Genomic DNA, 141019 nt, shown 5'->3' on the forward strand with positions numbered 1-141019 from the left:
ACCACAAACTGCTTCTATCAAATTATAGATTCTGTGCCTTCTATCTGAATATAGGGCACATTTTCTGTAGGTGCCAAGAATGATTCATTTATTTTTAAGAGCATTGTACTGATCTGTCTGAGAATCTTAGAAACTAAGGGCTGTTAATTCAGTTAATAAGGTTGATGCAGTGTGTAGCCTCATTTTCATAGTTTTCTATGTGGAGTCATGTTTGACTTGATTCTGTTCTGTGCTAGAACTTAGCTGGGCTGGTTGGGAAGAGGTTAGGAAGAAGCAAATCTAGGCTTTACTGTTTTAACCAATGTGTCTTACTTCTTCCGTGTTGGCCATACCTGGGAAAGACACATGGATCATGTTATGAGACTGGGGAGCAGGAACTCCGTATCCCTTGTTCTTGGTATAGTGGCATACGGGTCCATCCTGATTCTCACTGGATCCCTGGTCTAGAGCAATGTTTGACACATAAGAGATAGCTCTGAAAATAGTCATTGGATGAGTACATGGTTTCAAGAATGAATAAATGAAATAGAGCAGGTTACATGGTGGTATTGTTGCATTTTTCACACATCAGAAGAACAGTGGTGCTTAAAGCTAACATTGTTTTCTAGTTAAGCATTTTCAGTTTGATTTCCAATATCAGAAGAAATGGATGAAACTGACATTGTTTTCTGTTTAAATATTGTTTTTCTATTTGGCTTAACAAACTTGTCTGTTATCTTTGGCTTAGTGATACTACCCAGCGTGTGTGATAATAGAGATTGGAAAAGGGCTATTTAAAAAAGTCCTTGGCAGACTTAGCTTATGGCAAAATTTACAACATTTAGCCTAATACAACACCCAATAAATACATCACTGTATTTCTACAATACTGATGTTTCACTGAAGGTCTTGGAAGTAGGTTCTGTGCTTTGTTACAGTCGGCGTCCTTGGAGCTGGGTTTTCTCTCTGGCTGCACCACATGGTTTGCAGGGTCTTAGTTCCTGACCAGGGATCAAACCCAGGCCCCAGCGGTGAGAGCACCTAGTTTTGACCACTGGACCCCCAGGGAATTCCCTTTGAGTTGGATTTTATGCCAATAGAAGGACTATATTCATATATTTTAAGGGAATAGAAGGTTGACCATGGAATCAAAGGAATGATTACAATATTTCCTTTATTCTAAAATGTTATATTTCCTTTTTCTGAGGCAGGGCTTATTTTCGTAGTATTGAATATAATTAGAATACCTCTTAAAGTTTTGTGTTATACATTTAGTGTAGTGGTGCTTTTTTCTGAAAAGCTGTCGTTAGATCATTGGTGTCTTCTAATTATCTTCACAATATCTTCATAGAATGGATAAGATACTACGTTTTCTTCATTGTTAGATTTGGACTATTCTCTTGTTTTCCTCCTCTCATTTTGATGTTGTTAGTGGTTATTGGAGGGTGCTGAATGCTAAGGAACTGGTGTACAGGGACCCTGCTTCTTGAGGTTAGTCTTCTCTGGGTACAGCTAACATACATTGAAAATTTGGATGGTTTTTCACCAAGAAGTAGCAACGCTATTATTTTTCAGGAAAGGCTGAGCTCTGCATGGTTAGGATATCTAATAATCTGTGAGGGGAGTGTCTTTGAATCGCATTCCTGATTGAGCTCTCAGTGTTTTCTGTAAGAGTTACCCAGTTTGCCCTAACGTCAGAGCGTGGTGATTAACTTACAAAGCTCAACAGAGGAGTGCACTGTAATATTTTCTTCTTTCCAGGGCTGTTACAATATTTTGTTTATATATTACTTTTATTTTTTTCTGAAGAGCCCCTCCTCCTTTAAAAAAAATTTTATTAACTATTCCTACAATAATGGTACATTACAAACCACTCTAACTCTCAGCTGGCTTTATCCAACAGCATTTATTTTTCTAGATTGTGGGTCAGTTGGATTTTGCCTCCAAGCTTCAGATTGGGCTCAGGTTGGCTTCATGTTTCTTGTTCTGGAGCCTTCCAGAGAGGACATTAGGTGGTGAGCCAGAGTGGGTGCAGGAGCAAGCACATTGAAAATCCCTCACGTTCCATTGTCCAGAGGGTTCCACATAGCCAAGCCCAAAAGCCTGCCACTCAGATGCTCATTTCCCTCAGATTTAGTAATTAAAAAGTACGGTTTTCTTTCTTTCCTTCTTAATAAGGCTCTTGAGGATATTAGCAGAGAATAAAACAGATGTGAGTTCCTGACTTCTGCTTGGAATTTTCTTTCCTTTACATAAAGTTTTGATACCTGCCTTTTTTTTGAATAACCATTTGAGAGAGTAAAACTTTTCTCTGCATGTGTATGCCCATGACATACATTCATTCGTCAGAGCTCTTGTTCTGTACTAGGCTCTGGAGCCATTGGAGAATGACAGCCCTAACTCCGTGTGCGGGCAGCTTCACTCTCCTGGCCCCTTTGTATATAAAATGAGTCTGTACTTAACTGTCATTGAGGTTTCAAGTGCAAGTCTACATAGGTGTGGGGTAGGACCTGGGAATCAATCTAGTTTTTAGATATTCCCAAGGAAAGTTATGACCAACCTAGATAGCATATTCAAAAGCAGAGACATTACTTTGCCAACAAAGGTCCATCTAGTCAAGGCTATGGTTTTTCCAACGGTCATGTATGGATGTGAGAGTTGGACTGTGAAGAAAGCTAAGTGCCGAAGAATTGATGCTTTTGAACTGTGGTGTTGGAGAAGACTCTTGAGAGTCCCTTGGACTGCAAGGAGATCCAACCAGTCCATTCTGAAGTAGTTCAGCCCTGGGATTTCTTTGGAAGGAATGATGCTAAAGCTGAAACTCCAGTCCTTTGGCCACCTCATGCAAAGAGTTGACTCATTGGAAAAGACCCTGATGCTGGGAGGGACTGGGGGCAGGAGGAGAAGGGGACAACAGAGGATGAGATGGCTGGATGGCATCACTAACTCAATGAATGTGAGTCTGCGTGAACTCTGGGAGATGGTGATGGACAGGGAGGCCTGGCGTGCTGCGATTCATGGGGTCACAAAGAGTCGGACATGACTGAGCGACTGAACTGAAGATAGACCTTGGATTCGTTATGTTTGGGGACCAGTGTGTGCCTCAGTGTTTCTTAACTCTGACTGTGTGAATGGCACCTTTGGAGCTTATTTAAAAGAAAATAATGCCTGCAGCAATTTTAGGCAATCCCTGGAAATAGGGTCTGGGTATCACAATTTTTTTTCAAGTTATTTTTTGTAGGAACATCATGGCTTTAAAGGTCATTTGCTATTTTAATATGCCCCAGGTTTCGGAACTGTGGCACTAGATTGTCTCTTTAAGGTTTCATTTATATCTGACCTGAGTTTTAGAGTAATTTTGGACTACAGTCTTTACAGCTTTTTTCTCCTTTGAGGAAGAGGCTCTCCATACTTGTGGTCCCAAGCTAGCATTCAGTTCTTCGTAAGCCTTAGTCTTACAAAGTGCGTAGTCGTGGTCTTACTGGTGGACTGACACTGAGATAGTTTAGGCCGTTGTCTCAGCGGTTAGGTTACTTAGGCAGCAGTTTGAGAAGGGGGCAGGTATTTGAGATGTAGAGTTCAGCTAAGGTTTTCTAAGTTAAAGCTAGAATGTAGAGGAAGGCTGTATTTCCCTGATAACTTCAAGACAAGTGTACTGTACAGATTTCATTGAAGATGGAGATCTTTTTCACTCTTCCAGGAATATTCTGATTCATCTGCAGAGAGTACACAGGTCCAGATTCAAAAATATAAGGTAGTGCTATGAGTATAAATTGAAGTTATTCCAACAGAGTACATTGGACTTGTAGGAGATAAAATCTCTTGTTAACTCATGGTCACTTGTTTCCTCTGCTGCAACTCCACCCCAACCCCACACCCACACCGATCCTGGTTATTTGTCAGACCTTTGGGCAGTGTCACTTGGCTTTTATTTCCTCTTTTGTCAGTGAGTATAGTTGCAAGTGGGTTGATTTTATTTTATTTATTTATTTTTTTGAGTGGTTAAATAGGTAATGGTTTCCTTCGTATTAGCCTTATTCTGATACATTAATATTTGGTTGTATGGGGTCTTAAGTTTCTTGGTTTGTGGTTTTGGTGTAAGTTGATGCAAAGCACATGTGACCAGTCCTCTCAGAGGCAGCAACTGGAGTGGAGTACCTGGGTGGGTTTACAGACGTTCATTGCTTTTGAGCCATTAAGTCTTGAACTGAAAATTCTTTCTTAACTACCTGGTAATGGGCCATTGGCTATTTGGGGTATAGCTTCATGTAAGTGGGAAAACTTGTGCCAGTATCCAGCTATCTCTTTCTTTTAAACAATTTGTTGAGCTATTTTTAACTCTGGACCCTCTCTTCTGTAGCCCATGGATTTCTTGGATTGTTGAGATTAACTCCGCCTCATGGTGAATTTAAGTTAAAACTGACAGTGACTCTAGGTGTCACTGTATGTGGGTGTATTTTTTTCCTCTGGCTCCTGGGCCTGTGGGATCTTCGTTTCCCAATGAGGGATCGTACCCATATCCCCTGCAGTGGAAGTGTGGGGCCCTCACCACTGGTTTTGATGTTGTTTAGTTGCTAAGTCATGTCCAATTCTTCGCGGCCCTGTGAACTGTAACCCTCCCAGGCTCCTCTGGACCGCCAGGGACCTCCAGTGTAGGGTCTTGATGGCAGAAGGTGGGGAGAAGGCGGTGAGGTAGAAAGGAATAGTGACTGAGCCAGTTCCCTGGTGGATGAGGGAAATTTCTGAATTATCTAGGAGAAGTTAGGAGTCAGAATTTGTACCAGTCAGAATGTAAAAATCTAAGGTGGTGTGTGCTGGTGGGAAATAATTGCCCCAAATTATAAGACTGCACTAGCTGTGTGATTTTGTCAGTGAATGTCTGTTGGCTCCATTTGCTTCATCTGTAAATAGGAATAATGATAAATTCTACATATCAGGTGGTGAGTGTGAGAATTAAATTATGTCATATATGTGACTGTGTTCTCTAAACACATAAGTGCAATGCAAATATTAACAGCTACCAGATTTGCTTTGCACTGGGGAGAATTTAGGTTTATGTGAGGGCGTACTTACTAACACCATTGTGACATTGCTCCTGGGTGTATATTGGAGAGTTTGTGTTTGAGTAATTATAGGAGTACAGATTCACTGTTTATATAGAGCTAAGGCGGTAGAGCTCCAGGTAGTTTAGAGCTTTCTTTAAGAAGAATCTAAGTGCTCGCTTCGGCAGCATATACACTAAAATTGGAACAATACAGAAAAGATTAGCATGGCCCCTGCGCAAGGATGACATGCAAATTCGTGACGCGTTCCATATTTTTTGATTTGGGAGAATGGCATTGAAACGTATAATATCATATATGAAACGAATCACCGAAAAAAAAAAGAATCTAAGATCCAAGCTTCTCAATTTCATAGAAATACTTCATGTTCATAGGGCGTGTATCCCAGGAGCTAGATATGCTTCGTCTCTGAAGTTGCTTTCCTTCTCAGACACTCAGGAGGCAAGAATACGTTAAAAACCCCCTCTGAAGATCAGGTCAGCTATGCAGCTTCCCTCCGTGCCCCAGAATTACCAGGACTCTTGTCCCAGGTTGGCCAGATCCCTGAAGCTAAGCGTGAAGATTTTGCTGGTCCAAGCCGTTTTGTGAATATCAAGGGATAAGAAAATGGCAACCCACTCCAGTGTTCTTGCCTCGAGAATCCCAGGGACGGGGGAGCCTGGTGGGCTGCCGTCTATGGGGTCGCACAGAGTCGGACACGACTGAAGCGACTTAGCAGCAGCAGCAAGAACTATTCAGGAACATAATTAAGAACTCAAATCTCCCCCATACTTTTGTGTGATGTCAGTTTTACATGTTCATTTAGTACTAAGAGGCCCTCTGTTAGTGGGATGGATGCGGATGGTTCTAATAAGAATGAAAGTCAGGGAGGGGAACTGAACACACCAAGAAGAAGAGAAATTACATTGAGCTGTGTGGGTGTGTTGGGGAGAGGAAGGGTAGGAGGTTAAATCAGGAAAGGCTTCTTGAAAAAGGTGAAAGATGGGTCTGATTTGGACATGCAGAGATACACAAGGCTGGAGGGGTCAGGTGGATGAGTGTGGATTTCTGAGAGGAAGGAAAGGAGACAAAGAAGAGAGGCACCTGGCATGTTGGAGTAGACAGGAGCCCAGGTTAGGGATGGGTGTAGTATGAAGAGAGGTAGCTCTTAGGGGCCCCCACAAACATCTGAGTGTTAGAGAGGGAGCACTAATCACTCCAGGAGGGCTCTAGTTATTGAGGTTCATAAAAGAAATGGAACATACTTTTTGGTAAAAGAATAGCGATGTTTACTGACTACAAGTAGCGATGTTTACTACTACTGTGTGCTTGCACTGTGTTGAACCCACAGTATTATCATATTTAATGCTCAGAACAGCCCTGTGAGATCTATGCTGCAAGTAACTGCTTTATGGGGCTTCCCAGGTGGCTCAGTAGTAAAGAATCTGCCTGCCAAGCAGGAGACACAGGGCAGATAGGTTCAATCCCTGGGTCAGGAAGAGCCCCTGGAGTAAGAAATGGCAACCCACTCTAGTGTTCTTGCCTGGAAGACTTAATGGACAGAAGAACCTGATGGACTACAGCCTGTGGCTGAGCACACATGCAACTTTGTTTTACAGATAAGGACTCTGAGACTTCAGTATTAACATCTCCAACCAGAATTAGAACTCAGGTCTATCTGATTCTGGAACCTGTGTGCTTAACCACACATACATTGTGAAAATAAAATGTATGTGACCAATTACAAAGCTGAAAAACTGTAGTTCAAGCATCGTGTAATGCGGAGGGCAAGCATGGCAGTACAAAAGGCTTTATCTGTAATGGCAGGTTATTGGGTAGGACCTTCTGGGGAAGGTGACTTTAGGAACAGTTCTGGCTTGACAGAATGATTCCCTTTTCCTTTGCATAGATTTAGAGGATCTTGAGGTGCCTTCGATTTTGTATAGTCTGCCTGTAGTCCCTGCTCAACTGTAGAGATGTGTTTTGTTTTGTTTTTTTTTTTCATCATAGCAGCCCTGTGGGTTGGCAGAGCAGGGTCTGTTGATGAGAAAGCTGGACTTTAGAGAGTAACCAAGGCCAGGGAGGTGATGGGGGTACCATGAGACCTGGTGCCGTGCTGTGCTAAGCCACTTCGGTCGTGTTTGACTTTGCAACCATATAGACTATAACCCACCAGGCTCCTCTGTCCATGGCATTCTCCAGGCAAGAATACTGGAGTGGGTTGCTGAGCCCTCCTTCAGGGGATCTTCCTGACCCAGGAATCAAACCCATATCTCTTACATCTCCTGCATTGACAGGCAGGTTGTTAACCATTAGTGCCACATGGGAAGCCCATGCTCTTTTTTTTTTTAAACTAACTCAGAGAATGACCTTTAGAATCACACCATTGTTTTCCATATATCTAGCATGGGCCTGATTAGGAGAAAGGAACTCTATTACTAGATTACAAAATTCTCATTAGCTTGACCCAAATAAAGGAAAAGCGATTGGAATTCTGGGGCTGCATCTCTCCAGAGTTCCTCACTCTGTCCTGAGTTTACGTAGTGAGCATAGACTTGGTCTGTGTTTGTATTAGTGCTTTTACTTGGTCTTTAATGGGACCCCCTAAGGGAGGGAAGATAGATGACATCACTTGCCAGATGGCAGGACTGAAGTACACAGCTTCGGCTCTGTCACTGACTTGACCTTCGGCCTTAGACAAGTACCATAAGCCTTCTGAGCTTTGCATGCTCCTCTGTGAAATAAAAGTATTCTGTTACCTGAAAGATGTGAGGGTTAAATAAAATGCTATATGTGAAGCACTTAGCATGGTCCTGGGCAAGTAGTAGATACTCAGGAGTAAATGGGATGAATTGAAGCTCTCATCACCATTGGCTCACTTTGAACCAGGGCCAGGGAACCCTCTTGGCTTCTGGGTCTTGGGCTGCTGTGAAAAAGGGGGCTTCAGCCCCACTGCCAGGAATAGGAAATCCTTGCAGGGAGCTCGGGCGTATTGTCCCCCCACCTCACACCTGACCTGCTCTGGGGCAGGGCTGGCTGGCTGTCCTCGGTGCCAGGCCCACAGTGGAGCCTTAGTGCAGCTTCCTGGACCTCCTTTGTAAAAGCTCTATAAGATCTGCACTGGTCTAATGGGGGAGGGATGTTTGGCTTGATTCTGAGTCTCTTACTCATTTAAGAACTGCCACTTCTTGTCTATTGCTTGAGTATTTCACAGCTGTTATTGGTGTCAGGGAGTTCGGTGGATCCCTTGGCAGCTTGTGAGGTGGGCAGGCACCTGCGAGCTCACTTGCCTCATGTGAGAATGACTTCACCCTGGGACGCCATTGATAGTTCTCTTGTCTGCTCCTGTAAAATTCCTCTGTCTTAAAGGCCAATTTCTTTTAAGATCAATCTTTCCTTAACCTGTAAGATTCTTGAACCCTGATAAATGTAATGTTTTGCTTCTAGCTTGCATTATGGTGTTTGATCTTACCTCTTCGTTTCTCCCATGGTAGGTGATATCTCTCCTGGGAAAAGCTCTGGATTGGGAGTTGGAAGTGCAGGTTCTAGCTGGGGCATCAGAATTTCCTTGGACAAGTTGCTGTACCTTTTTTGAGCCTCAGTTTCTCCATGTGTAGATAAAATGGTGTTCAACTCCTTTTTGGTTTGTATCTTTTTAGCAGTAGGCCTCTTTTATTCCAAGTAAAATCTTGCATAGAGCCGTGTTACAGAGACCGAAAATGTATCATGGGGAACAGAGCTGCTGTGACTTAAGCAAGTAATTTTAAAGAGAAACAGTATGGAATAAAAAGAAAAATACATATACTTTGGAGTAGAGGGAACCTGAGTTCGACTGTGTCAGTAACTAGCAGTGTTAGAGCAAACTAAGACTTCAGTTTTTCAATAATTACACATTTGTAAGTTGAGCCAATAATACCTGCTGAGTTTTTAGCAGAATTGTCATAAAGATCAAGAATAATGTATCTTCATCCCCCAGTGAATGTTCTGTCAGACAGAAGGACAAAGATTGGTCTGTTACCGAATTACTCTCATAGAAGAGCATCCAATTTTATATTATTCGTGGGTTCAAATGGTAAGTCACCCAGTGTGATTTATTCTTGAGCTTAGGCATTTGTTCACTTCAGGAAACACTTGTTTATATATTGTTCATTTTGCAGGAGGCCATTATAGAGACTCTAGAGCCAGCCTGCCTGGGTTTGAAGCTTGCCTCTACTGTTTACCTGCTGTGTAATCTTGGGCAAGTTATTTGATATTTTCTTGTGGGGATAATAATGCCTACCTCCTCAGGAGTTTTGTTTTTGTTTTTTAAACTATGGTGACAAATTCCTGTCCAGTCCTGTGGAAAGAGAAACGTTAGAGCACAGGTTGGAGGGAGAGTCTGGTGTGTAGCACCAGTGATAACAGCTCAAAATTTAGCAGGTGGCTCGTCTGTCCCCAGTAGCGTATTTCTGCATTCTGGTTGTAGAAATCTTTTCTGCCTCATTCAAACGTGCTGTGTGTTTGTTCAGTTGTTTTTTAAATGTTAGCAGGCACAGGTTTGGGCGAGGGTCTTGTATACCTAGAAGAAATAGGAAATTAGTCCCTCATTTTACATATGGAGCAGGGGAGGATATAAGCTTCACTAACAAGCCATAGCATATGTGGTGGCAGAACCAACTTGGATCCTATACATCATTCAGGACTTTGTCCCTGTTACACAACAAAGGACTCACTTTTTAGAAAGACCAGATAAACAGTTCTTATTAATGAAAAGTAACAAAACATAGTATTTAATAATTTACAGGGAAACAGGAAGTCTGAGGGTATGGGGTTTTCCCCCAGAGGTTGTGGGCCATTAGATTCTCTTACGTGCTTAAAAGACTGAAAGTGAGGTGGAACTGTCACACAGGACTCAAGTGGTCAGAGTTTTTGAGCCAGGGCTCACAAGGGAGGGGATTTCTGATGTGCAGTGTGCGTGGCTGATGGAATGGTATTCTCAAATGATACACATGCTACTACCTTACCAGAAGTGGGAACTTATTCATCTGACTGGAAATTTAGGCTCAGAGTAGCTAAGTCAGTTGCCCAAGATTCTGCAGCTTCAAAATAATGAAACCATGTTTCAGCTCCAGAGCTGTCTGATTCCAAAAGCCAATGTGTTTCCTACAAGACATGCTTGCCCACTTCAAGTGAGAATGAACATTCTCAGGAGGGTTGAGCTCCAGTTGGAGCCACACCTTTGGAGGACCTCTGTAAAAAGAGAAAGTTCCAGAGCCTGAGGCATGCTGCATTGCCCTGTTTTTCCCCCTAGAGTGAGTGGGTGTGTAGATGTCCACCGTGTGGGTTCCTCAAGGTAGGAAGAGAGTGCATCTACCATTCGGAGGCAGAGGCTGCTCCCGAGGGTGGAGCAGAGTTCTTCAGGTGGCTTTTGATGGGACTGGTCTTAATACCAGGTTGCATCTGTTCAGGTCAGGTGATCAGTGCTGGGCTGATAGTGATAGATGACCCTGTCCCCTAAATGACAACTGGAAGGGCCTTTAGAGATTATTTAGACCAACCCTCTCATTGTGTGTGTGCGTGTGTGTGTAAATGCGACAATTGAGAGATAATTCACATACTATACAGTTTAAGGTGTACAAATTCGGTGGTTTTTTTTTCCACCTTATTTTGAGATAGAATTAACATATGGCCCTGTATAAATTAGGTGTGCAGTGTATTGCCTTGACTTACATGCAACATGAAATGATCGCAGTAAGTTCAGTGAACATCACCTCATACAGATAGAAAACATTTTCTCCTTTGTGATGGGAACTCAGGATGTACTCTCCTAACTTTCATATATAACGTACGGTGGTGGTAGTTTTATTTGTCATGCTGTACATTACATCCCTAGTACTTATAACTGAAAATTTCAATGATTTTTATATATTTGTTCAGTTGTGCTACTGTGACCTTTTTATTTGGTTGTTCTACACGGCATGTGGGATCTTAGTTCCCTTATCAGGAATCAAACCCACATCCCCTTCAGTGGAAGAGTGGAGTCTTTGACTGGACTATCAGGGAGGTCCCGAGGACGTTTTCTTTGCCTCAGAAAGAAACCCTGAACTCTTGCTATCGCCGCCTGAGCCCTCCTCCTGCCCCCAGTGCCTCCATTTCTAAGCAACCACTGATACTACTTCTCTTCCTATAGATTTGCCTATTCTGGACATTTCATATAAATGGAATCGTACAGTTCTGTGTGCTCTTATTTGATTGGTTTCATCAGTTTAATGTAATGTTTCCAAGGTTCACCCGTATTTTAGCATATATCAGAAATTCATTCCCTTTTATGGCTAATATTCCGCTGTATGGACATTTTGTATAATTCATCCATCACTTGATGGACTCTTGTTTCCACCTTTTGGCTATTATATATAATGATTTTGTGTTTGTGTAGATGTTTTGTGTGGCTTCTCAATTTTCAGGCAGACAGATTGAGTAGGGTGATTTTCTCCATTCCCAGTGCTTTGCCCAATGTGTTCTGTGGCTGGAGGAGGCTGCTGTACCATCCACTTGACTAGGATGGTAATTAATTGTGAGGAAAAGGTCCGTCTAGTCAAGGCTATGGTTTTTCCAGTGGTCATGCATGGGTGTGAGAGTTGGACTGTGAGAGTTGGCTGAGTGCCGAAGAATCGATGCTTTTGAACTGTGGTGTTGGAGAAGACTCTTGAGAGTCCCTTGGACTGCAAGGAGATCCAAGCAGTCCATCCTAAAGGAAATCAGTCCTAAATATTCATTGGAATGACTGATGCTGAAGCTGAAACTCCAATACTTCGGCCACTTCATGCAAAGAGTTGACTCATTGGAAAAGACCCTGATGCTGGGAGAGATTGGGGGCAGGAGGAGAAGGGGACGACAGAGGATGAGATGGCTGGATGGCATCACTGACTCGATGGAGATGAGTTTGAGTGAACTCTGGGAGTTGGTGATGGACAGGGAGGCCTGGCGTGCTGCGATTCATGGGGTTGCAAAGAGTCGGACACGACTGAGCGACTGAACTGAACTGGAGCATATAGGGATTTATGGAAGAATTGAGATTATTTTTAGTTTTAGGGCCTTCTGTTCCTCCCTTCAGGTAGACTATAAAGTGGCATGATACTTTCCACTGACCCTTAGCGTAACTCTGGGCAAATGACTTGACTTCTGTAAGCCTGCGTTTTCCTGTTTGAAAAGTAGAATCAATTCCCACCTTGCCGTGTTAAGAACAGCAGTATAGATAAAGTATCAGCATAATTCCTGGGTGTCTTAAGTGGTACCATTATTTGGGAAGATACTGGAGGGGCTAAGGAAAATGGCCACAAGGGGGACCTGTAGTGCTCCAGAGCAGCCACTAGATGGCAGAGAAACAGCAAGAAAAGTTTGGTTGGTGACGCAGCTGAGACTTCGCAAGGTGTCTTGAGTGGAAAGAGTACAAAGTCTTGAGCTGCTGAAAACAGAGCCCACTGCCCACAGTGTCTTGCCACTCGTACCTGCAGTCAGTGCTTCAATTCTAAGACCCTGTACTGCCCTCCAGAGCCAGTGATCTTGCTTCTCATATCTCAAAATAACTGAGTATCTTTCAGTTAACCTTCACCCAAGCATCAGTCTTCTCCACCCACCCACTCCTTTTTTTTTCTTTCTTAAAATTGGATCATGAACCGAGCCTTTATGCAGGCTGGGTCTTTGGGGACCTTGCAGACGTGTGTAGATAGATATGTTCTGTGTAGACGTGCTCTGTCTGTACCTACAGCAGCATCGGATTTGGTCTGCCAGAGAGGAGTGAAACATCTGTGTGGGGCATGGGAGCTGGAGGGAACTGGTTTATTTCAGGCCTTTGGGGCTTGGCAGGAATATGTGTAAGCAGAGAACTCCTTAAGGCTGTGTACTGAGACTATTAGATGAGATGACCTCCACATCCTCTTTGGGTTCTGAGCCTAGATGGCCGGAATGGGTGGGTAATGGGAGTTTTCAACTTTTCCCTGGGGCATTCAGAAAGATTTCCTACTGCTTGTTTTCTCCTAGTGACATTTTCCTCCCAAGGAAGGAAGTTTATATCTAGCGGAGTTGAGGCTCTTCATTTTGGCAGCGCTCACGAGTAGAAGATGGAAAAATCAAGGAGTTAGTGGCAGGTTGGTGGGATCCTGGGGCTGGAAGTAGTCTTGAAAGGTTATATCCATAACCTTGCATACGGGCTTATGAATGTCTGAATTAGAAGGAAGCTGAACTAGTCCTGGGGCCCCTACAGCCAGAGTGAGAGGGTCTTGGGCAGGCCTGAGGCTTAACCAGATCCTGGCCGTTTCTCATCAGGCCTGGCCCTTCGGTTCACTGGAAGCCAGTTGGCTCTGTGTCCAATCTTATGTCTCTGTCACCTTTTCTTAACCTGCGTGTGAGCCTCTCCTTGTATCCAGCATGGTGTCAAGCACATAGTGAGTTCAGATATTTGAACAGAAGAAAGTCAGGAAGAGGAAGAGGGAGCCAGGAATGCAAAAGAAACCAACAGGGGAAGAAACATGTATGGGGTCATAATATCATCTGTTTGTAAAGCTGTTGATAAAACACTTTCACGTTCATCTTCAGAAAAGCCTGTGAGGCAAGTAGACCAGGTATTTATTTTACAAAAGGAGAAAACTGGCGTAGGGTTGGGCTTCTGTGAGATTGACAGACCGAGTCAGAGTCTTCTGGCTCTGAGTCCGGTGCGCCCTCTCCTCAAGGCCCCACGTCCGCATAGACGATACCCCCTTTCCACTCGGCGGCTCCTGCGGTCAGGAAAGCTAGGGCCGGCGTTCCACTGATGTACGCAGTGGGTGGGGCTCATCCTCAGCACTGCTCACGTCCCTTTTCCCTCGTGAAGCCACCTTCCCCTGGGATAGGTGGTGGTTGTCACTTGGTCAGACTGAGGTAGAAATGACTCAGGGGAAACCAGGCTGGCAACTGCTGTTTTGGCTTCCAGATTCAGCAGTCTGGGTTTTGCTTCCTTCATGAGTTTTTTCCCTTCAGATGTTAAAGGGTAAACAACCTTGTTTTGAGACTGGGAAACCGGACGATAGGAAAGAAGGAGCATTAAAAGGGTTGCAGGGTGGTTTTAAAATTAACATGGAGGCTGTAGGCGTTGGAGTAAAACACATCTAGGTTTCAAACCATCTGCTCTTGAATACCTGTGACTTTGGACAAGCCCATTAGGCCACTCTCAGCTTCCTCTCAGTTTCCTCTTAAAATTGACCAACGCCCTTGTTAGAGGGCTGGGGAGGATCGGAGATGGGGTATGGGGAACGGCCTGTGTGCTTCCCCAGGACAGATCCTGGGTTGTCTTCTGCTCTGGGAAGCTGGGAGCAGGAATCCCAGGCCTGGTTCTTGGGAAGCTCACCCCAGAGGTATAGAATCTGTTGCATTTGTCCTTTCCCAGGAGAAGGGGGAGGATGTCTTTAAACTTCTTGCTGGCTGCTGGGCCCTGGGACAAAGGGGAGACAAGCCCCAGGGCTGAGACAATCATGTCTTTATTATCTCAGATGTCTCAGGCCTGTCCCCCGCCTGGAGATATATGGCCAGGAAGGCTAGCTGCATGGCCTCGGCGCGATTCCAGGTTCTCGGAATGTCTGGCTGTTTTATAGCAAACAAGATCACGCACAACAGCCCAGCATCCAGGCATCTCCGCCCCAGCAAGTTCTTTCTCTCTGCCAGCTTGTAAAACAGTGGGACCTACAGCAGTGTGACACAGGCCCCATGCCTCTTGGGGTCCCAGCAGCCTGGTACAGGGCAGCAGTCCTGGGCAATGGTGAACCCATCTAAGACTCTGGGCACAGGGCCAGCAGTGCAGGCCTGGCCGTACCCAGGGACAGTCTTTCAGGCCAGGCCCTGCCTGGCTCAGTCCTCACTTGGAAGCTCTGGGCTGCCCTGATTCTAGCCCACTTCTCTCCCTTTTGACCCCTGGGGAGCAGCTGTAGGGAGCCACTGAGAAGGCTTGTTTACAGATGCATTTGGCACGGGCTGGGGAGACCAGCAGTGATGAGTCCTTGAGTTCCAGCTTCCAGCTGCTCCCAGGTGTTGGGGAGCCTTGCACTCTGGGCCCTGAAGAAAGAGTCCTCAGTGTTGTGTTTGGCTGAGGCTTCGGGAACTTGGAGATGAGGAGACCAGGAGACAGTGGGTCAGATGGCCGTCAGGGCATCATTTATAACAAAGCCACGTGGGCTGGCCCTTTGGGAGGCCTTGTGCAAGAACCAGGGCTTGGAGGGCCAGGCCGGGGCTTTTCTTGGGGGCCCTGAAAGGGGAATGGGCTCCTGCAGTCCTGGGTACTGGTGGATGGAGATGCTTTAATCTACTCTCTTAACTCCTTTGTGCTGGAGAAGGAACCGAGAGGAACAGCCATAAATCTGTAGCTTTTCAGAGCTTCCAAGGGTTCGAACCCCTGCTCTGCTGTCCTTTATCAGGCCAGCAGCCCACTGTGCGGCCGTCTAGGGCTTGGCAGATGTCTGTGTTGCATTTTCTTCTAGAATGCATGCCTCGGGTCACTTGACATTTATTCAGTGCTTTCTGAAACCCTCCTGCCCCATGCCACATAAAATAGAAGATCCAGATCTCTGCCTGAATCAGGAGCTCACAGTCTGAGGGGGAGAATGTGAGCATTAGAAGCAACAGCGTGTGTGACACAGTGGATCTGCACAAGGGGCACCCACCCGTTCTCTACTGCAGCGTGTCCCCTGCCAGCTGCAGTCTGGGGTGTGCACCCTGATGCACCCCGCCCAGCGAGTCTCCGCCTGGCGAGCATTCTCTGCCGTTAGCAGCAGTCGTGATGGCTCCTGGCTGAGCACCCGCTGTGTTGTGTGGCAGGCAACATACTAAGTGCCTACGTGCTTTACCTTCACAGCAGCTCAGTGGATCCCTGAGGAAGCAGGTGAAACGACTTACGCCAGGGACGCAGCTGGGACACGGTGGAGCTGGGATTTATTTGACTCCAGAGCTTTTGACCATTAGACTTCCCTGGAGAGGAAGTATTAGAATAGCCAGGGGACAAGTGGTGTATGTAATGTGAAGTGCTTATTTAAGTCACAAGATTTATTTTGAAATGTCAGATAGAACTAACAAAGCAAGGGTGTTTTGTTGCTCAAAGGCAGGGGGCATAGGTTAAAGGTTGGGAACCCCTTTCTTGCTAATGATCTGAGCCCTCTCCTGGGTGAACTGGACAGAGCTCTTACCCTTGAGGGCAAGTTGGAGGGGAGTCACCTGCCTTTCCCCTCGCCATGCTGGGCTCCTGCTATCAGGTGAAGCCTGTCAGGCTTGCAGACAGGTGCCTGAGCAGCCTGGAGCCCAGGAATCATGTTCTGTACTGAGCTTCCCCTGGTGCTGAGAGGAGAGGGCTGAGTGTGTGTGTGTGTGTGTATGGCGGGGGTAGGGGGTGGCTTTGGTACCTGGTCAGATGGGAAGGGGAGAACAAGCATCCCAGGTCACACTGAAGGGAGTGTGGCAGAGAGCTCACTCACTGGACCCCAACCTCCATCACGGTCCAGTTCAGTAGGCTCTGAGACGGCACCGATGGGGAAGCTGAGATTCTGGGGCTAGCGTCTCTGAGGCCGCCCAGCTAGCGAGAGGGCTTGAAGACGATCAGTCCCAGGCCCGTGCGGCTCCAGCTCAGGCCCTGTCCACCGCGCGGTACCTGTTCTCTCGAAGCATGATTCTGAAGTCACCCTTACTTAACCCCCTTCTGATTCGAATGAGTGCTCTGCCCCCCGCCTCCTGGACTGAAGCAGCCTCAGTTCATTGCAGCAGCCCTGCGTCCTCCTGGTCACTTCTCTGGACCCCGTCCAGTTTTGTGATGAATCAGAGGTACAGCAGCGCACCCTGTCCTGGCTGTTATAGCCATCAGCTATTCCTGAAACTTCCCAGGTGGCTCCAGCCGCAGTCCCAAGAAGGAAGAGGAGGAGGCCCGGGCTGCAGGAGGTGCTGAAAGGTGGGAGGAGGAGGGATGAGGAGACACCCAGGGGATTCTTGTGTCGTCCGAACCTGATGGCACCGGGAACCCACAGTGCCATCCCCTGCACCCCAGCAAACGCCCTTCCTCATTCTTGAAGAAACAGCCAGGGTGCTGGCCGAGGAAGACCCTCAGCATCCTTTGTTGCCCTTCCCAATCCACAAAGCGCTTCCCCACTCACTGCTTCCCGAGAGCCACGGTGGTGGGGGCACGGGGCGGGAGGCTGTACAGGAAAGAGGCTTTGGAGTTAGCCATGAGTCTTGCTCTCTGCTACAGGTGAGACGGAGAGGTGACTAACCTGCTTCAGATGCCACAGGCAGCCAGCCGTGGAGCTGGAATGAGAGCTCCATGTCCCGGGGTCTAGAAGGAGGCCTCACGAGACCAGAAGGGAGAAGCAGCATCCACAGGACTCTGGTTCAGTGCTGGTTAAAGTCCTGTCTAGGAATCTGCTTGTTTCTGTGTACTTGTAATCTGTTTATTTTCCTTCCGTTTCCTAGTAAAAGATCTTCCTGAAAAATACCTCCCTTTTTGGCTGAACTGAAGGGGAAAAGGACTCATCTATACCTTGGTCCAGGCTAGAAGCTCTAGAGCCAGGTGTTGGAGCAACCCATTGAGTTTAACGCTGTTTGTGGTGGGCAGGATGCTGACAGGCTCTCTGGCAGGCTTGGAGCCAGGCCTAAAGTCTTCAGCCATGCTAGCCAGGGCAGGGGGTAGTGGGCCAGGCTGCTGTTTCCAGCCGTGGCTTTGTCAGCCCTAGCAGAGTGACACCATTCTGTCCTCAGAGTGACACCTTCCTCATTCTCTGCCCCAGAGAAAGCTGTCTACAGAGCAAAGTGTAGCTTCCCGGCAGAGGGGCAGAGTTGAGCTGAGCCCAGCTAGAGACGGATAGTGCTGTTTTGTGGGGAGGGGTCGGCCCAAGACTGAGGCTCTTTGGCACAGGAAGCACCAAAGGTGGGTCTAGGCCAGCAATGGGGATGAGGAAAGATGAAGAGGCTTGCGGGTGGAACCGGAGGGGTGCCCGGTGACACAGTATATCCTGCCCGGGAGCCTGGAGGTCTGGTCTCTGGCTGTGGGCACGTCTTCCCTTCTGTGGGCCTCAGTGTCCTTGTTTGTAAAGTGGGGATAAATCCTGCACTTGCCTCCCAGCTGGTTTATCCGACAGGAGGTATTCTGTTGTGTTATTCGCTTGTGACTGTGACACACGGGAGCGCTGGTAGGCTGTATTAGTGGGGCCTGACTGCAGCCAGGCAGTGTTCAGTCAGTGGCGATCGTGTGGGGTATTGGTGATACGCAGAGCGTCCCAAGGGGCCTGGCCAGGCCATGTCACTCCCCAAGCTCCGAGGAGGCTGTGCTTTCCTGATGCTACAAAGTCCCTGGGTACCTGGGGGATGCAGAACCAAACTGAGGATAGAGGGGTTAGCTCAGAGAGGAGACGCTCCCAGGCTGCAGGCTGGTGAAGGTGGAGCTGGGCTGGAAAGAAGCGAGGCTGCAGGAGTAGGGCCTTGTCTCCGGGCTCACCCAGTGGTTGCTGGCTTGAACCAGGACCAGTCTGTGCCAAAGCTTGGTCTGGATCCCTCCTGCCTCTCTTGGCGCCATCTCCGCATCTATCAATCTCTGGGCCTCAGGTGGCTTCTTCTGGGTCCCCATTTGCCTTTTCAGTTGTGGGGTTTTGCCATGGCCTTGCCAGGCTGGGGGAGTGGCTGATGGGGCTGGAGGCTGGCCCTGCTCTAAGGTCACATGCAGTCGGTTCTCTCACTAGACCAGGAGTCCCCTGAGGGCAGGGTCCAGGTGTGAATTGTCTCTGGTCTCCCATGTCCATCGCGGAGCCTGTAATCCCTGCATCCCGACCAGAGGGCTCAGCCCCTGCTGGCCTCGGTTGTTGGGCTGGCAGAGTTGGCCCTCCTCCCTCACAGGTGGCATGGGTGGGAGTGGGGGTGGGCACCGAATCAGAGTATATGGCTCCTTGTGTCCAGCTTCCTCTTCCTGGCTGGCCCAAGGCTTGGGAACAGTGGCTGCCTTTCTGGGGCAGCTGGGGCACCTGGCCAGAGTATGCTCTGTCGGGCACTGTCAGCTCTTCAGCAAGCCCCGGTCCTCCTCTTAACCTAGAGAAGGCCCCGGGTTATTGGTGTTGTTCTTGGCGGACCACCGGGCCCCTCAGCAAACAGGGAGGCGAGTGTGCACCCGGCCTGGGCCTGTTTGTGTTGGCCTCGCCAGGCGGGGGATTAGCTCAGCTGGGCTGCTAATTGCCTCCGAAGTGCCGGCCGGGATGCTGACAAGGGCTGGGCCTCCAGGCCCCTCCTCCCCAGCAGGCACGATGCCAGGCCTGGGGGCCTGGCCCAGAAGGGCCCCCTTCTCTCCCCTGTCAGCGCCTGCTTGGCCTGGACCCTTGAGAGGCGGGCAGGGGGTCAGCAGGGCTGGCGGCTCAGGAAGGGATGGGGGGAGATGCCTATGAAGTCATCGCCTGGGCCAGGCCAGGCCACCCTGCCCCCCTCCCCCACATCCCATAGACCTTCTTGAGTCAGACGCCTTCTCCTGAAGCTCAGCATTTTCTCGTCTTACTAGGAAGCTGCTGGAGTCCTCTGCCGAGATGCCTTCTGGTCCCTCAGCACCTTCCTCTCTCCTGGTGTCTTCTGTTACTGTGTCTGCCCTCCTACCCTCTGCCTTTTCCTCACTCAGCCTTTCTCGGCTCCTCTCAGTTGCTCAGAACTGTATACTTCCTTCTCTTCATTTTCCTGTGTTCTATGGCTCTTAAACCCTGCCTCTGGTCTCCCCAAGACTTCCTTGGGCCACTGGCTGTCCAGAAAGAGCTGAGAAGGAAGTCTGCTTTAATCACAAGCTTTCCAGAACGCTTCAGGCCTGAGTCTGAGGACATCGTCAAGGATGGATCTGGACATGGCCTTTGTGAGCTGACCGGGCCTAGGAGTCCTGGAAACCTTCCATCCTCAGAGGCGGAGCTGCTGGGCCCCACTGCCTAAGCTTCCTGCAGCTCCGACATGCTCCCCTCCACTCCTGACTGCCCTCCTTCACCGTCCTCCCTGTTCTAGTCCCGCGTCTCACCCTTGTTGGGACCTCGATCTAGCCTCTTCTCCTGGGGCCCAGGGGCAGCTTTACCACTGCTTGACTGCTCCAGGCTGTCTCGATCCCACTTTCCTGCCTGGGAATCTCCAACCTGAGCCGGCCGCCGGCATCTGAGCTCTGAGGGGCGGGGCCGAAGCAGGACCAGGACCCTGGGACACCTGCCTTCAGTGCTTGGCCTGATCCACAGTCCGCGCTCCTCCTCGGCTCATCCTCTGTCTGACCCCGTCAGTCTCAGAGCTACCTTAACTGCCCATGGCATTCCTGAAAAGGGAGTAATATTTATAGTAGTCACTGCCATTTGTTGAACTTCACATGGTTTATTTGACATCCCCAAGAAATAGATTCTATCATTATTTCATCCTATATGATGAATGAAGCTGGGGCAGGGGGAACAGCCCCATATCACAAACGAAGGAAATGAGTTCCAGAGAGGGGCAGTGCGTTGCTCAAGGCTCCATGTAGTGAAAAAGTGGCAGTGCTGGGATTCCAACCCAGGTCACTTGGATGGCAAAGCCTGGGTCCTTTTCCCGCTTCTAGAGAGTGCTTGGGCAGGGACATCTCCACTGCTTTGCTCCACCATCTTGGACCCTCTATCACCAAGGACTTGACCCTGATGTGAGCATGTGTCCTGTTCTGGACCCAGTCCCTTCCCCCAGTCCTTCACCAGTTTGTGTGTAGCCCTGCTATCCTGAAAGCACTTTGCTTCGGCCCTCTTATACCCACTGAAGTTTTGGAAAGCCAAGCACATCGTGGCCTCACTGTTCTCCAGGCTGGTGTGGATTCGCTGCACAAATCCACACCAGGGTGGGGATGGGGGTGGAGGACCATGGCCCCCTTGGTAAGGATGAGGACTTCATCCACTGGACGTGGGTTCCTGAGAGGCCGCCTGGGGCCTCGCCCACAGCTGTGACAGAGTTCTGTGGGGTTTTCCGTCCAGACTCCTCATCCTGACTGGGCTCCAATCTTGGAATTTACTTTTAGCCACAGGCCTTGAATACTTGTGTCCTTAGGCGGGAGCTAACTTCTTTTCCATTTGTCCCCCACCTCCTCAATCCCCACCACTTCACCAAACCCTCCTCTGACCCTCGTATCTGTCCCTCCTTTTCACATCAGTGCCCAAGAAGGGTTCTGAGACCTTGGATCAGGCCAAGGTTTGAACAGTTGAGAGTGGCTCAGTGAAATGCAGATACAGCCTCTGGGTGTTAAAGGTGAATTCCAGATAGCAGGCAGGTAGGTCCTTAGAGCCATCCAACCACTTACCCAGGAGAGGGAGCAAAGAGGGTCCCCATATCTAGAATTGGCTACTGTGTATCCACTTTTCCCACGTCCTTCCCCAAGTCTCTCTGCTCCCTCTTCTACAAAAAAAAAGTCACTGCCACAATTGCAAGATAAAGAAATAATCATTTTATCGTGCACCAGACTATTTCATGAGGATGTCACAAAGGCAAGGAGCCTAGTATAAAAGTCGGGGCATGGGGTGGGGCAGCAGCGGGTAGCAGCATCCAGAGCTGGGACTAGTTCAGCCCGAGGCCTCAGAGGACACCTTGCCTTGTGATCAGACTAGTGGGGAGGGCTTCGGGCAGGGCTTGGGCCCTCTGGCCAGCTTCCAGAGTGGGTGACTGTGTCAGTCCTCTGCTGGTTCCTCTTTATTTGGACAATTTGGAGCTGGATGTGTCCAAGGAAGCTCCGTTTTCCTGCAGCCATGGAGCCCTTTGAGGTGCTGGTGGCAGCAGTGGTAGGGCTGGGCAGAAGTTGCTAGAATCTCGTCTGCTTCACTGAGGCGACACCCTTCCAGAGCCACAGGAGGATCAGCTTTGAGGAACCCCCCAGTAGGTGGAAAGGTGAAGCAGACCCTCTGACTTCTCCCCTGGGGCAGTGCCCATCATACCAGCATCCAGCCGGAATCGACTATTCCCCTGCCTCTGGGGACAGGACCTGGGGTGGGGGAGGGGTCTCCACCGCTTCCTTTGTGTGGGTCTGGCCCATGCCAGTGAGGGATAGTGTTTTTCCCTGGCGCTGAGCAGACAGCTGAACAGAGCCCGCCAGAGGAGCAGTGAGCCCAGCTGGGCAGCTAACCGTGGGGATACTCAAATCGGCTCAGCTTTCATCCACATCAGAGCCTGCCTGCCCCAAGATTATCTCTACGTTTGAATGTGAGTCTAGCATCTCACTTGGTTTTGGCCTTCTTCTCAGATGGACACTGAGCGGAGAGCTTGGCTAGGGGCCAAGGGTGTTGACCCTGTCTTCGTGAGGGAGCCAACACCAGGAGGCACAAACCTCAAGGCCCGGAGAAGCGAGTCTAACAGGCTAGAGCCTGTGTTGTGGGTCTGGGGCTTTGAATTCAGATACTGAACCTTGGAGCCAACAGCTGGGAGTCTGAGAACCTGCAACGGGGAATCCTGAACCTCAAGACCTCAAACCAGGAGCAGAAAGCCTCAATGTTGGAGCAGCTTGGAGAGCAGGCTGGGAGTGAGGTCCCCAGGGGCTCAGGAGCCCACCTGAGAAGCAGCTGGGTCAGGCCGAGGCTTGCTGTGTACAAGTCCTGCCCACAGAAGTCTAGGCTGGACTCCTGATGGTCTGACGGGTGCACAGGGCCAGGCCTAGGCCGTGGGGCTGGCTCTGGGGGTGCTGCTTAAGGCCCTGCGGTACCTGGGGGCAGGGGTGCCTCCGTGTTGAGACCTCGCTTTGTCGGCCTGGCTGCTGGCCCCCGCTTCCCTCTGAGCCGGCTCTGCCCTCCCTGGGGAACCACATGGGCTCCAGCTCGGCCTGTGGTCTGCGGCTCCCGCTGCTGGAGTCCCGTCCCTGAGGCTCTGACCCAAGGGGGCCCTACAGTCTCTGGGACTTTGGGAACAGGCTCCCAGGAGGAGGCTTGGCTGGAGGGCTCTTTTTGCTCTGTGTCAGCACCTACGGGTCCTAGACCCAGGAGCTTTGCCCTTTGTCCTGTGAAACGAGCACAAGTGTGCGTCCCTGTCTGGTTGGCCTCCCAGGACTGCCGCGGTCATCCAGTGAGACGGCCCAGGACAGGGCCTAGGACAGTGTTTGCTCAACAGATGTGGTTGAGAGAGTGAAATGGAAGTTGGGTGCGGGCTTTTGCACATTGCCCTTCCCGTGTATGACATTAATGTTCTCAGTTTCATGGAGGAGCAGCCCCGTGAAGAGTCACCGTGAAGGCCGAGCTGGGGTCTCTGATCCAGGCTGCAGCCGCATTCCTGCCTGGGAGGGACTGGGAACTGGGGGGAAGGGGGGCGTCGCCCTCTCTGAGGGTCGGGGTGCTGCAGCCTGCACTGGTCCTGGCCTTATCTGCTGCTCTTGCCTAGAGGGTCCTGCAGAGATTGAACCGCCGGCTGCCCATGGAGACCTGGTATGTCTACCCACTCCTTTTCCAGGGGGCTTGAAAGATGATGAGGCCGAAGCTGCCAGGGGCCACCGCGTAAGTATGGGGGTGCGGCTGCCATCAAGACGGCACTGTTCCCTTGCCACCCCTCTCCCTGGACTGCAGGGTCAGTTGGCACGGGTGGCTGGGACACTCTTTGTTACCCACCTGAAGTCCGCAAGTAGAAAAACGGGTACAGATAACAAGTGAGTGGTCAGCAGTGGCCACATGTGGACAGCCGGAGGCGCGAGCAAAGTCCCTTTGGTCAGTGGCAGCCACAAAGGCCCCAGCTTCAGGGTGGCCCCAGGGTTGGTGCCCTTGGGGCCGCCCGCCTTCGGGCAATAAATAACACAAGGGACCCAAAAACCAAACCAAAACAAAAAATAACAACCAGTATCTTTTGGGGCGGTGGTGGCTGGCGGCGGGGGGACTGTTTAAATTATCGGCCTTCCCCGGGGCCACGAGGCGGTCGCTGGGCGCTGGGCCGGGCGGCGGTCACCGGCACGTGTGCAGCTCCACCAGCCGCTGGCACTGCCGGCATTTGACAAAGCAGCACCAGTGGAACTTGCAGCTGCAGCGCTCGGCCAGCTCCACCTGCGCCGTGTGGAAGCCACGGCCGCAGCACAGCAGCTCGCAGCCGTCGATGGCCTTGGACGTCTTGTTGCACGTGCGGCCCCGCGTGCCCAACACGCCGCTGCGCACGTCCTGCTCGCAGAAGTCCGGGCTGGGTTCCAGGTACACCAGGTCCTCATCCGTGTGCGGCTTGAACTGCGCGTTGCGCGGCACCAGGGCCCTGGAGGAGCCCACGCGGCGGGGCTCCACCTCCGTGGCGCCGTCAAACTTCTCCTTCAGGGCGTGGCCCACCTGGCGGAAGGGCGGCACGGCTCGCCAGCACGTCTTTACCTCGCAGGAGCCCGACACCCCGTGGCACTTGCACTCCACCCGCATGTGTGTCAGGATAGCCTGCGGGGGAGCGGGAGGGGAGAGGGACTGTCAGGAGCTGTCGGGGGGTGGGCTGGGGGCGGAGCTGGGGAGGGGCCGCCGGGGTTGGGGGTGGACCGCGGAAGGGGGCAGGCGAGGTTGGGATGCCGCAGGATGGGAGAAAGGGTGGAGCTTCCTCGGTCTTAAGCCCTTTCTGTATGCCACAGGAGCTGCTCAGCTATGTGGGGAACAGTCCAAGATACTGTCCTTGGCGTCGGGGCCGCACGGGGTTGATGGAGGAGGGACCTTTCAAAGGGCAGTGTCATTGGAAACAGTGACAGCTGGTGTGGGGGGAAGGACAGGCTGCGTTGCACCTGCTACTCAAGGACCCTTGAGGAGTGGGTACTGAGACGGCAGACGGTGTCACAGTCAAGGCCACGGTCCTGGCAGGGACGCAGAGCAAGGGGTGGGTGGTGTGTGTGTGATGGAGGGATGGAGACACACCTGTGTGCACATACGCGTGTGGATGGCCATGCACAGCTCCGTGAGGCCCGCTCACCGGTCTGCCCTCTCGGCGCGCCCCCCGCCCCACAGGAAGGGCCTGGCAGGGAGTGTCTGGGGCCATTGCCGAGCCTGCCCTTTCCCGGCGGGGATGGGGGCCCACGCTACCTTCCTGCCAGCCTCGTTGTTGTGGAGGTTCATGAGGGCCCGGCTGGACGAGGCCCCCTTGCTCCTCTCGCGGACGTCCACGAATGACTGGGAGAAGGCCACCCCATAGGCGATGTTATCTGAGCATCCTGACCACTGGAAGCCTGGGTGGGTGGCGGGTGGGGGGTACCCGAGACCACGGGTGAGTGAGGGCCTGGCCCAGGCGCCCCACCCACGCACCCCTGGCCACCCACTCATGCCCTCCCCAGCGCCCCCACTCACCCTGCGGGCTGACCCCGTGCACGGTCCGGTCACAGCCGCACTTCTCCAGCTCCCCGCTGCTGCACGCCCGCGTCACTGCAAAGGCCACACCTGCCGAAGAGATGGCGTACACGAAGGCCGCCTCCCGAGTCCCTGTGGGAGGCAGAGGTGGGCAGGGCTGGGTCCCAGCGCTTCTCCCCCTCGGCACCCTCCTTTATGGGGGGGTAGATGGTACCTTCCTGGACGATGGCGGCCAGGGAGAGAGACAGTGAAGCAGCGACTCTGTGGAGCCATGAGTCATGCTGAGCTGACAGTCTCAGCACACCAACGACGGGACACAGTGACACCCGCCAGGCACTGCTCTGTGGTCTTCACACATGCCAGGCATTTGTCCGCCCCACACCCGTCAGGTAAGTACAACTGTCACCCCCATTTTCAGAGAGATGAGCCAACTCGTCCCAGGCCACGCGGCTCCTGGTTGAGTGGTGCCGGTCCAGCTTCAGTGCTCTGAGCTCCCCCCAGATCCTGCTCTCACGGCCTCTCCGGGAGATGATGATGCTAGCGTCCTTTTGTGAGCGACAAGGCAGGCAGGGAGAGGTGCATTAACGTACCGAGACTGCAGGAGTCCCAGGCAGGCCCTGTCCTCCTGGCTCTTCTTGCCTCTTCTAAAGTCTCCGAGGGGGTCCCCCGCCCTGTGAAGCTGCCCTAGCCCCTCCCGCTGAGGCTGGGCCCATTTCTGAGACCACCTTGGTTGCTTAGACCTTTCAGGGTAAATGGCAGTGGCGATGGCCCCACCGCTTACCGGGTAGGACCACTGCCGGCGAGGGGGCGCCCTCTACCTCCGGAGAGCTGACCATCTCACAGGCGGCCAGCGCGGGTTTGGGGAGGGGAAGTGGGTCCCAGTCGCCGGTCAGGAAGTGCCAGAACCAGGACCCAAGCCCCGGTCAGTACGCCTCTGCTCCCCATCTCTTCCCTTCCGCCCCCTGACTTCTTGGTGGTTCTATTTTGGTGTCTGCCTGGTCTCTCGCCTGAATGGGTGTTTTTATCCTCCTAGGAACTGTGCCTCAGGGGGTGTAGCTGCTGTGTAGGCTCTTTCTGGGGGTGTGGGTGGTGGGAGGGGGGTGTATTTGTGTGTGTGTGTGTGTGTCTGTGTGTGTGGTGCGTGTGTGCACGGCTGGCTGGGTGTGTGACTGGACAGGCCCTGCACCTCTCCTGGGCCCTGTGAGGGCCTCTGTGTGCCCGTGACTGTCCCTCTGTCTCTTGCTGGAGTGTCCGTGTCCGCAGGAGTGGAGGGGGCAGGCTTTGGCCTCGCGGTTGGCAATTACCTCTGCGACACCCAGGCCTGTGCTCCCGGCTGCCCCGGGAGCAGTCGCCGTGGTCAGGCGGAAACAATCACCTCCTGTGTGCCCGCGTCTGTGGGCAGGGGTGAGGGGCAGCCCTGGCCCCCGTGGCTCAAGACGCCCTGTTCTCAGTCCGGCCCTCGAGTGAGGGATCCTGCCCGCCGCCCACTCCCCATGGCCTGTCCTTTACCGTGGTCTGGCCACTCTGGGCCGGCATGAGGGGGCTTGGCCAGAGCCACGGGGGCCTTGACAGCCTGAGACGGAATCCTCTCCAAGTTAATCGAGGTTAATAGCAGGATCATGTTGGTTGGTTTTGTGCTGTGGCCGCCCAAAGAGAGACGACTTTAGTTTCTGGTATTTCTGGTATTTCCAGGCCTGAACCAGCACAAATCTTTGCCCCAAAGACCAAGGGGGAAGGGACGACAGGAGATAGGGTAGAAGGGACTGGCAGGGTGGCCCCAGCTCCTGGCCAGGCACGGTCCTGGCTCCTCCGCTTCTCTGGGCCCTCAGGCAGCCCCCAGCCCGCCCCAAGCTCTGGGCCTACCTCCTCCCCTGTGTGCTAGTCGCCTTGGGTGCAGGGCGCCCCGTGAGGTGCTCAGGGAGACCCCCGCCTCATCCCCAACCAACACCCGTCTGCCAGAACTTCAGGCCCCCTTGTTCTGGCCTCGGGAGCAAGGGCACTATGGTTCTCTCTGCCTGGGTGGAATGAAGAGGTTCTGGAATGAAGATAATAGCGTGAGCTGAAGCTTAGAGAGAGCTCAGTCTGTGCGTGCAGTGTCTGAACACAACATCCCTATGAAGTAGAGACTTTTACTCCCCATTTTACAGATGAGGTAACTGAGGCACCGAAGGGTGAAGCGACTGGCCCAAGGACACCCAGCCAGAAAGCAGGGGAGGCAGAATTCAGACTCGGTCAGCCTGGCTCCAGCATTTCAACCTTGACATGGTCCTGCCCCCTGGGGCCCTGAGTCCCCAGGAATAAGCAGCCCATCTCTTCTCACCTCCGTGTACGAAGCCCTGAGCTGTGGGACCTGTCCAGTTCCTTTTATGGGTTCTTTCTGGGGGGATGGTGAGCAGTGCTCAGCACAGGAGTACCCCACCCCGCCCCCGCCCCCAGGCCTGGAGAATGTGACCAAGCCCCTGTGTCCTGAGAGCTGATGGCAGCAGCGGCCGCCTTTTCTGAGCAGTCCTGAGTCCCCGTCCCTTGACTCCAGCGCTGTGGCTCCTCCCAACTTCTCCCCTGTGTCCTGGCTGGAGCCTTGCTCACCAGTGGGACACCGGGCAGAGACCGCTGAGACCCAGAAAAAGGACTGCGGTGCAGCGGTGAGGGCTGTGGAGGGGAGTTCCCCAGCAGCCTGGTAGATAACTGCTCCCTGGTCTGAGGGTTAGCGCGTGCCAGCTGCAGGGGAGGACAGTCCTGGCTTTGTCCTCCAGCGAGGGGAATGCAGAGCTCTCGAGAGCGCTAGCAGCTGCTCGCAGCTCCTGCCGTTTCCATAGCGCGGTTTGCTCCATTCCACATCCAGCCCCTTCCTGCTCTTTCCTGTACCTCCTTCCCTGGCTCCAAGGGTCTAAATCCTGAGCGTCCTCTGGGTCCCACCTCACTGCCCTCTTTTCCAAGGTGCGAAGGCTGCCTGCAGCTGGGAAGTTCAGAGTTGTCCTCGGGATCCAGGGATAACTACCCTTTCTGAGGGCCTCCCACATGCCAGGGCCTGTCCCTGTGCTCATGATGACCTGAGCCACCCAGCTCTCTCCAGCTCTGCCCCTGGAGGGAAAAGTGAGGCTGGGTGGCTGTCTGGGGTCCCTCAGCCAGTGGACAAGCAGGAACCGGGGCCTGTGCTGTCCCGAGCACATCACACGCACTGTTTCCCCAGATGTTGGAAGGAAGGGCGTTTGAGCAGGAGGGAGGGTTTGGAAGAGAGGCTGAGTTGGGCTGGAAAGGAGACCGCGGGCACGGGGATGCCCCGGGGCACCAGGCAGGTGTCCTGGTGGCACTGGCATTCCGAGCATAACTCACGTTTCCAAAGCGGGCCCAGCGGGAGTCCTGGGAGGAGGGGCAGGACAGCCTGGCCTCTGAGAGAGTCCTGACCTTGGTTTCTCCCCACCCCTGCCCCTCGCCTGCCTGTCCAATTTCCTTTGCTATCTTGTCGGCAAAAGCTGTTTGTTTGTTTGTTTTCCTTGAAACCTCCTCCAGGAAGCCTCTTTGGATTTACAACACAATGTGGGACAGGGAAGGAGTGAAGGCGCTGGAGCTGGACAAAGCCGTGTTGTGCCCTTTTCCAGTTCTAACGTGGGGAAGATAATGCTGCCCCAGGAGGCCAGGCCCTGACACTTCCTCCCACCCACCATCACGGATTCCCGGGACCCTGGGTGCCCTCGCTGGCTGGCTGTCCACTCTGTTTCATCTTCTAAGCGTCTTGTGTGGCTTGTCTGCAGCCAGACGGGAAGCTCCAGGGGCCATGCTGTCCCTCACCTCCTCCCAGGACAGAGCTGGCAGTGACAGGCCTTTCCCAGCTCCCTGGAAATGGAAAGGGGTTATCGGGAGGAGCGTGGATGCTCAGCCAGGCAGGCCTGAAGTCTCATCCCGGCTTGGTCACTTCCTAGATGTGAGATGTGAGATTTTGGTTTTCGTGTCCAAAGAACAGGGCTGACATCGTCCTGACCTCTTCAGGTGGGTCTGGAAATCTACTGACGTCAAACACAGGAAATGCTTAGTCACTGGCCGAGAGTAGGAGCTTGAGACAATAACTACCGTGAATGTTTCTGCTGGGTGAAAGCAATGCCATTTTATTCATTCCCTAACAAATATTGGGAGGGCAGTCACACCCTGAGGGCCGCTTGTCCGCATATTGGCCATTGGGCCAAAAGCTTCCTTAGGGTGGAGGCACCTCCTCCTTCACCAGACAGTTACCTGCTGTGAGCCAGGCCCTGTGCCAGCGCCAGGGAGGCGCAGAGGAACCTGTCCTCAAGGAATCCCGAATGTGGAATGTCTCCGGGGTGCCCCCTCCCTAGGCCTCCTGTGACTTATCTGATGGCACCAAATGCTGTCTCGAGAGGTCCCCTTCTCTGGTCCAACGTGATGTCAACACCGAGGAGAGGTGAGAGCACAGGTGTCAGTGAGTCGCAGCCCAGAGAAGCGTCTGCTCCCACCTCCAGCCTGATGCTGCCGCCAGGAAGCGGCACCGGGACTGCCCTGGTGGTCCCGTGGCTAAGACTCTGAGCTCCCCATGCAGGGAGCGTGGGTTTGACCCCTGGTCAGGGAACTAGATCCCACATGATGCAGCTAAGACCCAGCACAGCCAAATAAATATTTAAAAAAAAAAAAAAAAAAGAGGCCCTGATGTTTGAACTCGGGGACTAGAAAGAGAGCCTGGGCTGAATCTTCACTTGGCTGCGACTTATCACCTGTCCTGTCCAGGTAGCAGCCAGGGCCTGACAGGGCCTCAGAGCTCAGGGAGTCTGCTCTCTCGGGACCGGGGTGCGGTGGAGCTCACAGAGCAGGGTGTGAAGAGACAGGGGGGTCCCCGGCATCCTCCACAGAGGAAGGAGCCGGGAGCCAAGGAGTTGGCGTCTTCCCCACCTTTCCGCATCCTGCTCGGGCTAGCCCCGCTCGGAGACCCCCGCCCATCCTGTTCAGGGTAACCCTGAACTTTCACTGGACCGCACGGCCTTTCCTTCCCTGCTCAAGCCCTGGTCATTCGTCATTCCTTCCACAAATGTTTATCAGTTACATGCGCAGATGCTGCCCCAGGCGCAGGGATCCAGCAGTGACCAGACCGCACAGAGGCCATCCCACATCTGGCCCCGAATGCCTGCCCCGCCAAGAACCTCCGCCTGCCCCATTCCTGCTGCCCCCCACCGCCTGCCAACTTCACCAAACTTCTGGCATAGTCTCAGCCCAGAGCACATGGCTTGGCCCTGACTTACACACTGTCTTCATGGGTCACCATCTGTCTTGCCTCTGTAGGCCAGGAGCAGAGGGGGTCCACTGCCCAGGGGTGGAGGGGGTGCAGGATTAGAGCCACGCTGCCTCGGGCAGCGCTGGCGGTAAGAGAGCCTTCCCTGCCCCTGGGAGTCATTCAGGCATTTGGAGACATCATCTCTGAATCCTGACGGGGGGGCAAGGATTGCCCCCTAGCTGCCTTTCCAAGGGATATGCCGCTGAAGCTTGGACAGGGGATGGACTTTGCCCAGGGTCTCCTGCCTGCATCAGGTCTGGTTCTGGGTGGGTTACACCCTCTGCCTGCTGCACCACTTTTCTCAGCTATGACGTGGGAATAATACTACATGCTTGCAGTTGTCGTGAGGGTGGTTGGATGTAAGGCAGTGCCCTCCACAAATGGGGCTCTTTTCTCCTCCAAGAATGGCCTGGCTCTTGGAGGGATCTGTGACCTATTACCTTTCCAGGTCTGAGGTCATGACCCCAGCCAGGCAGCTCATGAATCTGGGAACCGGCCAAGCCCCCTGACCCCAAAGCCTGGGAGCTGCGAGAGAGGCCTGCCCAGGCCAGTTGCTGCCCCAAATCTCAGCATCTGATGACGACGGGTGGCTTTTCTGGGGCAGAGGTCCACCCTAGATGGTGACGCCCTACGAGTGAGCGCAGGGGAGGGGCCCACTGGCAGGTGAGGACGCCGAGGCTCAGAGGGCCGTCCCTCCCCAAGGCCACACTGCCCACGCTCTTTCCCCAGCGTCTCAGCCACCCTGGGAGGGACGAGTCCCTTCTCTTGTTCAGTGGGGATAGAGTAAGGCTTTCCCAGGGGGCATTTTACTAGGGAAGAAAACGGAAAATGCAACAGTGATGAGATGGACGGGTGGGAAGAGCTCAGACTCCTCCAAAACATGATGGCCCTGGCCTGGTGTGGCTGCCCGGTGTGATGCCCTGGTGTGGCTGCCCGGTGTGATGGCCTGGTGTGGCTGCCCGGTGTGATGGCCTGTGATGACCTGGTGTGGCTGCCCGGTGTGATGGCCTGGTGTGATGGCCTGGTGTGGCTGCCCTGGTGTGATGGCCTGGTGTGGCTGCCTGGTGTGATGGCCCGGTATGATGACCTGGTATGGCTGCCTGGTGTGATGCTCTGGTGTGGCTGCCTGGTGAGTGCCCGCCCTGACTCAGCCCCAAGGAGACTGGACGCTTGACCGAGTCACCTGGACTTTTAGTCCCGAGCAGGTTCCAGCCAAACCTGGTCGGAGTCTCGGCGTCTCCCTGAGCTTGCTTGGGAGGGCTGGGCCCCCTCCCTGGTTCCTGGCACAGACACAGGCGAGGAAAGCACTTCTCAGCAGGGTCCCTCACCGGCCTCAGGCTGCACCGATCCGCGCCTCCCCTCCTCTGCCCCTTGAGTCTGTGCCCTGACTTGCTCTCTGCCATTGGATGGCATCCATCGACTGTATCCTCCATGCCAGGCTCGGCCGTGTGCTGGGAAGCCGGTAAATGAGACATCTGTCTTGCCTTGAAAGAGTTCACGGTTTAGGGATGGGGGTGGGGGTGGGGTGGGGGAGAAGGCCAGCACAGGTCAGTGTGAAAGGTGTACTGAGAGCCATGTGGGCACACGAGGTTGAGACAAGAGTGTGTGTGTGTGTGCGTGCGTGTGTGTGTGCGTGCGTGTGTGTGTATTAAGGGAGTGAGAGAGTGAGAGAGAAATTGATGAGTCAAGTGGGTTAAAATGTAAATAGCTGGTGAATCTAGGTAAAGAGCCTATGGCAATTCTTCATAGGAAAAATAGAACTCATACATTCAGAGAACAAATTGGTGGTGCAGAGGCAGAAGCAGGGGTGGAGGTGGGCAAAACGGGTGAAGGGGGTCCAAAAGTACCAACTTCTAGTTATAACAATAAATGCATCGTGAGGACGTGATGTCCAGTGTGGTGACTATAGATAGTAATGCTGTACTTCACGTTTAAAAGTGGATAAGAAAGGAGATCTTAGAGGTTCTCACCACAAGAAGAAAATGTCTACATCTGTGTAGTGATGGATGTTAACTAGACTTTCTGTAGTGATCACTTTATAATATATACACGTTATTGAATCATTATATTATACCCTGAAACTAACATAATGCATGTCAATTATTCCTCAGTTTAAAAAAAATAGGAAGATGAAAGCTGACTGAATAAACCCATCACGTAGAAACCTTTTTATAAAGAGTACATGGTGGGGCTTCCCTGGTGGTCCAGTGATTAAGACTCAAGGGTCGTGGGTTCGATCCTTGATTGGAGAGCTAAGATCCCACATGCCTCAGGGCAGCCCAAGATCCAAAACAGAAGCAATATGGTAACAAATTCAATGAAGACTTAAAAAATGGCCCATGTCAGAAAAAAGTCGTTAAAAAAAAAGAAAAGTGTATGAGAATTCCTTGTACTATTGTTGCAAATTTTCTCTAAGTTCGAAATTATATAAAAAAACAATTACCAAAAAAGGGGGAAAAAAACCCCCAGCATGAACAAAGAGCTCTGGAGCCCTGAGGAACAAAGCAAGCCCCCTGCCTGCAGAAGCTGAGAAGACTGGAGGAGGGGGAAAGAGAAAGACTGGCGGAGAAGGAGGGCTGGGTGCCTGGGTGGAGGAAACAGCACGTGCAAAGGCACGGGGGTATGAGAGTGCCTGGCGTGTGAGACCCTGCCCATCTATTCACCAACCCACCTGAAACCCAGAACACCTGTTGTGTGCCAGGGGCCTCCCAGGCCCAGGGTCTGCTGCTGAGCCTAGGATCTGGGCCTCAGCAGACAGACAGACACCCTGGTCCCGGGAGGGCCTCGGCTCCCCAGCTGCACCCTGGGGCTCTGCTGCTTCCACGAAGCAGCAACTTTTAGCTGGGCCAAGCACGATCGTGCCTTCTTTGGCCATTGCCAGCTCTCGGGAGAAAGGCTTCCAAATTTCTATCGCAGTCGGTTTCCAACAACATCTAAATGGTTTGCCACAAGCCCGGCAGCCCCAGCCTTCCAGGATCACAGGTGCCAAGACAAAGGTTGGCCCAGGATCGCCCTCCTGCTGCCCGGGCACATCACAGGGCCCGTGGACAGTCGGTGGCCTGGAGTGTCAGTTTCACGCTCAGGAAGTAGTAGAAGAGGAAGCTGGTTCACAGCGCGCCCTGGAGGACAGCAGCTTGACCTGGTGCCCTCCTGGGGAGCCTTCCAGTTGCCTGGAGTGTCCTCTATGCCCTGGCCCACCTTCCTCTGGCTTGAAGGCCTTCTCATACTCCTGGTGTCAGCTGAGGGCCCACCTCCTCGGGGAAGCTTTCCCCCTGAGCACCTGCCCTGGCTGGGGCAAGGTCCACCCTGGGCTCCTGAGGCTCCCGTGTCCCCTCACCGTGGGTAAGACAGAATACTCCCTGGAGCTGGACCTTGTGGGCTCAAGGCCTGGCTCAGCCGCTTTTAGTTCTGTGACCGTAAGCAAGTGACTTAGTCTCTGGGTGCTGCAGTTTCTTCATTTGCAAGATGGAAGCCTATCTCAAGGGGCCAGATGAGTTTGTATCACTTAAAACACTTCAACAGTTTGGTCCCTTGCCGGTGCTATGGGTGTGACGGCCACTGCCCCAGCTGGACTGTCAGCATTGACCTTGACCTTGAGCCTGGGAGGACAGGATCCAGGTGGTGGTCTTCCCCGGGTCTCCGAGCCGGGCATGGTCAGGTTCCCAATAGGGTTTGTCAAAGGTACGGACAAAGGAGGAGGTCTTGCCTACCGCAGGCTGAGAGCTAAGGTAAGAACAGGGTGGGCTGGAGGGCTGGAGGCCCCGGATCTGATTTCTGATTCTGCTGTTCACCCTCTGAGGAGCTCCAGGCAGCTCCATTCTTTCCCCTGCCCGAGTCTTGGATTCTGAGTGAAACAGGATGATGACCCCAGGACTGAAGATGCTGCCGGGGATATTGCACTACAGTGTCAGTGAATGAAGGCCCTCCTGCCTCCAACCCCCGCCTCCGCTGCGTCCTGCTCACTCCCGGGCCTCCTGTGATGAGTGATGGACCAGTCAAGCCACTCCTAAGCACATGACTCCCCTTCCCGCCCCGCGAGGAGACGGCACCCCCACGCGCCCCGCCCTCACCTTGCGTCACCACCTTGCCGAAGACCGGCAGCGAGTCGAGCGTGGAGCAGTTCCAGCGCCGGTTCCGGAACTGGTACTGGCACTCCTCGATGGCGAGCTGGGCGCCGCGGCGCACCGAGTCCATCACCTCCAGGTTCCGCTTGCACATCTGTACCTGCCTCTGGATCAGGCCCTTGAGCTTCTCGCAGGTCTCCTCCTCGGAGATGCTTCCCACCGACGACAGCTTGGCCAGGTACCTGGGGAGAGCGGGGTTGGGTGGGGGTGGGACGCCAGGCAGAGCGCCTCCCCTCCTCCTTCCACGCCCAGGCGGAGGCCCCCCGCCATGTCCAGGGCTCTGGGAGCCAGGTGTCCCAGCGATGAGGCCCTGGCTTCTCTCTGGATCCAGGGACAGCCCTCCTGCCTGGGCGGTGGAGGGCAGAAGTGGGGAAGGGCTGTCTTGTACAAGGCCTCGATCTCAGCTGGAGTTAAAGGAAGCCCTAGGAGAGCCGCTGACAGAGCCTCCGTGGGATCCCTCCCCGCCTGGGGGGCCCCTGGGCCATGGGCATCTCAGCCCCGATGTTATGCCAGACCTTGTCCACTCCAAGCCCTGCATGTCGAGATGCCCTCTGTCTGGGAGCCTTGGAGCCGCCGTCTGGTCTGCTGTGTCTCTTTCCCTCATCCCCAGGCAGGGACCCCCGCGACCTAAGCCCACCTTCTGGCTAACAAAGGCCGCAATCCTCATTGCCAGCCATTTCCCAGGCCCCCAGGCAGAGACCAGAATCACAGCGGTGGCACTCAGGACAATGTGTGCAGTGAGGACTGGGGGCTGGGGACGGCAATGAGGGCATGTGAGCTTTGAAAACAAAGTGTGCCAGGCTCCCTGCTCAGCCTCTGGATTCTTCACCGCCCGGGGATGAGGCATCAGCACTTGCCCCACCTCACAGGGTTGGAAGGGGATCCCAGGCCAGATAACACAGCTTTCTGTCAAGGCACTCTGCGACCAGGTACATGTGAGAGGGGGCTTCATTGCACCCATTTCAGCGGAGGACAGAGCATGACTGTTTTGACTTTGTAATCTTTTGACCACACCACATGGGACGTAGGACCTTAGTTCCCCAACCAGGGATCAAACCCACTTCACCCCCAATCTATGAGTTGACAATTATTGTGCCCATTTCATGGACTCCAACATGAAGGCTAAGAGGGTGACACGCCCAAGGGGATCCAGGTAGCAAGTGACAGAGCCAAGCTTCAGACCCCTCCTACCCCATGGGCCTTTCCCCTGCCTGTCCTCCTCCGTAAGGGCTCCAGAGGGCTCTACCCTGTCTGATGACGATGATTTTGTGATCTGGGCCAGGATGCAAGGGGCCCTGGAGCAAGATACAAGGACGCTCACTGGGGTGGGAGCAGAGCTGGGGAAAGACCCTGTGAGGAAGAAAAGCGGTTTCCCTCGCAAGGGAAGAGTGAGCACCTACTAAGTGTCAGGTCATATTTCAAAGCAGGGAGGTGGCCATCAGAGTCACCCGACTTGTAAGGGAGAGCAGGCCTGCATTGCGTCTGGGTCTGGATGACCCCGAGGCTTGTGCTCCAAACTCGGCCCCTCAGCCTGTCCCCACCCACCCATCCGAGCATCCTTGGCCAAGGCCAGTGCACATAGTAGGCACACAAGTAGCAGTCTGATGGTGGAAGGAGAGCTGAGTGGGGACTCTGGAAGGCCTCCCTTTCTATCTCTTCACTGGGAGGTGCACCTGCCACCTCTTAGGGCAGGGCTGCCAGGTGCTGCCTCCCAGGTTCTTGGAGATACAGCAGAGTGCACAGAATCACAGCCTTCAGGAATGAGACAGATGGTCTGGTCCAGACTCCTTATGTTACTGGTAAGCTCAGAGAAGGAAAGGGACCGTCCCACCAACTTCCCACAGGAGACTCAGACCCCAGCTCTACCTACCCTCAGGCTCAGCCCCAACCTCACAGATCAGGGGCTCTGAATATAAAGAGAGGAGGTATCCTGCTGCACCACACTCCACAGTGAACCAACCCAGCAACCCAGGTCTCCTTGATGCGGGAGCAGTGGTTTTCCGGGGGTGGAGGTGAAGATGCTGGTGCGTCTCACAAGGGGAGCTGCACAGATTTCTATCAGAAAAAGGATAAAGGGGGAAGGTCACCGCTCTGGGACTCAGTTTTCCCACCTGTAATGTGAGGGGGTGACCACCAGTTGTGGCCAAGTCAAGGAACCGTTGTCAGGCCATTACAGAGATCCTGTATGTGAAAGATGGTCTGAGCCAGGGCCTCAGACGATGGGGTGTGAGTGTGACATCTGTTTGCCAAGTGAAGGAATGAATAAATGCACGGTACCCAGATAGAAAATCACACAGAAATCCTAGTAAGACAAGGGAGATTTTTATGACAATGGCAATAAGAATAACTAATTTGAAGGCTGAATGCCGAAGAATGGATGATTTTTGAATTGTGGTGCTGGAGAAGACTCTTGAGAGTCTCTTGGACTGCAAGAAGATCAAACCAGTCAATCCTAAAGAAAATCAACCCTGAATATTCATTGGAAGGACTGATGCTGAAGCTGAAGCTCCAATACTTTGGCCACCTGATATGAAGAGCCGACTCGTTGGAAAAGACCCTGATGCTGGGAAAGATTGAGGAAGGAGGAGAAGGGGACGACAGAGGATGAGATGGTTGGATGGCATCACTGACTCGATGGACTTGAGTTTGAGCAAGCTCTGGGAGATAGTGAAGGATAGGGAAGCCTAACATGCTGGGGTCGCAAAGAGACACGACTTAGCGACTAAACAACAACAGCAACGGCCCTTAATCAGTAAAGCCTAACACTTTACTTACGTGATTGCATTTAATCCTCAGCAAGCCAATGAACTCCCATTTTCCAGAGGTTAAAACTGAGGCACAGATACTTTGCCTTGTATGCCATGTCACACGTCAAGTAAGAGGCAGAGCCAGGACTTGACCCTGGTTTTGCCTGACTTAAAAGCCTTTGGTGGAGACAATATTCTTTTAAGTGGCTCAAGGACTTGAATGTCACCGGTGGGCAGAGGCTGCTGGGAGCTGGGTTCGTTGGACCTAAGGACACGGGCCAAGGTGTAGATAGACGGTGGGCTACCTGTGGGTTGCCGAGCTCTCCCCACTGGCAGCGTACCACCAGCAGCTGGATTCTTTTTGTCGGGCATGGGGGCTGGACTAGAGTGATGGTTCTCAAACCTAACTGTGCAGGAAAATATTTGCGGGGTTTGCCGAGAGCACGGGTGTCTGGGCCCCACTCCAGGCGGAGCTTGGTGGGTGTATGGGCTTTTCAACGCATTCCCCGCAGCAGCTGTGAAGCCAGGCTGGCACCCACCTGGAGGCGGCTTTAGGGGAAGCCCAGGGTGACCACAGGTGGTGTTCCCTCCCCAGTCCCCTGGGAAGCTGATTCTGGCGCGCTGTCTCCTCCTCACGGCTGCACCGGTGCCCTGCTTGCTGGGCCTCCCTGCATCTGGCTTTCCTGATCCGGGAAGTGGAGGTAGTGATTTTGACCCCCAGGCCGCTGGGAGAAGTTAACCTGCTGTGGCATGGTTGCTGCGTCTTGCTCTCAGCTGATTTTTGGGTGCGCCGTGATGCTGAGGCTCTCGCCCTTCCCTAGCTGCGTCTTGCTCTCAGCTGATTTTTGGGTGCGCCGTGATGCTGAGGCTCTCGCCCTTCCCTAGCTGCGTCTTGCTCTCAGCTGATTTTTGGGTGCGCTGTGATGCTGAGGCTCTCGCCCTTCCCTAGCAACTCGGGAGGTGGAGATGGGTGATCTTGGGGAGAGGCAGCACCCCCACTCACTCTCCCCCCATTGCCTGCCTCCCAGGAGGCTCCCAGTCTTTGCCCAGAGGAGGCACAGAGGCTTGGTAGCATCCCTGTGAGGCCTGGGCAAGGCCTCCTCAGAAGGGAGACGGGGGTGGAAAGATGGCTGAGGGTCCGCGGGAGGGTGCCTCTGCAAGGGGAGGGGGCCCTATCTGGGTCCACGGTACCCCCAGCCCAGCTGTGGGGCTGGCACCACTTGGCGCTCCTGGCCTGCAGGGGGCGCCAAGAGCCTGGCTACTGGCCATGGGCCAGGTCCACGTTGGGAGGCCGCAGGGTGATGGGGGACTAGGAGTTGGGCCTACAAGTTGGATCCTTTTCTGCTCAGATGCCAGGGCTGGCTTCTAGGAGAAGGTGGGGGGGCGGTGACATGGGGGCACAGAGCTGGCCGGCCCCCACCTCCGCTCTGCCCCCCTCTCGTGTCTTGCCGAGGGGCTGGGGGAAGGGGAGGGCAGGTGGTGCAGAAGCTTGGCCTCTGTTCCAAGGTGGGGGTTCTCCGGGCAGGGCGAGCAAGCTGGGGAGGCCTGGCGGAGATACCCGCCTACGGTGCGACCTTGGACCAGTCCCTGCCCTGTTGGAGCCTGTCTCTTCAGGGTACTACTGCAGACGAAAGGGTCAGAGCCCGCAGGATGGAGGGGTTTAAGCCGCAGAGGCCTCTGGCCCCATCCCACGCAGGCTGATAGAGGGAGCCCCTGCCGTTGAAGACGGGGGACACGGACCAGAGGAGACCTCTACCCTCCGCCCGCCCCCCGCCTACCCCTGCCGCCGCTCAGAACTCAACGAGGGACACAGGCTGAAATAACAGTAGAAGGGATTTAGGGGTGAGCTGTTGGCCTGCCACGGCCGTGAGTCACCGGGATGGCTTCCAGAAAGAAGCTGAGAAAGCTCTTCTGTTGAGGAGTGTCCCTGCCCCCCAAGGCTGGCACCAATGCCCACCACCCCCAGCCCCTGCTTTCGTCTGGCCCCTCAGCTGACCCCTTCCATGGTAAGAGCAGCACAACCCTAAACCCTCCAATTCTCTCTTGCCTGGAAAGGGCGGGACGTCAGAACTGAAATGGGACTGGGACTGGAGAAGGGGCGGGGGGCTTAGGACCCCAAGCCTCATGGGCCCTGGCCCGCACTGCTTCTTCAGTTAGGATGCCTGGCTTCGTTTTACAGATGAGCAAACTGGGGCCCAGAGAGGGGGCGTGACACCCCAGAGTCACACAGCTAGTGAGCAGCAACGCTGGAATGCAAACCCAGCTCACACTGGGCCCTTTTCTCCCCTGCACCCCGGCTGTGGATCTGCCTCGCTCGACAGCTGCAGGGCGTCACGCCCCGCTCGGTGTGTGTCCAGCCTGTGGCCTCCCCGACGTCCAGCACAGGCTGTGACCGTAGAAGGTGCTCAGTGAATGCTTGCAGCATAGATGGAGGGCCCTGTGCTCATGAGATCCCTTCAGCTCCCCTCCTGCAAAGTGCTCAGGAGAGGGGAGGGCGGGGGTGACCGAAGAACCTGGGGGCTCCTTGGCTGTTGGGCCTGCGGAGGACTTAGAGAGCCCAGGGGGCAAGGCCAAGCTGGCCCCAGGGGCCTCAGGAATGCCCTCCGCACACCCTCAGGTGGCTCAACCTTTCCCCCAGAAACACGCGTGCTGCTCTCTGACCTGGGGCTGGGCCTGGCTCAGATGTCAAGTGCACAGGCCATTCCTGGGGGAGACACGGAGCATGGGGCCACCCCTGCCTCTTCCCTCGTTGGGGTTGCATCGCCCCTGTTTAGGCTGCTTCCGGCCGCTGCTGAGCACAGTCTTAGCCATTTGCCACCTGCTGCCCAGGGCCACCCAGGACTCCAGCCACAGCCGTGCCATCGATCAGGTTACCCCCCCCACCCCCCCACCCCGGGCCGCCCCGCTGCCAGCCAGCGCGTGCCCGTCTCCTCTCGCAGGGGCTCGGGGTCGGCCAGGCTCCTCCCAGGAGGCCCTCCCTGCGGCCCGTGCCTGCTGCCTGCGAGGCCGGAGGGCCCTTGGCCCTGCCAGGGAGATCAGATCCTCTCAGCCACCTGCTGTTTTCATTAGAAACTAAAATTAGCTGGGCTTGTCCCAAGCTTTTCCAGGTTTGCTGGCTTTTTAAAAAAAAAAAAAAATATATATATATATATATATAAAAATTCCTAAAGGAAAATCTGCACCTCTCTGCCTCCTGCCCCGGCTCTGATCTGCGCAGTCATGAGGACCGGGGACGGGAAATTGCTGGAGCGTTTGGGAGGCCAGGCAGGTCAGTGCCCTGGGTCCCGGCCCCCGGGGGGGCAGGTGGGGGCTGGGAGGCCGGCCCAGGCCTCTCTCTACCCCCTCCTCCCTCGGGCCTCCCTGCTGCCCAGGCCGCATTTAGAGCCTCCCGAGGAGCGGTCGTGCCTGCCGGGCGACACCAGGAAGGAAGGAGGCCAAGAGACTGGGAGGAGGAGCCCGAGGGAACCGGGTGCCTGCTGATCGGAGAGCTGCCCGCCCGGGGAGACGCAGCCGGGTGAGGGACAGAGGGTCTGCGACCCGTCTGGGCACCCCCGGCACTCCTGGCAGGTGGGGAGTCCCTGGTTTCCCAGGAGCCGTCCACATCCCCAGCTGTTTTCAGGCCTTGGAGGGCTTCTGTACCCGCAGTCTCAGTCGCCGTAGTAGCCCTGTCCCGAGACTCTCATCCCTTCCCGTGGCAGGCAGCGCTAGGCACTGCCCAAGAGAGATGGACAGACTGGGTCAGCATCCTGTCTCCATGTTACTGGCTGCAAGAGAGGGGCTGTGAGCCTCCGTGTCTTCCCCTCTAGGGTGGGGAGAAGAAGCATTCAGATCTCCAGAGGCTGAGGTGGGTTAAACAGGCACACAGCAGGCACTCCTGTCCTGTTGGCAACACGATTATATATTATCTTTATTCCTTATCATTGGTATGCTCATCAGCAGCGTCAGCATCCGTGCCCTCCCAAAGCCTCTCCTTAGTCCCTTGAGCTGTGGACTCTTCCGGGGGACCCCAGGCTGGTTCAGCTCATTTGTCTTCTTTGGCTTGGCTCCGTCTGCTCCCTCCCACCTGGGTTCCCAGCCCTTCTTTCAACTGAGCCTCCCAGAGGGCAGGACACGTGCCCTTTGGGGACAGTGGATCACCTCAGCCTTGATCCCAACTGTGGATGGTTAACGGAGTCTCCCGATGGAGTCTTCAGTGGTTCTGGCCCGTCAGGTGGGTCCTTTAGGAACGGGCGGTCTGAGGACTCGGGGGATGGTGCTGTTAAGAGATTTGGAACTGGGGACCCAGGCATGAGGATGGCAGAGATAGTGGTGTGCCCAGGGCACCTGGGAACCATTCTTGGGACTAGATGACAGGAAGAGGGACCTTACACCCCTTGTCACTTTGCTCCTCAAACAACAGTCATGTGCTCCACTATATCCTTACATGGACACGTGTGTGCTAACTCACTTCGGTCATGTCCTACTCTTTGTGACTCCATGGACCATAGCCCACCAGGCTCCTCTGTCCATGGGATTCTCCAGGCAAGAACACTGCAGAGGGTTACCATGCCCTCCTCCAGGGGATCTTCCTGATGCAGGGATCAAGCCTGCGTCTCCTGTGGCTCCTGCGTTGCAGGTGGATTCTTTACCACTGAGCCACCGGGTAAATTCATGCAGGATTCTCCAGGTGGGTATCATCCCCTCCGTTTTACAGATGAGGAAACCAAGGTTCAGAGAGGTGCATGTTCAAGGCTGTGCAGCCATTCAGGGGTGGTCAAGACTTGAAAACAGGTCCTTCGGCTTCTAAACTTGGGCTGGCTCATCAGGCTCCAGCGACGGCCCAGGGCACAAAGGACTTGGTGGTTTGGCATCGGTGGGCCCCGGTCTGAGGAAGGCAGTCTTATTCTCCCATTGATGGGTCTTTCTAGAGACCCTGTGTCTTTCCTGCCTGACCGTGAAGGCGTCTTTCAGGGGCGAGGGGTGCTGGAGAGGACGATGCCTTGGAGGTTACGTGGCCGCCTGGACAGTGTCTGGGTCTGTGACCTCTGCAGCTTCTCAGGTGGCGGAAGGAGTTGCGGCCATTGGCCTGAAAGCCCTTCAGGGGTAGCCAGTGAGGAGGGGCTGGCCCTGGAGATGCCCGCAGGGGCCGTGGGGTGGTGGGCGCTACCTCCATGCCACTCTTCCCCCAGACGGAGTTTAGCTCCATAGAACTCTCAGTGCCCACGTCAAGCTCTCTTTGCCCCAAGCGCTTTCCCTCAGTTGCGAGCGGAATGACAGCCTCCCTGCAGCCCAAGTCCCTGCTCCTGTGCCTTAGGGTGCTGTGTGCACCCCCCCATCTCCTGGGATCCCTGGCTCCCTTTACTCCCCATCCTCAGAAGCTTCAGCACCCCGATCTTCTCTCTCTTTATTTTTTTAAATGTATTCAAGAAACATCTATTGAGCAAGGGGTCAGAGCAAGCACACAGAACAGGGTGGTCTAGCTGAACATGTGTGACGAATCAGCATTGAAGTATTTTGCATGTTTCTTCATCTCTACCTCAATGAAAAAAAGATGGGTTATCGTTGCAGTGTTACAGTCCCAGAATTGTCTGTCTCTTCCTCCGTTTCGACGTCTTACTCCCACTCCCATGTTTCCCCCACTTCCCTACCTGCCATTCCTGGCATCCCGCCCCCCTCCCCATTTCTTATTTCCCATCTCATAGGATTTGTTCCCGGGGGAGCTGGTGGCTGACTCAGGGCCAGCAAATAGCAGCTCAGACCTGAACCTGGCTGGTTCCCGAGCTGCGCCAGGCGGGGAGAAGTTTCCTTCTCTCTCTAGGGGAAGGTGTGGCTGTGGGCCCAGTGGGCGTTGAATTTAAGGCACTTCCTGACCGTGGCTCACCCCCGAATTTGCCAGCAGAGAGCGTCTCCCTTGCAAAGACCCATCCGAGCCTCCTCCCTGGAGTGCCTTGCCTGCCTTGGAGCCATCACACTGTTGAGTGGTTCTCCCCAGCTGGGCTGGGGGGTCCTGGGGGAGGGATGCCAGGAGGGATGGGGAAGCCGCTTGAGCTGTCCAGGGGACAGTGTGGGCTCCCTGGAGGGAGGCTCATGCCCTGTGTCTCTGGGTTTCTAGCGAATTCCTCGGCCTTGGTACACCCTTGCTCAAGGCCCAGGCCTGGGGGAGCCAGCGGCTAAGCCCACACTCGCACCCCAACAGGGCTGGCGGGAAAACCTGGGCTCCTCCCTTGTCGCCTGTCACCTCAGCAGGGATGCCGGGCAAGGGGGGTGGGCTGCAGGCCTGCTTTACCTGCCGCAGGGAAAGGTCTGGAAAGCAGTCAGAGACCTCGAGTGGGGTTCCAGCTGTACCACTGCTGTGCCCTGTGACCCCCAGGTGCCTAGCACGGCACCTGATGGAGAAGCTGTCTGGACGAGGAAGTGCTCGCTGTCATCACACAGGGCTCGCCAGGCACTCGCCCTCCTGCTTGGAGGCTCGGTGTCCCTGGAGGAGGCTGACTTGAGCACTTCCAAGAACCTCTGACTCTGATGGCTGAGATTCCATCCTCTCAGCCCTGGGGTGCCAGGACAGCTGGGCATCCCTGACTCAAGGAGAGTACCCTGCGGTCTCCAGTCCTTGGAGAGGAGTTCCTGAGATCCAGTTCTGCAGTGACTTGTGTGTGAACACAGTGAGAAACGGTCCCAGAGGACTGTTCGGAGTCACAGCGGCAAAGAGGCCCCTCTGGTCTCATCAGCGGTGTCATGATGCTTCTAAGGGGCCTCTCCAAGTTCTCTTGTGAGCCGAGAGCTGTCGGGGTGGTTCCTTCCCTCCTTATACTCCCCGCCACCCCCCGCCCTTCGCCTCTTTTCTCAGACCAGGTCCCCTCTGCTGCGGGGGTTCTGACTTGGCCAGGGAACTAACAGAGTTTGGTTTCGAGTTTGCCAGGAGACGGGGGAGGCAGAGAGGGGTTGGGAGGGGGAGAGGGGGAGCTGGGGGTCACGGCAGGGAGCGAGCCTTCTCCCGGCTTTGGCTGGATCACAGAAGATGCAGCTCAGGACTCAGAGATAAAACCTGGCAACTCCTGTGGAAATCTGGACAGCAACCATGGGGTCACAGCCCCGCCTCCCAGCTGAGTCCGCTGAGTGGTTCTTGCAGGCTTGTTTGTAGTGGGGGTGATGGGGTGGGCAACTGTCACCCTCCACACCCCTGTCATCGGTGGCTCCTGGCCAACTCCATGCCCTGTTGGCTCAGACCAAGCCCTTCTTCCCAGAGCGGGGGACGAGAGGATGAGGCTTGGTGCAAATGCTCAGCTCTCCCAAGGCACCCACAGGGCCCAAGCTGGGCGAGTTTCAACAGGTTTGGGGAGCACTGTCTTGTCAGATGCTGAGTTGCTCAATTGCTAATCCAGGGTTGAGGGAAGAAAGTCAAGCCACGGCAGACAGCTGGGCCATGATTGCTGCTTGAACAAACCCCTCAGGCAGGCCTGGTCCCGGGGCCTCAAGAGGAGGGTAAGGGGAGAAAGTGCTCTCAGCTTGGCTCTGAGTGGGTGCCCTGGCCCAGAGCTGCGGGCCAGAGCCGCGCATCTGCTGGGTGACAGCCACGCATCCTGACACCCACTTTGGCACATCTGAGCATCACCCGTGGCTCGGGGCAGTAGGGCAGAGCTTCCCTCCCACTCAAAGCGGGAGGGCCCACATCAGATGGGGCCTGATGTGACAGCAACTTACAAGCCTCAGGAGCGAACAGGCCTGTCCTTCCTTTGTTCGTGAAATGTTGACTGAGAAGCTACTACAGGCCCGGCATGTGCCAGGCACTGAGGCTGCTGGGAGGCGTTCATGCCACAGCCTTGGCCTCCGGAGGTTTCTCACCTTGCAGAGGAGCCACATTATTTGGAAATGGCAGCCCACTCCCGTATCCTTGCCTGGAGAATTCCGCAGACAGAGGAGCCTGGTGGGCTACATACAGTCCATGGGGGGTCGCAAAGAGTGGGACACGACTGGAAGGCTAAACAGCAACATGTGACGGGAAACAGTTCTCTAAGGAGAGGATGGAAACCCACGAGGTCTGGACATCTGAGAGCAGGTCAAATACTGCCTCTGCCATGCAGGATATCCCTTGGGGAAGTCACTGCACCTCTGGGCCTTTGAAGTGGGGTTGAATATGGACTCCCTCCTCTGAAGGGGAAGGGGCAGAGGTTATATGGTTCTTATAAGGAAATGGGTGTGAAAATGCTTCGTAAGCCATTGAGTCTCAACCAGGGGTGATTCTGCCCTCCAGGGACATTTGACAACGTCTGGGGACATTTCTGGTGGTTCCCTGGCTGGCGGGGGTTGGGGGGGGGCTTGGGCGGCAGGGCGCTACAGGTGTCTGATGGGTAGAGAGGCCAGGGATGCTGCTAAACATTCAACAACGCACAGCACAGGCCCCAAGTACCAACGGAGAGAAATCCCAGTGCAAACTGTAAAGAGCCATGGGCGTGCCAGCGATTGTAATTCAATGCCCAGGGCCGTAGGAGGGGACCCACGGGGGTGCGCTTTTGCTCATTAGAAGGGAGCGGGGGTTTCAGCCAGAGACTAGGGGGACACTTCCTGGGGCAGACAGACCATGCCTTTAGCTGCGGGGCCGGCACTGCATGTCTTGGCTGGCTCTGGCTGCACGGGCCCAGCGCGCCAGGCGTTACTCTGCTTGTGGGCTCTCTCTGTAGCCTCAGCACCCTCACGTGTCTCTCCCATTTTACAGATGAAGAACCCAAGGCTCAGAGAGGGTAAGTACCTTGTCCGAGGTCACCCCTCTGGTCAGGGGCAGACCTGGGATGGAACTGTATGCCATCTGCCCTTGCTACTCTGCTGGACGACCTGTGAATGTAGCACAGGCCCCCTGGCTGTGCCTACTGGGCCTCCAAGGGGGCCCCAGCTCAGCACATCATCGCCTTTCTTCAGGAAATCCACCATGATAAAATATTAGTTTATCTATTCTATCTTAGTTTATCTGTCTAACTTTTCCAGTACTTCTATCTGGGGTTCAGAACAATCTGCTGAGGATTGTGGGCCAGAGGGAGAAAGAGGCCATCCCAGGCCACCCAGCTCTGAGGACCAAGTCTCCGGACTTCCAGCATGGCCCCCGTGCCGGGGGAAACACGCAGAGACTTTTACAAGCCCAGGTCTGTGGAAGATCCAGGCTTTCCACTGATGGACCGTTTCATCCATCCCTCCCTCTCTCCCTCCCTCAGTGGTGGGAGCTGCCACAAGCTGTCAACTCACTCCTGGTGCCAGACACAAGTCTAATCAACAGCTTCTAGCTTCTCTGGGCTTGCCCAGGCCTCGGGCTACAGAGCCCTCCCAGCTCCAAGCTCCATCCTGCCCAACAGCTGCACGCAGCGGGACACCTGGCCTCTCCGCCAGGCCACCCGCCCTACGGAGACAACAGACAGCATCAGCTCTTGCAACCGGACAGCCAGCCGGCCCTGGCCGGAAGCCTGATTCCAGGTACTGGAAGGGGAGTGGACACCCCGGCCTTGCCCCTCTGAGAGTGCTGCCAGCCATCCTCTTGGGGCCAGACCTCCAGCATGGCTGGAAAAGACACAGTGCCAGCCATCATGCCTGGACGGACATCTGCCTGCCAGAAACTTTTCCTTCTACAGGCAGCTTTTGGGTTAGACGCCTCTGCCATTTACCAGCCAGGTGACTCGGGCCATCACCTCCGTGATCCTCAATTTTCTTATCTGTAAAATGGGATTCAGATTCAGAGGATCTATTCTAATGATTACTGTCAGGATTCTACAACCTTCAGGCCAAGTCCCCTCCGTGACCGCTCCAGCTCACACTCATCTCCTTCCTCCGACAGCTACCGCATGTTCACGGTCTCATGCATCCGTGGTCTGCTTTTACCTTGTCTTCCTCCAAGCTCCTTGGAGGCCCGGCTGTGACATCTATTTCCCCCAGAGCTGGCCCAGTCCCTCACCTGGGGATGGACCCAGTCTTGGAATATGCCCAGAGATCTCTTCTCCATCACAGCCTTTCTGGATTGGCGGGGGTCCTGGGAAGCCCCTTGTTTCTCCTGCCTTGGGCCGAACAGAAACCCTTGGCTTGAAGCCCGGGCTGGAGCAGGAGCGAGCTGGGTCATCTGGAGACCTGCTGCATGGCAACCTGAACCATCACGGCTGCAGAGAACAGGTTTGCCAACCTCTCTTCTCCTTCTAGGCCGCCCCTCTTCACCCCACCCCACTTGGAATTCCCCACGGTTTGCATGACCCAAAGCTGGAGCAGCCTCCCTGGTTGGGATTTGGGGCTTGGATGTGGCTGAAGGTGGGTAGTGACATTACCTGGGCCACTCTGGCTTAAGTTTGGGACGGCTTCAGGGAAGGAGGTATGTCACTGCCTGGAAGTCAGAGCATCTGGGATCAGTTCTCTGCTCTGAGATGAGCAAGTAGCTGCCCCTCCTGGGGCCTCGGTGTCCTCATCTGTAAAATGAGCCCAAACACTAGATGCTCTTGAAGAACTCCACTGTGGATGTCTCGCTCTTCCTGGAAGGCCTGGGTCAGACCCTTGAATTGTTGCTTCCTCCTCTGCCTTTTTGTAGCCCTCAGCCCTGGGCCAGTCATACCAGTTCTTGCTCCTGCTGGCTTTGGAGACCCTGGCTCTGAACCCATGCTTTCCAGGGACCATGAACTTCCCCAAGTCCCAATCAGCCCCTCTCCTTGGCTCTGTGACCCCCAGGCCCCACTCGGAGCGGGGAGGGGGGGTGGCCTGCCGAGGGGTAGCAGGAGGAGGTGGTGGTACCCTGGTCTCTGTACACTTTGCCACTGCCCCTGAAGTGTTAATCAAATTAAGTCTCCAAGAAAAACAAAAGCTCCACAGCCACTTTGGGCTGCCTTGGAGTCGCTCACTCTCGCTCTCAGAACAGCTGGGAGAATTCCACATCACCTCAGTCCCCCAAGCCCTGGGTGGCTTTGACCCCAGCAAACGCACTCCTTCCAGCCTGCAGGGCCCCAGCGGCCGCAATGACCTCATAGCAACAGCCATTGGACACTCGGGGCAATTTCATGGGAGATATTTGTTCTTTGGTCTTGATGCAGAGAGAATTTTTTCCTCTCCCGCTGTCTCCATGGAAACCCCAGCTACACTGTTGGCTATCCCCCTTCCCACCTCATGCTTTTCAGATCAATATTGGAGCTTGGCTCCCCACTGGCCACAGCGGCCGATGGGGGCAGAGTTCTGGGCAGAAGCAATGGGGACCAGGGTGAAGCCTGGGGCAGGGGTGAAAACCATCACTAAGGGGGATGAAGAACGGGTCCAGGGCCCTCTTGCTTCCTTGCTACCCACTCATGGAAGCTCATCCGTTTAGAATCCCCCACTGCCCCCAGCAAACCTTCAGCCCCAGCCCAATAAGGGAGAAACAGGTCACAAGCGGTCACTGCCCCCTCTTCTTAGGTGAGACTTAGGGAGCCGGGGGCTGCTGCCTCTTAAAGCTCTGGACGGAGTTTCTTCCTGCTCCAGGGAGAACCAAGGCCGGCCAGCGCCAGCTGCCGGAGGCCGGCCGGCCGGTCTCTTCCCTGCTTCTATCCCGGCTCCTGGGCCCCCAAGCAGGACAGGTCCCTGCACGCCTCCGGCCCAGCCGGCAGCGCCGCGCGGGCAGCTAGGCGCGGGGAGCTCACTCCTGGACTTCGGCGGGGATTAACCTGCTATTAGCAGCCAGGGTCCTCGCCCGTCATGCGCTTGCTCGGCGACCTGTCAGCCCAGCCCGGGCTGCGCCCAGCACCCGGCACCCCGCCCCTGCCGCCGTCCCGCGCTCGCGCCCCTTGCGCTCCCGGGCTCCCCACGCCGCCTCGGGGTGCGGGCGGTCGCCACCACCCCTGCCGCCCCTGAGCTGGGAGCCGGACGCGGGCAGAGGGGTGTTCAGAGGGAGGCCGGGGCAGTGGCGGCGGCGGCGGCGCACAGGGCGGTCGAGCCTCGCGTCCCGCGGCCAAGACACCTGCCGGGCGCCCCCGCGCCCGCTGCCCCCCGCGCCGCCTGGCACCGGCCGCGGCCCCCGGGGCCCGCCCCGCCCCGGCACCCACCCGGCCCCGCCGGGTCCAGACTTACAGCCAGTTGCTCGCGGCGGCCGAGAAGACGGCGAAGACCAGGAGGCGCAGTGAACGCAGGCACCAGCGGGGACTCATGGTGCCGCCGCGGGCGCCGGCCCCGGGCAGCGGCTGCGGCCGCGGGGGCGGGTGTGGGGGGACCTCCCGTCCGGGCGGCAGGTGGGCGCCCCGCAGGCGGGCTGGGGCGCGGCGCCGGGCGCGGGCCGGGGCGCGCGCGGCGAGGCTCTGCCTCCGTGCCTGCCGGCAGCCCTGCCCGCTGCTGCGCCCGCTGCCCGGCGCGGACCAGACTGTCAGCGCCGCCCCAGAGCCGGGATGCGGCGGCAGCGGCGGCGGCGACGGAGGCGGGCGGCCGGGGGGGGCGGGCCAGGGGCGGGCCGAGGATGGGGTTACCTGGGCGGGCCCAGCGGCCCGGGACACCCCCCCCACCCCAACCCCCGGGGGCGGGCCAGAGCGGCGGCGCCCGTGGACGCCCTGGCCCGCGGGACTGGCTTCTCCCGGGCCCTCCCCGGCCGGGTGCCCGGGAGTCCTTGGGGCCGGAGCCCGCTCTAGGCACGCCTGGCTGCGCGTCGCCTGGCTTGGCCGGGCGAGGGAGCGGCGTCCCGGCTGCCCGGTCCCCGACCAAGCCTGGGGGACAGACGGGCACAGCTCCCCCAGCCCGCCGCTGCGGGCACTGCAGCGCCGCCCCCCGCCGCACCCCTCTGCCGGAGCTTGGGAGCCCTACCCCGGCCCGAGCGCGGCTGTAGCTCGCGCGCACCTAAGCCGCTGGCGCTCCGGGCGCCCGGGCCGAGCACCCAGGCTGCGCACCCGGGAGGTGGGTGCCACCCGACTCCCCCTACTCCCGTCCCCCCACACCCGCCGCCAGGCCCCTCCCTGCCTCCCGGCCGGCGCGTCCTCTGGCCCGGCCCCTCCCTGCCCTCACCTCCCTCCAGCCTTCCGGGAGCTGGACGGGGCCTCCCCATGCTTCGGGCAGCTTGGGACAGTGGCCGGAGACTGCCGGAATCTGAAACCTCGCTTCTGGCTGGCCACAAGATCTGGGCACGCCCTAAGCGGCAGGGTGTTGACCTAGCCCCTTACCTCTCCGGTCCTCCGTTTTCTCATCTGAGAAATGGACAGGAGACTGGAGGGTTGCGAGGATGGAAGGAGATTAGAGGAGGTCTCTTTTGAGCACCCTCGCCAGTCTTTGCCTTGCCTTTCGGTTTTCTGCGTGCCTGTTTGATCCTCCCAGGTCCGGCAGATCAGCCCCTAGCTGGCACAGCGTGGGTGGCTGCAGTGTTTGTGGAATGAATGGACGAGATGACCTGCTAGTGCAAAGTGCTCAGTTCCACACCTTGGTAACCCGAGAGTTCGCGGCCCATCGCCGGGTTACGCCCTCCCCAGGTCCCGGACCTAATTGTGCCCTACCTCACCCTGCTTCAGCCTGGGTACCAGGGCCTCTTAGGGCGAATGGAATCTGTTGTCTAAACGGGGAGACTGAGACCCAGAGAGGGCAGGAAGCCGCCTGCCTCATTAGGGTTGGGGCAGAGCCATAGACCAGGTCCACGCCACCCCTACCCCCACCGGGCTCTTCACTGGTTTAGGAGCACCAGGTGTGCTCCCACATAGATGGTCACATTTGGGTGCCGGGAGGGCGCCCTTCACCCCGTGGCGTGCCCTGGGCTCAGCGCGGAGGAGGGGCTCAGTAAACATTTGGCGTTGAGAGTGGGCAGGAGGTGGCAGGGATTTGCGGGGCCCAGGGAGAGTGCAGATGGAGGCTCACATACCATATGTCTAAATATTTGCAAGTTATAAATCAAGCTAACAAAATGTGAACTAAAATATGTTCTATTCTCCTACCTTGACAAGCACACTTTCATAGCAACCTGGAAGGCCAGCTCTGAATGCAGACTCCTCGGACTCCTCAGAGCCCGCACTGGAGCTTGGTGGGGCAGGGGCCCCTGTGTACACGTGTGTGGACACCTCAGCCCGCACATGCCAGCTAGGCGCACACTGCCCTGCTCCCGAGAGAGCCGCCCCCGGCCACCCCTCCGCCGCCGAGCTGGGCATGTCAGTGGCGCCATCTGACCTCCAAGCTTGGATCTGCAGAAGAGACCCTCCCAGGTCCTCCTGGTATTGGGCTTGGGGCCACCTGGGCATCCAGAGTGATCTAGAGGGGGCACAGACTTCAGGTGGCACATCACCTTGGCCCCAGGGTCTCGTCTCCCTGTGGTGAGAGCTTAGCTGGAGGACTAGAGTTTGAGGTCCCCAGGGCAGGGCTCACGTTCACCCAAGGGAGGTACTGAATTACTAAACTGTTCTGAGTCAACGTATATGATTCTTACAGTCTCAGTGTGGTAGGGTGGAAAACAATAATAGTAATAATAATAATAATTTAAACAGCTACAGGCAATTATTTTAGAGTGTCCATATAATGTTTTTCCAAACCGAGACATTTTTGAGAGTGACCAGGGTCTCCAACTGGAAGATTTGCCAGGAGTCAGGCATAAAGCAGGACTCTGCCAGGCAAAGTAGCATCTCTCCTTTTGCTAAAGTATTGAGCCCGCACGTGCTAGGTGTTGTTCTCAGGATTGTCACGCATTCAGTCCTCACAAGAGACCTGCTGCTGCTGCTGCTAAGTCGCTTCAGTCGTGTCCGACTCTGTGCGACCCCATGGACTGCAGCCTTCCAGGCTCCTCCATCCATGGGATTTTCCAGGCAAGAGTACTGGAGTGGGGTGCCATTGCCTTCTCTGCACAAGAGACCTGGGAAGGTCTTTTCTCTCCTTTGACAGATGAGGCCATGAGGGTTAGAGGCGTGACTTGCCGAAGGAAGTGGTGGTCCTGGGACGGCAGAGCCATAGCCTTGGTGCCTGCTGCTGCTGCCCAGGGCCTGGGCTCTGGGGTTTGGGCTCCTGCCCTGAGGCACATGGCCCTGACATCTGGGGGGCCCCTGGACCGTCAAGTGGGACAGTGTTACCCGGCCCATCTTCTGGGGCTGTTGGAGACACACATGGAGCGGTGGTATGAGTCCTGTGAGCTGGGCAGGAGGACAGAGGGAGGGAGAGGCCCAGCCAGAAAGGCCCGCCCAGCCGCGATAAGGGCAGGGGAGGAGCCCTCCACTCTGGGTCAGTGGGAAGTCTTCATGCGAAAGTCTCTTTGAGAAAATGCTCTTCTATCTCTCAAGATTCAGTTGTGAAGATATAAATAGGAGTGAATCAACAGTTCAGTCTTCAATAGCTCTCTCATCTCTAATCACATACAGTGATGGCAACTGTGTCGCGACTGGCTTTCTATGTGCCAGCCACGGGTCCAGATGATTTACTTACGTGAACTTATTCCATCCTGGCCACGGCCCTGGGAAGTGTGTGTGTGTGTGTGTGTGTGTGTGTGTGTGTGTGTTAGCTGTTGAGTCGTATCTGACTCTTTGTGACCCCATGGATTGTAACCCGCCAAGCTCCTCTGTCCGTGAAATTCTCCAGGCAAAAATACTGGAGTGGGTGGCCATTCCCTTCTTCAGGGGAGTCTTCCTGACCCCAGGATCAAACCCAGGTCACCTGCATTGCAGGTGGATTCTTTACCGTCTGAACCACTAAGGCAGCCCAGGAAGTACATAGATGCTGTTGTTATTCCCATTTAGAGGTGGTGAAACCCAGGTGCTGCTCTAATGTGCTGTGAGATAGATCCATGAACCTCTGGCATTGGTACTGTTGTTACTCCATTTTACATACTGAGAAACTGAGGCACAGAGTGCTTGCTTAATCTCACGCTGCAGGTAAGTAGCACAGCCAAGGTTTGCACGCAGATGTTCTGGGTGCTGAGTCACCCACTACACTGTTTAGTAGACAAGAGTCCTCCACATGTAAGGATTAAATCCGGGCCCAGAAGAGGAAGGTTATGGGGTTTGTCTAGGCTCCTCCTGGCGGTTACTAGAAACCTCCCCGGACTGAGGTGGGGGTCTCCCCTCCGTCTCTCCTCTCTGTGCCTACTGTGTTGAGCGCCCCACACAGACGGAGTCTGAACAAGTATTAGTTGTTTCCTGATCCTTGGTGGAAGGAAACAATTCCTTAGCTCTTGGAGTGTCCTCTTTTCTTCTTTTGACTGAAGCACAGTTGATTTAAAATGTTGTGTGAGTTCCTGCAGCACGACAAAGGGACTCAGATGTGTGTAGTTGCGCGTGGTCTTCTTCCACGTTTTCTGACGATGGTTGTTGTAGCGTGTTGAGTGTAGTTGCCTGTGCTGTGCGTTAGGACCTTGTTGTCTCTGCTTTGCACACAGTAGTGTGTGTCTGCTAAACCCAAACTGCCGACTCATCCCGCCTCCACCCTCTTTCCCCTTTGGTGACTGAAGTTTGTTCTCTGAGTCCGGGAGTCTGTTTCTACTTTGTAAATGAGTTCGTTTGTGGCTTATTTTAGGTTCTGCACAGAGTCATCTCTTATGGTATTTGTCTTCCTCTCTCTGACTTCCTTCACTTGAGCATGATAATCTCTAGGTCCATCCACGTTGCAGCAAATGGCAGGAGCTCATTCTTTTTTATGGCTGAGTAGTATTCCACTGTATGTACGTACCATTCTTCATCCATTCATCTATTGATGGGCACTTAGGTTGCCCCCATGTCTTGGCTATTATACACAGTGTTGCTATGAACACTGGAGTATCTTTTCGAGTTATAGTTTTCTCCAGATACATGCCCAGGACTGGGATTGCCGGATCATATGGTAGCTCTAGTTTTAGTTTTTAAAGGAACCTCCATCCTGTCTTCCATAGTGGCTGGACCGATTTACAATCCCACCGAGAGTGTAGGAGGGTTCCCTTTTCTCCTGGAGCGGCCCCCCTTTCTATAGTGAGTTCTCCTTTACTGCTACAACAATGAAAATTCACCAAGGATGGGAAACATGGCCAGGTTTTTAATCAGAAAGAATCACAGGCTGTGTGTCTAAATTATCACCAACTCATGACAAACTCAAAGCAATGTGGTTGGCTGCGTCTCCAGCCCAGTCTTAGACACACCGAGTAACAGAGCATGTGCTCAGCTGGTGAGCGGGCTCTCCTGTCCAACTTCCCAGATTTTTGAGATGGAGAAACCGAGGGCTTAGGCTTGTGGTCTAGAACATTCTTAAGCCTATCCATACATTGTTGAAGGAGATAAAACGTGGAAGGTGCCTTTCGTCTGCCACCATCGCAGGCTTGGCTGGCTGGATCTCACAGTCACCTTCTCCAGGGCAGTGCACTCTGGGGTCTGTTCCAGAAGGCCACAGGAAACCTGCTGGGTCTCTGCCAGCCTAGTGTGTTTGGTGGCCACAGGCAGTGCCCTGCCTCTCTCTGGGTCTGCCATTTGTTCCCAAAAGACTCTTCTAGGAATCTGGAGAGGGGGATAGAGTAGAACTTTGAGTTCTCAAGAAGATCTATATTTGCTTCCAGCCCTGCCAGATCTCTTGGCCAATCCGAGCCTCAGTGTCCTCATCTGTGCAGTGGGGATCGTAAGGGAGACTGTGAGCAATCAGTGCTGTTCTCTGTGTAAAACCTTCTTCTACACACAGGGCTCAGCATCGATGCAGGTTAGCTCTTCACTTGTTCTATGGTTTAAATCAGCAGTCACACTCCAGTGGTCTGCAGGTGTGTTTTGCTTGGCCCGCCCAGTGTTTTTAAATATATGAATTTGTTGACAGCATTTCAAGATCGGGAGATTTCACATAAGAAGTGGGATCCCCAGCTTCTCTTGAAAAATGGGAAGATTTGGCAATAGGGCACCCACATTCTCTGGCAAAGAAAGTGACCTCTACACATCTTTAACGGCTCGCACGTGTCCCTGCAGCAGCCCCGCAGAGCCCTGGGGGAAGGGAGGAAGCCAGGATTTCCTGAGCATCCTACTGTGTGTCAGGAGCTGGGCCTATGAATTGCAATTTAATTCTCACCGTGGGCCATTCCTACCCTTGTTTTGCCAACGAGGAAACAGGAGCTCAGAGAGTTGGGATGAGTTGCCCACTGTCAGCAGATGGTACAGATTGGACTTCCAATCAGACCCCCTGTTGCTCCTCTCTTCTGGGGGCTCTCCTTCCACCCTCAGCCTGGCTGAGGGTCCATGGAGACATCTTGGTTATGACCTGTTGATGGATTGATAGATGGATTTAGGCATGTGATGTCAATGCCTGTGGTTCCCATTCTTTATCTTCAGACCCCTGGGGGCTGTGGAGTTAGGGTAGGAGTCTAGGAATCAGTGTGCATACCTACTAGCCTTGGAATAAAGCTCTCTCGCTTATACATATCAGATGATGCTTTCGTTTTACATGTTTTATTTTGATGATATTCAAATATACATGGTAGAAGAAAGTCGTAGTTTAATAAACTCCCATGTATCCATCACCCAGATGCAGTCATTGTTAACATTTTGTTCCATTTGCTTCATTTCCCCTCTTTTCTGTGTCTGTTTCTCTTTTTCTTTAGGGCATTGTTTGGACACACAGTCCAGATATCTCGTCGTGTAGGCTGCACATAACTTCAGTGTAGATCCCTAAAACCAGTGGAGCATCGGGGCCAGCTGGTCCTGGCTGCGGAGGGCTGGCTGATGGTGTGGCCTCTTCTGGGCTTGGCATTCCATGATGTCAAGCTGGTTGCTTGAAATCAGCTGGGCTGGGAGTCTTTACACCACGGAAATGGACAGACGCTACAAACCACAGCTCCCTTCACCCCACCCCTGGGAGTTGGTTGTTAAACATGTACCAGTACACCACCATGGAAAACATACAACGCAGATGTTTTCTTACACAATCACCATGCTATTATCTTCCCTAATGAAATTAACACTCACATCCTAACCACATGTCCTCAGTAGTTTCAAAAATGTCTTTTCACAGATGGTTCATCTGGTGAGGACTCAGTTCAGTTCAGTTCAGTCGCTCAGTCGTGTCCGACTCTTTGCGACCCCATGAATCGCAGCACGCCAGGCCTCCCTGTCCATCACCAACTCCCGGAGTTCACTCACACTGTCCATCGAGTCAGTGATGCCATCCAGCCATCTCATCCTCTGTCGTCCCCTTCTCCTCCTGCCCCCAATCCCTCCCAGCATCAGAGTCTTTTCCAATGAGTCAACTCTTTGCATGAGGTGGCCAAAGTACTGGAGTTTCAGCTTTAGCATCAGTCCTTCCAAAGAACACCCAGGGCTGACCTCCTTCAGAATGGACTGGTTGGATCTCCTTGCAGTCCAAGGGACTCTCAAGAGTCTTCTCCAACACCACAGTTGAAAAGCATCAATTCTTCGGCACTCAGCTTTCTTCACAGTCCGACTCTCACATCCATACATGACCACAGGAAAAACCATAGCCTTGACTAGACGGACCTTTGTTGGCAAAGTGATGTCTCTGCTTTTGAATATGCTATCTAGGTTGGTCATAACTTTCCTTCCAAGGAGTAAGCGTCTTTTAATTTCATGGCTGCAGTCACCATCTCAAGACAAGGTCAAATATCTACCTGTGATGTTTATTTTTTGTATTTTTATTTTTAGAAGTATTTATTTATTTGGCTGCACTGGGTCTTAGTTGCAACATGTGGGATCTAGTTTTTCTGACCAGAGATCAAATCCGGGCACCCTGTGTTGGTAGCATGGAGTACTTAGCCACTGTACTCCACCAGTGAAGTTCTACCTACGATATTTAGTTGCTACATTTCTTAATTTTCCTTAGTCCAGAGCCCACCACTTTGTTTCCCACCTGAGTTTCCTGGTTTTGTTTTATGGCCTTGATTGTTACAGACATCAGGCTGATTGACCTGTAGAGGGTCCCCATTCTGTGTTGGCTGTATATCCTGTCAGTTCATGTGCTAAGAGATTCAACTCAAGTTTTTGGTTGGTTCGTTTGTCTTTTTGGAGGGAAGGAAGCAGAAGACTTCATAGACGGTGCTGGGCTGTTTGATAAACTGTTCAATGCTTATAGATAAGTTTGTGATGAATGAAATGCAAAGTCACGGAAGAGCATTAAAACATTCATGGTGTGTGCTAAGTTGCTTCAGTCGTGTCTGACTCTTTGTGACCCTAAGGACTGTCTGCTGCCCAGCTCTTCTGTCCATAGAAATCTCCAGGCAAGAATACTGGAGTGGGTTGCCATTTCCTCCTCCAGGGGATCTTCCTGATGTAGGGATTGAATGCGCATCTCCTGTGGCTCCTGCATTGCAGGTGGATCCTTTAGAGATGATTCTGTGATGAATGAAATGTAAAGTCATGGAAAAGCATTAAAACATTCATGGTAGCTTCTCGCTATGCCTCCATCAATTAGATGACGAGCACACCCACTATGGAATCTTCGGCTCTGAAGGAGGGGTCGTCAGACTCAGGAAAGCTGGGCCCCTCTGATTGGGCCTCACGAGTCTGGGCAGGTCTTTCTACATTCCTCTCTCAGGGGTGAAGAACTGCCGTCGGGAGTTCATTCCAGGATGCTGTCACTTGGATGGTCAGCCATTCCTATCTCACGTCTAACTGCGGTCTCTCCTGCTTTAGGTCAAGCTCATTTTCTCTACTTGGAACCCTGGAATTTCTTAATCTCTGCTCTCAAGTGTCTTCTTGAAAGCTGAGGAGAAAAACAAACCCCAAATACCATGTGATTCCAGGAATCTAAATCCTATGCCTGAAGCGGTAGTTGTTTCACCCTGGAGCGGTTCTAACTTTGCTGCGCCCTTTGCCCCTGCCCAGGAGAAGCTGTGCATACCTTCTCCACTCACCTGCAGGAGGGGTCCTCAGAGGTCAGGACAGGGGATGTTTTCCTTTGCCCATCAGTCTGGGGTCCCCTTGCACTCTCTGGCTGGCAGACCTTAGATCCTGTCCACCCAGCCAGCCTTAGATTGTATTTCCGGTCCCCAACAGGGCTCTTGTTCTGGTCTGCTCTTCCCATTTGGACTGATGGAAGCTGATTCCTCATCACCTTCATCCTCTGGTCTGCTCCTTCGGGCCCCAACCCCGCCTTACTGAGTCAGCAGGGAGCTTGCTGTTTCTTTCCAGAAGCAGGGCTGGGGTGAAGACTCTTCTTGTGGCTGAGCCTTCTGTTAGACTCTGGAAGATGGCATGAGCAAGAACTCAACCCAAGAAACAACCCCTTCCGGGGTGGGACAGCCGTGTCTGACCCCTCCCTTCCACTTTGTGGAATTTCAAAGCAGTTCATTGGCCTGAAGGGAACTTGGGGGTGGGCAATATGAACTTGACTTTTTCTCAATTCACATTACCAACGAGTCCTTTGACACCTGTAATCCTAGAGTCTTAGAAAAAAAGAGGTCTGATTTGTAGAGAATTATCCAAGGTAAGTTAGAAGAGCCATTCTGTTAGGGTCACAGTAACAGGGGATGTCACCGACAGCTAAGGATGATTTCATGGGGTGCCAAGTTGCTCTTGAACGTTGACTTTTCCTGGCTTGTTTTTACTAGGACTGAAATGGATGGCTAAGATGTCTTCACCAAGGACTTAATTTTCTCAAACCTTCTCTAGTAAAAGGTGTGTGTGTGCAGTTGCTCAGTCGTGTCTGGTTCTTTGCACCCCTATTGACGGTAGCCTGCCAGGCTCCTCTGTCCATGGAATTTTCTAGGTAAGAATACTGCGAATGGGGTGCCATTTTCTCCTCCAAGGGATCTTCCCAATCCAGGGATGGAACCTGAGATTCCTGCATTGCAGGATTCTTTACCAGTGAGCCACCTGAGAAATGTCTCTAGTAGTAGAAATGATACTAATCTGTTTGTCATGTTTCTCTCTGAAATCTGATGTTCTGGACAAGGAGGTGGTAGTGGAGGCAGCCCCTGTGCTGTTTTCCTTCAGCAGCAATCTGCCCTCGTGCTTGGGGAGGCATTAGCAAAGGCCCTGGGGCTGACTCATCTTGGGATCTGACCTAGGCCTGTCCCTCGCTGGCTGTGTGGCTTCCAGCAAACCATCAATTTTGTCCCTCCGTCTCCCCTCCAGGCCTTTGCATGTGCCATTTTGGTAGCTGGAATGCTCCTCAACTTGCCTTTTACTGGGCTCATTCCTTTCAGGTCTCGGCTTACATGTCATGTCCGAGAAGGCTTCCTTGGTCTCCTGGTTACATATTTTCTCTCAGCCCTTTGGACTTTTCCTTTGAAGCCCTATCCATCTAATCACAATGGTTATTAAATAGATTTGTGTAAGATTATCTGTGTAATGTGTCTCACAGCGGATTATGATCTCCAAGAGGATGGGGAGCACGCCTGCCATGTTCCTAGTGCCACTGTATGCCTGGCGCATGGTGAGAGCTCAGTCAATAAGTGCTGAATGAATAAATGAAGTGCACGTCCCCAAGGCTCAGTTTCTTCATTCAAAAAAAATGGGCCAATGAATATCTTTTATTTATTTACTTTACAAACCCACATCCCCTGCATTGCAAGGTGGATTCTCAACCACTGGACCACCAGCGAAGTCCCTATCTTTCTTTTAAATGGGAAACCCAGGTCTCCTGCAGGCAGATTCTTTACCATCTGAGCCACCAGGGAAGCCCAAGAATACTGGAGTGGGTAGCTTATCCCTTCTCCAGTGGATCTTTCAGACCCAGGAATCAAACCAGGGTCTCCTGCATGGCAGGCAGATTCTTTACCAGCTGAGCTACCAGGGAAGCCCTTTAAATGAGAATAGATATACCAGACAAACATCAGTTCATTTTCTATTCTCATGGCATGCAAAAAAAAAAAAAAAAAACAACTCAGAAGAAGTAAATGATCTTTTAAATTGTTTGCCTGAAAAACCCACAGCTTAAGTTTCATAAACTTGGAACTGTAATTCTGTAGTCTTTTTTTTTGGCTTTCCTATTCAGCTTAGGATTCCTTGGTGGCACAGATGGTAGAGTCTTTCTGCAATGCAATAGACCTGGGTTCGATCCCTGGGTCAGGAAGATCTCATGGAGAAGGAAATGACAACCCACTCCAGTTCTCTTGTCTGGAAAATCCCATGGACGGAGGAGCCCGGTGGGTTACATACAGTCCACGTGGTTGCAAAGTGTCAGACATGACTGAGTGACTTCACCACCACCGTGCAGCTTGTGGGGCTTTACTTCCTCGACTAGGAATTGAACCCAGGCCATGGCAGTCAAAGTGTGGAGTCCAAACCACTGGACCACCAGAAAACTCCCTGGATGGTAACTCTGTAATGACTGGGGCATCTCTGGTTTCTGCCACAGGGCTTGGACGAAATGACTCTCTTGGATCCTGAGGTGAAGGAACTTTCTCTCCGGGGGATGAGAGAGCTGGTTTGCCTGTGTGTGCTTCCCTGCGCTGCTCTCCTCCTGGCCGAGACGATGTCTAAGTTCAGGCTTGAAGGGTGAGGAAGGTTAGCTCAGCCAAGGGTGAGAGGATGACTATTCTCGACTGAGGGGATAGCGGATGCAGAAGTCTGGAGGGGAGAGGGCATGACGTGCCTGAAGAATGGAAGCAGCTCAGCGTGGTGCGTGGGCAGAGGTGGAGGAGTGGGTCCCGTGAGGAATGTGGAAGTGGTCAGCGCGGGTCAGGGTGAGGGCTGAAAGAGGAGACCCCCCCCAACATGTGAGGGATGCCCTGGAGGCGACGGCAGCTTGCAGGACATGCTATGTGTGTGTGAGCGTGTGCCTGTGGGCACCCGCGTGTATGTATGTGTGTGAGTCTGCAAGGGGGCAGTTGAGGGGGGCCGGGGCAGCCCCCATGACCTCTAGCCAGGATCCCTGCATGCAGATGCCCAGTCAGCATCCCCTGCAAATGCAGACACCCCGGCACTGGAGCGTCGGAAACCCGCCGGGGCAGGAGCAGCTGCTTCTAAATCAAGGCCAGAGAGGCAGCCGAGGGGCCGGGCTGGGTCTGGTTGGCTCTGCCCTGAGGGCTGATGTGGGGGCTGGGGAGGCAGGGGGCTCTCCATGAGGGATTCTGGGCCAGAGTGAGCCCGGCTGGTTTGGGGGAAGTTTATTTTGGAAGCTGGGATGATGCAAAATTAAGTGGGGAGCAAAAAATAGATGAGGCGGCGGTGAGGGTCTGTCTGTGGCCGGCGGGGCTGAAAGTGTCCAGCTAGCAGAGCGTTGTTGGGTAAACAGATGGGGGTGGCAGCTTTGCTGCATGTCCGCTATAAATACCCAGCAGCTCGGCCGCCCCACTGGGGTTTCCTGGCATCGTGGGTGCGGAGATCAAGGTGCAGACACAGGGCACTTCCGGGAGCAGCAGAGGGTGGCCAGGGCCCGGCTCGGATCCGAGTCCCCTAGGGGGCGGGTGGAGGGCTGAGGCTGAGGCCCTCCGCCGGGGCGGGAGGCGCTGCTCACTGGCTGTGGGCCTCTGTGTTTCCTCCCTGTTAAGACGGGGTGAGAAAATGTGGCAAAGGCAAGTGTTGCTCCTGGTGGCGACCGGCCTCCTGCAGACCCTCAGAAATGCCCTCTCCCGGGGCCAGATCTCTTTAGGCACTACATGACCTAGGAGAATTCTCTCATTGAGCTGACCCTCAGTTGTCTCACTGAAAAGATGAGAAGAACCACGGTCTGGGAGGCGGAAATGGACTTGTGAGTGCAGCAGCAGACTGCCCTCTGGTCTCTCAGGGCCAACCGTGGGCGGGGCTGGAGCACCCCCCAGCCCTCCAAGCCCCGGGGCGATCGCTCTCATCTCTACTATAGGAAAGCCCTTGGTAAAAATCATAGCGGTGATGCCAACAGCCGTGCCCACTGCAGGCTTGTGATATGCAGGAACTTTGTAGACTAAGGTCTATGTTTCCTGAGTTTGTTTCCCCAAACTCCCATCTTACAGATGAGGAACCTGGGGCGCAAGAGAAGGGACTGCCAGGAGGAACAGATCTGGGATCCATAAGATCCTCTCTATTTGGTCGCAGTGAAGATAAACCACATGCAAGGTGCTAGAGATGTAGAGGGTCTGCGTGTCCATGGAGCTCAGAGCCTGGAGGGGGAGATGGGCTATGAATCAGTGAATAAGTGACGCACAGATAAGTCTCCAGCATCTGAGATGACCTGGGACCTCCTGTTCTCCTGCGTCTTTAGCAGGTGTGTTTGGACTCCTCCCAGGACCGAGGGGCTTTGTCATCCAGTCACCCAGAGTGCTGGCCCTGGAGTCGGCAGGTACCTGCTGAAACGAACCAAGAACGAATCAATTCAGTTCATGCAAACTTTGCCTGAACACTATTCTGGGCAGGACTTGTGCTGACAGCTGGGGGTCCAGGAATGACGGGCCATTTGGGGAGAGGGCGAGGGTGAAAGCAATGCCTTGTACACATCTGTGTGACATGTCACGATGAAAGAAACATTTCCATACTTCTGAGAGCTCGGGGAGTTAGGCAGGGCTGTTCCTCATTTCACAAAGTAGGAAAAGAAGGTTCAGGGAGGTAAAGGGACCCGCCCAAGGACCTTCATTTGAGATATGGCCACAGGGCCTGGAACCCAGGGCTGTCCAGCTTCAAGTCCAGTGTTCTTCCCTTGCAGATGGGAAGGGGCTCAAGGGCCTCCTAGGCCTGAACTCCCTGTTTGCGTGCAAGTTCAGCAGCGGGACTCCGACCTGGGGAAGGGCAGGCATTTCACCCTTGCTCCTTGCATCCCATTTTGAAGATGCCTGCCTGCAGGTGGAGGCAGGAAAGAACTCTGGAGAGAGTGTCTGGAGACCAAGCTTTGCTCTTTACATGCTGGGCCGTGAGAATCCAGCTCACCCTCCCTCAGCCTCAGTTTCTCTCTGTGAATGAAAGTGTTGGACTAGATAACCTCCAGGAACATGAGGGCTTCCCTAGTAGCTCAGTTGGTAAAGAATCTGCCTGCAATGCAGGAGACCCCGGTTCAGTTCCTGGGTTGGGATGATCTGCTGGAGAAGGGATAGGCTACCCACTCCAGTATTCTTAGGCTTCCCTGATGGCTCAGCTGGTAAAGAATCTGCCTGCAATGTGGGAGACCTGGGTTTGATCCCTGGATTGGGAAGATCCCCCAGAGAAGGGAACGGCAACCCACTCCAGCATTCTGGCCTGGAGAATTTCGTGGACTGTATAGTCCATGGGGTCACAAAGGGTCGGACACGACTGAGTGACTTTGACTTTCATTTTCAGGGAACATTTCAGCTTGTGGTGGTTGTTGTTCAGTCGTGTCTGACTGTGTCCAACTAAGTCATGTCTGACTCTTTGTGACCTGGCAGCACGCCAAGTTTCCCTGTCCTTCACCATCCCCGGGAGCTTGCTAAAACTCATGTCCATTGAGTCAGTGATGCCATCCAACCATCTTGTCCTCTGTCGTGCCCTTCTCCTCCCACCTTCTATCTTTCCCAGCATCAGGGTCTTTTCCAATGAGTCGGCTCTTTGAATCAGGCAGCCAAAGTATTGAAACTTCACCTTGGATGCCCTGTACTCCTCTCCCAGGAGCCCCATGGCCCCCACAAGGGCATAATTGGGAATGAAGGTCCCAGGACATTCGTTTGAAACTGGACCAGGAAGGATTTATACTCCAGCCTCTAAAGCAGGCATGGGCTCACAGCTGATTCTGAAGTCTCCCCCTGCAGTAGGCAGGGCCGAGGGGCTGGGGAATGAAGATGCTCAGGGAGGTGCCGCCAGGGCCCTTGTTCTCTTTCCCCTGCCCTACCTGGTCGCCATCCCACTAACCCTGGGGACAGTGTTCCTGGGCAGCTGGAGCAGGGCACGGCACGTGTGGTGGCCTTAGGGCTATTCACAAACCCCCAGGGTTCCCTCTTTCTAGATCTGTGGTGGGAACGCCCTGCCCATTCCTTTAAAGTGAGGCATAATGTTGTGACAGGCTTTGGCCAACGAGATGGGCCAGCCCCCAGCGGCCAGCAGGACGGTAGTGGCTTGCGACCTGCGTGAGGACCGCAAGGAGCAGAGCTCCCACCGGCCCACAAGCATGTAGTGTGAACAGGAGCTAAACCTTCGTTGTTTGGAGTCACTAAGGTTTTGGAGCTGTTTGCTGCCGTGACATAACCCGTGTATCTCACTGGATGGATTCTGGAGCGGGGAAGCGATGGGACAGCAAGAGGGACTGCAGCCTTGAGATGAACTGATTGATCCTTCTTCCTTCCTTCTTTTATTTCTCTAGCCCTTCCTCTGTCCGTCCGTTCACTCACGGACCCATCCACCCACCCACCCATGTGTCTATCTGATCCATCCTTCCCCTCAGCCATCCATCTAAGGATCCATCCATCTAAGGATCCATCCGTCTAAGGATCCGTCCGTCTAAGGATCCGTCCGTCTAAGGATCCATCCGTCTAAGGATCCATCCATCTAAGGATCCGTCCGTCTAAGGATCCATCCATCTAAGGATCCGTCCGTCTAAGGATTCAGACTCAGGTCTGCTTGGCCGTGAAGACTGATCTTGTCCTTCGGGCTAGGGTGCCCCTTTGGAGGAGACGTGCCCTTCTCTCTACCTGCCCCAATCCTCTCTGTCCACCCTCCCTCCTCCAATAAGCCTTCCCCGACCTGCTCCCAGGCCCAGCCAGCGTGTCCAGGGGGCTGGAGCGACCACATGGTCTTGATTACCATGACTGGCCCACACATGTCAACTGAATCACAGCCTGGAGGCATAACTACATTTTCCGAGAGAGGGCTGAAGCATCCCAGGAAGTTGGCTGTAGTGGCCCCAGGACCCCGAGAGCCACAATGGCCCTGAATGAAGGGGGACCCCCGTCCTCAGCAGGCTTCATGTGTCCATTTTGGATTTGGCAAATGTGATCACTCTAGAAATGTGCCCCCCATGACAGCTCTATTCTCAGCCCCTCCAGGCTTCAGAGTGGGCTCGGGATCCACCTTGAAACATAGGTCTTTTTTTTTTTAAGGGAAAAAAAAATATGTAAGGGGTAGTCCTTGATGGAGGGAAATTGACTTTTAGTGAAACTGTCACACGCTGATTTGTTAGGGGAAACACTCAGGCCTTGCAATCTCCTGAGGAGTTTCCCCAGCTCCTCTTGCTGCAGCAATCAGAGAGAGGAGGCTTCCCTCCACCTGGAAGCCAGGGTAGCCTAGCATTAGAGGCCTGGGCTTTGCAGGTGGATTTTGAGTGGGATTTGAGTTCCTTTCCATCTCCTTGTGGTCCCTGAGAAGAAAGTTCACATCTCTTGGTTTTCACATCTGTTGTTCAGCCGCTCAGTCGTATCCGACTCTTTGTGACGACACGGACTGCAGCTCGCCAGGCTGCCCTGTCCTTCACCATCTCCTGGAACTTGCTCGAACTCCTGTTCATCAGGTTGGTGATGCCATCCAACATCTCATCCTCAATTGTCCCCTTCTCCTTCTGCCTTCAATCTTTCCCAGCATCAGGGTCTTTTCAAATGAGTCAGCTCTTCACATCAGGTGGCCAAAGTATTGGAGTTTCAGTTTCAGCATCAGTCCTTCCAGTGAATATTCAGGACTGATCTCCTTTGGGATGGACTGATTGGATCTTCTTGAAGTCCAAAGGACTCTCAATAGTCTTCTCCAACACCACAGTTCAAAAGCATCAATTCTTTTTGCTCAGCCTTCTTTATGGTCCAACTCTCACATCCATACATGACCACTGGAAAAACCGTAGCTCCGACTATGCAGACCTGTGTTGACAAAGTAATGTCTCTGCTTTTTATTTGCTGTCTAGGTTTGTCACAGCTTTCCTTCCAAGGAGCGAGCGTTTTTAAATTTCATGGCTGCAGTCACCATCTGCAGTGATTTTGGAGCCCAAGAAAATAAAGTCTTTCTGTTTCCATTGTTTCCCCATCTATACGCCATAAAGTGATGGGACCAGATGCCATGATCTTAGTTTTTTGAATGTTGAATTTTAAGCCAACTTTTTCACTCTCCTCTTTCACCTTCATTAAGAGGCTCTTAAGTTCCTCTTCACTTTCTGCCATAAGGGTGATGTCATCGGCATATCTGAGGTTATTGATATTTCTCCTGGCTGTCTTGATTCCAGCTTGTGATTCATCCAGCTTGGCATTTCTCATGATGTACTCTGCATGTAAGTTAAATACACAGGGTGACAATATACACCCTTAATGGACTCCTTTCCCAATTTGGAACCGGTCTGTTGTTCCACGTTTAGGTCTAACTGTTGCTTCTTGACCTGCTTACTGATTTCTCAGGAGGCAGATCAGGTGGTCTGGTATTCCCATCTCTTTAAGAATTTTCCACAGTTTGTTATGATCCACACAAAGGCTTTAGTGTAGTCAATGAAGCAGAAATAGATGTTTTTCTTGAATTCGCTTGCTTTTTCTATGATCCAACAGATATAAAATGGGCTGTCACATCTGTAAAATGGGCTTTTCCTTGGCTTGAGGAAGGGTCATTCTGAAAATGATGGGACAGTGACGGAAGTGCCTGCCGCATAGTAGGTGGGCCATGAATGGTAGCCACTATTGATGATGGCGCCTGGAGAGGGCCTTACTCGGTGACAAATGTGCAGAGCCTTGGTGGCAGAAATGAGGCTGATGGTGGTGATGTATTTTTGAACGAAGTCCAGTTTCTCTTGTGGAGGAAGCTTAGTCCCTGGGGTTAAATGTTAAGAACCAGGATCATGGGCACAATTCAACGTCTATTTATAAAAAGAAGGGAATGTTTCTTTTCTAAAACTCCTGCTGGACTTCCCTGGTGATCCAGCCTACCAATGCAGGGGATGTGAGTTCAATCCCTGGGCCAGGAGGATTCCACATCCCACAGGGCACCTGGGCCGAGGGACCACAGCTACTGAGTCGGCACTTGACCGTCTGCGAGCTGCAACTACTGAAGCCTGAGAGCCTGGGACCTGAGCTCCGCAAGTGAAGCGCTGCAGTGAGACGCCCGAGCACCGCAACTAGGGGCAGCCCCGCTTGGCGCAACTGGAGAAAGCCGCCTGGAGCGACACAGCCAGCCAAAAAATAAGGCACCCTGCGTGCTGGGTGCCCAGGCAAGCAGAGCAGGCACCTGGCTTCTTGGGAGCCTTGCATGGGCTTTAAGGGGGACTAGACCCACTCTAGGCTTCCCTGGTGGCTCAGACGGTAAAGCATCTGCGTGCAATGCAGGAGGCCTGGGTTCGATCCCTGGGTGGGGAAGATCCCCTGGAGAAGGAAATGGCAACCCACTCCAGCACTCTTGCCTGGAAAATCCCATGGACAGCGGAGCCTGGTAGGCTACAGTCCATGGGGTCGCAAAGAGTCAGACACAACTGAGCGACTTCACTTCACTTCAGACCCACTCTACAGATGATGCAACTGAGGCTCCGAGGCCAAAGATCTGGTCATGGCCACAGAGTGAATAGAAGACGGCGGACGATTCCAGCCCCAGTCCCGTCCGCGCTCCTTCTCGCATAAACAGTAGTACCCAGGCCTCTGGGCTGGTCCCTCTGTCCACTGCCGGTCAAGGTCGTGTAATGGCCCCGGCAGCTTTGCCTAAACCTCTCATTATCCCCGCAGGAGGCCGCCGTGTCCTGGGGCTTGGCTTTGGCGGCCACCCTGGTGGGAATGTGGGCTCAGCTCTGCTCTGGGTCAAGCTCCCCAGGGGCCTGTGGGCAGGAAGGGGGCAGGAAGTGGGCGGCTGGGCAGCAGGTGCTGTGGTGCTGGGCAGTCCGCGCTTCCTGACACTTCGCTCCCAGGGTCCTTCCCTCTGCTCAGGGCCACCACCACCTGCATTCCGGAGCCCACATCCCTCCCCCTGGTCAGAGGAGAGTCCGCCTGGGGCCCCCGCACTTGATTCAGGCCACGGCCCCCACCGTGAGCAAACTGAGACTCAGGGACAGGAAGAGAGACTAACCCCAGTGGCAGAGGCAGAATTAAGAGAATGTGGGCTCCAGGAGCCCCACCCAGGGCCCCTTGTCCTATGGAACTGCCCCACCCCCCGCCCCCCGGGATTCTCCAAGCAAGAATACTTTTCCTTCCCCAGGGGAATCTTCCTGACCCAGGGATCGAAACTGCATCTCTTGTGCCTCCTGCATCGGTAGGCGGATGCTTTACCACTGTGGCACTTGGGAAGCCCCAGGAAGACCCTACCGTCCAAACAAGTCACAAGCTAGTTCCCATGGGAAACGGGAACAAATGATCTGACATCAGAATAATCATGGAAAATCTGAGACACGAGTCAGCACAACTAAACCCTTGAGCCTCTCCTCTTGCATGGTAACCCCCCCTGCCCCCCCCCTCCACTCTCAGGGGCTAAATGCACGGCTCTTTCCAGGAGTCAGAGTGCAGAGCAATGCTTAACCCACATCCCCAGCTTCTCGTGGTGAGATTTCAGGCAAGGTGGCACACGTGGGCAGGGCAGAGATTTTAGAGGGGACATTTCTAGCTGCCCTCTTTCTAACTCCATGCGGCATTCGGGAAACCTGAGCAGAGCCCGTGAACCAGGCCGGGCCTCCTCAGAAGCCCGTTTCTGTGTCTTCCTGTTGTGGTTTTGACTTTGGATAAATGCTCTGGCCTTGAACTCATCAGGGGCCGGCCCCATGTGAAGCTCGAAGTTTGTTCAGCCGTTTTGGGCTCCTGGTGGCAAGCGAGCTCGGCCTTAAGCAAAGTCCAAACTGACCGCAGGTTTCCAGGGTGACTCTGGAGCGGACGGGCCTATTTATATGTGGTGGGCATTGTATCACCACTTCCCTCCACGCTGAGTTTGTGAAGGTTTCTCTCTCGGGGTGGAGCGTGCTCTTCTTTCCACCATCATTCTTGCTTTTCCTGGCTTCTCAGAGTTGGGAGGCCCACCAGCCAAGGGAGACAGTGCAGCGAAGTGGAGAGGGGGAGGATGCAGAAAGACTTTAGGTCTCACTTCAGATGTCACCTCCTCCAGGAAGCCTTCCCTGCTGTTTCTGCCCCTGTTTTACTGTTCTCACAGTATTTACCACCATCTGGATGGTCTCGTTGTACATCGATTCATCTTACTGTCTCCCCCACCAGGATGCAGCTCCTAGGTCAGGGGCTGTGTCTGTTCACAGATTTATCCTCAGGACCTAGGGCAGTGTTGGGCCCCCTGGAGGTGCTCTGTCAAAGAATTCTGAATCAGTGTAGGAATAGGGTGTGTTCCCTCCAACAGTGGTTCCCAAATGTCGAGGTACATCAGAGCTCCAGAGCTCTTCCTCACCGTGATGACTTGGGTCCTGCCCCAGAGAATGGGATTTGGTGGGTCTGGACAGGCAGCAGCAGCAGGTCTGGGGAGCACCATGCTTTGAGAAACACTGGCCCCAAGCAGAGGGCCCAGAGCACGGCAGGATGGGTGCTGAGCTGTGGGTGTGGCCCCGTGCTTCCCGTCCTGGGGGGTCTCGAGAGGCAGCTGTGTAACAGGAGCTGCCTTGGACCCTCAGAATGGGCAGCAGGGGCTTCTCTGATGGCTCAGTGGTATAGAATCTGCCTGCCATGCAGGAGACCTGGTTTGATCCCTGGGTTGGGAAGATCCCGTGGAGAACGACATGGCAACCCACTCCAGTATTCTTGCCTGGAGAATCCCCACCGACAGAACAGCCTGTGGGCTACAGTCCAAAGGGTCGCAAAGAGTCGCACACGACTGAGCGACTGAGCGACAGCAGCATGGGGAAGTAGAGGGCGGACCGTTCTCCCTGCGGGTGAGGCCAGGCTCTCTCTTCCCTCAGGCATCTGTATCCTGGATCGCTTCTTACTTTTGTCTTCTTTTTGGCCGCAGTGTGGTTTTCCATGCGATACGTGGAGCTTCCCCGACCAGGGACTGAACCCACGACGCTCGCAGTGGAAGCACGGAGTCTTAACCGTTGGACCACCAGGGACGCCCATGGATCCCACTTTCCAATACTTCCTTGCTTAATGTCTATTCTCTCTGCTAGACTGTAAGTGTCCCGGGGGCAGGGTTTGAGTCAGGTTTTACTGCCCGTAGACCTAGGTTAGCCAAGTCCTGACCTTGCTCCTGCACCCTGCTCTGGTCCTCTGCCGTCCACACTCCATCCCACAGAGCGAGGGGCCAACGGGAATGTGCCGGCTCAGAGCTCATACTGTATCTCTTGGTGGACTGTCCTCTGGATGCTGGAATGCCTGCCCGGCTTGAAGAGCCCCGAGCCTGCTCTCGCGGTCTCTGGGGGCCCCTTCCCTGGGACGTGTTCTCCCGAGGATGGATTGCACTGCAGCTATGAGCCCTGCTAGGCCGAGATGGCCACAGAGTGGATGTCTGGTGGTGGGGTGGGGGTGGTGGTGGACAGAATTTGGACGTACCAGCTGGGGTGTCCACACTGAGCCCAGGGTGGGAAGAGAAGGGGCCAGGCTGGGCAGGCAAGTTGCAGAGCTTCATCCTGAGCCCACTTGGGTCCCAGGGCCGCTCCAGGCCTGGCCACTGCTTCCTTCACTTCTCACTTCTCCCGGCTTCTCTGGTTTAAGCCTGCACCCTCCTTAGACAGCAAGCAAGGGAAGGGTGGCTGGACGAAAATGTGTCATTTCCTTGCCACGTATATTCATCGCTTATGTAGGGCCTGCCGTGTCCAGAGCTTCTTTAAGTTTCCATGTTTAATCCTCAGGGTGTCCAGGGGGTTAGGTAATGTTTTCCCCGTCGTATGACGTTCAGAGAGGCGAGGGGACTCATCCAAGGCCACACGGTAGACACCCGTGCTGGCTGACTCCAAAGCCAGGGTTCACAGGTTGGGGAACATCTTTTTTAGGAAAGGGCAGAACTCTGGGGAAATTGGGTGTGTGTGTGTGTGTGTGGTGTTTTTGGAGTGCTGACAGGAGGTGGGTATGGTTCTGAAGATCCTGAACGGGCAAGGACGGGGCCCAGTCACAGAGGCAGCCGTGAGCAGTGTCCTGGGACAACCTGGGGGCTCCTCAGTCCCCCACCCCACCATTAGACGTCCCAGAGCCTCCCCCCAGATGACACAGGTGGAGTTAATACAGGGTCCTGGCTACACAGATGAGGCTCCAGCTCAAACTCGAAGGTTCCCTTCCAACCAGGTGCGTGTGTGCATGCTAAGTCGCTTCAGTCGTGTTCGATTCTTTGCAGCCCTGTGGACTGTAGTCCACCAGGCTCCTCTGTCCATGGGATTCTCCAGGCAAGAATACTGGGGTGGGTGGCCATTTCCTCCTCCAGGGGATCTTCCCAACCCAGGGATCGAACCCGCATCTCTTATGTCTCCTGCACTGGCAGGCAGGTTCTTTACCCCTAGCGCCACCTGGGAAGCCCTCCTCCAACTAGGTGGCCACCCCGAAAAGCAGGATTTACCACGGGGTGAGACAGGACTCTCCCAGCACAGCATCCCCCGCCTCCCAGGAAAGAGCTGACTCTCACTGTCCCCCAGGAAAGGGCTGAGCCCCTGGGCCAGGGCCCCTCCGGTCCGTCAGTGTTAAGTCGCGTGCCGGGCACTTTGCCATTTCATTGTCACAGTGGCTTAAAAGGGGTGGCTGCGCTCAGCATCCTAGTGCTACGCAGGGAGAAATGGAGGCTCGGGAGGTGGGGCTCCTGGCTCGAGGCTACAGAGCGGCAGGTGGAGAGGGGATTGGGACCCAGGTCTCTGTGCCTCCAGAGCTCAAGGACTTGGCCTCCGTCATCTGCCTGGTGTTTGCCGACGCCTCGGGTGGTGTGACCGAAGGAGCGGGAAGAGGTGAGTTCTGACCGTCTCTCCCCTTGGCTCCCAGACAGGCCAGACTGAGTGTGGGATGCTCTGGGAGCCGTGGGGAGCTGGGGGGGAAAGGAGCAGTGGTGGGTGGGGGAGGGCAGTGTGTGGATGGATAGGAAACCCAGCCTGGCAATGCCAACCTCAGCAGGAAACACCTTTGCTTGTTCGGCCAGGCTGTGGGCAGAGGGCAGCTGTGTTGGGTGCCCACTGCCGCAAGCCAGAGATGATTTCTAAGGGCAGAGGGTAAACAGTTGCCGTGGCTACTTGGGTGTGCACCTGGGTGACAGGTCAGCTCTGGAACATTCCGGGAACTGAAGGAGGGAAGCGAGGCCTCGGGTTCCGAGAGTGTGGGGGCGGGCGTGAGCAGGAGGGCCCAGGGGGAGTCTGCTGGCCCAGAGGCTGGCCCAGCGGGGCTGGGAGGGTCTCCTCCCCTGGGAGCAGGGCCCTGGAGTTGGGACAGCAGGGAGGCGCTTCTCTGCTCAACCTGGCTGCATCTGTGAGGTGGGAGAGGAAGAGGACCCTCACCTTTCTTTTTCGTTTTAAAAATTTTTATTAAAGTCGAGTTGATTCACAATGTTGTGTTAGTTTCAGGTGGATAGCACAGTGATTCAGTTATATATATATGTGTCTATATATATAAAGTTGGAACTTTACATATCCATATATAAAGTTATATATATATATATATATAAATCTTTCTCAGATTCTTTCCCCTTAGAGGTTAATTACAGTATATTGAGAGTAGTTTCCTGTGCTGCACAGCAGGCCCTTGTTGGTTATCTATGTACATCACTTTCTTTTTTAACACTCACACATACATACGTATATGTGCATGCGTGCATGCTAAGTCGCTTCAGTCGTGTCTGACTCTTTGTGATCCTATGGACTGTAGCCCGCCAGGCTCCTCTGTCCATAGGGATTTTCCAGGCAAGAATACTGGAGTGGGTTGCTGTGCCCTCCTCCAGGGAACCTTCCAGACCCAGGGATCGAACCCGAGTGTCTTCTGTCCCCTGTGCTGGCAGGTGGCCTTCTTCCCAGAGGAAGCCTGTATATATCTGGCTGAGCCTGGCCCTCGGTGCAGCACGGGGAATCTTCGATCTTCATTGCAGCCTACGAGATCTTTAGTTGCGGCACGTGGGATCTTAGTTTCCTGACCAGGGATTGATCCCACATCCTCTGCATTGGAAGGTGGATTCTTAACCACTGAGCATCCAGCAAAGTTCCTGGACCCACTTCTGAGACCTCATTCTCTTGAGGAAGAGGCACAAATACCTTGTTCGTGACTGAGAAAACAGATATTCAAGGAGCAGTTCAGTTGTAATGGTGATTGGCGTCACAAAGTACAGAGTGAGGTCAATAAAGGAGGGAGTCTGATCAGGTCTGAGAAGTCAAGGAAAGCTCTCCAGAGGAATTAGCCTTTGAATAGGGGTTTGACACAGAAGTAGAAGTTAACCAGCTTTGAATGGGAAGAGGGTCGCAGGCGGAAGGAGCAGAAGGCTGTGAAGCTGGGTGCAGAGCGCTCTGGGGAGGGGAGGCTGAGAGGGTCAGCCCACACGGCCTCTGTGTGGAGGCAACAGTGAGAGTTCTGGTGCTTCCTTGAGAGCAGTAGGGAGCTGTTGGAGAGTTCTAGCCGGGGGTGAAATCACTGAATAGACGTTCTATGAAGATCCCTCTGGCTACACTGCGGAGAATGACTGAAGGGGACAGGTAGGCACTGAGGGACGGTTGGCTATAGCAGGAGCTGATGGTGGCACGAATGAAGGAAGTGACATAGGAGACAGGATGAATGTGCAATGCATTTTGGAGATGAACAAAATTTGGGACTCGCCTGAGTAGGGGAGGAGTGAGAGGAGATAAACATTTGAAGGACGGCTACAGATTTCCGGCTGACACAGAAACCCATGGAGTGGGGATCATCAGCTCTCATTTAACCGCTCTGGAAACTGAGGCTCAGAGACAAGAGACAACTTGCCCAAGGTGACACAGCACATGAGCTATCAAGCCTGGATTCAAAGTCTGCCTGTCTTCCAAACCTGTGTTCGTCTTCTCCCTGGTCTTTCTCGGCAATGATCTCTTCCATGAAGGTTTTGAGAAATGGGGAGCAGGTTTATAGATGCTTGGGGAGCTTAGCTTCCTCCTGGTGCAGCATCTGCAATGAATTGCCTGAAGCTTCTAGAACGTCCATAGTCAGGAGCTCAAGTCAGAGGGCTAGACCAAGAGAAGCCTAGAGGAGGCGATTCTGGATGAACACAGCCTCCTTCACCCATGACAGCCAGGATGTGCACAGCCAGGGGGCTGTCAGAATTTCAGGGTGAGCAAGGTCCTGGAGACAGGCCTGGGGATTGCATTCCAGCCCCCATAACTTCTGAACTCTGTCTCTAGGACTCAGTTTCTTTGCTTGTAAAATGATGTCTACATTCCTCCCCATGCCTGCCTTGCAGGGTGATTCCAAGACAGATGAAGACAGATGAAGGCTTGCCACTGAGAAGGGGTATAAATTGTTGCTATTAAAATTCTCTATGCCAACCCTGGGGGTTGAACAATATCAAGAGAGTCATATAGGCTTTCCTATTTGGGTTTCTGGGATAGGGATTCCCTGAGGTGGGAACATTGCAAAGACAATTCCCCAGGGCACAGGGGGGAAGTGGCTGGCACCAGTGGCCAGCCCACACACCTCGAGTTTGTACCCTGACTCTCCCTGCTCTGCAAAATTTGTTTCTCTCCAGCCCACCCCAATCCACAGCACATCTCCCATCCTCCAGGCCAGGAATTCTCAGTGAACTTGTACCTGATGCGGCTGTCTTCTTGCTGATCTGACCTCTGCAGGTGATCCCTCAGCTTCCAGAAACTGAGACCAGGGAGAGTTGCCCAGCCAGGTGAGTGACCTGGAGTGGCTTAGCCTTACTGTCCGTCTGTTAACTCAGGAATCCAGAAGCAATAAGACCATCTTCCCCAGAGTGTATTTACGGATTCAGTGAGATAATGTATGTGAAGTGCCCGTCACAGCAAAATACAGTGCTTCTCATTGGGTTGTGTTTATTGGTTTGTGCCTGTGTCTCTTTCTAGGCCATGAGCCTCACAAAGAAAGCAGGGTTCATACCTCACTCACCTCTGAGTACTCAGAGTCTGGCAGGATGCCTGGTGCATTGTAGGTTGCAGTTAAGTCCTGTTAAATACATGTACCCCTTTTTTGGAGTTCCCAGAAGTGCCCAGACCATTATTAAGAGGCAGGGTGGGGTACAGGAGAATGGATTTTGGGATCAGATTTTTGAGTTCATATCTTGTCTCTGGGCTGGATGAAGCACAGCCTGGAATCAAGACAGCTGGGAGAAATATCAATAACCTCAGCTATGCAGATGATAGCACTCTAATGTGAGAAAGCGAAGAGGAACTAAAGAGCCTCTTGATGACAGTGAAAGAGGAGAGGGAAAAGCTGGCTTAAAGCTCAACATTCAGAAAACTAAGATCATGGCACCTGGCCCCATGACTTCGTGGAATAGAAGGGGAACCAGTGGAAGCAGTGACAGGCTTTATTTTCTTGGGCTTCAAAATCACTATGGACGGTGACTGTAGCCGTAAAATTAAAAGACACTTGCTCTTTGGAAGGAAAGCTATGACAAACCCAAACAGCATATTTAAAAGCAGAGACATCACTTTGCTGACAGAGGTCCGTATAGTCAAGGCTATGTTTGTCCAGTAGTCAGGTACGAATGTGAGAGTTGGACCATAAAGAAGGCTAAGCGCCGAAGAATTGGTGCTTTTGAACTGTGGTGCTGGAGAAGACTCTTGAGAGTCCCTGGGACTGCAAGGAGATCCAAGCAGTCAACCCTAAAGAAAATCAACCCTGAGTATTCATTGGAAAGACTGATGCTGAAGCTGAAATTCCAATACTTTGGCTATTTGATGGGAAGAACCGACTCATTAGAAAAAACCCTGATGCTGAGAAAGATTGAGGACAGGAGGAGAAGGGGATGACAGAGGATGAGATGGTAGGATGGCATCACTGACTCAGTGGACATGAATTTGAGCAAACTCTGGGAGATAGTGAAGGACAAGGAAGCCTGGTGTGCTGCAGTTCATGGGGTCGCAAAAAGTCAGACGGGACTCAGTGACTAAACAACAGCAAGAACAACGACAACAACAATCTTGTCTCTGACTCAAAACCGCTGTGATGCTTCAAGTCACTTCATTTAACCTGCTTCCTTCTCTGCAAAATAGAATGAAAAGGTCACCTCCCAGGGGTCAGTGATGATGTTACGTTGCATAACTCATGCATGTGAAGTGCTCAATGCAGTTCCCGACAGGAGCTGCAATTATGGTGATTAATCGACTCGCTTTCATGTATGTGGCTGCTCACTGCAGTGGGCCCACTTGCATGGCTTTCCCAGAGCTCCTCTGCCCTCTCAGATGGCCTTGATTTTGGTTTCGGGAGCCGTGTGATTGCACAGACTGGTTCCACTTCTGGTGCCAGGCTGGAGCAGGGCTAAGTCACTAAGTGAATTTCAAACACCTGGCTCAGTGACTTGTGTAGTGTTGGGCATGTGATCTAGACCTGTCACTTCAGAGTGAATCTTAGGACTTTTCCTGGGAATTCTGGAACAAAGATGCTTCTCTGATACCCTCCTGATCACGAATGAGGCAATCTTTTTCTTGGGAACTGCTGGGAGGTGTCTTGGGACTGTAAGGGAAGCTAATCTTGAAAAAGGCAAGTAACTGGGTCCTTGTTAGCACTGTTAAGCTGCTGGATCAAGCCTTTCCTGAAGGACTTTTCAAAAAATGTGAGCCAATAAATTGCCTTTATTATTTATGGCTGTTTGAATTGAGTTTTCTGTTCCTGGTAACCAAAGTCACCCATACGGATACAGCACATACATTTCTCCACCTTGTGCAGCTGTCACTTCCTTTCTGTGGGTGTGGTGACATCGGCTCAGGCCACATTTCCTCCATGAGCACATGGACTCTGTGAGAACCAGCTGACGCTGCTGCCTGTCGGAAACCAGACCACCCAGGAGCCGAAAGATTATGGAAACATAAAGAAAACCAGAGCAGGGAAAAATCCAAATGAATGCTTCCAGAATAACCAAAAAGAAAAAAAAAAGTGGTGGCAACTCTAATAGCAAAATAATTGACTGCCACACTCCTGGCTGAGGAGGGCGTATCCCAGTCCACACCACCTGAAGGGTGTGTCGTCCCTGGGGGAGTGTTCCTCGCTTCTGGCTGTCAGCATCTCCTCCCCTGCAGGCCAGGACTCTGGTTTCCTTTCCTGGAATTACGGCAGGGGTCCCACCTTTTCCCGAGCCAAAGGTGGGCTAAACACAAGCTCCTTTACTGAGATCAAATCTTTAGCTGAAAAGGCTGGCCCACCATCTCTGCGTTGGGGTCCTCACCTTAGTATTCTAGCTGTGAACGTGATGTTCCTTTTGCTATCTAACGTCCACGGTATCCTTGGTTCCCAAGCCTGGGACTCTGGCCCCCGATGGATGCTGTGAGCTCCCAGGAGCTGTTCTTCCAGGAGTTTTTTCCTTTTGCTGAAGCTAACAAGATTCATTTCTGCTGTCTACCCCCAAAGACTCTCAGTGATACACCTGCCAAAGAGGCTGCAACAAGGCGGAACAGGCGTCTGTCACTCACTGAGAAGCCTTCTCAAGTGCAGGGCTGGGTGAGTCCCCACAGGGCTCTGTAGATGCGCCGTCCGGGTTCATTCCTGGACAGCCACGCTGGTAATTGTGAAGGGTGTCCTCACAGCGCATTGTCAGGCATCACGCGCTGTCTGCAGGCTGAGTGCTGCTGCTGCTGTCACTTCAGTCGTGTCCGACTCTGAGCGGCCCCATGGACTGCAGCCTACCCGGCTTCTCCGTCCATGGGATTCTCCAGGCAAGAGTACTGGAGTGGGGTGCCATCGCCTTCTCCGGCAGGCTGAATACATATATGTATATATATATAATGATGCAGAACTGATTAATACAAGTTTGTTTCAAGTCATTTCTGAATTTACATTTTAAAAAGCCATTAGGTGGGGTATCATCTTCTAACCAGTACTAAATATAAAAGCTGGAAAAATATTTACGTGGCAGTGGCGTGCTCCTCTTGAAACTGTTAGAATCACAGTTGTGGGGGTGTGATGAGCAGAGGGTGTGTACTGTGGGACTCTGGTGGTCACCTGCCCTTCCTGCCTCCAGACCTCACTTTTTCTTCCTGCGGGACCGCACTCTGATAGAGCTCTGGGAGATTGGCTCCTCCCACTGACTCCAGAGATGGCGTGTGACTCAGATCTGGCCAATCAGAACATTGGATTTCCCTGGAAACGTTGATTGGCTCAGGGATGGGGAGGTGACCCCCTCCCCCCCAACCTCCTTAGACCCAATGAGATACAGTGGGTATCTCCTTGAGGCTTCTGGGAAAGAGCTGCCCACTATGACCAGAAGGATTTAAACTTGAAGGTGCAGTGGTCTGCAGTGATGCGTTTGTAAGGGAAACTTGTATGTGAGTGGGGCCGGCATGCAGGAGAGGAGAGCTGAGCTGGAGAGAGGGGAGCTTTCAGAGCTGGGTTTGAGCCTCTGCTGGGGCCTCATAGAGCCAGCTCATCCCTGGATTCCTCAATCACTGGAGCCAAAGAATTCCCCCTCTCTTAAGCTGTTCAAGGGTCCTAATGGGCACACAGGAGCGGTGGTTCTGGGATTCTGACACAGCTAGTTGTTATCACCCCAGAGAGACCAGCTTCTCCAAAAAGGCACATTCCGTGTAATTCAACTGAGATTTATCGAGGGACTTGCTTTCTTGGAAGAGTGAGAATTCCAATTGGGACCCTCCTCACCCAGGGGACTCATTTTAGACCTATCAGATTTAACACATAAAAATGCAGGACAGCTCCTTAAATTTGAATTTCAGATAAAGAGCAACTACTTTTTTTTTTTTTTTTAATGTCTCATGCACCATTCAGAAAACTAAGATCATGGCATCCGGTCCCATCACTTCATGGCAAACAGATGGGGAAACAATGGAAATAGTGACAGACTTTATTTCTTTGAGCTCCAAAATCACTGCAGATGGTGACTGCAGCCATGAAATTAAAAGACGCTTGCTCTTTGGAAGAAAATCTATGACCAACCTAGACAGCATGTTAAAAAGCAGAGACATTACTTTGCCAACAAAGGTCCGTCTAGTCAAAGCTATGGTTTTTCCAGTAGTCATGTATGGATGTGAGACTTGGGCCATAAAGAAAGCTGAGTGCTGAAGAATTGATGCGTTTGAACTGTGGTGTTGGAGAAGACTCTCGAGAGTCCTTTGGACTGCAAGGAAATCCAACCAGTCTATCCTAAAGGAAATCGGTCCTGAATATTCATTGGAAGGACTGATGCTGAAGCTGAAACTCCAATACTTTGGCCACTTGATGTGAAGAAGTGACTCAGTGGAAAAGACCCTGATGCTGGGAAAGATTGAAGGCAGGAGGAGAAGCAGATGACAGAGGATGAGTTGGTTGGATGGCATCCCTGACTCAACATACATGAGTTTGACTAAGCTCTGGGAGTTGATGATGGACAGGGATGCCCGGAGTGCTGCAGTTCATGGGGTTGCAAAGAGTTGGACATGACTGAGCGACTGAACTGAACTGATGCACCATTTGGGACCTACTTTTACTAAATAATTGTTGTGTATCTGAACCTCAAATTTAACTGAGCCTCTTGTATTTAACCTGCCAAACCTACCCCAGACTTCCTCTGAAGTTCCTCTGAACCGATTCTTTCACAAGGTGAGGAGGAGGAGACAGGCATGGTACATGGTGCATGGTAAGCTGTCAGTGGAGGGGCAGGGAGCCTGGAGATGTGAGAGGTGACTGGGGAGATTGAAAGTGGGTGAGAGAAGAGAGCAGAGAGGAGTGGAGTCACTGAGGGTGTCAGCAGATGGGGACCCGGATGCCCTGCAGGGACATATACTCAGCATGGCCATCACTGCACCTGCAGTGGTCATGACTCCAGGAAGAGGAAGCTCTCCCATCCTCACCCCTGCTCAAGGAGTTCATGTTTCACCCCATGACCCTCCAGCCACAGTGATTTGGACAAGAATGGACCCAGAGCCAAAGGCAGCCAATCCAGGGCCAGTCTTTTGCTGTGACTTGATGAGAGGAGCTGAACTGACCTGAGCAGATCCCATACTTGAGCTTTGAGATGAGCAGAGGCCAGGGCAACCAGGAGAGGGGTCTGAAGCTGGAGGAGGTAGAGAGAGGCTGAGAGGCCATGAGGGGCTGTGCAAAGGGGAATCATGAAGGAGGGAAGCTGTGTGAACAAAGAGGATCAGAGTTCAGGAAACTAGGTCCTAAGCTAGCTTTGGGGGCTCCAGAGAGAACCTCACTCTTGAGGCCTCCCATTAGATTCCAGTCTATTGGGATCAGACCCCTAAGGAATGAAGACTGGGCCTCAGTGTGCAGATAGGGAGATGAACAATATGCTTCTGGGACTGCGAAGAAGAAGACTTCAGCTCAACCTGACAAATTGAGGAGGGTTACCTAGAGGAGGTGGCGTTTGAGGAGGGCCGTGAAGGATGAATAGGAGTTTGCTGGGAGAGAAGGCAGGAAAGGCATTGCAGGGGAAGGCTCTGAAAAGTGTGTGACGTGTTCCTGATATGATGAGGTTGGGTTAGAGACGAGGACCCCACGGAAAGAGCACAGACCAGGACCACAGGCTGCTGCCTTTGGCACATGAGTAAGCTAAGTTGATCAAATGTGAGAGAGAATTTTTTTAAAGAGTTTCTTTCAGCCCATTTATTTATTTAATTAAAAGATTTTGACTGTGCTGGGTCTTTGTTCCCACACACAGGCTTCTCTAGCTGTGGCCTACAGCCTGTGGGCTCCAGAGTTTGTGGGTTCAGTAGCTGTGGCTCGTAGGCTTAGTTGCTATGCAACATGTGGGATTTTAGTTCCTCGACCAGGGATCGAACGCGTGGCCCGTCGATTAGAAGGCAGAGTCTTAACCACCGGACCACCAGGGAAGTCCCTGAGAGGGAACGTATGGCTTTGTGGGTCTGCTTCTATTTCCAATTTTTAAAAGGGCAGGGATCCAATAATTGCTCTCTAATTATTAATAAAACAAACCACAGTGAAATGATGAAGCACAAATGTCCCCATGGCCAACTGGAAAGCCCACGGTCTGCCTAAAACAAATGAGGCTACCCACCAGAATCACCAGGGGCATTTTACAACATAGGGTTCCTGGACCCCATCCCCGAAGAATCTGACTTAATTGGCCCAGGGTGGGGCCTAGACAGCAAAATATATTAGTAGCTGCCCAGGTGACTCTATGGTTCTAAGGTATAGCCAGCACAGAGAACCACAGGTCCAGGAGCAATGCCAGTTGGTGCCTTGCAGGAATGTGTCTTCCCATATTTTTGATTTTTCAAGAAAAGTCAGAAATCTGGATTTTTCTGTGAAATGTCCTTAATTTAAACTGTTGGCTTAACTTAAAAAGGCACAGTTTGGTAGTACTTACTGTGGGTGGCTCCGAGCTCCTTTTCCTTACAGCGGTTGGGTGAGGCGTCCGCCTCTGCTTTGGCGGATGAGGAAGCAGGTGCGGCGAGGCTGTGTACTCACCCAGGGGCAGGTAGCTAGTCAGGGCCGGAGCAAGAGGCCTGCCCCGGCCAGTCTGCTTCCCGAGTCCCTGTGTCTGTCCATGGCAGCCAACTGCAGGCTGCACCTGGCCCCTGACTCAGAAGCTTGTGACCCCTGGGTGAGCAAGGGAGGAAAGGGCCTGGAGCTGAGGAGAACGAAGGCAGAGGGGGCAGAGGGTGGGTGAGCTGCACGGTGACTGCCGTCAGACCCTCCTCGAGCGGAGGGGAGGATGAAGCCCTTTGCGTCTGAGATGGCCTCCAGCACCTCTGAAGTCCCAGGTGGCCCTGCCCAGGGAGTGGAGCCCTGCGGTTCTGCTTCCTGTGAGGCCTGGAAGGTTCATTCTTTAGTCTTCATCAAGTGCCCTGCCGGCCCTGGCAGTGCGGGCAGCCCTGGCTCTGCTGAGATGCTGCAGGTGAACGGACTCGCCTGGTGGCGGGGCCGTTGCCGGGGGAGCTGCGGGCTTTGTTATGTCTGTGACTCAGGGTAGGTCACCTTCTGGCAGCAGCCACAGCACCTCACGCCGTGGGCTCCAGGCGAGGGGGGCGCATTCTGAGGCTGGTTGGACCCACCTAGCGAGCCTCCTCCAGTAGTCACCGTATGAGGGGATGGGCTCTCCCCTGGCCTTGAGGATGGGGCCTGGGAGGTGGTGGGGTGGGCATGCTGGATAAGATGAGAAAATTCACCCAACCAGTGGGGCTGATTAAGGAAAGAAAAGCGCCCATTTCCTGTGGATCTGCTGTGGTGTTGGACTTCCCCGGTGGCTCGGTGGGTAAAGAATCCACCTGATGATGCAAAAGACACGGGTTTGATCCCTGGGTCTGGAAGATCCCCTGGAGAAGGAAATGGCAACCCACTCCAGTGTTCTTGCCTGGGGAATCCCACGGGCAGAGGAGCCTGGTGGGCTACAGTCCATGGGGTCACAAAAGAGTGGGACACGACTGAGCAGCTAAGCGACTATGTGCTGCATCTTGCTAGGGGCCTTTGCATCCAATTTCTCTCTTTTTAAAAATATTTTATTCATTTGTTTGGCTGTGTTGGTCCTAGTTTTATCATGCGGGATCTTTGTTGGAGCACATGGGACTCTCTAGTTGCAGCTCTCGGGTTTAATTGCACATGGGATCGTAGTTCCCAACTAGGGAAGGCATGGCAACCCATTCCAGTATTCTTGCCTGGAAAATCCTCATGGACAGAGAAGCCTGGCGGGCTATGGTCCATGGGGTCACAAAAAGTCGGACACGACTGAGTGACTAAGAACACAGGGATTGAACCAGCATCCTCTGCATTGCAAGGCGGATTTAAAAAAAAATAACTATACTTACTATTTTTGCTTGTGATGGGTCTTCATCCTTGCGTGGGCCTTTTCTCTAGCTGCAGAGAGCATGGGCTGCTCTTTGTTGTGGCACACAGGCTGCTTGTGGCGGTGGCTTCTCGTTGCAGAGCATGGGCTCTAGGGCATGAGGGCTTCCGTAGTTTCGGCACGTGGGCTCAACTGTTGCAGTTCCCGGGCTCTAGGGTGCAGGCTCCACAGTGGTGGCACGTGAGCTTAGCTGCCCCGAGGCATGTGGCGTCTTCCCAGACCAGGGATCAAACCTGTGTCTCTTGCGTTGCAGGCAGAGTCTTTACTACTGAGGCACCAGGGAAACGCACAGGGCAGATTCTTAACCACTGGACCACCAGGGAAGGCCCTATGTCGATTTCTTAATATCTGCAACAATTCTGAGGGGGGTCTATGTTGTTATTCCCGTTTAACAGACGAGGAAGTTGAAGCTCAGAAAGGTGGAGTGATTTGGCCGAGTTTTCATGCTTGTAAGTGGAGCTGTGATTTGAATCCAGGTGGTCCCCTGGCCATTCATCTTCTCTAGATAATGCCCTGAAGCCCCTCCTTAGGGTCTATCCCAATCCCACTCACTCCAGACCCTAAGGCTCGATTGTCCTGCCCTCCTGGGTCAGGGCTGTGCACACCTCAGTAGCACATTCACAGGTCACAGGCATCTTGGGCAGACTGGACCGAGAGATGACATGTCTATGCGGATGTGTGGGCGTCTGCACAGCTCAGTTGCAGAGAGATTTGGAGCTGGCGATTGTTAACACACCAATCAAATCACACAACACATCTGTGGCCACCAGGCAAAGCATCATCTTAGTTGTGTTAAAACTAAGAACAATATTGTATGTCTTTAGATAAGCAGTGGTTAATTTGCTTTCCAGCTCACTCTCAGCTTCATAAAAGTAGTTTAAAAATCATCACTGTTGTTTTTACATTTCTGCTCAGTGCCCCCTGCCTCCCTTTCTTTAGACAGGCTGGCCTCTGGGCTTGTGTCTTTTGCTGCTTGTCTCCTCGCTTGTCTGTTCAGCCCTTCCAGCCACCGGAATAGGCTGCATCTGGATGAAGGCCTCACTAGATGGAGGGTATGAACTTGGGTGATGGGGAGTTTCCTAGAAGAGCCCCCCATCGTGGTCCAGGCAGGAGCACTCACTAGGAGGGTCTCATTTTGTGGGGTGGCTGGAGCCTGGGCCTCACTGGGATGGAGGAGACCGTGCTGAGCCCCAATTGCTGGCTGTCTTGTCTCTAGCGAGAGGCCAGATTAAAAAAAAAAAAAGACTTATTTATGTTTTATTTATGTATTTGGCGGCCCCGGGTCTTAGTTGTGGCACGCGCCATCTTCAGCCTTCCTTGCGGCGTGCAAACTCTTAGCTGTGGCATATGGGATCTAGTCCCCTGACCAGGGATTGAAGCCAGGCCCCCTGCATCGGGAGCATGGAGTCTTAGCCACCGGACCCCGAGGGAAGTCCTGAGGCCAGCGTTTGGCCTGGGGTTCCAGGCCTTTCCCACTGGCCCTGATCCACCCCTCCAGCCTCGTCCCCTGCCCAGCCTCCCTAGTTTCCAGACAGGAGCTGCTCAGCAGTCACAGTCAGTCATGCCTCCGTGCCTTTGCACAGACTGTTTGCACTCCTAGGATTGCCCTCCCTTACTTGCAAGGAACCCCATGTGAAAGAGGCCAGCGCTGTGTTCAGCGCATCGTCAGTGCTTAAAAGCACGCCTTCTGTCCCCCCTGTCTTCTCCCTCTCTGTCTCCAATGTGGAAGCACAGCCTTCCTGCTCGAGGGGAACTCTTGGTATGATGCTTGAGGTGTTAGTACCAAGCCAAGGAAGCCTCTTCTGCGTGGATGGAAGAAACACTGTCTGAAGCCCCTTGTCGAAGCAGTTGGTTGGTTTGGGCCCAACCAGCACCCAGAATCCCAGGGATCCTCCTGTGCCTTCCTAGACCACTGTTTTGTGCTCCTCTTCCCCTGAGAGGTGGACCTGGACACTGCCTGAGCCAGCCTCGTCTTCGTGTTCCTTCAGCCACAGGCATTGGCCATTCAGAGCCAGTGGGACATGATGAGATGTCCAGGGACATGATGGTTGGTCCAGGGGCAGATGGACCAACCCAAGCCTTCCTTCTCTTGACTTGAGTCTGGACCTGGCTCACCAGGTAGCCCTTCACTCTGTGAGCTATCCCCTCCTACCCTCTCAGTAAACACCCTGCAAGCTTAAGGAAGCCAAGTTGGAGTGTGTTGCTACCAGTGAAGGGAGACACTCTGCAAAGCTACAAACTCCTGGGATAGAGGAGCAGAGAGCCAGGGCCCCAGCGGGGAGGAGAGGATGGGGGTGGATGGGACCACAGCAAGCAGCTGTTCAGTCCCTGGATGGTGCCCAGAGTCCACCCCAGGGGTAGGCTGAGCCAGGCAGCCAGGACTTTAACCTCTTGGCCCCACACTCAGTCCTTCCTGCTGACACCTAAGGGTGGGGATGGTGGGGTGCGGGGGAGGGAAAGGAGGAGCTGTCCCTTCTAGACTGGCATCATGACGATAACCATGTTCCGGGTGCCCAGAAGGGAACCCACGAGTGGGGAAAGAAAAGAGGCCCTAAAGCGGGCAGGAGGTAGAGGAGAGAGGCAGGCACAGGCCTTGTGGGCCGCCTTTCCTCCCCAGCAGAAGCGGGGGACAGTGAGGGCCCTGGGGGAAGGGGAGTGGAAAGAATAGTGACCTGGAGCCCGCCGGATCTAGGCTTGAATCTACAGTTCTGCCTAACCAGCTGCGAGAGCTTGAGCAGATCATCTCAGCGCTCTGAGTCTCAGTTACCTCGGGTCTAAACTGGGATTATTGTGAAGATTAAACAAGGAATAGTTCAGTCAGTCCGGCCGCTCAGTCATGTCCGACTCCTTGTGACCCCACAGACTGCAGCCCGCCAGGCCTCCCTGTCCATCACCAACTCCCGGAGTTTACTCAAACTCATGTCCATCGAGTTGGTGATGCCATCCAACCATCTCATCCTCTGTCGTCCCCTTCTCCTCCTGCCCTCAGTCTTTCCCAGCATCAGGGTCTTTTCAAATGAGTCAGCTCTTCACAACAGGTGGCCAAAGTATTAGAATTTCAGTTTCATCATCAGTCCTTCCAATGAACACCCACGACTGATCTCCTTTAGGATGGACTGGTTGGATCTCCTTGCAGTCCAAGGGACACTCAATAGTCTTCTCCAACAGCACAGTTCAAAAGCATCAATTCTTCGGTGCTCAGCTTTCTTTATAGTCCAACTCTCACATCCATACATGACTATCCAGTAAACAAGGATAAATCATCTAAAGTGTTCACACTGCTGCTTGGCACAAACAGTTCACCAATGTTTGCTTTTATTGTTATGAAGAATACAAGCCTGTTGCTGCAGACCAAGCTGGGTCAGTTCCCTCGAGAGCTGGCCTTGGTTTCACTCCAGTTCTGAGCAGGCGGACCTTGGGGAACTGACGATGGGCTTCCTCTTCAGGTATCAGTTTGCTCACCTGTGAAATGGGAATAGTAGCAATGTCTATTTCAAGAGTAGACATGAGGATTAAATGACAACGCACAGAAAGTGCTTGGCATCGTGCCGGGCACACAGTAGGTGCTCGGAAATGTCAGCTCCCTCCTGCCCGCCTCCCCACTTTGTACCGGATATGGAGCAGTGGCTGGTATGTGGAGCTGAGAAACCCCAGACCTGGAGTCACAGAACTAGGTTCTGCCCCAGGCTTGGCACTAAATTTTCTGGGCTTTCTGTAGGTGAGATACTGACCTCTGGGTCTCAGTTGACCTCTCATCTGTTAAAAGGTGACTTTGGACTTGATGGTCCTGCTTCTGACTTGAAACTTCCATTCTGTTAAAACCCAAAACATTGCTGCTTCAGTAAAGGGTGAGCAGTTGCCCCTTGCTTGAGATGCGGCTGTCAGGAGAGGGCTGTGCTTTCCTTCAGAAAAGCCCTTGAAGGGCCCTCTTTGGTTATGAAAGGGGAGGGTCTGCCCACCCCACCCCTCATGAGGCCTGGTTCCAAAGAGGAAGTTCCTCAAAAAGTGAAGGACCTGGGTTAGGGTCTGTGTCAGTTCAGTTCAGTTTAGTTCAGTCTCTCAGTCATGTCCGAATCTTTGCAACCCCAGGGACTGCAGCATGCCAGGCCCCCCTGTCCATCACCAACTCCCAGAGCTTACTCAAACTCATGTCCATGGAGTTGGGGATGCCATCCAACCATCTCATCCTCTGTCATCCCCTTCTTCTCCTGCCTTCAATCTTTCCCAGCATCAGGGTCTTTTCCACTGAGTCAGTTCTTCACATGAGGTGGCCAAAGTATTGGAGTTTCAGCTTTAGCATCAGTCCCTCCAATGAATATTCAGGACTGATTTCCTTTAGGATGGACTGGTTGGATCTCCTTGCAGTCCAAGGGACTCTCAAGAGTCTTCTCCAACACCACAGTTCAAAAGCATCAATTCTTCTGCGTTCAGCTTTCTTTATAGTCCAACTCTCACATGCATACATGACTACTGGAAAAACCATAGCTTTGACTAGACGGACCTGTGTTGGCAAAGTAATATCTCTGCTTTTTAATATGCTCATAATTTCTTCCATGGAGAAAGTGTCTTTTAATTTCATGGCTGCAGTCACCATCTGCAGTGATTTTGGAGCCCAAAGAAATAAAGTCTGTCACTGTTTCCATTGTTTCCCCATCTATTTGCCATGAAGTGATGGGACCAGATGCCATGATCTTAGTTTTCTGAATGTTGAGTTTTAAGCCAACTTTTTCACTCTCCTCTTTCACTTTCATCAAGAGGCTCTTTAGTTCTTTTTTACTTTATGCCATAAGGGTGGTGTCATCTGCATATCTGAGGTTATTGATATTTCTCCCAGCAATCTTGATTCCAGCTTGTGCTTCCTCCAGCCCAGCGTTTCTCATGATGTACTCTGCATAGAAGTTAAATAAGCAGGGTGACAATATACAGCCTTGATGTACTGATGTACTTGATGTACTGATTTGGAACCAGTCTGTTGTTCCAACTTCAGTTCTAACTGTTGCTTCTTGACCTGCATATAGGTTTCTCAAGAGGCAGGTCAGGTGGTCTGGTATTCCCATCTCTTTCAGAATTTTCCAGTTTGTTGTGATCCACACAATCAAGGGCTTTGGCATAGTCAATAAAATAGAAGTAGATGTTTTTGTGGCACTCTCTTGCTTTTTCGATGATCCAGCAGATGTTGACAATTTGATCTCTGGTTCCTCTGCCTTTTCTAAAACCAGCTTGAACATCTGGAAGTTCACAGTTCACATATACTTGAAGCCTGGCTTGGAGAATTTTGAGCATTACTTTACTAGCATGTGAGATGAGTGCAATTGTGCGGTGTTTGAGCATTCTTTGGCATTGCCTTTCTTTTGGATCGGAATGAAAACTGACGTTTTCCAGTCCTGTGGCCACTGCTGAGTTTTCCAAATTTGCTGGCATATTGAGTGCAGCACTTTCACAGCATCATCTTTCAGGATTTGAAATAGCTCAACTGGAATTCCATCACCTCTACTAGCTTTGTTCGTAGTGATGATTCCTAAGGCCCACTTGACTTCACATTCCAGGATGTCTGGCTGTAGGTGAGTGATCACACCATGAGAAGCAAAGTTTGGGAGTCATCTCTGGGCCTGCAGAAGAGAGACTTTGGGAGGCCCAGGACTCAGAGAAGAGTCGGGGTGAGCAGTTGGTTCCTTGATAGAGAAGAGCTTGGGAATGTGGGGGCAGCCAGAGCCAGGGAGTGGGCTGGCCAGGAAGGCCCTGGAACCTTCCCAACAGTAAGTGAACCAGTCACTTTGGGTTGCTGCCAGCTGGGTCCAGAAATCTGTCTCCTTTCCCTGACCCTTCGGTGAGGTCTGTTGCACACACGGCTTTTGGGGATGAGGAAATCAGGGTGGTGGGTGTGTGTGTGTTAAAGACAGCAGGATGCAGTGGAGATGTGGCTCATGCCAAGGGTAGAATTAGGAGTGAGAGGAAACAGGAGCCATACACCTTCTCAAAAGGTCCTTAAAATTTCACAAATGGCTTTGGACTTGCCAAACTATGGGGCATAGGGTTTTGAATGATTTTATTTTGAACCTAGATGGCGTGGTGACATTGGGGGTATGGTTTAGGTTTGTATGATTTGGACCGGCAGAGAACAAAAGCCGTTCCTTAGTAGGTAGGGGTGGGGCTGGGGGAATGGTGTGACCTAGGCCTGGAGTTGAGAGGCATAGGGTTGGAGTGGAGGACTCCTGGATGGTGTGTTGGTGCTGCGGGCAATGAGTTTGGGCCCCACATGCCTGGAGTGCTAGATGAGAACTTCATTTTTAGTGTAGTCGCTGGGGAGCCATGGAAGGCTTTAAAATAGGGGAGGGACAAGAAGCAAATTGGCTGCGAGAAGACAGCTTGAAAAACGTGGAGAGGAACTGGGGTGGGATGGGGACAGGTGGGGAGTTGGGAGTAAGTGTTCTGTGTTGAGGACCATTGACTGTGCAGGGTTTGCTGTGGCGGGTGACCATGGCGGGTGTGATACAGGGCTTGTGAGAGGGTGCACCTGTGTGACAGTCCTGGCGGCAGCCTGATGTCACCCGCATCAGCCTCCAGCTCCCTCCTAGCCCTTTCCCTGTGCCTCGGTCCCCCTAAGGTGAGGACCCAACGCAGGTAGGCGAGTTTTTACTTATGTTAAAATGATCTTATTTATTTTGTTATCTGGCTGTGCTGCATCTTTGCTGCTGCACGAGCTTCTCGCTGTGGTGGTGCCTCCTGTGGAGGACACAGGGTCTAGGTTGTGGGTGCCCTGGGAGCTGTGGCGTGTGGGCTCAGGAGTTGCAGTTCCCAGGCTCTAAAGCACAGGTTCCATAGCTGTGGCACATGGGCCTAGTTGCTCCAAGCCATGTGGGATCTTCCCGGACCAAGGATCGAACCTGTGTCTCCTGCATCGGCAGGCAGATTTTTTACCACTGAGCCACCAGGGAAGCCCAGGAATTTTAAAAGTTATGTCATTTTAGAGGTGACTCAGTTAAAAGGGCAGGGCTGGGGGAAGGGGATCTCTCACCCCAAGAACTTTTGTGTAGCCCCCAAATCTCCATGGGTCACAGCTAATGTCCAGTCACCACACCAGCTGATCTCATTTAATGGATGGGAAAACTGAGGCGTACAGATGGGAAGGGACCTGTGCCCACTTGAGTGGCCAGAGCGAAGGCCCAGGTCTAACTCAGTCACTTTCTGTGTGATTCTGGGCGTGTCCATTCTCTCTGGGCCTCTGTTTTCTCATCTGTAAAATAGGGGCATGCAGTCTGTCCTAGAAACTCCGTCTCCTCTTACCCTCCCGCTTTGCTGCCCGCCTTCCCCTCACCAGAGACGCTGTCCTTGCCCAGACCTTTGGCCCTCCCTGCAGGTGTTGGGGGCTTTACAACTCACAGGTGCTCCACCACCTCCTCAGCTTGACACCAGCTCCCTGCCCCTCCTGGGACCCTGCTTCCCTTGGGCACACTCCTCCCTAGCCCTGCCATGCTCTGGCAGGCTGGGATCCTCCTCACTGCTATCTCCCTGAGCTCCCTGCCACCCCCACATTCCCTGAAGGCTTGGTTCATGCCCTCCCCCTACCCTCCCACCACCATCCGGCCCCCAGGTTGAGACCTTCTCACGGGTGATGGCTGCTCCCTCCACTGTCTTCTGGATGCTTCTTCTCTCTCATCTCCCCTGGGGTCTTGCACCTTCAATAACTCCCATTCTCTCTGACCCCTTCACCCCACTTTTCTGGTTCAGTCCTTGTAGTCTGTTATTATGTTTAACTCCTAATATCTCAAAATAAAGGACCCTTGATCCTGTGTCAAGCTCATCCCTTTACCTGGAACCTCCCAAGTCTGGTCACTAACATGCCTTCATTTCCCTTTTCATGCTTCAAGGCATTACCACTTGCCCTTCCCCTCATCCTGCAGAAGGATGTCAATAACCTCATTGCTAATAGGTTGACTCGTTATGCCTTATCTAATTTATCCTGTGATTTCTTTTCCTTGCTGGAAAGTTCTCCCATCTGTGTTAGAGCCTGTCAATGGCCTCCCCTACAGCTGTCCTCTTCTGGTTCCTTACTGTTAGCAGCCAGATTTTGTTTCGGAAAGTAACATGCTCTGACGAAAGGCCGCATTTCCCAACCCCTTGCACCTAAGTGTAGCCAATGAGATATAAGTGAAAGCCATACGATGGGGAAAGGTTTTCAGGAAAGCTCTTTTTCAAAGGCGGCAAGGAGGCAAATTTCCTACTCTTGCTTTTTCCTCCTTCTTGCTGCTGGAGCATGAACACGATGGCTGGAGCTGCAACAGCAATCTTGTGACCATGAAGTGAACTTGAATGTGGAAATCAAGGCTAAAAATAGCAGAACAAGAGCCAGAAAGTCTTTGATGATGGTAGGCTGCCTCCCTCCAAACTTCTTTTATATAGGAGAAAACAGAACCTGTGTTGTGATAAAGCCTCTGATTGGATTTCCTGTTGCTCATAGCAGAATCTAATCCTAGGCCATGCAACTTCAGAATGGTTTCCTGGCTTTCCTGTCTTTCAGGCTATTACCAGTTTGTCTCCATTTGTGGGAGCCTTTGTTGTCGTGCTCCTAAAACGTGGGGAACCCCAAGTCTCTGTTCTGGGTCTTCTTTTTTCTGTATCACATACTTCCTAAGTAATCTTGGTTTTGCTCATGGCTTCACATCACATGACAGTGACTTGCAACACAGACCTCCAGATTCCAGTGTTCAAGTACAACCTCAAGTCCAATGGCCTCCAAGTCCTTCTTCTTCATGCCAGTTTCTCCTCCCAGGGCGCTAGCTTAGCTGATGGATCTTTATTCACTCATCTGGCCAAGTTGCACACCCAAGCGTTATTCTCCTCTTTCCCCTTACCCTCCTGCTGCCTCAGCTCCTCCCATGCAACCATTCATCACAATCTAGTGGTTTACCACTTTATACGCAGTAGGATGGCTGTTATCAGAAAACCAGAAATAACAAGTTTTGGATGGATGAATGGATAAACAAATGTGGTATATCTACACAACGGGATATTGTACAGCCTTATAGAGAATTTGGAATCTTGTGCATTTCTGGGTGGGAATGTGAAATGGTATAGCCACTGTGGAAGACAGTATGGCAATTCCTCAAAAATTTGAACATAGAATTACCATATAATCCAGCAATTCCACTTCTGGATGTGTACCTCAAAGGATTAAAGCAGGGTCTTGAAGAGATATTTGTACATCCATGTTCATAGCAGCATTATTCACAGTAGCATGAATGTAGAAGCAACCCAATGTCCATTGATGGATGAATGGCTAAACAAAAGCTAGACAGTGGGGTGTTGTACAGCCTTAAGGGGAAAGGAAATTCAGATACATGGTAAAGCACAAATGAACCTTGAAGACGTAATGCTGGGTGAAATAAGCTGGTCACAAAAGAACAAGTGGAATCCTATGATTCCACTTAAACGAGGTACCTCAGTTCAGTTCAGTTCAGTCGCTCAGTCGTGTCCGACTCTTTGCGACCCCATGAATCACAGCACGCCAGGCCTCCCTGTCCATCACCAACTCCTGGAGTTCACTCAGACTCACGTCCATTGAGTCAGTGATGCCATCCAGCCATCTCATCCTCTGCCCTCCCCTTCTCCTCCTGCCCCTAATCCCTCCCAGCATCAGAGTCTTTTCCAATGAGTCAACTCTTCGCATGAGGTGGCCGAAGTATTGGAGTTTCAGCTTTAGCATCATTCCTTCCAAAGAACACCCAGGACTGATCTCCTTTAGAATGGACTGGTTGGATGTCCTTGCAGTCCAAGGGACTCTCAAGAGTCTTCTCCAACACCACAGTTCAAAAGCATCAATTCTTCAGCGCTCAGCTTTCTTCACTCTCATATCCATATCCAACTCTCATATCCATACATGACCACTGGAAAAACCAGTCTTGACTAGATGGACATTTGTTGGCAAAGTAATGTCTCTGCTTTTGAATATGCTATCTAGGTTGGTCATAACTTTCCTTCCAAGGAGTAAGCATCTTTTAATTTCATGGCTGCAGTCACCATCTGCAGTGATTTTGGAGCCCCCAAAAATAAAGTCTGACACTGTTTCCACTGTTTCACCATCTATTTCCCATGAAGTGATGAGCATAGTCAAATTCATAGAGACAGAGAGTAGAATGATGGTTGCCAGGGGCTTGGAGGAGGGGGAGTGAGGATTCAGTATTTAATGGGTGTAGTTATGGAAGAAGAAAATGTTCTGGAGACAGATGGCGATGATGGTTACAAACAATAGGAATATGGGACTTCCTTGGTGGGCCCGTGGTTAAGAAGCCACCTTGCAATGCAGGGGACACAGGTTCAATTCCTGGTCAGGGAACTAAGATCCCACATGCCATGGGACAACTAAGCCCTTGTGCTGCAACTGCTGAGCCCACTTGCCACACCTTGGAGAGTCCTTGCAACGCAACAGAAGAGCCTGCATGCCACGACTGTGACCCAAGGCACCCAGATAAATAAGTAAAAGAAACAAACAGAAATAGGAATGTACTCAATACCATGGAACGGTACACTTAAGAATGGTTAAGATGTAAATTTTATGTATGTGCTGTGTGTGCTTAGTCGCTCAGGCGTGTCCGACTCTTTGTGACTGCATGGACTGTAGACGGTCAGGCTCCTCTGTCCACAGGGATTCTCCAGGCAAGAAAGCTGAAGTGGGTTGCCATTCCTCCAGGAGAACTTCCCCATCCAGGAATTGAACCCAGGTCTCCCACATTGCAAGCAGATTCTTTATCAGCTAAGCCACCAGGGAAGCCCAGGAATACCAGAGTGTGTAGCCTATCCTTGCTCCAGGGGTCTTCCTGACCCAGGAATCGAATCGGGGTCTCCTGCATCGCAGGCAGCTTCTTTACTAGCTGAGCTACCAGGGAAGCCCTATATTATTCATATTTTACTACAAAAAATCTAGCAGTTTTACTTTCTAAATTGTCTTCAATCCATCCCTTTTCACCTTCATACTTTTGATTTTCCATGGGGCCGCTGCAAAACCTTCCCTCTGATCTCTCTGCCTTTAATTTCACTCTCAGTATCCACAGCTCGACCCCCTCCTAATCAGAGTGTTTTTTTTCCTGAATCTCAAATCTGTTCACGTCAGTTCCTCCCACAGAGCCATTCGGGGTCCCTAGTAATTCTAAGCCCCTTAGGCTGGCCTCCGAGGGCCTCCCTGCTCTGCCCCTGTCTCTCTCTCTAGGCCACACCTTCCCTTTTTTGGTTCGGCGGTTCCTCGAGTGCCCGGGCTGGCTCTTACCTCTGTGCCTTTTGCAGGTGCCCTCTGCATACTCACAGTGGCACTTGCCTTCCCCCTTGTCGCAGCCCATTCATTCATCCTTGAAAACACTGCTCTGGAGTCCCCTCCCTTTTGTGATGGCTTCCCTGGCCTCCGTACCACTCCTTTGCCATCTGTATCTGTTACCCCACACCCCGTGTTGTGCTGTGATGATCTGTCTTCAGGCAGCCCTTCAGCTTCTCTCTTCCTCCAGCAAGTCCTTTTTGACTCCTCCAGCCCATGGCGCCATCCACCTTCTCTGTGCTCAGCATCTCTCACATCTCCCTGGATGCCCCATTTCAGCATCTGATTGGCCTCTGTCTTGACCTCAGTTCTCTCATGAGGATTAGTCTCGCCTCTGGTGAGCTGGTAAAAAGTGCTCCTGGGTTGCAGGGATCGTGGCCTTAGTTGTCCTGGTCCCCACCCCCCAAGTATGGAGCCGGCTGCCTGGAACAAAGACAAGAGTAGACATTTAGGAAGCAGGTGGTGCCAGGTATTCCAGCACCTATCATGTCATTTTATCCTCCTGAGGACTCTGAAGTGAGCATTAGTGTTCCTGTTTTACGGATGAGGAGGCTGCAGCTCAGAAGGTCAAGGGGCTGGGATCACCCAGCGTGGCAGTGGGGAAGAAAGGGTTTGATTGCAGGTGGATCAAGCTTGCGCTCTACTCCTGGCCAAAGTCTGGGCCCCAGAAAGACTCCCTGGGTTGGACTGGGTTGAGTGAGCCTGTCTCCCGCACATGTGGCTGTGTTGGGTTTTCCAACAAACTCAAGTACCAGCAAGTTGGAGGCGGCACCCAGGGGAAACAGCTTGTGTTGGTCCTGGCCCCAGGGTTGGAGATTCGTCCAGGGCTGCCCAGGCTGGGTGGGGGGTTGGCTGGCTTGGGGGCCATAAGTGAGTCTCCGGGGTGTCCCAGAACATGACCCTCCTCTGTAGTAACAGCTCCACATATTTCAGGATTTCATTTCATTTATTTATTTATTTTGCTAAGATTGTGGGCAGCTCCTGTCACCTCTCTGGCTCTCGTTTTCCTCATCTAAAACAATGGAAATTAAAATAGTGTCTCCCCTTTAGATTTCTGGGGACAGGTCCTTTGCAAGGGTGGTTGTGGCAGTGCCTTGATGCTGAACAAAGTCCCATGGGCTCTGAGAGACGTTGCCTCCTCTCAGGGGGCCTATGGCACAGAGATGGGGGTTGGGTCAACAGTCCTAGTTTACAGATAAGAAAGGCAGGGCCTCCAGCCATGGACGGACTTGCTCTCTTCCCATGAGAGAAGGAACTGGGACTGCTCAGGGTTTTGAATCAAGTTCAGAGCCTTTCTATGCAGGAGACCCCAGTTCGATTCCTGGGTCAGGAAGATCCCCTGGAGAAGGGATAGGCTACCCACTCCAGTCTTCTTGCCTGGAGCATCCCATGGACAGAGAAGCCTGGCGGGTTACAGTCCATAGGGTCTCACAGAGTCGGACACACGACTGAGCGAGTGAGCAGCATGCATAGATGGAAGTCAGAAGATAAGAGGCCACATCGTTGGCATTTAGGGCTGGGGGATGGGCTGGAGAGTTTAATGCTGAGGGTGTGAACCCTGGAGAAAGATCACTGCACTACCAGTTTAGAGGACCAGAGAAGGAATGTTAGCTGGCCAAAGTCACGGAGCAGACTGTTGGAGCTGAGTGCAGAATTCAGCTACAGTGACAGGGCAATACAAAAAAGAAAAGAAAGAAAAAAGGAGAACAACAACAAAAAACCCCAACTGTCTCTGTTTTCTGTGTCTGTTCTCTAAGGTAACAGACGCTCTCTCTGCACTAACGCAGTTAGTCCTCCCACGGCCTGCAGCCTGTACCTCTCCGATTGTTTTCAGATGTAGAACTGGAAACTCAGTGAAGTGCTCTGAATTGTCCAGAGCTCACCCTGGGTTCATGGGAAGCCCACGTTTGAGCTCAGGTCGGACCCCAAAGCTGGTGTCCTCAGCCACTCTGACCCACCTCCACACTTGCCCGAATGTGAGTCTGTAAACTTGCCTATCAGTCAGGGGCTTTGAGGCCCCACGGAGCTGGGTCAGGGCACACAGCCAGGCTGGTTGCTGGGTGCCAGCTGTCAGGCACTCAGCTCGTGGGCAGCCAGGTGTGCAAGGACTCCATTAAAAGGAGGTAGGGTGTGGGAAGTGCCCCCGTCAGAGGATCAGGAGGCTCCCCACCTCAGAGGATCAGGAGGCTCCCCACCCAGGCCTTGGTTTCCCCATCACCAAGGGTGGATGTTCTAAGGTGCTTCCCACCCCCACATTCCTGGCCTCCCCGCTCAAGGGGGTTTGGGGTTAAGATTTGGTGGGGGTCGGGGCAGGGGGAGCCAGCCGAGCCCCTCCTCCTCCACCAAGGTGTGAGCCACCAGGGGAACGTGGGGCCGGCTGTCATGGCAACCCTGTGTTGCGAAGTGACGTAATTGGAGTTCCAAACGTGTGAAATCAAATACAACATCCACAAACACAGCCTGGGGGTCGGCATGGCAACCGCGGGCACCAGGATGGGCAGGCGCTCTCTGCCTGGCAGCAGCCAGCCCATCTCTGCCACGAGGCGATAGAGCACCCTGCCCCTCCACCCGGGCCGCCACCTCCATCTCCTCTTCTTCCTCTTTTTGTTTCCCTGGGAAGCCGTGCTGCCCGGTGGTCAGGGAGTTGATGCCAGCATTAGCCAGAGCTGGGTCCGTGTTCTGACCCATAGCAGCTCTGAGGTCAGGCCATGGGCTTTACCTCTTGACACTTGCCTTAGCTGTGACTACTATCCCATACTTTCCCTTCTTTCTTTCCCGTTGTTGTTCCTGGTCCTGCCTTCCACCCTCTGGGCACCTACAGGCCCCAGGAGTGACAGTGGCCCAGGAGCCTAAACCCCTAGGCTATCAGTCAGGCCCCATGTGGCTTTACCTCTGATCTCAAGCTTAAATCTTCCCTTCCTTGGACCTGGGTCCTCCCCTGTAAAATCAGGTGTGGTGCACCTGTCTCTTTCCAAGCATAGGCATCTGCATCAGCATCACCTGGGCGCCAGGTTGGACGTACAGGTTCCTGGACGGTTCCCCCTTAATATTTTGATCCAGTAAGCCCTGTGGTGCAATCTAGGAATCTATTTTAATTGGCTCTCCAGGTGAACGGAGACCTAACCCAGTGTGAGAATCCCTGGACTAGATAGGTCCTTGGATCCTATGCCTGCCTCTGATTGCCCTCCAACAACCAAATGCCTGGCTCTGATTGGCCCCCAAGACCCAAATGCCTGACTCTGATTGGCCCCCAAAACCCAAATGCTCAGCTCTGATTGGGCACCTTACAGGATCCTCTTTTTATTCGGTAGCCCTGTTGCTGCCAGGCCGAGGCAGCCTTCCTTTGGTTTCTGTCTTGTTCTCTCCTATTCATTCAAGCAACAGGTGTTCTTGTGCCAGATACTTACCATTCCCTCACGAGTGAGGAGCTGGGCCGCCCTGTGTGTCTGGGGGTGGGACTGAGAAAGTAGGGACGGATAAGCCACTCGCCTCTCTGTGACCCAGTTTCTTCGAGTATAAATGGGGATAATGATTCATTAATGAGTGTTCAGGAGAAGGAAATGGCAACCCACTCCAGTACTCTTGCCTGGAAAATCCCGTGGACGGAGGAGCCTGGTAGGCTGCAGTCCATGGGGTCGCTAAGAGTTGGACACGACTGAGCGACTTCACTTTCACTTTTCACTTTCATGCACTGGAGAAGGAAATGGCAACCCACTCCAGTGTTCTTGCCTGGAGAATCCCAGGGACGGGGGAGCCTGGTGGGCTGCCGTCTATGGGGTCGCACAGAGTCGGACACAACTGAAGCGACTTAGCAGCAGCAGCAGCAATAAGGATTCTGCCCTTTCTGAGCTGGAATGGGGCTTGGGGGCAAGGAAGACAGACACATTCTCTGAGAAACTGTGGCATGCCTGGCACCGTGCTGGATGCTCTGCATGGCTAACTCGTTCAGTGCTCCCAAGGCTCTTTATCCTTACAGTTGAGGAAACCGAGGCTCAGAGAGGTGATGACGCATCTGAGGCCACTCAGTAAGTAACCAATTTGGATTTAAACTGTCTCTTGACATCATGCTCTTCTCCAGTTACTTTTTTTTCCCCTTCTTACCTCTACTCTCCTCCCCCTTCTCCCTCTTTCTCGTCTATTTTCCATCAAAGGTCTGGAGAGTCTTCTGCATTCACGATCAGTCTCCGTCTCTTTACTTGCCACTCCTGAAATCTATTTACCCACCTTCCAGTCCCACCAAGGAGCATCCTGGGACAAAACCCCATGGTCTTGACGTCTCTGGAGCACTCTTCCTGGAAGTCCACTATCCTCCTGGACTTTTCTGTTCCACCCATCTCTCCTGGGTTTCCTTCACTTCAGTTCAGTCACTCAGTCGTGTCCGACTCTTTGCGACCCCATGGGCTGCAGCACACCAGACCTCCCTGTCCGTCACCAACTCCCGGAGTTTATTCAAACACCTACCTGTCCATTGAGTCGGTGATGCCATCCAACCATCTCATCCTCTGTCGTCCACTTCTCCTCCTGCCCCCTGTCTTTTCCAATGAGTCAGCTCTTCGCATCAGGTGGCCAAAGTATTGGAGTTTAAGCTTCAGCATCAGTCCTTCCAATGAATATTCAGGACTTATTTCCTTTAGGATGGACTGGTTGGATCTCCTTGCAGTCCAAGGGACTCTCAAGAGACTTCTCCAACACCACAGTTCAAAAGCATCAATTCTTTGGCGCTCAGCTTTCTTTATAGTCCAACTCTCACATCCATAAATGACTACTCACAATTTAAAGGGTTAAAAAAAAAACCCCAAACACCTGTTGGGCACCTGCTACATGCCGCTCTGTGCTGAGTGGGGCGATGTGTGGTCCTCGTTCTCCTGAGTGGGGAGCACAGCGAGGAGCACGGTCACTGGTCTGTACCTCCTCTTCCTGCTTTTGGCTGGTGGATGCTCGGCTGGTTCTCCCACTTCCCTCCTCTGCCAGCTGCTCCTGTCTGTGCACTCTTTCTTCACGGTTTTGTCTGTTTCCATGGCTTTGGCCTCCACCTGCAGCCTGGGGAGTCCCCAGCTCCTAGTCCAAAACATTCTGTAATGAGCTCCGACCTGAGATGTCCGCAGACCACCTGGATCCCATCACCTGCCCCTAATTGTTCTCTGACTCCAGATGTCCCCTCCAGTCCCTGCCCTGTTGAGTTGCCATGGTGCTTTCTCTGTGACACTAGTCAGACTGTGACTGGTCAGTACCACAAGGTGGAATCCTCACTCTTTGATCTGTCCCACTCCTATGCATCCTGTGAGACTCAGCCCAGACATCACCTCCTCTGGGAAGCCTTCCAGGACTGATCAAGTGACAGCTCTGTGTGTCCCCAGTACAGAGGCTTCCCTCCAGCCCTGTGGGATCCTGGAGCCTGGGGTCTGGCATGGAGTAGGGCACCCGTGAATATGCCTTCAGTAGAGCCAAGTGACTGTAAGAGCTCACAGACACCTAGTCCAAACCTCTTGTTTCACCAACAGAGACATGGAGACCCAAAGTCTCAGATGGAATTAACAGCAAAGCTAGGACTCAGCCCCAAGTGCCTGGATCCAGTTTCAGAGTCTGTCCCATCAGACATGGCCAGGGTGGTGAGAGGCTCCTAATGGGGCAGAACTTGGCACACTGAATTATCCACTGACCCCGTCATAAGTGAAGTTGCTCAGTTGTGTCCGACTCTGCAACCCCATGGACTATAGTCTACCAGGCTTCTCCATCCACAGGGTTTTCCAGGCCAAGAATACTGGGGTGGGCTGTCATTTCCTTCTCCAGGGGATCTTCCCCACCCAGGGATCGAACCGAGGTCTCCCACATTGCAGGCAGACGCTTTACCCTCTGAACCACCAGGGAAGCCCATATTCTGGACTTATTTCTCTCTGGAAAGAAGCAGTTAGTTCTTTACACTTGTCCAGTGAGACGTGCTTCACGGTGACTAGGTGGCTATTCACGAAGTGCCCACTGTGGCCTGGGCCTGTCACAGATGTTATCTAGCTTCTCTTGTCTTGGGGAAGGAGCCAAGACGGGTGAGGAAGACCGAGCGTTTCCTCTGAGGCAGGATCTCGTGTGAGGCGCCTTGACCTCTTCCCCAAGTGCTGGGTGCACAGTGGGTGTTCGCTGAGCTTGGCACTGCACAGAGGACATGCTGGTTGGACCTCAGGGTGCCTAGCTGAGTTCGATCAAAGAGTAATTGGAGCCCGTGAAGATACAGAGCTGAGTAACTGCAATATCAAATGCACCTGATGCCAGACCCCAGGCCTGGGGTCTCCTTCTGAGTCCCATGTGGGTGAGCCCCTCTAGGATGGGGTGTGAGGCGGTGAGACGCTGCAGTACCCAGCACAGTCTGGGTTCTCAGGAGGCCCTCACACATGGACGCTGGGTGACCTTAACACCCGGGTGACCTTGGGGGTGGCTGTGTCTCTTGGACCTCAGGCTCCTGGTGACAAAATAGGAGTCCTTACTCTTTCCAGTGGACGTGGCTTGAAGGCCTTAAGGGTGAACACTTTCTGTGTGTCAGGCCCTGCTCCAATACTTCACAAGTACAAACTCACTCAGTCTTCACAACTACCTTTTGCGGTTGGTGCTATTTCAAGCCCCATTTACAGATGGGGAAATGGAGGCCCAGAGAGGTTCAGTAGCTCACCCAGGGCTGTGCAGCTGGCGGACAACCCCTGAGCCCAGTGGTTAGGAGCCTGGGCTCTGGAGCCAGATGGCCGGGGTTTGCCCATGCTTCTAATCACTGGGCTCAGTGACCTTTTTGTTCAGCTTCCCATTACCACGGGATAAAATCCAGCTGCCTGATTGTGGGCCATGGGTGCTGGGCGACCTGGCTCCTGTCTGTCTGGGGCCTCCCACGTCTGCCCCGTCACTGTCCCTATAAGCCTGGCTCTTAGGTGCTGTTTGTTGGATGAATGAAGTGTACAAATGAGTGGGAGAAACTAGTATCAAAATCACTTAGGAGGGAACATAATGAAAGTAGAAAATTGAAGATACAGCAAAACCCACTGAAGTCAGCTGAGACCCAGTGTGTTGGGCTCTGTCACACAGGTTTCTCGGCAGTCAGGGGCTGAGCTGACAGGAATCACCAACGAAGTCAGAGTGACTTTATATTTTCCCTCGTGTGTCTCAGTTTCCTCACCTGTAAAATGGGCATATAATAATGCTTGTGCGTGTGTGCTAAGTCGCTTCAGCTGTGTCCAATTCTTTGCAACCCCATGGACTGAAGCCTCCCAGGCTCCTCTGTCCATAGGATTCTCCAGACAAGAATACTGGAGTGGGTTACATGCCCTCTTCCAGGGAATCTTCCCCACCCAGAGGTCAAACTGGCATTTCTGTGTCTCCCATATTGAGAGGCAGATTCTTTTTTTTTTTTTTTTTTCTGTTATTGGTTTCTAGTTTAATTCCATAACAGTCAGAAAATACACATTGCATGATTTCAATTTTTATATGTTTGTTGAGCTTTATTGTATGGCCCAGGATATAATTTATCCTGTTGAATTCCTCTTGGAGCGTGGGGGGAAAAAGTGTGTATTTTGCTGTTGTTGAATGACTTCCCTGTAGTTTTTAAGTTTTTGTTTATTTATTTTAATTGGAGGATAATCCCTTTACAGTATTGTGATGGTTTTTGGAAAGGCGGATTCTTTAGCACTGTGCCACCTGGGAAGCCCGTAATAATGTTTACCTCGTAGAATCACTGAAAGGATGAACTGAGTTATAATTTGTGAAGCACTTAGAACAGTGCCTGGCATGGAGCTGATGCAATGTAAGAGCTGCTCTTGTCATTATTATTCCTAAAGGGTAGATCCCCTTGTGTGGGTGGAATTAGAACCTCATTTCTGGGATCTGGTTCAAGGAAGGAGGTGGAAAAAAAAGAGGGCCTGGGGTATATCTTAGTTTGACCAAGGATTTGCAAAGGGCAAATACAACTAAGACATGAATCTAATCCAAATGTAGTATTTGTTCTGATCTTGTCCTCTGATGGGCACAGAACTCGACTCCTCTTCTGCACTCTTCCATGGGAGCGCTGGGAACCAGCTCACGGCCCAGGGTAGCAACTCTTCCAAGGGGGATGGCCTCATTCAGACTGGGGCGCCTGGGAACCCCTCAGCTGCCCAGACAGGGCTCACTGTCGCCTGCTCCCCTGCCGTGGCGGCTGGTCCTTGGTGGACAGTGAGGGAAACAGGAGCTTTGGAGTGGGGAAGTTGTCAAGGCTGGGCCATGGTAACTGTTCCTGTCCACCTCCACCTGCTCATTTAGGCATGAGATGTGATGGGCATCTGGGCGGAAGAAGAAGATGCCCATGCCCATGATCTAATCCTTCCCAAAGGCCCCATCTTTTAGTGCCGTCACATTGGGGGTTAAGATTTCAATACGTGAATTTGCGGGGAGCACAGACATTTAGTCTGTAGCAAGTAGTACAAGGTCCTCTAGTTTGCTCCTCTTCACATCTGACTTGGCTATTCTTGGTTCTTTGCATCCTAATTTTAGAGTCAGATTGTCACTGCACATATGTATGTATGTATCTATCTATATATACAAAAAATCTGCCAAGAGTTTTATTGTGATCTCTTTGGGTTTCCACATCAATCTGAGGAGAATGGACATCTTTCTGATACTGAATGTTCTAATCCATCATGCATGCACGTGTGCTAAGTTGCTTCAACTGTGTCTGACTCCTTACGACCCTAGGACTGTAGCCTGCCAGGCTCTTCTGTCCACCAGGCTCCTCCATCCATGGGATTCTCAAGGTAGGGCTTCCATGCCCTCCTCCAGGAAGTCTTTCTGATGAGGAGATTGAACCTGCATTTCATATGTCTCTGGGGTTGGCAGATAGGTTTCTTTACCACTAGTGCCACCTGGGAAGCCCCTAACCCATCATACTTTGTTTTAAAAATAAAGTTGATTTTGTATTTTCCTTTATAGATGTGATAAAGCAGAAAAATTGGAAATGACATGTTGATAGAAAGTCATTTTCTAAGAATTTAACTAACATCATGGTGGGTCTCTTTATTGTAGTTTTTCTGCAGATTTTGTTTAATATACAGCCCATAGGGTTGCAAAGAGTTGGACACAACTGAACACACGATGGATGGATGGATACTTCGTGGACGTTTGTGTATTCAATTTTATACTTAACATTAGAATATAAAATTTTCATGTTATTTCAAAATCTTTATAGATGTAAATTTCAGGTTAGAAAGTAAATTATGAGTTGATAATCTATTGTCTAACTATCTAATCCGTAATTTAGAAATGGAATATTGGGTCAAAGCTATACAGCTACTTGAAGGCCCTTTATCCTTATCATGGAGCCAGCCAGTGGCAGAATCAAGACTGTGAGCCATAACCCTGACCTCGCCTTCAAAGTCCAAATCCACTGGCCTTAGGGCCTCCAGGCAGTGGAGGAGACATGGCCTCCTTCCTCCTGGCCCAAGGTCATTCTGAGTGGCTACACCTCAGGTTTGCCTGAGATATTCTGCCCTGGGTAACCATGACCCAGGGTGGTGGATGAAGCTGCCCTCTCTCACCGATTAGGGTTATGGTGGGAAAAGACAGCCCTTTATTGGGCCCCCAAGGAGTAGGGCTGAAGGACACCATTCCTTTTAGTGAAACTCTGCCAAGGTTTTCTGTACACTTTCTATGTGCTGGGCAGAGTAGGGGTAGTTAGAAGAGGTAGGGTGTGGAAACAGAGGATCTGAGGAGGAGTTCTGGTCAATTCTTTTTTTTAAGAGTGAATGCTTTATTTATTTTTGCCATACTGTGAGGCTTGTGGGATCTTATTTCCCCGACCAAGAATTGAATCTGGGCCCTCAGCAGTAAGAGTGAGGAGTCTTAACCACTGGACCACTGGGGAATTCCCCTGGTCATTAATACTTGTGTGGCTGTGAGCTTGAGGTGATTTCATTTCTCTGAGCCTTGGTTGCCTCATCTGTCACTTACAGATGCATACACCCACCTCCCAGGGCTCTTGGATGTTTAAAACAAGATGATGTAGAAGAAAGGCCTTCATAAATGGCTCGGGCCAGGAGCTTAAACACAGGTATTCAGTGTGAAAAACCTCATAGCCAAAGAAGAGTCTTTTATCAAGTTCTCAGACTCTTCCTTTCTTTCCACCAGTCAGAAGGTCCTCCCTGGGATCGCCTAAGGGTCTGTGGTCATGGTTCTTTCTGCCTCCAGGCTTCCCTGTGGTTCTCTGACCAGGCATCAGATGGACCCGTTTCTTTCATCTCTGATGACTCTCAGGCTCTTGGCAAGAATTGTATGCCCTAAATTCAGGCTGCTATAATAAAAATACCCTAGACTGGGTGACTTAAACAACAGAAATTTCTTTCTCTCCGTTCTGGAGGACAGGAAGTCTGAATCCAGGGTGCTGGTATCATCAGGTACTGGCGAGGGACTGCTTCTTGGTTTCCAGCTGGGCCATCTTCTCACTGTGTCCTCGTGTGGAGGAGAGAGATCATCTCACGGTGTCTCTTCTTCTAAGGGCACTAATCCCATTCGTAAGGGTTCCACCCTCATGACCTACCAATCTCCCAAAGGCCTCACTTCCAAATACTATGACCTTGGGATTAGGGCTTCAGTGTATGGATCCTGGGGGAGCACAGACATCCCATCCACAGCAAGGCCTCAGGTCAGAGCTTGGTGGCATTTCCCAGCTGTCCTAGGCATTTCCCGTTTGTCTGAGATTAACTTCACAGTCAGCACTCAGGACGACTGCCATCCACTCCAGTCCTGACCACCACCCAGGGGTGGTCTTGGCAGTTCCCATAGCAGAGGTCACCTCTCCATGAACGGGGCCCTTTCAGTCCTGATGATGGGAGGTGACTACTGGACCTGACACAATCATGGGCTTCCTACACTGGAATAAGTGGTGATGGCGGCACAAGCTGATATTCACATCCTGCGTGTCTAGTCTATTTGGTACCATGGTAACTGGGCAGAGGTCTGATTTCCACCCTAAGCCAACTTTCTGTTCTGCACATGAATCCACCTATTGGTACTGAACCAACCTGAGCAGGATGGACTTTTGCAGACACCTTCTGGGTTTCCAGCACAGAGATGGTGAGCAGGAAGAGCCCAGGGATGACTGCACAAGTAGCATCTCCGTAACGGAGGATGCAGGTCTCTGTTTTGATCTACTGGAAGGACCTAGATGCAGAGATGTGAATGGCAGGAAGCTGAGCAGGAACTCAAATGTGTGTCTGTTTCAAGTACTGGTAGTTTCCAAGTCCTGGGCACCCTGAGGGGTTTCTGACCCCCTGTCCACTAGTCCAAGCTTGACCCTCCCCTTTGCCTGCCCATTGTGTGATGTTGAATGGTGAATGCAACTTCCTTAAATGTTAGTGTCCTCTTCTATAAAAGAAGGTAAATAAAATATCCCTCCTTAAAATGAGGGTGATAATAATCTCCCCAAAATAGGAGCAATAATAGTCTGCCCATGTAGAGATTTTCTTTTAAATTAATAGACTTTGTGTTTTAGAACCGTTTTAAGTTTATAGAAAAATTGAGCAATTGTACAGAGTTCCCATACACACACACACACACACACACACACAGAGTTCTCTTTTTGTTAACATCTTGCTTTCGTATGGTACATTTGTTGTAATGACATATCATTGTATATTATTATTAACTAAAGTGTATACTTTACATTAGGGTTCCCTCTTTGTGTTGGCAGTCCTGTGGATTTTAACAAATGCATGACATCACGTGCCCACCATAACAGTATCATGCAGAATTGTTTCACTGTCCTAGAAATTCCCCGTGTTCCACATATCCCTCTCCCTTGCTCCCCACTGCCCTGGCCACAAGAACCCCTGGCAACCACTGATCTGATAGTGTCTCCACAATTTTGCTTTTTTCAGAATGTCACACAGTTGAGCTATAGAATATGTTGCCTTTTCAGACTGACTTCTTTAAATTAGCAACATGCATTGACATTTCCTCCAAACTTTTCACGGCTTGATGCTCATTTCTGTTTGTTGTTGAATAACAGGAGAAGGGACGACAGAGGATGAGATGGTTGGATGGCATCACCGATCCGATGGACACGAGTTTAAGCAAGTTCTGGGAGTTGGTGATGGACAGGGAGGCCTGGCGTGCTGCAGTCCATGGGGTCTCGAAGAGTCAGGCATGACTGAGTGAACTGACTGAACATTCCACTACATGTATTTGCCTATCCACTCATCTTTTGAGGGACTTCTTGATTTCTTCCAGTTTGAGAAAAATATCAGTAAAGCTGCTATAAACATCTGTGTGTGTGTTTTTGTGTGGACAAAGTTTTCAGCTCATTATCATAAATACCTGGGAGCATGATTGCTGGATCATATAATAGACTATGTTTGGCTTTTTGAGAAATTGCCAGACTGTCTTCCAACGTGGTGATACCGTTTTTTACACTGCCATCAGCAGTGAATGAGAATTCCTGTCGTCCACAACCTCATCAGAATTTGGTGGTGTCAATTTTATGGTCATTAGCTATTCTAACAGGTATGTAGTGATATTTTATTATTGTTTTAATTTGCAGTTCCCTAATTACTTTGCCAACAAAGGTCCGTCTAGTCAAGGCTATGGTTTTTCCAGTGGTCACATATGGATGTGAGAGCTGGACTGTGAAGAAAGCTGAGCACCAAAGAATTGATGCTTTTGAACTGTGGTGTTGGAGAAGACTCTTGAGAGTCCCTTGGACTGCAAGGAGATCCAACCAGTCCATTCTAAAGGAGATCAGTCATGGGTGTTCTTTGGAGGGACTGATGCTAAAGCTGAAACTCCAGTACTTTGGCCACCTCATGCAAAGAGTTGACTCATTGGAAAAGACTCTGATGCTGGGAGGGATTGAGGGCAGGAGGAGAAGGAGACGATAGAGGATGAGATGGCTGGATGGCATTGCCGACTCTATGGACGTGAGTCTGAGTGAACTCCGGGAGTTGGTGATGGACAGGGAGGCATGCTGCGATTCATGGGGTCACAAAGAATCAGACATGACTGAGCAACTGAACTGAACTGAACTAATGACATATGGTCACTTGCTGGATCATCGAAAAAGCAAGAGAGTTCCAGGAAAACACCTATTTCTGCTTTATTGACTATGCCAAAGTCTTTGACTGTGTGGATCACAATAAACTGTGGAAAATTCTGAAAGAGATGGGAATACCAGACCACCTGACCTGCCTCTTGAGAAAGCTGTATTCAGGTCAGGAAGCAACAGTTAGAACTGGACATGGAACAACAGACTGGTTCCAAATAGGAAAAGGAATATGTCAAGGCTGTATATTGTCACCCTGCTTATTTAACTTATATGCAGAATACATCATGAGAAACACTGAGCTGGAGGAAGCACAAGCTGGAATCAAGATTGCCGGGAGAAATATCAATAACCTCAGATATGCAGATGACACCACTCTTATGACAGAAAGTGAAGAAGAACTAAAGAGCCTCTTGATGAAAGTGAAAGAGGAGAGTGAAAACGTTGGTTAAAGCTCAACATACAGAAAACTAAGATCATGGCATCTGGTCCCATCACTTTATGGCAAATAGATGGAGTAACAGTAGAAACAGTGGCAGACTTTATTTTTTTAAGCTTCAAAATCACTGCAGATGGTGACTGCAGCCATGAAATTAAAAGTCGCTTACTCTCTTGGAAGGAAAGTTATGACCAACCTAGACAGCATGTTAAAAAGCAGAGACATTACTTTGTCAACAAAGGTCTGTCTAGTCAAGGCTATAGCTTTCCCAGTGGTCATGTATGGATGTGAGAGTTGGACTATAAAGAAAGCTGAGCACCGAAGAATTGATGCTTTTGAACTGTGGTGTTGGAGAAGGCTCTTGAGAGTCCCTTGGGCTGCAAGGAGATCCAACCAGTCCAATCTAAAGGAAATCAGTCCTGGGTGTTCATTGGAAGGGCTGATGTTGAAACTGAAACTCCAATATTTTGGCCACCTGATGCAAAGAGCTGACTCATTTGAAAAGACCCTAAAGTTGGGAAAGATTGAAGGTGGGAGGAGAGGGGGATGACAGAAGATGAGATGGCTGGGTGGCATCACCGACTCAATGGACATGAGTTTGGGTGGACTCCAGGAGTTGGTGATGGACAGGGAGGCCTGGAGTGCTGTGGTTCATGGGTCGCAGAGAGTCAGACACGACTGAGCAACTGAACTGAACTGAACTGAAAGACACATGACATTGAGCACCTTAAATTATACGTTATGGCTGCACTGGGTCTTTGCTGCTGCATGCGAGCTTTCTCTAGCTGCAGTGTGCAGGCTGCTCACTGCGGTGGCGTCTCTTGTTGCAGAGCACAGGCTGTAGGGCACGCAGGCTTCAGGAGTTGCAGCGTGTGGGCTCAGCAGTTGTGGTGCATGGGCTTAGTAGCCCTGAGCCATGTGGGATCTTCCCGGACCAGCGATCAAACTGGTGTCCCCTGCATTGCAAGGTGGATTCTTAACCACTGGACCACCAGGGAAGGCCCGAGCATCTTTTTATACACATATTTGGCATTTGTATGTCTTCTTTGGTGAAGTACATTCAGATCTTTTGCCCATCTTTTAAATTCTATTTTTTGTTTTCTTACTATTGAGTTTTAAGTGTTCTTTGTGTGTTTGGATACAAGTCTTCCATCAGATATGCATTTGCGAATATTTTCTCCCAGTCTGTTGCTTGTCTTTTCATTCTCTTAACGGTGTCTTTCACAGAGCAGAAGTTTTAAATTTTAATGAAGTCCAGATTATCCAGTTTTTCATGTAGGGATCTTGCTCTTGGTGTTGTATCTAAACATTTCTTGCCAAACTCAAAGTCACCTAGATTTTCTCCTAGTACTTTGGTTTTCTGGAAGTACTTCAGTTTTGCATTTTACCTTTAGGTCTATGGTACATTCTGAGTTAATTTTTTTTGAAAAGTAGGTTTATGTCTAGATTCTATTTTATCCCATGTGGATGTCCAGTTTTTTCAGCACCATTTGTTGAAAAGGTTATGTGTTTTCCATTGAATTGCCTTTGCTTCTTTGTCAAAGATCAGTTAGTTGTGTTTACGTGGGTTGATCTTGGGGGGTTCTCTGTTTTGTTCTATTTATCTATTTGCTTAATATTTAGCAGATACACTGTCTTGACTACTATAGCTTTGTAGTATGCCTTGAAGTCAGGTAGTGTTAAGACTTTTTTCTCATTCAGTTTTGTGTTGGATATTCTGGATCTTTTGCCTTTCCATGTAAATTTTAGAATCTGTTTGTTGATATCCACGAATAACTTGCTCAGATTTTAACTGGGATTGCATTGAATCTATAGTTCAGTTCAGTTCAGTCGCTCAGTCGTGTCCGACTCTTTGCGACCCCATGAACTGCAGCACGCCAGGCCTCCCTGTCCATCACCACCTCCCAGAGTCCACCCAAACCCATGTCCATCGCGTCGGTGATGCCATCCAGCCATCTCATCCTCCGTCGTCCCCTTCTCCTCCTGCCCTCAATCCTTCCCAGCATCAGGGTCTTTTCAAATGGGGGAAGTTGGAAAAAACTGTTATCTTAGTAATATTGAGTATTCCTATTCATGAACGTAGACTCTCCATTTATTTATTAATAGATATTTGATATTTTCAGTTTTGTAGTTTTTGTCATATAGATGTTATGTTTTTGGTTAGATTTACACCTACGTGGTCTTTCCAGGTGGCGCCGGTGGTAAAGAACCACGTGCAAGTGCAGGAGACACGAGAGCTGCAGGCTCAGTCCCTGGGTGGGGACGATCCCCTGAGGAGGGCAGGGCAACCCACTCCAGTATTCTTGCTTGGAGAACCCCATGGACAGAGGTGCCTGGCGGGCTACAGTCCATAGGGTCGCAAGGAGTCAGACATGACTGAAGCAATTTAGCACATATGCATACCTAAGTATTTGATTTTTGGTGCTAATGTAAATGGTATTGTATTTTTAATTTCAAATTCCAATTCTTCATTACTAGTACATAGGGGAGCAATTGACTTTTGTATATTAACTTTGAATTCTGAAACCTTGCTGTAATCCCTTGATAAAATAGTTCTAGGAGGTTTTCTTGTAGGTTCTCTGAGATTTTCAGTAGAGACGATCATGTTATCTGCAAACAAAGACAGCTTTATTTCTTCTTTCCCAATCTGCATACCGGCTACATCCTTTTCTTATTTTACTGCAGGGCTTCCAGTATGATGGTGAATAAGAGGAGTAAAAGGATTCATCCTTCCTTTGTTCCCAAGTTTAGGAGGAAAACATCTAATTTCTCACTATTAAGTATGATGTCAACTATAGGTTTTTGGTAGTTCTCTATCAAGTTGAGGAACTTTCCCTCTATTTCCAGTTTGCTGAGAGTTTTTTTCTTTTTAAATCATATATGGGTTTTGTATTTTGTCACATGTTTTTTTCTGCCCATTTAGGGTTTGGAGAAGATTAAATGAGCTAGTGCCTATGGAGCACCCGGCACAGCATATGGCAAATACTCAATATATGTGTAACTGAAAGGTAACAAACATAAAAACTTGCTCATTGTTGATGTACAGGAGAGCAGTTGACTTAAGTGAAGCCACTCCGTCACGTCTTACTCTTCGGGACCCCATGGACTGTAGCCTACCAGGCTCCTCCTTCTCCTTGCTATAATCCCCTGCTATAATTGTTTCCAGAGTTTTTTTGTCAATTCTTTGAGATTTTCAACAGACTCCAGAGCCAAATTGCCTGGGTTCAAATCCTGACCCCACCATTTACAAGCTGGGTGACCTTGACTAATTTGCTTACCCTCTCTGTGACTTAGCTTCCTCATCTGCAAAACAGTGATGATAAAAGTGTCTTCGTTATAGAATTGCTCAAAGATTAACTCAGTGAGCATTTGTAAGATGCTTATTGTAAAAGCACCCGGCACCTATACAAGTGATGTTATACAAGTGATATTGACCACCGTGGTCCTCTCCTATCAGCTGTAGTCAGATTTCTCCATATCAGAGAAGCTGTTGAGAACAGATAATCAGATGGTGTGGATTTGAGTCTCAGCTTTGCTGCTTACAAGCTGTATGACATTGGACAAGTGACAAACTCTTTATGCCTTGATTTTTTTCACTTGTAAAATAATAACAGTATCTACTTTATGAAGTTACCATATGGATTAAATGTGCTATATATATAATGTGCCTAGGAAAAATATGTGGCCAAAACCTGTCAGTTATTACTGTTATTTTCAGAGGCCAGCTTTTCAAGTCCTGGTCTCTAGCTGGCTTGCTCTGAGACTATGGTAGGAGAGACACATTAGACCCAGGATGCATAGCCAATCTAACCATCAGGGTGGCCTTAGGGGCTGAGGAGGAGGTGGTGAGTTCTCCGTCACTGGAGGTATTCAGGCAGGGATTGGGGTTTTGGCTGGATGATCTAAAAACCCCTGTCTCGGCCAAGTTTCTGGGAAGTCTTAGTTTGGCTGAGTGAAGATGGGGAACAAGGTTCTGAGAAGGTGTCTAAGGAGGTTGGTTGGGGTCAGCTTTCTCCAGGTTTAATTAGAGCCACTCCACATGCATCTGTTTTATTTATTTGCTTTAAAAATTAATTTTTATTGGAGTATAGTTGCTTTACAATGTTGTGTGAGTTGCCACTGTACAGTAACGTGAAGCAGCCGTATGTGTACATATCTCCTCTCTTTTTTGGATTTCCTTCCCATTTAGGGCACCGCAGAGCGCTGGGCAGAGCTCCCTGAGCTGTACAGTAGGCTCTCGCTAGTTCTCTACACGTAGTACGGGTGACACAGTTGGTAAAGAATCTGCCTGCCTGTGCAGGAGACACAAGAGATGCGGGTTCGATCCCTGGGTCGGGAAGATCCCTTGGAGAAGGCATGGCAATCCACTCCACTATTCTTACCTGGAAAATTCCATGGGCAGAGGAGCCTGGCGGGCCAGTCCGTGGTGCGGCAAAAGAGTGTGAGCAGGCACATACACATCACCCACTTGCGTCTGTTTTATATTTTGAGACTCCAGAGACTTTTTGGGGGGCTGGGAATGTCCAGTTCCCTCTTTTCCCTTCGCAGCTGGGGGCAACTGAGACTCTGAGAGAGGAAGTTATGTACCAAGGTCAAGCAGTGAGCCCCAGAATCTGGAGCTCCTGACTCCTAGTCTCATGCTCGCTTGATCCCATCCCTCTGGTTCTTCCTGGTACTGCCACTCCAGCCCCTGATGGGCACTCTGCCTCTCAGTTCCCGCATTGATTGATGACCCTGGCCCTGGCTTTGCTTGAGCTCAGCTCCCTGGAGTGGAATCTGCACAAGCTGCTCTTCCCCTAGGCCAAAGCTTTAAATTAAGTCTCCCCCTCTGCACGTGGGTGGGCTCTGGGTTGCTACAGTATCCTCATGGTGATGAGAGTAGCCTGCCCCTGCCACCAAGGTTGTATTCATTTATTTATTATTTATCCAACCAACAAATGGATACTGAGTTCCTACAATATGCAGGGCTTAGGTGCTAAGCCCTGGGGATTTGGTGCTGTGTGAGACAGACAAACTCCTGTTCTTACGTATCTTACGGTCTATGGGGGAAGGCAGACAAATAGCAGTTAATTCCATTTCAGTATTGCCTTACTCAGGGTAGGCTAACTGTTGTAACAAACAACCTTAAAATGTCAGTAGCTTGATATGCGGGCTTCCATGATAGCTCAGTTAATATGACGTGGGATTTCTGGTCATGTGACTCCCTTTAGATGCTCTCGCCTAAGCAGTGGCTCAGAGACCCAGGCCTTCGGTTCTACCCGAAGGTAGAACCTCTGCAGGTCCTCAGCATCCTTTTCATTCAGCTGGAAAGAGGGGGAAAGAGAAAGCACCTGTAGAATTACACGGGAAGTGAAATCAAGGCCAGAGCTGGGATGGCTTCCATCACTTCTGCCCTTCTTCCATTGGCCAGAACTCAAGTCACATGGCTCTACCTAACACCAAAGGAGACTGGGAAATGTAGTCTGGCTCTGTACCCGGAACGAATAGGAAATGGGATTTGCTGAACACATGGCCGTCTGTGCCACTGTGTGATCATTTCAGTGTGAGGGGAAAGCTGAGCACCCCAGGAAGGCTTCTCAGGGGAGGTGACATCCGGTCCGAGGCCTGAGGATGAGTAAGAGTTGGCCAGGGCAACGTGGAGGGAGAAAGCTTCTCCTTGTATAGAGAAGGATTCAGCATGATGTGTTTGAAGAATAAACGATACTCTGGTTAGAACTGAAAATGGGAGTTGAGGCGGGTAGTGAGTGATGAGCCTGGACAGTGGGACCCAGAACCTGAATGACCTGTGCTCAGGACAGCAAGAATCAGGAGAGGGGAAACGCTAAGTCATATTAGTGATTTAGATAGATCTCTCAGTAGCAAATGGGCTGGAAGGGCATGAGGCTGAAGGTGGGGAGTTGCTGGAGAGTCTAGGTGGTAGGTGATGGGGCTGGACAAGGGCAAGGGCTGTGATGTGGGAACGAGGGGCTGCTATTTAGAAGGGAGATTTGATAGGGTCTGGTGACCCATCGGATGAAAGGATGATGAGGCAGAATGAAGGACACAGCTGAGGTTACATAGTACCTATGTGGTTAGTTCAGCCAGAGGGTTTGGCTGAATATATCCCCCTGTTTTGTAAATAGAGTTTTATTGAACACAGCTCTGCCCATTCATTTATGTATTTTCTGTGGCATGGTTTACACTACAGTGGCAGCTGAGTAGTTGTGACAGAGACCGTATGGGCCTTCAAGACTACAATATTTATTATCCAGCCTTCTACAGATCGGTTTGTGGACCCTTGAGCCACACAGTTTCAGTTTCAGTAAACTGGAAAAAAAATCAGTTAAAACAGTATTATGACTTATGCATCATTTCCCATCCATCCATCCGCCCATCCATAGGCTGGTTCCTGGCCCCTCTTTGATGATGCTCGACTTGCCTGCCTATATCCCGTAGCTGGTTTGTGAGGCTGGTTGGGTTGCCGGGGACTGCAGTCTCAGAGGCAGGTGTCCACTTTCACACATCAGGACACGAGGGCTGTGGTGGGATCTGCAGCACATCTGGATGCTGCTGCCCTGGCCCAGATGTGGGGTCCACCTGGGCCAAGCTGGCCTCTGGAGCCAGGCCGGTCAGGTAATGGGCCTTCGGGAGTAATCACATTTACACGAAGCTTTCTCACACACGGTATCATTTACTCCAAATGGCATTGCTTGAGCTCAGCATTACCACAGCTCCATCGTGCAGACCAAGAACCCAAGAGCTGCAGAAGTGATTAGCTCAAGGCCAGGGGAAGACACAGGCGCATCTCTTCCTGGTTGGAGCGGAAGATCCAGTCGGTGTGACTTGCAGTCTCGATTCCTTCTCCCCTGAAGACCTAGGGAGCCGGCAGGGCAGGAGTGGCCCCCTGGGCCAGAGCCCCTGGACCCCACAGCCATCTGGCACCTCCTCGGCTTTCGTCCCAACAGGGGTTACAGATGTGAGCTGGACAGTGTGGGAATGCAGCTTCGCAGCAGTAATTAGTTTATTCCTGAGGTCAGCAGTATAAATAGTAGAAAAATGTATTTCCTGTTCCAAGCCAAATAAGCAAGTGGCAGCCAGTTGGCCAGGCGCCATTGATGGGATTTCAGCAGTGCGTGTGCCTTGCCTTTGGCCACGAGTTTGGGCGGGAGAGCAGAGAAGGAATGTTCCTCCGCAGGCCCAGTCCTGCCCTTGCTTGGTGACTTATTGGGATGGCTCCAATAGCCTGACACCTACCCAGGTAATTCTAGGTTCCTGCTGTGATCGTGGGGGCCTGCAGAGGTGGGTGGATGTATGAAGTGGGTATCACCAAGTCTGGCTTTTCCCATCGGTGATCCCTCCATGTGTCTGGAGAGTGGTTGATGATCAAGGGATGTTGTTGAATGGGCAAATGAGTGGGATTGTGCCCAGCCTTTGCATGAAAGGGAACTGGATGTGGGACCAAAGGCCACCTCCGTGGATGAGGGGACAGGACCGCTGTCTCCTTCCTATGGTGTGATGATGAAACTGGAAATCAGAGTCCTGGGCTGTTCCATTTGGTGCTGAGATAACTAAATGCTTTTTCTGTAATATGTATGCCTGTATCCCTTCTACTTTTTGCTCATTTACTTGCTTATTTATTCTTTTTCTTTTGTAGAGGACTATATGATGGTCAAGAAATGAAGGAAGCAAGGAAGATGCCTTGTGCCTTTGCCAATCCCAGGGCCCCGCCTCTACCCTTTGACCACCCTCACTGCTCTTGGCTGCCTCCTCCTCAGCTTTCAAGCTGAGGTCATTGTTACTAGAAGGCTCCTTGACTGTCCATACTGGTCCCCTTTTCTGTGCTTCCAAGCCCCGGTGTGGCCCCTGGCAGAACTTCCATCACAGTGGTAGATCCTTGTCTGGATCCTGGAAGCAAGGGCCTGGTTCGGGTTCTTCTCTGTGTCCCAGGAGTGAGGGCTGATTTAAGGTAGGCACTCAATAAATAGCTGTCATATAAATGAATGAATGGATGAAGGACAGGTCTCACATTCCCAATCCATAGCTTTCATCCCTTCTCGAAACCCTTGCTAATGAGATAAACGCTGCCATTTCTTTGTTACAGGGATGCACTTGTCTTCTTCTTCCTGAATACGGCTCACCAAGCTCTGTTCTAAAAGGCATTCACCCTTATAGGGCAGGAGACTACGTCTTTAAAAATTTCTTATTTTATTAAAGTGCAATTGATTTACAATGTTGTGTTAATTTCTACTGTACATCAAAGTGATTCAGTTATACTTATATATGCATTGCTCTTCATATTCATTTCCATTATGGTTTATCACAGGATATGAATATAGTTCCCTGTGCTATAGAGTAATAGGGCTTCCCTGGTGGATTAGCAGTAAAGAATCCACCTGCAATGCAGAAAATGCAGGAGATGCAGGTTCGATCCCTGGGTTGGGAAGTTCCCCTGGAGGAGGGCATGGCAACCCACTCCAGTGTTCTTGCCAGGAAAATTCCATGGACAGAAGAGCATGGCAGGCTATAATCCATGGGACCACAAAGAGTTGGACACGACTGAAGTGACCAAGCACGAGCACATGGTCTAGAGTAGGACCTTGTTTATTCATTCTACGTATAATCACTTGCATCTGCTAATCCCGGACTCTCAGTCTGTTCCTTCCTCATCCCTCCTCTCTTGGCAACCACAGATCTCAGAAGAACCCTTCTTAATCCACCCTCTCCCTCTTTACGTTGTTCACCCTGTGAACTAAAAGCCCAGAGAGAGTGAGCAATTTCCCTAGGCTCACACAGCTAGATTGGAGTGAGGTTGGAAGCTGGATAAAGCCCCGCTGATCATTCCTGATGTGAGAGCTGGCAGTTCAGGAGTGAGCTGACCCAGGAGTGAGCAGGCACTCTGAATGCTGCCTTGTAGTCTCTGACTCCCTGTTTATGAGCAGAGCTGGACACTTGCAGCTCGAACCAAAGATGTGACTTAGGCCTAAGCAAAGGTGTTCTGAAAAGTCTGTGGGACCAACTGGGCCCATAGCGAGGGGCCCTTCCTTGCCCCACTCGTCCACCTCCTGAGCAGGGCGTGACTCTCCCCGTTTCAGGCAGGCTGCCCCTCTTTCTCAGCCTCTTCTAGAATTCCACCTGGAACCCACAGTGATTTCCTACAGTCTACATCATGGCACTTGGACAATGGTCCCTTCTAGAATCTTCTCCCTGGCATCCACCCAGCATTCCAGCATCTTTGGGTTCATCTGTGCTGGTTCGGGGAAGGCTCACCACCATTCCCATGCTGGGGGTCCCCATCAAGCTTCCTCCTGTGACTGTTAAAATGACGGTAAACATCTATTTCCTTCTTCTATTTCTTTTATTCATGAGACGTACAGTTCTCTTTGCACCTGAGTGGGTCTGCAGTGACTGAAATACAGAGTAATTGAGACCACCCTCAATTTTGTCTCCCTGCTGTTGCCTTCCCATCTCTGTCTGGTTTGGACCACGTGACGCTAAGGAATCGAGATGTTGTAAATTATGGTTGGGCCTGAATGGAGGCAAACGCAAACAGGGACCAACCGCAGGCAGCGCTGGGGGAAGCCCCCCGCGGCCCCCCGGCCCCAGTCCTGTCCAGTTTGGTAGTGAGGGCTTTGCTGAGAAAGCAGCTGCCCGGAGCCAGACGTGCTGGGAGGTGGGGCAGGCGGCTGGGCTCCTGAGTCCTCCTGCCTGTCTATGTCTCCTGGGTGGCAGTGGCAGCAGCCAATCCAGGGGGCATGGCCCTGAGCCAGGCCTCGAGCCTGCCAGGTGTGCTCATCCGCGGCTTTGGGCAGCCGGGAGCCGGTGTTTTCACCGCGTCCGTCTCAGCCTCTCATCAACTGCGCTAACAGGCCCATCTCCCCAAGTCTCCCAGACGCCTCCCTGCGCCAGGGGGGCCCTCACTTGCAGACCATGGAGAAGCGCCGAGCTGAGCCCACGGCCAGGGGGCGGCTCTGACGCGGTCCCCGCTGTCTGGCATCTCCTGATCCGGGAGGAATTTGCCTGGAGAGCGGGGCTCGGGCAGCTGGCGGGCTGCGCGTCCTGAGCTGTAACCGAGACGCAGCCGGTTGGCACGGGCTGGGGCCTTCTGCTGGGGCCTCTGTGTTTGGAAGCTCCAAGTACTCAGCTCTCCTGGAACAACGGGGGATTCAGGATGCCGATTCCACTGAAGATGAAAAAGCCTCGGGCTCCCAGACAAGCCGCCCCCCTAGCCTCCTGCCGCCCTGCCAAGGGGCGTTTGGCTGAAATGTCATCGGATCTGGAGTCAGTGGCTGGGGACAGTGGTGCACGGGGGTGGGCAGGTCTCTAGTCTGTGCAGCCAACGCTTCCTAGGGGCAGACTTGGGAGAGGGGCTGAGGCAGGAGGGGGCAATCCTAGAGCGCCGACCCCTGGCCAGGCAGCATTCGCAGGATGTTACTTCTCTGTAAGCTCACTTGATCCCTACAGTCTCCTTTCAAAGTGGGTTTTACTGACTTTCTCCCCATCGAGGTAACTGAGGCCAGGAGGGGCCGAGGCTTGGCCCGAAGGCCCTAGAGTGTTCGGGAACCATCCATGGTCCAGGCCAGTCCCTCTGCCAAAGCTTGTCTTTGACGGGGTTTTGTTATGAATCCCAGCCTCCCCCTCGCAGCCTCCCCAGGACCTCCGAGGATTGTGACAAATTGAAAATCCTATTAGTGTTAAATTAATGGGCTTTTCTTGTGGGGCAGCGGGCTGGAACGGCGGCAGAGGGTTGAGAGCCTTCACTGGCAGGAGCTGTGGGCAGGGAGTGGTGGTGGGCCCGCCTGTCCAGGGCCCCCCTCGAATCTTTTATTAACCAGCTCATCTCTCCGGCTGAGCGGCCTTTCATCTGGGAAGGAGGCAAGGGCTCTTTGAACCTTGGAATTAAATTCTGTGGGGGCCTGGGACAAAGGACGGAGCCTAGAGGCCATCACCCCCACCCCCCTCCTCTACCCTGACCTGGAAACAGCCAGGGGCTTTCGGGTGGCGGCGGGGATGGTTGTCTCAGATCCAGGACCCCAGTGGCAGGGGGCATGTGCCCAGCAGGGATGGAGGGGGGACCTTTGTACTTTTTCCAAACTGTGAGAAGGCTCAGGAGGCGGAGCCCCAGGGCTGCCAGGAGCTGGCACCAAGGGGCTTCTGAAGACTTCTCTCCCCCTGCCCCACCCACACTGCTTCTCTCAAGCTGGTAGGTGGGTCCTGGTCAGAGAAGAATGAAACAGGTCAGGGAGAAAGCCAGAGACGTGTATACAGGTGGTCAGGAAAGGCCCCTTTGAGGAGCTGACACTGTACAGCGGCCGGAATGGAGTGAGCGAGGGAGTCGGGCAGACTTGGGAGACGGGCGGAAGTGGGTGCTGGGCAGAGGGAACAGCAGAGACAAGAGCTTCGAGCCCAGGGCGTGGCTGGGGAGTTTGAGGAAGATCAAGGAGAGAGGCCTCAGTGGCTGGAGTGAAGGGAGTGAAGGGGAAGAGACAGAGCAGGAAAGACTAGGGGGGCCAGCCGTACCCTCACATCTTTAGGGGCTGGGCAGGAAGGAGCCTTCTTCTTTTTATAAAATATTCAGTTAATTAATTTTACGGGCTTCATTTCCCCGCGCCCTGTGGGATCTTAGTTCCCAGACCAGGGATGGAAACCCATGCTACCCCTGCACTGGAAGGCGGATTCTCAACCACTGGACCACCGGGGAAGTGCCGGTAACCTTCTTATTAAAAAGTGCCAGGGTGAGTCAGGGAATCTTTCAGGGTCATACAGCCAGGTCGTGCAAGTCTGGGACCAAAAATGAGTCTCTCAGTGTCCAGCCCAGGGTGCATGCTACCACTCTTCAGGCAAAAATGAATAATAATCAGAAAGCCATAGGGTGATTTATTGAACACATATTCCACACCAGACTCTTTGCCAAGCCACTTATATTGGCTCACATGTTGTATGTTTCGCTTCCCTTGTATCTCAGCTGGTAAAGAATCTGCCTGAAATGCAGGAGACCTGGGTTTGATCCCTGGGTTGGGAAGATCCCTTGGAGAAAGGAACCACTGCCCACTCCAGTATTCTTGGGCTTCCCTTGTGGCTCAGCTGGTAAAGAATCTGCCCATAATGCGGGAGACCTGGGTTTGATCCCTGGGTTGGGAAGATCTCCTGGAGAAGGGAAAGGCTACCCTCTCTAGCGTTCTGGCCTGGAGAATTCCGTCAACTGTGTAGTCCATGGGGTGGCAGAGTCGGACACGATTGACTTTCGCTTTCATTGTATGTTTCACACGGATTAACCTCAAGGGAGTTGTGACACACCCATTATACAGATGCTGCAGCTGAGGATCAGAGCTGTGGAAGGCCCTGTCAAGGCCAGCGGGGTTGGTTGAGCCCAGCCTTCCTGATTTCAGGGCACCACGTATATACTCCCGGCACTGTAATCCCTCCTGCGAGGTGGCGATTCGGGGCCTGTGGGGATCACGAGTCCAGTTCTGCTGCAGCCCAGGCCTCACGGTTTCCTGTGGACGCATTTATCTGCTCATATCCCCGATGAGACTGGGAGCCCCTGGAGGGCAGGGCGTCAGCAGTCCTCATCTCCGCCCCTTCGTTGGAGGTCGGCATGTAGGCCTGAGGCTCAGAGGAGCTGGCACCTCTCAAAGCCCAGCGTGCACTGGCTTTACCCTCTGACCTCCCTTCCCACACTGCGGCTGCCTCGTGAGGCCCACCTTGCCTGCTGGAGGGCGAGCAGCAGGGAGGGGTCAGCGGGACCAGGGCTGCCCTCTCATTTCTTTTTTTTTTAAAATAAATTTATTTATTTTAATTGGAGGCTAGTTACTTTACAATATTGTAGTGGTTGTTGCCATACATTGACATGAATCAGCCATGGGTGTACATGTGTCCCTCATCCTGAACCCCCCTCCCACCTCTCTCCCCATCCCATCCCTCAGGGTCATCCCAGTCCACCGGCCCTGAGCGCCCTGTCTCATGCATTGAACCTGGACTGGCAATGTATTTCACATATGGTAATATACATGTTTCAATGTCTCTCAAATCATCCCACCCTCACCTTCTCCCACAGAGTCCAAAAGATTGTTCTTCACATCTGTGTCTCTTTTGCTGTCTCACATATAGGGTCATCGTTAACATCTTTCTAAATTCCATATATATGTGTTCAGTTCAGTTCAGTTCAGTCTCTCAGTCATGTCTGACTCTTTGCGACCCCATGAATTGGAGCACGCCAGGCCTCCCTGCCCATCACCAACTCCCAGAGTTCATTAAACTCATGTCCATCGAGTCAGTGATGCCATCCAGCCATCTCATCCTCTGTCATCCCCTTCTCCTCCTACCCCCAATGCCACCCAGCATCAGAGTCTTTTCCAACGAGTGAACTCTTCTCATGAGGTGGCCAAAGTACTAGAGTTTCAGCTTTAGCATCAGTCCTTCCAAAGAACACCCAGGACTGATCTCCTTTAGAATGGACCGGTTGGATCTCCTTGCAGTCCAAGGAACTCTCAAGAATCTTCTCCAACACCACAGTTCAAAAGCATCAATTCTTCGGTGCTCAGCTTTCTTCACAGTCCAACTTTCACATCCATACATGACTACTGGAAAAACCATAGCCTTGACTAGACGGACCTTTGTTGGCAAAGTAATGTCTCTGCTTTTGAGTATGCTATCTAGATTGGTCATAACTTTCCTTTCAAGGAGTAAGCGTCTTTTCATTTCATGGCTGAAATCACCATCTGCAGTAATTTTGGAGCCCCCCAAAATAAAATCTGCCACTGTTTCCACTGTTTCCCCATCTATTTCCCATGAAGTGATGGGACCAGATGCCATGATCTTTGTTTTCTGAATGTTGAGCTTTAAGCCAACTTTTCCCCTCTCCTCTTTCACTTTCATCAAGAGGTTTTTTAGTTCCTCTTCACTTTCTGCCATAAGGGTGGTGTCATCTGCATATCTGAGGTTATTGATATTTCTCCCGGCAATCTTGATTCCAGCTTGTGCTTCTTCCAGCCCAGCATTTCTCATGATGTACTCTGCATATAAGTTAAATAAGCAGGGTGACAATATACAGCCTTGATGTACTCCTTATATGCGTTAGTATACTGTATTGGTGTTTTTCTTTCTGGCTTACTTCACTCTGTATAATAGGCTCCAGTTTCATCCACCTCATTAGAACTGATTCAAATGCATCCTTTTTCATGGCTGAGTAATATTCCATGTGTGTATGTACCACAGCTTTCTTGTCCATTCGTCTGCTGATGGACATCTAGGTTGCTTCTGTGTCCTGGCTATTATAAACAGTGCTGCAATGAACACTGGGGTACACATGTATCTTTCAATTCTGGTTTCCTCGGTGTGTATGCTCAGCAGTGGGATTGCTGGGTTGTATGGTGCCCTCTCATTTCCATCTCTGCCACTCTCAGTGGCAAGCCTGGGGCCCAGCTCAGACTTGGTACCCAGTGCTGGTTCAGACAAATGAATCCTGAGTTGGATGAGTTCTTGGGAGGAGATTAGATGCCGACGAGAAAGGCGAGGTAGAGAGGGACATACACTGAGAGATAAAGAAGAACAAAGAGAAGGACTCCGGGCTGACCTGAGACTCAGGTGAGGCGGAGGGAATGGGGAGGACTTCTCAGATGCTGATGGAAGTGGAAGGGCACAGATGGGACCTGCAGGGAGGTGGGGAGGCAGAGGGAGGCGGACACGAGGCCATTGCTGGCTTCCTGGCAGCGGGGGTCTGCGAGCTGGCTTTTCAGGAAGACCTGGGCATGGACAGGACATGGGCAAAGATGGGCTGGTCAAGAAGAACACAAAGGAAGCAGCAAACGGGGCTTGTCTGGGGAGGGGAGAACGCAGTATAGGGGTGTGGGCTGGGAAGACCAGGGGGCTTGGGATTTGGAATTCGTGTCCGTATGTCTCAGTGCCCTGGGTTGTGACAGTCTCTGGTCGGGAGTTATCCATAGATCTAGGGCCAGGCTGAACACACGGTGATGGCGACGGGGTCGGGGTCGCCCGGCAGGAGGGCCTTTCTGATTTCTTGCCTGTGTGCCTCCACGGACAGTGCGGCCACTGAAGTCAGAGGGACTGTCTCACCGTTGCCCCCAGTTCGGCCTCTCTTCTCTTCCCTGTTGTTGTTGCTCAGGTTCCAAACTTCCTGTTTCTCATCTGGGCCCCTAGAAGTGTCCCCAGCTCTTTCCAACTCCCAGCCGCTTCCCCCAAGCCAATCTCTACTCTGCAGTCAAAAGGGTCTTCCAAAACCACAGTCTGACCATGTCACCTCCCTGCCTAAAACCTTCAATGACTGCCTAGTACCCTCAGGTCCTATGTGGCTTGACCTGTCCACCCTTCCAGTCCCAGTCAGTCCGATCCTCTGCACCCTCAGCTTTGGCTCTGGCCACACTGAATTGCAGGTCAGCTTTGTCCTAGCACATCACTGTCATTCTTTCTATAGAATGTCCTTTTCTCACCTTGTCCACTGGGGACCTTCTAGCTGAACTTCAAGACAGGGTTGTAATGTCTCTCCCTCCAGAAAGTCTTCTCCTACCCCTACCACCATGTGCGAGGGTGTCCTCAGCCCCACCTCTCTGCTCCTCGGTCTCCTGTCCCTCCTGTGGCACTGAGAAGTCCATGTAGTGATCCCTGGGGCACTTGCTATATGTTTATATGTTATAGGGCAAGGGCTATATGTTTACTTGGGTATCTGAACAACCTGGTATGGTTGTGTCCGACTCTTTGCCACCCCATGAACCCCAGCATGCCAGGCCTCCCTGTCCATCACCAACTCCTGGAGTCCACCCAAACTCATGTCCATTGAGTCGGTGATGCCATCCAACCATCTCATCCTCTGTCGTCCCCTTCTCCTCCCACCTTCAATCTTTCCCAGTATCAGGGTCTTTTCAAATGAGTCAGCTCTTCACATCAGGTGGCCAAAGTATTGGAGTTTCAGCTTCAACGTCAGTCCTTCCAATGAACACTTAGGACTGATCTCCTTTAGGATGGACTGGTCAGCCTTTCCCTTCTCCAGGGATCTTCCCGACCTAAGAATCAAACCGAGGTCTCCGGCCTTGCAGGCAGATTCTTGACCACTGAGCAGCTTAGTGCAAGTCCTGGTGTAAACCGTGCTCTTGGGAGATGTTTGAATGAATGGACTGCTGGGCTGCAGGAGGCTGACTGGGATTGCCGCTCCAGGCTGGGGGAAGTGGGGGTCCTAGAGCTCCTAGGCTGGGCACTGGGATGGGCTGAGACAGGAACTCAGCCTGCCCCTGGGGAGGTTATTTTGGTCATGGCAAGTAAACCGCTTTGGAAAATGTGACCAGCTTTTGACCCTCGTGTCTTCACTCCGGACGCCCTCCTTTCAGTGTGTAACGAAGGCAGCAGCCTCCGTTAATAAAGAATAATTATGGGGTTGGCTTAGGGAGATTATCAGGAACAGGTGGAGCCCCTGGCCCCCTCCCTGTCCCATTCTGCCTGGCGGGCGGCGGCAGGGATGAGCTCACACTTTCCCCCTCTCTGGGGAGGATGTGCCCCCCCGAGGGGGGTGCCTCCCGGCATGGCTGCTAATCCTCCGAGGATGGGAGAGAATTCTCCTGCCGCTTACTTCCTACCAAGTCCCAGGTGAGATTCCAGGGGATCAGCGACAAAGGTCCCTCCCCAACACATCAGGAGGCCCTGACGCTCCTTCCTACCAGCTTTTTAGAAAGCCAGAAGACAGAGAGCATGAGGGTGTTGGAGGGAAGACCCCACTGGGGTGGCAGCCTGTGTGATCCTCATCCTGGCTCAGTCCCGGGCACAACCCCGGATGACCTGGGGCCATTGTTCCTATTTCAGGTTCACCTTCCTCATCTGTCCGGCAAGGCAGTTGGACTACACCAGGCTGTCCTGGTGGGCTGCAGCCTGGGCTCTATAGAAATCAGATCCAATTTTTCAATCTATGAGAACTCAGAGAATGAAAGTCCCATGACCCCTTCTTAAAGATGAACTTGAAAAGGAGAAATTGTGGCAAAAGGTCTAAAGACTGATGGAGAATTGAATTCATTGTCTTTGTCTCTAAGACTAAAACCAAATGGGGGTCATGATTATGGAACAGAATGAAACACAGAGAAATGAATGAAATTGTGTAGAAACTAAATAACCGATAAATGTTAGGAGAGCAAGGGGGAAAGGCAGTACAAAAGAATGTGAACACACAGATCTGCTCATCTTTTACAGCCAGAGGACCAAAGACATAATTGAAATACGAAAATTAAAGTAATAGATATATTATAGATATGAAGGTAAACATTAAAATACATAAAATAATAACTCTGGGTCATGGAGGGAGGGAAAGTTATGACCAAACTAGAGAGCATATTCAAAAGCAGAGACATTACTTTGCCAACAAAGGTCCGTCTAGTCAAGGCTGTGGTATTTCCAGTGGTCATGTATGGATGTGAGAGTTGGACTGTGAAGAAAGCTGAGCGCTGAAGAATTGATGCTTTTGAACTGTGGTGTTGGAGAAGACTCTTGAGAGTCCCTTGGACTGCAAGGAGATCCAACCAGTCCATTCTGAAGGAGATCAGCCCTGGGTGTTCTTTGGAAGGAATGATGCTAAAGCTGAAACTCCAGTACTTTGGCCACCTCATGCGAATAATTGACTCATTGGAAAAGACTCTAATGCTGGGAGGGATTGGGGGTAGGAGGAGAAGGGGACGACAGAGGATGAGATGGCTGGATGGCATCACTGACTCGATGGACGTGAGTCTGAGTAAACTCCAGGAGCTGGTGATGGACAGGGAGGCCTGGTGTGCTGCAATTCATGGGGTCACAAAGAGTCAGACACGACTGAGCGACTGAACTGAACTGAACTGATGGAGGGAGAAAATGGAAGGAAGAAGAAATAAACTGATTCTATCATTGTTTCTAATTATGGTTGTCTGTGTGTTAGTCACTCAATCATGTCTGACTCTTTGTGACTCCATGGACTGTAGTTTGCTAGGCTCCTCTGTCCATGGAATTTTCCAGGCAAGGATACTAGGGTGGCTTGCTATTTCCTTCTCCAGGGGATCTTCCCAACCCAGGGGGTGAACCCAGGTCTCCTGCATTGCAGGCGGATGCTTTACCATTTGAGCTACTAGGGAAGTCCTTAGCTCACAATTGAATACAACAAGAAATAAACAGCAAATGATCAAATGTCCACACTTAAACATCTCTGGCATCAAAACAGAAATCAAAACAGATTGCAGAAATCCAGAGTCCAGAGAGCTGAGTTAATAATAGCAACCCCTAGGAGAGCTATGAAATACCACTAAAGCAGAGATCAGAGATAAGTTCACTAAAGCAGAGATCAGAGAAAAGTTCACAGCTCTAAACACTTTTGTTAATATATAATAAAGATTAAATTTTTCTAAATTAGATATCCAATCTAAGAACATAGAAGCACAGCAATAAAATAAATCTAAAGAAATCACAAGAAAAAATGTATAAAGATAACAGTGAATATTAATGAATTAGAAACCAGAAAAATACTAGAACTAACAAAGATTATTTTTCAGAATCAAGTAAAATAGATAAGATGTTAGGTAATCTAATCCAGAAAAAAATGAGAAAACACACATTCATGAAATAAGAAATGGTTATGGAGAAATAACCTTAATTTCAGAGGAAATAAAATAATACCTAAATATATTTGAGAAATTAGTTGAAATGGATAATTTTTAAAGAAAATATAACTTATAAAAATGTACCTAAAGGTACATTTAGGTACTAAAATCTAAACACATTAATAACCATGGATGAAACAGAGATAGTTTCCTAAAAAAAAATCACTAGGTACAGATAATTTCACAAGGAATGCCATCAAACATTTAAAGAATTATTTAAGTTATTTAAATTGTTTAAATAGGCCCAGAGCTAATTTCCTTCATATATAAGGTACTCCTGTAAATCAATACGGAGAAGGCAATGGCACCCACTCCAGTACTCTTGCCTGGAAAATCCCATTGATGGAGGACTCTGGTAGGCTGCAGTCCGTGGGGTCACTAAGAGTCGGACACGATTGAGCGATTTCACTTTTTCACTTTCATGGCATTGGAGAAGGAAATGGCAACCCACTCCAGTGTTCTTGCCTGGAGAATCCCAGGGACAGGGGAGCCTGGTGGGCTGCCGTCTATGGGGTCGCACAGAGTCGGACACGACTGAAGCAACTTAGCAGCAGTAGCAGCAGTAAATCAATACTAAAGGGCCAAAAACTCAATAGAAAAATAGATGGAATATATGAACAGACCACTCACAGAGAAGGAAAACAATGACTCTTAGAAATGACTGTGGGAGATGATCAACCCGACTCAAAATAAGAAAACTGCACATTAAACTATAGTGTGATGCCATTTTTCCCCCATCAGAAAAAGATTGTGAAACCAGAGAAATCACCAGGTTAGTTCATAGGGAAAAAGGAACATAAGTTGCTGGTAGAAATGCAAATTGTTACAGCTTTATGAAAAGCAACTTGGCAACATCTTTGCCTTTGACCCAACAATCTTACCTCTAGGAAATTTTTTGCACAAATAAGCTCACATTTGTGTGAAATGACATTTCAGCAACATATCCGTGACAGCAAGAGGTGGGACACAGCCTGAGTCTGTCAGGAGGAGAGTGGTTATTATATACTTTCTACCCCAGTGGAACATTATATAACCATCAACAAGGGAGGAGGCAACCCTTAACGTACCAAGACAAACTATTGCCAAGATCCGTTGTTAGCTGAAACAAAAATGAAGTATGATATGCTATTTACCTGTGTAGAAATGAACTTGTATATATATTTATTAGTATACACCTAGAATAAATCTGCATGCACACACCAAAAGGTAGTAGTAGGGGCTTTCTTTGTAGTGATCATCTGGATGACTGAGGACAACAGCTGGAGCTGAGCTGATCTTTCAGTGTCTGCCTTTTTATACTTTTGAATTTTATACCACATAAATGTAGGACCTTTAAAAAACAGAAATGATCAAGAATTTTAAAGATGAGTGGGAAATAATTGGGTAAGAAGGGACTAGGGGAGTAAATATATGCAAAACTGCTCAAATTTGCTAGCATCAGGGAAGGTAAAAAAGTTTTTTTGTTTTTGTTTTGGCAAAAGTGAAAATGAGGCATGATTTTCAGAGCAGAGTATAAAGTTTACCCCAAGAACAATAGGAGCCCTGGGTGGGCTGTGAACAGGGCAGTGGGGATTAAGTTACAGGGGCTGAGGCTGAAGGTGGGAATGTCAGGAGGAAGGCTGTGTGGTCATCAGGCTACGTTTAGGCACTGGACCTCAGGCAGGGGCAGCGGGGAGGAGGTGACTGAAAAGATTTTCGAGGTGGGGTTGATAGCCATAGAGCTGAGTGGATAAGGGGGCTGGGGAGAGGAAGCTGGTTAGATGAGGTCCAGGCTTCTCCCATGCGTGCCCTGGTGTTGGTTGAGGTTGGCCAGCAGGCCAGAGACTAAATGTTTACTAGAAGACAGGCCATCACCTCTCCTGCTTTGGGACAGCTCTCCTCATGCACTAAGATGCTCTTGCACCATCTGTTCATTCACTCAAGCTACCTTTGTGATGAAGGTGAGGCTGGGGCTGGTGGCTTTGGGGTATCCTATTGTTCAGATGAACAGACTGAGGCTCAGAGAGGGTGAGTGACTTGCTGCAATCTCTCCAGCAGATCTCAGTCAGGCTCACCCAGGGTACCTCTCAGCCTGCCCTAGACCTCATTTTTTGTCCCCTCGGCCCATGACAGCTTTGGACTGGAGTCTAAAGTGTCCGCCAGAGCTCAAAGCAGACTCATAGTTGTTACTGTCAGTTACCAGGGACCCAGGAGTCTCCCTGGATGCTTCCAAAGCTGGCAGAATCCTACTAATGACATCCTGACCCGAGTAGTCAGAGATCTGGACAGGCTTGGCTGGCTTCTCAGCTCAAGGGATAAGGCTGAAATCAAGGTGTCAGCACAGCTCAGCTTCTACCTAGAGGCTCTTTTAGAAAAAAAAATTTTTTTTAATATGTATCTATTTAATTTATTTTTTGGCTATGCTGGGTCTTCACTGCTGCGTGGCTTTCTCTTGGTGTGGCGAACGGGGCTTCTCTTCATTGCAGCACACAGACTTCCTGTTGCGGTGGCTTCTCTTGCTGAGGAGCACAGAATCTAGGGCTCTTGGGTTTCCATAGGTGTGGCTCCCGGGCTCGAGAGCACAGGCTCAGTTGTTGTGGCATGCGGGTTTGGTTGCCATGTGGCATGTGGGATCTTCCTGGACCAGGAATCGGTCCTGTGTCTCCTGTATCGACAGGTGGGTTCTTTACTACTGAGCCACCAGGGAAGCCCTATCTAGAGGCTCTTGAGAGAATCTGTCTTCATGCTCATTCAGGTTGTTGGCTGAATTGAGTTCCTTGCGGCTACAGAACTGAGATCCCCGTTCTTGCTGGCAGTTGGCAGGGGTCACTGTTAGCTTGTCGTGGCCACTCTTGTGTGGCCTCTTTCAGCTCAACAATGGACACGTTTGCTTCGCCGGGTCAATCTCCTTTTTGCTGCAAATTGCCCTGACTTCTGCTTGGCAGATGGAAAAAAAAAAATCTCTGATTTTAAAGGGCTCATGAGATTAGGTTTGGCCACTTGCATAACCTCACTTTTGCCATGGGATGGAACATAATTATGGGCATGATATCTCATCGTATTCACAGGTTCTCCCCACAGTCAAAGTGGGGTGGGTTATACAAAGGTTATTAGAGATCATTCTTAGAATTCTACCTACCACTCAGATGGGTACCCTATTCATGTGTAATAGGAATAAAAACATGTATTCATTATCACGGTTTAAGTTCTAGGCACTTCGATATGAAGAGTATCACTTGCTTCCCAGGAGCATATGTGGTTGTTCCTACTACTATGATTATCCTCAGTTTACTGATGGTAAGTAAGGACTCAGAGGAGTTAAGTTACTTGTCCAGGCTGACTCAGCTAGACAGAGCCAGGGCCTGACCCAGAACGCAGGTGTCTGAGTCTGAAGCCAGTGTTTTGGTCTGCCTCATTAGCATGCGCCTGAGGACCACTCATCTGTACACACACACACCTGGGCGTCGATATTCCTGTGCCCAGGTACTGAGGCACGCTCAGGAGGGTTCACACACTGATACGCATGCACCCCTCTGCCTGCCTGGTTTGTTGGGGCCTGGAGTTAGTGAAGGGGCACGCAGGGCCCACGCAGAGCAGCCACGGGCAGAGATGAAAGGTGGGGTGTGCCTAACCGCTCTGCGGGGATCCGGTTACCCACGGCTGAGGTTCCTCAACCAGGAGATTAATTGCCCGGCACTGCCTCAACCCGGTCAGCTCCCAAGGCCTCCTGCCCTCTTATTAAAAACATCCCTTGATGTCATCCTGCCAAGGAGATCAAGGGCAGCCAAGGGGAGGGGGGCGCCTGCGAGGGGACGAGGGTCTCGGTGGCCTCTCCCACGCCACCCTAGGTCCCTGGCTGCTTAGTATCCTGGGAGCTGGCGGGGACTGATGCGCCCAAAGAGACTGAGTCCTGAGTCCTGCCTGACTGTGGCTCATGGGCGGCTGGGCTGATGAGCGAGTTTGGAGGAGACCAGAGGACTTGAGCCTCTGCTTTGGGGCCTTGAGAAGCTAAGAAGAAGGTTCTGGATCCTCCTTTGGGCTCCAGTCTTCTTCTGGGTGTCCTGGCATCAGACTCTCTTGGGTTTGAATCTGGACCAGCCTTGCGACACTGACCTCACCAAGCCTCTGGCTTCTCTCGTGCGGAGAGGGAAAAAGGGACATTTCTTGCAGCTCTTGAAGGTCAGCCTGACTCTCAAAACTCCTTCTCCTCTTGGCTTGGGGGCCCTGCACACTCCTGTTTTCCCTCCTGTCTCTCTGGTTGTGCCTCTTCTGTCTTGACTCACTTCCAGCCAGCACAGCTCTGAGTGTGACGACCGGGGCCCAGGACCCAGAGCCACCACTTACAGCCAAGTGAAAGCCTGGCTTGACAGCGCTTGGTGTTCACAGAGGATCATGACAATTTTCATGTTTATGAGTCTAAGTATTTTTTTTTCCCTTGGCAGTTGTTTTTTTATTCTTGGAGATTTTCACAAATAGCTCTTGGGATTAAAAAGGGATCCATTTCCTGGAGCGTTGCAAAACCCGTGTCCATTCATGCTTCTTCAGGCTGCCTCTTCTCCCTCTTCCCTGAATCTGCTTGCTCATTCTGCTCATTCCCACACAACTCTGAAGCTGCCTTGGGGCGCATGGCACAAACACAGACACAGCCGTGGACAAGAACGTCAGCAGGCACAGGACCCTGGCGGATTGGGGATGGTTCTCTTCTTCAGCGATGGGCTGGTTTTATTAACAGGCTTTCTGGAAGAAGAAAGGCCTGATTTGGCATTTGCCGGTTTCCACGGTGTAGTGGCTCAGTGATAAGAGTCCACCTGCAATGCAGGATACGTGGGAGAAGTGGGTTCGATCCCTGGGTTGGGAAGATCCCCCGGAGGAGGAAATGGCAACCCAACCAGTATTCTTGCTGGGAAAAATCCCATGGACAGAGGAGCTTGGTGGACTGCCGTCCATGGGGTTGCAAAGAGTCAGACACCACTGAGCAATTGAACATATGTGATATAAATGCTCTCACTATGGTCAATTTCAAGTTACCAAGCTCAAGTTGCCAAATGGGGGCTTGGAAGGAGACGTGTGAACGGCTCCTGTGAGCCAAGTGGTGTTCTGTGGGCTCCAGGCACCATGTCCTGATTTGTCTCTGTCTCCCTATTGCCTGACACAGTGGCCAGAGCATGGTTCATTCTCAGTCTGTCTGCCAAAACCCTCACTCCTGCCGACGGACCCAAGGCCTGACCGCTGCCTTCCCCACCCGTGTGCACACTCAGAGTCAGAGGTGCCCTCATCAGCTCACCATCACAGGTGTGCTCTGGCACAAGCACCCTTGAATGCCTCTTGTGCCTGATGTGTGTGTTCAGAACCTACACGTACCCTCAAAGTGGCCCTTGCAGCTCCGCTCATGGGCACAGCTGCAGTTTCTCCTGCACACACATTCTCTAATGAATTCGTTCACATCTGTGCTTACCCCTGACTGACACTCACGCACACACAGGTGCACACTTTCAAAAACATGCGCGCGCACAGTCGTGTGTCCCAGTCACTGGCATGCACGTTGTGGGCATGGATATAGGGACGCACTTCCGTGAACGGCAGGCCTGGGGGTGTGAACCCAGCAACTCCGACAGAGCACCAGCCACAGCTGAAGCTCAGCCTTTCTCACCTTCACGCCTACACACCGCGGCACGCCCGTGGCTCACTCATCACCCCACCCTTCCTGGTCCCCCCGCACCCCCTGCAGGCATCTCCCCCACCCCGCCATACCCAGGGAAGCTGGCCGGGCTGGGTTGGTGGGTGTGGTGTTTGGGAGTTAGAGAGGAATTCCAGGCGGGCCCCTTCTGCTCCCCTGGCCAATGTTAAGTGCCTTCAGACTGAAAAGAACCGTCCAGAGAGGCTTTTCCGGCTAGAGATTAATGTCACTGAAAAATGTGGGTCCCAAGCGATTAGCGCAGCCTTCTCCGCCACACATTATGCAAGTGCACTAAAGCGAGAGGGGACTCATTTTTGGCATGTCTTTAACCTGCTTGGCTCAGAGTGAAAGAAGAACTGGAGAAGAGCCTGGGGCCCAGGAACTCGAGGGTAGGAGGCTGGGGGGGCACCGAGAGCCCCAGAGGCCAGGTAGGGTGAGGCTGGGTCAACCCGGTCCAGGGCCTGGCGGGTCGCAGCCGAGTCACCGCAAGACTCGGAGGGGAGGTGATAGTGGGCCCGCCGGCGGTCCCCGAGCTCCAGGTGGCAGAGCTGTGGAGGTGCGTGAAGGCTCCTGGCTGTGCGGCGTGGCCAAGGCACCCGGCCCTGCCAAGCCGTCTCCTAGCACAGTCAGGACCCGGATTCAAACACCAGCTCTCCGGAGTGACCTTGGGCACAGGACTCCAACTCTTATGGCCTTGGTTTCTCCATCTGCAAAATGGCCATGAAGCCGTGTCTCCCTTACAGGGTTGTAATGAGGCTTAACTGAAATCAGGTGCCTCGCGAGTGTCTGCTAACACAGCGCCCCATTGAAGTGTGGTGGCAGTGATGGATACATATGCGTGTGTGCGAGCGGGTGTGTTTGGCTGATTCTTTGAAGCAGATGAACCTGGGTTTGGGTCCCGTTATGTGACCCTGAGAAAATGATTTGTCTCCCTGCGCCTCGGTTTCTTCACCTGAAAGTGTCAGTCGCTCAGTTGTGTCCAGTGCTTTGCGGCACTGTGGACTGTAGCCTCTCCTCTGTCCATGGGATTCTCCACGCAAGAATACTGGAGTGGGCTGCAGTTCCCTTCTCCAGGGGATCTTCCCCACCCAGGGATCGAACCTGGGTCTCCTGCACTGCAGGCAGATTCTTTACTGTCTGAGCCACCAGGGAAGTGTGACCTTGAGAAAATGATTCGTCTCCTTGAGCCTTAGTTTCTTCACCTGAAAATGAGGTTCAGTAATATTCCTGGGACTTCCGTGATGGTCTGGTGGTTGAGAGTCCGCACTCCAAACATGGAAGGGGCAGGTTTCATCCCTGGTCAGGGAACGAAGGTCCCGCATGCCACATGCTGTGGCCAAAAAAAAAAAAAAAAAGATTCCTGTCTCCAGGGTACTGTGAGGACTAAATATATATGATGCCTGGCACGGTGCCCAGCGCCAACCAGAGGCCCTCAGACATGGGAGTGGTGGTAAGTGGGCCAGAGATGGGGCTAGTGTGAGGATTCTGTCTACAGTAATGACCTTCCTCTGCTGCCTGGCAGCTGTGCTTGGAGTCAAACTGGCTGAAACTCACATTCTCTTTTCTCAGTCCCAAGAGCTGGATGAAGAGGTTGTTAACGCAGGAGGAACAAATAGTGTGGGGTGAAGGAAGCTCACAGGAGGCTCCTTGCCAAGGCATTGGCAGGGCAGGGGAACGGCAGCCCATTTCGATGCTCTGGGAGCCTCTGCAGAGGGGCGGGGAGAGGAGCTGGGGTGAGAGAGCTGCTGGGAATGGTCGACTGCATGCCAGGGGTCAAGGCAGGCGCTCCGTGTCTTTCCCTTGTCGGTTTCACCCTGAAGCCCTGGAGGGGTGATCGTGTTCAATGGAAAACTGAAGGTGCAGAGCAGGTAAGCAACCTGGCTCAGGTCACACAGCTAGGAAGTGGTCAAGAAGCAGGTTCCTCTGGAGCAGATGGCACCTTGGCTGGGCAGCATTCTGAAGGCAGCCAGGAACACACTGAAGAATCTGTTGCTCACATATTTAAAAACACAAAACGGATCAGGTTATCTCTTGGCTTAAAACTCACGAGCATCCTCAGCTGCTCACAGGATGCAGCCAGAGGGCCCAGCCTGGCAGCTGTGGGGTCTGGGCCCCGTCACCCCTCCAGCCCTGCCTGGCACCACAATGGCCCTCATGTCCGAATTCCAGCTGCAAGTCCTCTCATCGGTGCCAGGTTCCCCACCTCCTCCATCCCTGGGCTGCACCCCTGAGAACCCGGCCCCAGAGAGCCTCCACCTTGCTAAGACCAGGTGCCCGGGTTGAAACTCTCACAGCCTTGCAGCAATTCTCACAACGTAGAGTGATAACTGAGCTGTTTGCAGTTTGCCTTCTCTGCCGGTAGGTCAGCTCGGGGTGGATGGAAGCCATGGTCGTTGCGTCTGCACAGAGCCTGGCACGGATGCTTCAGAGGGTGAACTAAGGGATGGACAGGCAGGCTGGCCTCTGGGCTTGAGCTGGGTCCCCACAGGACTTCAGGCCCTGCACGTTCAGAGCCTCGGCTCCCCAGGAGGCCAGTTGACCGGAAGCAGGATTGATGGGCAGGTTTGAGCCCCTGTTGCCAGGGAGGAAGGGAAGTTGGTGGTTTTTCTGTAAGATTTGCCTGACTTACACTGAATGTGCTAAAGGCTTTGGCTCAATTTCACACCCAGAATTATAAACTCGGTGCCACGAGGGAATGGAATTCAGGGATAAGGGAGTTCTCCAGATGGAATTCAATCCTCAAAATGGTTTCAAAGTGAGCACCTCTTGTTATCCTGATTTTTCAGAAGAGGAGCTTGGGGCTCAGAGAGGCTCTTGACCAAACAGGGCCCAGAACCTGGGTCTGTCTGTCTCTCTTCATTGCTGACTGAGCTGAGGGAGTGGGCAGGGAACAAGGAGGTGGCCAGGGAATAGGAGTGGGACTACTGGCCTCATTTGCCAGGACCAGGGAGAGAACCTGATGCAAACAGGAATTGCAGCTTGCTGTGGTTTTAAGATATGCTCACAGGCTCTTCAATATTTCTCCCTTCGTTTTTGTTGTTTAGCCGCTAAGTCGTGCCCAACTCTTTTGTGACCCCATGGACTGCAGCCCACAAGGTTCCTCTGTCCATGAGATTTCCCAGGCAAGAATACTGGAGTGGATTGCCATTTCCTTCTCTCAGGGATCAAACCCGTGTCTCCTGCTTTGGCGGATGGCTTCTTTACCACTGAGTGCCCTGGGAAGCCTCACTTCTCCCTTCGAGAGGTGGTTTAATTCTCTTCACCTTGAACATGGGCACAGTGACCCCCCCAATGAGTAGAATGCGGCAGGAGCGCGTGGCTTCCAAGATGAGGACATAAAAGCCATTGCAGCTTCCTCATCACTCTCTTCTGCATCAGAAGCCAGCTGCCGTGTTCTGAAGGCACTCAAGCAGTCTTGTGGAGACGGAGGCCTGGCACCTAGTGAGGACCCGGGGCCTCCTACCCACGGCCACGTGCGTGAACTGTCTTAGAGGCAGGTCTCCCAGCCCCAGACAAGCCTTCAGATGAGGTCTAGACGGCAACCTCGTGAGGGACCCTGAGCCCAAATCTCTCAGCTTTGCTGCTTTCTAATTCCTGACCCACTTAAACTGTGAGATATTAAGATTATTGCTGTTTTGAGCTGCTAAGTTTTGGAATAACTTATGCAGTGATAGATAATTAATACTCTCTTTTTGGCAGAAATGACTCCAGTGACCATTGACTATGTTCATTTTGGCAGAAATGGTCGAGTGACCATTGACAGCAGACTTGATGGAATACTGTAGGGCAATAAGAACGAACCACCACCACAGGCAGCAACGTGGGTGAATCTCACAGACGTGCTGAGTGCAAGGAGGCAGACCAAAGACAGCACACACTGTGTGACCCTCCTTCTTATCAAACACAAAGCAGGTGAGACTAACCTCCAGTGAAGGAAGGCAAGAAACTGGCTCACCCTTGCAAGGGTGGGTGAGCGGGTCTGGAGGGGCTCTGGCAGTGGGGGGCTGGGGAGAGTTGTCTCCTCGGTGCTGCTGAGATTTCTCTATGTGGGATGCATCCAGATTGTAGAACCTCACTGAGTTGTACACACATAACTTGCTGTTGCTGTTGTTCAGACGCCAAGTCATGTCCGACTCTGTGACCTCATGGACTGTAGCAAGCCAGGCTTCCCTGTCCTTCCCTACCTCCTGGAGTTTGCTTTAACTCATGTCCATTGAGTCGGTGATGCCATCCAACCATCTCATCCTCTGTTGTCCCCTTCTCCTTTCCCAGCATCAGGGTTTTTTTTTTTTCAATGAGTCAACTCTTTGCATCAGGTGGCAAAGACTTGTCTTTGACTTGTATATGGTTGACTTGTATACGGTTTTATATGTTGGACCTAAATCAAAAGTAAAGCAATAATAACAAAGTGCTGTCCATCTGGAATGGGATGCTGCAGGGTGGACTGGGCCCACTGGGAACCCATCTGGCTGTGAGAGATGCTCTGGTTTAAGGGGTTGAAGGCCCAGAAACCTCCAAGCAGTGAGAGCAGAGAGGGCCAGCCATCTGGGTACGAGGTGGGCAGAAGAGGCTGGGGGTGACTGTATTGGGACCTCCCACCCCCAAGGCTTTGGCCTAGCATCTCGCTTCCACAGACCCTGTGCTGATGGACAGGAAGGGACAAAGGCTCAGGGCTGGACCAGGGCTGGGGTCAGCTGAGGGGCCAGCTCAGGGGTGGCGGTGAGGGCAGGGGAAATCCTGCCTGGCTTTGTGCCTGACGGATTTGCCATAATCCCAGCGCTTCCCTGCAGCCTGTCTAATCCCCACCCGTGGGGCTGAGCCTTTTCAAGATCTGACTTTGGCCTGAAAGGCTCCCAGAGGGGCCTGCATTCCTGCCTGTAGCATCCTTGCTCCTAGGAAGGCACTGCTCAGGATCTTGCCCCTCCCCAGATGGTGCGCCTCTTCCTTGGAGGAAAAAGACTTGATGGCTTTCCTAAGTTCAGGAAAAGTTAAAACGGCCATGTGAGAATCTTGTCCACCCTTTTCCTCGAAGGAGACTGTGGTCTCTGCCCACAGGGTCCTGGGTCTCGTTGGGCCATTAAGGAAACAAGGGAAGGGATGCTGGCGAGAATGGAGACCTGCTGGGGAGTTTAATGACTTCGAAGGTTCAGCATGAACCTCTTCTATAACCTAGTCATGCACTTGACAAGTTCCAACTACCTGGACCTTTATGTTCCTAAAACCTAGCAGCCTGACCCCTGTCTCAGGGCCTTTGCACAGATGTCCCCTCTGCTTGGAATGTTTTTCCCCTGATCCTTGCATGGCTGCTCTTGCATGAAACTTGGGTCTCAGCTCAAATATCACCTCCCCTGAGAGACCTCCCTAGAGGCCCATAGTCACACTCAGTCAAAGCATCCTGTGCCTTGGTCTCATTTATTGCCTTTCCTGGGTCTGGCTCCCTCACTCCCCTGCCACCTAGAAGGTGAGACCCTTGAGAGCAAGGGTCTTGTCTGCTGCAGCCCTGGCCACTCTCCTTCTCAGAACAGTGCCCAGCGGGTAGGGGGCTCTCAGGGTTTATGTGCTAAGTGAGTAAAGGAATGAAAGTGAAAGAGAAGAGTTACTCAGGGAAGAGTGAGGAAAAAAGTCCGGGGAGGGGTGATCTTGCTCAACTAAAGCATCATAGATGTATCTCCCTGAATACTTAAAACTGTCTGAGGAAATCACTGCTATTACCCTACTTTTACAGGTAGAAGTTTAATAACCAAGCGCATAGGTGTTGACCCCATCTGGTGACGATGGCTTCTATGACAGAGGATAGGCGTGCCAGCAAAGAATCATTGCTGCACTTGGATTTCAGCTGTTACTCGTACACTGAAGCTCTTAGCACCTGAAATTTCACGCTTAGACATGCATTCCTTCTGCTTAAACATTGCGCTCATAAGGATTCCTTCCTTTTCACCTTTTGTCTTAGTAGTCAGAGAATGTTGCCTGAATGAATGATTTGCACGGTAGCTCTAGAAGGAACGTCGTAAGCCGTATCCTAACCTGCCAGTTTTACAAGTAGAGATACTGAGGGCCTGAAAGCAAGAATAGCTTTTTCAAAGTCACCTAAAAGGTGCTCACGAAGTGCTTGTTCCTAGAATCAACTTAAATATATATCTTTTTCTAACTGTGGTGCTGGAGAAGACTCTTGAGAGTCCCTTGGACTGTAAGGAGATCCAACCAGTCCAAGCAGAAGGAATGCATGTCTAAGCGTGAAATTTCAGGTGCTAAGAGCTTCAGTGTACGAGTAACAGCTGAAATCCAAGTCCAGCAATGATTCTTTGCTGGCACGCCTAAAGGAAATCAACCCTGACTAGTCATTGGAAGCATTGATGCTGAAGCTGAAGCTCCAATACTTTGGCGACCTGATGCAAAGAGTCGGCTCACTGGAGAAAACCCTGATGCTGGGAAAGACTGAAGGCAGAAGAAGGGAGTGACAGACGATGGGACGGTTGGCTGGCATCACTAACTCAATGGACATGAGCAAGAGCAAACTCTGGGAGATGGTGAAGGACAGGGAGGCCTGGCGTGCTGCAGTCCACGGGGTCGCAAAGAGGCGGACATGATTTAGAAACTGAACAAGAAGAAGACAGCGGGAGTGCGGCTCGTTTGCTGAATCCCGGGTTAAACCGTTCCGACTGTCAGCACACGCACACCGCTTTGTAGGACCCCAGCGCGAGTTCCTTTACGTGGCTGCAGGCAAGCGCTTTTACTATCCTTCAGCTGATGTTTCCACTGGAAGCATTTTCCTTTTTTCCTTTGTAAATTTATTTTTAATTGGAGGGTAAAATAGTAGTAAGTATTTAATGTGCTTAGATGCTCAGTCGTGTCTGACTCTTTAGGACCCCATGGGCTATAACCTCCCAGGCTCTTCTGTCCATAGGGTTTTATAGGCAGGAATGCTGGAGTGGGGGTGCCCTTGCCTCCTCTAAGGCATCTTCCCTACTCAGGAACTGAACCCTCGTGTTTTGTGTCTTCTGCATCGGCAGGTGGATTCTTCGCTGTGAGCACCACCTGGGAAGTCCCTGTTCTCCATTCTACAAGCAGGGCGAGTAAGGCCCGGAGAGGTGAAGCGTTTTGTCCAGGGTTACACAGCGAGTTAAGAAGCGGAGCTGGGATTTGAATTCAGCTCCGGAAATCAACCCTGAATACTCATTGGAAGAACCGATGCTGAAGCTGAACTCTGATACTTTGGTCACCTGATGGGAGGAGCCAACCCTTTGGAAAAGACCCTGATGCTGGGAAAGATTGAGGGCAGAAGGAGAAGAGGGCAGCAGAGGATGAGATGGCTGGGTGGCATCACCGATGCAATGGGCACGAACTTGGGCAAACTCTGGGAGATGGTGAGGGACAGGGAGGCCTGGCGTGCTGCAGTCCATGGGGACATTGACCCAGGAGCCGGGGCTGGCCCTGGGCTTGTTCAGCAGGGTGTGTGTGCACACACGTGGAGAAAAGGGTGGTGGCCTCGCCCTGCTACTCTGAGAAGGATTCTGGTGGCTGCAGCTCGTGATAGGTGTGGGGCACAGGCTGCCCAAGGAGTGTCCGGGGGTCCCACCCGCCGGCTGCCACCCCCGGCCCTGCCTGTCCCAGCAGGCAGGCCGCTCCTACGTAGGGACTTGCCAGAACCTTCTCATCAGGCGAGGCTGCAGGTACATTCCTCCTCCTCGGAATCCTCCAGTGTCACCGGGGGGCCCAGCATGCACTAATTCTATACAAATTGGCTAATATTCCAAAGAATGCCATTCTGTAAGAAAGCAAATATTTAAATACTCGAGGCTGGGCCCTCTCCACCCCTGCACCCTAGCCTTGCCACCTGCCAAACTCTGGCACAACCTCTGGGAGGCATCTTGGGGCTGAACACCCGGCCGCTTCTCCCGGAGCTCAGCAACCCTCTGGACTGGGGTGGGGGGCTGGCAGATAGATGCACCTCCTGAAGCAAGACCACCCCCCAGTGGGGGCTGCCCTGGCAGGGACTGGGGAGGTGTGTCCAGAAGGGGTGGGGAGGCTTGGTGAGCATAGGAATGGGGTCAGAACCCCAGCCTGGGCACTTTGCTGGGTTACCTTGTGCCCCACATGTTAGCAATTTGGGCCTCAGTTTCCCCATGCATACTGAAGGGTGTGCAGCCCAATCAGGGTTCCCCATCCTGGTCATACAGACCCCTGGGAGCCGAAGCTGAAGGGCTGGAGCCCAGGAACCTGTGTGCTATCACCCAGCCTGGTGGGGAGCAGCATACAGCTGGTGAAGCGCCCTCTGCTCGTCCATGGGTCACCCTGGGTGGAACTCAGGGCAGGCTTCACTCAGCTCTAGGAGAAGGGAAGGGCACTCTTGCAGAGGGAGGGCATCAGCAAGGCCAGGAACCTGAGTGGCCTCTGGGAAAGTGGTGGGAACCTGGGGTGTGGGCTGGGGCTGGGGGTAGGTAGGCAGGTCGGGTGCAGATGGTGACAGCTCCCACCCCACCTTCCCAGGGCTCAGGAAGCCTTCCTGATGGTCTGACTCCGGCCTGAGAGCCTTTCCTCATTTCTGCCTCAATCTTGGGCCACCTGCTTCCTTCTTTGACTGCAGGGCGCTAGCTCCTTCCCTCTGTTTTACAACCAAACTGTCAGTGACCTGGCCCCCAGTTTCTGCTCCTCTGGATGCCCCTCTCTCTTCACAATGACCATGACCTGTTCTCCCCTTTGTTGAGAGCTGTGTCCAGCCCCAGGGCTAACCCCTTCTCTTGCAGGATCTTGCTTTCCATAAGAGCCCGGTGAAATGAGTTTGGTTACCGCTGCCACCTCACAGAAAGCTCAGTGGAGGTGCAGAGTGATTCTGTAGCTTGCCAGGAGCGTGCAGAGAGGGTATGCAGAGCTAAGCTTTCACTCGGGGTCTGCCCACCCTGTGGCCTGGACACGGACCACACGTCTCTGCCGTCTTTGGTAAATTCCTCCTGGGGGTGGAGGGGGGAGTGTGGCTACTCCTCTGTGTCCCCAGCACCCAGGATGAGGTGCGGCACATGGGAGACCCTACCCAGGGCCAAACATGTGGGTCCATTGTGAATGTTAAATAGTTATTCCCATATTACAGGCAAGGAAACTGAGGTACAGGAAATTGAGAGGCTTGTTCA

The 141019-nt window shown here is 52.1% G+C and overlaps 1 protein-coding gene, 1 long non-coding RNA gene and 1 other non-coding gene across 9 annotated transcripts; 2 read left to right on the forward strand and 1 right to left on the reverse strand.

Annotated features, from left to right (window-relative positions):
• Positions 1-5193: 5193 nt before the first annotated feature.
• LOC138985089 (U6 spliceosomal RNA) lies at positions 5194-5300 on the forward strand. Its single transcript, XR_011462352.1, has one exon. It is a non-coding gene; the product is annotated as a U6 spliceosomal RNA (small nuclear RNA).
• Positions 5301-21447: 16147 nt separating this feature from the next.
• On the reverse strand, positions 21448-50671 carry WNT4 (Wnt family member 4). Of its 4 annotated transcripts, none has more exons than XM_070382793.1 (5): positions 50535-50671; positions 34628-34863; positions 25283-25414; positions 25022-25164; positions 21448-24394 (listed from the first exon to the last, which is right to left on the reverse strand). In XM_070382793.1, the coding sequence occupies exons 2-5, from the start codon at positions 34773-34775 to the stop codon at positions 23927-23929; spliced, it is 891 nt and encodes a 296-aa protein (XP_070238894.1). In that variant the 5' UTR covers positions 34776-34863; positions 50535-50671; the 3' UTR covers positions 21448-23926. The 4 variants fall into 4 exon arrangements, with proteins under 4 accessions (XP_070238894.1, XP_070238892.1, XP_070238889.1 ...); XM_070382791.1 differs by lacking the exon at positions 50535-50671 and adding an exon at positions 49462-49812 and having other exon boundaries at positions 21448-24295; XM_070382788.1 differs by lacking the exon at positions 50535-50671 and adding an exon at positions 49462-49811 and having other exon boundaries at positions 25283-25372.
• Positions 46242-106369, forward strand: LOC138990735 (uncharacterized). 4 transcript variants are annotated; one of them, XR_011466837.1, is made up of 4 exons: positions 46242-47553; positions 69975-71889; positions 72927-74780; positions 106175-106369. It is a non-coding gene; the product is annotated as an uncharacterized lncRNA (long non-coding RNA). The 4 variants fall into 4 exon arrangements; XR_011466840.1 differs by lacking the exon at positions 106175-106369 and having other exon boundaries at positions 72927-74395; positions 74631-76676; XR_011466838.1 differs by lacking the exon at positions 106175-106369 and having other exon boundaries at positions 69975-70134; positions 71812-71889; positions 72927-76676.
• The last annotated feature ends 34650 nt before the right edge of the window (positions 106370-141019 follow it).

Source organism: Bos mutus, chromosome 2 (assembly GCF_027580195.1).
Source record: "Bos mutus isolate GX-2022 chromosome 2, NWIPB_WYAK_1.1, whole genome shotgun sequence".
Classification (NCBI taxonomy): domain Eukaryota; kingdom Metazoa; phylum Chordata; class Mammalia; order Artiodactyla; family Bovidae; genus Bos; species Bos mutus.

Excerpts from the sequence above, each read along its gene's own strand:
- WNT4 (XM_070382786.1), bottom strand. The coding sequence starts at position 49,538 with ATGAGTCCCCGCTGGTGCCTGCGTTCACTGCGCCTCCTGGTCTTCGCC. Across the intron at positions 34,864-49,461 it reads GCCGCCGCGAGCAACTGGCT|GTACCTGGCCAAGCTGTCGT; the intron begins GTAAGTCTGGAC and ends CGCTCTCCCCAG. Across the intron at positions 24,395-25,021 it reads ACAACGAGGCTGGCAGGAAG|GCTATCCTGACACACATGCG; the intron begins GTAGCGTGGGCC and ends GCTCCCCCGCAG.